The sequence below is a fragment of the Onychomys torridus genome, chromosome 5 (assembly GCF_903995425.1).
Source record: "Onychomys torridus chromosome 5, mOncTor1.1, whole genome shotgun sequence".
In the NCBI taxonomy this organism is placed as follows: domain Eukaryota; kingdom Metazoa; phylum Chordata; class Mammalia; order Rodentia; family Cricetidae; genus Onychomys; species Onychomys torridus.
In genome coordinates, this window is record NC_050447.1 from 39,326,655 (window position 1) to 39,448,550 (window position 121,896).

A 121,896-nucleotide genomic window follows, 5' to 3' on the forward strand; every position below is an offset into this window, starting at 1 on the left:
TCTATACAGATCTCCAGGTCTCTATGGATGGTATTGAGATCAAAGGCATGTGTCTCCAAATTGGATGTATCCTTGAACACACAGAGATCTGCCTGTCATGTGATTGGGATTAAGGGCGTGTGCTACCACTGCCAGACTTCTGCTAAATGGCTTGTTATTATTAGCTCTGACCCCCCAGGCACTTTTATTTATTAACATACAAATAAAATCACATTTCAGCACAAATAAAATATCACCATAGGGGGATATAGGAATATATAAATTAACTATTCATCTCAAACACATTGGTATGGATTTTGGCATACTAATATAAATTTAGTTATTTTGTTACACCATATGTATGTTTCTACTCTTGTTTGTGGTATTGTGCTTATGCAGCTCGTTTAAAAATGTAATGTATAACTTATAAATACAGCTTAGTAGTTAGTCATCTATAATAATCAAACTTGTATTCATGTTAGGTATGTTTTCAAGGTTAAACAAATATATTTTACATAGATACATGTTCCCAAACACTTCAAAGACCGACATAATATGGCCTTTAAAATGTTTTGTTAACATGGAGCTTTTCATGATAGTGAGACATGTCTGCTCCTGGCACCAACAATCTACTTCATAAAAGGATGATAGGTATCAAAGAAACATTTTTAAAACAATAAAAGAAGAGGCTTTTTCCAGCTTTCTGTTTCACCTTACACAGGTTTTACCTTTCTCCTTTGTTTGTTTGTTTGTTTTGATTTGTTGTTTTCGAGACAGAGTCTTGCCATACAGGCCAGGATGGCTTCCAACTCATGATCCTCTTTCTTCAGTTGCCTACGTGCTCAGGTTACAGGTGTGAGCCGCCATGCTTGGATTGCCTTTCCTCTTTAAATTAACTACCTGGTCAAGTGTCCAAACTTACAAAAACATTGGAAAAAAAGAACAAAAACAAGAGGCTAGGAAGAGGGCTCAGCTGGTAAAGACCTGCCGTACAAGCAATGCGGACCTGAGTTTGAATTACCAGGACCATTATGGTGGTTTGAATAGGAATGACTCCCATAGACTCATGTGTTTGAATGGTTGGCCTGTAGGGAGTGGCACTATTAGGAGGTGTGGCCTTGGAAGAAGTGTGTCGTTGTGGGGGCGGGCTTTGAGGTCTCATATGTTCAAGCTATACCCAGTGTGGGATACGGTTCACTTCCTTCTTCCTGCAGATAAAGATGTAGAACTCTCAGCTACCTCTCCAGCACCATGCCTGTCTGCTTGCTGCCATGATGATAATGGACTAAACTTCTGAAGTGTTAACTATCCCCAATCAAATGTTTTCCTTTATAAGAGTTGCTGTGCTCCAGATGGGAGCGCTGTCCCCACTGTCTGTCATGTGGCAGCAAGGGCAGGGGAGAGATCCCCTGTCACCCCACCTTCACCCCCAGCCTCTGGTGGGAGAGCTGGCCCTGAGGTCATAAGAGCAGGAGAGCTATCCCTGTCCCAGCTGCTGCACTCAGGAGAGTGGCCCCTACACCTCGTCTGGGCAACACAGTAGAGCTGGCCCTGAAGATGTAGATCTGGGAGAACTGACCCTGAGGATGTAAAAGCAGGAGACCAGGCCCTCTCCCTTGCTCATCACTGCAAGGGGTGAGCCAGCCGGGGCAATGCTGGAAAATTCACCCTGGTGGTGAAGACAGGGAGAGCTGGCGGGCTGACCAACCCAGCAACTACCCAGGCCCAGTCCCAGGGTTATGTTTTGGCCCACCCCAACATCCACTCATCTGTGATCTGCTGGAACACAGGTGGCAGGGGGCTGGGAGGGTGTTGCATCCTACAGACCCAGGGCGACAGGATCTTCACAACAGGGCAGCATCCAGATGTCTAGGAAGAGTCCCAGTGAGGGCCTAGTGTCAATAGTGTAGCAGAGACCAGGGCCTTGAACCAAACCAGTGATTCTATGCGGAGTAAAGATATATTAATAAAGGGGTTTATTAAGTGACTCACTGTGACACACTGCAGCTTCCATGATGAGATTTTTCTCCTTCTTCCCTTTTCTCCCCCCTTTTTAATCTTAAATTTTATTTTGTGGAGGAGGTTGCAGGGGCAGAGGGTGGATGTGAGGGGATGGAAGATGGGTGGGACTGGGATGCATGATGTGAAAGATAAAGAATAAATGACAAAGAAAGTTAAAATAAATAAATTGGAAAAAAGAGTTGCTGTGGCCATGGTGTCTCTTCACAGTGATAGAAACCTTGACTAAGACAATGTGTGAACACTGGGTGCACATCTGAAGCCACAGTGCTGGGCTGGAGATAGCCCAGTGGTTAGAGCTCACTTGCTAGCCCATCTAGCAGAATTGATGAGTTCTAGGTTCAATAACCCTGCCTCAGAAAATAAGATGGAGAGCACCTGAGGAAGGTACTCTGGTCTCCAGAGGAATGCACACACATAAGTGCATGCCCACTCGAACATTATACAGACACAGAAAATGAAAACCTACCTGACCAGACAACTCTGTTGTAGAACATATGAGATAACTAGCTGCCCACAGCTGTTCTTAGAGCTAGTGAACAATAGAATGAACTCCTACCTAACTGTATTTGTGATATTAGAAAAGGAAAATTATGTTCAGTGATTGATTCCTCGGTTAGCTTCAGTCATCACATGATTAATCCGTGTATCAAAATGTTACATTGTGCCAGGGTGGTGGCACACTCTTATAATCCTAGTACTTATACCGCTAAGGCAGAAAGATTGCAGTGAGTTCCTGGTCAGCCTGGGCTGCAGAGGGAGGCTTTGTCTCAAAAAAACAAAACCAGGGGCTGGAGAGATGGTTCAGTGGTTAGAGCACTTGCTGCTCTTGCAGAGGACCCAGGTCTGATTCCCAGCACGCACATTGGGTAGCTCACAACTGCTGATAATTCTAGTTCCAGGTGATCTCAGAGGCAGAGCAAGCAAGGCCTACCTCTGGTCCAAGTATGAGCATTTGCAAATGACTGAGCCGTGCGTGTGAAAACTAGCAACTGAAGCTTCCTCCTCCAGGGTGATTGCAACTGGAAGCTGCTCCCTGACAGAGACCTCCCACAGAGACAAGCTAACCTCCCTCCTTGTGCTGCACGTGACGAAGGCACTAAGTGTCAGGGCCATGTAGTAGGGGCCCTGCATCAGACAGTGCACAACCCACCTAGTCCCAGCTCCTTAGTATGTGTATCTGTTGTTTCTTCATGCCCACATCATCCTGGTCAGGTGGCCAGGATCAAGCCACGCAGGATGCAGCACTGGCGGGGTTGGAAAGTGATGCGGAGACTTGAGAAAACAGCTGAAATCTCCTCAAAACGTCAGAGTTCTCCTATGATCTGGCATTTACTCCCAGGTCTACACCCAAGAGAAGTGTCTTCACCAGCATTTGTTTACGTCCTGGCAGCACTGTTTACACTAGCCACATCCTCAGTACAGGCTCTTAACTTCCCTAGCAGCCTCATGTATGGAGGTAAAAGCAAATACAGCGAAATTAGATTTTTAGGTTATTTAAACCAATATACCCCAAATTATTAAAGTGATGAATAATCAATATAGAAACTACTATTGTGATACCATCTTGTTGTATTAGTCAGGGTTCTCTAGAATTAACAGAACTTATGGAATGAATCTCTCTTTCTATCTATCTATCTATCTATCTATGGTAATATATATATACACACATATATAAAGGGAATCTATTAGAATGATTTACAGGCTGTGGTCCAGCTAGTCCAACAACGGCTGTCTATGAACAGAAGGTCCAAGAATCCAGTAGTTGTTCAGTCCCACAGGCTGGATGTCTCAGCTGGTCTTCAGTGTACACTGGAATCCTAGAGAAGTAGGCTCTAATGCCAGTGAAGGAATGGACTGGCTAGTGAGGGGAAAGCAAGCAGGCAGAGAGAATAACTGTCCTTCTTCCATGTCCTTATTTGGGTTTCTTGCAGAAGCTGCTACCCAGATTAGGGGCCGGTCTTCCCACCGCTAAAGAATTGGGTTAAATGTGTTTCATACCACCTCAAAGATACAGATTAGAAGGGGACCTTCCCACTTCAAATTAAGCAACAAGCCTTCACAGGTATGCCCATTCATTTGAGTTCTAGTTAATTCCAGATATAAGTCAAGTGGATAACGCAGAAAAACAATCACAAGTCCATCCCCTGTCGATTTGACATACAATCATATTTCCTTATGCAATGATTAATTTCCAAATGAAAACAACAGCCAGGTTATAACTATGCCTAAATATGATATAACCATCCCATGTACAATTGAAAATACATTGTAAATTTAGAATAGCCTTTAGAATTGCTTCTGTCAAGGAAAATAGTGAATCATAAACAGTCTTGTATTCCTGGAGGAGGTTCAGAAATTAATGCCACCACCAAGGATTTGAAAGATACGGTGGTATTTGTTCCCATCACATCTCCCTCTCCTCTCCTATCTGGCCAGTGCTGGAGACAGATGGATCATGGAGAATGACAGTTGAAACCCAATCAAGTAGTGACTCCAATTGCAGCTGCTGTACCAGATGTAGCATCCTTATTTGAGCAGATTAATATATCTCTTTGTCTTGTATCATGTGTGTCCTACCTGACCATAATATATCCCCAAAATTTACTTCTGGGTCAGGCCTCTGTACTTTATGGGGGTTGATTTTCTATCCATGTTCCTTCTGGACATATACTTATATGTCCCCTAAATGGTCTTTCATATCTGTAAAGCACACAGAAGTTAGCATTACATCATCTATAGAGTGGAACCTTGTCATGGGGGCGGGACAGGATAACTAGGCAGGTCCTGATCACCATCCCATGACAATTAACATTGGGGAATCCATTGTCATTGATTCCATGTGAATGAAAACTGGCCTTGGGATTCAGTGGCTACACAGATGCTAGAAAACACATTATTAAGGCCCACTGCTGTGTGGTGAGACCCCCGTCACCTGCACCAGGCGCACAGCTAAAAGAACAAGATTGGACACAGCTGCATGAGTGGGAGGCATCACCGTACTTAACTCCCTGTAATCCACAATCAATTTTCCATCTGGCTTCTTTATCAACCACACAGGGCCATTGAGAGGGCTCTGGGCTGAGCAGACAATCTCTACATTTTCTGGCTTCTATAAGGTTTCTGTTAATTATCCCGACCCCCAGGCAACCTAAACTGTTTGATATTCACCACCATTCACGAAGTGGAAAACTTTATGGGCTCCCACCTGCCCCTCAGCCACTCTATGGAGTTGCCTTTGCTATCTGTAGCCTCAGCTGGGACTCTCCTAGGTATATCCTAGAAGAGCATCTGCTCCCAGAATGTTCTTTCATATAGAAGAGATATACACGTCATATTCCTGGGGAGGGGGGATAATTATCTACCTTCAGAATAAGTTTAGTCCACTTCACCTGTATAGTTTTAACCCCACACCTGTACACCACCACCCATTGGCCCTGTTGATTTGGGGTGTTACCATGAATCAATACGTACATTCTATTCCAGCATCCACTAGGGACCAGCATTCTGCATATTGGTGGCGACCAGTAACTTCTCAATTCCACATGGGGCCTCTGGTCACCCTGTACAGCCCTTACCTGTAGGGAACCTTGGCTACCTGTTCAGGTGACTGGCTGAGAAGGCTCTCATCCTGAGAACTCTTCCTCTGTAGCAAGAATGCAGTGGGAACATCACCTGTTCCTCCTGGTTGTCCATCCCTTCCTTACTCCAGTAGTGAATTGATGGTCTGGCTTCGAGGACCCTACCAGCTCAGCAAATCAGTTTGGTTCCCCATCCATTTTGTCCCTGTGGACTCCAGGCAGGTGCCCATCCAACCACATCTGTGTTCGGGAAACACAAAGATGCCCTCTTGCCTGGCTCACTCTCTCTCACTTGTTCCTACTTGCTTTAGTCCCCTTCCTGGTTTAGGATCCAAATCCTTTAGGTTACCAAAGTCTCACCTGCTCTATACAGGTTCCTCCCTGCCATGGGCTCAGCACCACCACCAATGCTCTGTACCAATCTTGACCTCGCTGAGTCAGTTTCTTTCTTAGGTCTCCCCAAACACAACGTTGTCTGGGCCTGGGACCTGGGTATCCAATACCACTTCCTGCATCCCTAATTCCCTTAGTAGGGCCTGCCCGTCTATTGTTTGCCGATCCTTGAGATTCACAGGGATCTCGGCTGGAGTTAACTGCATGTCCCTAGTGACTCCTATAAGCCAATCCATCAGGAACTGATTCCTTAGATCGTGAAGATTGCCTCAGATCTTGAAGTCTTTGTCTCAAGGATTGATGGATGGTTACCTTGCTCAGCTTCTTTGCTCCAGCAGCACCCAGGCTGGTCGTGTCTGCGCCTGTGTCCCACAGCCTCACAAGCCCGGTGTTGACTGGCTCCTCCATTGCTTGTTTGAAGATCTTCCCTGGCTCCAAAAGCTCTGGTGCTAAACATTCTCCAGTTGCCATAGTCTCTGACACTGGGCCATTGCTAAGACCTCCCCATCAACGTTCTGGACCACAGATTGTTTCTCCTTTCTTTGTATTAAAGACTGAACCTAAGGGGTCGTCTGTAACTTCTAGGTCACTCCTTCACCTCTACCTGACTCCTTCCATGGGTTCCAGGTTTGGGGGTCCCAAGAGGAGCTCTGTATTAGCAATCTAATCTTGACTCCCATCCTCTCTTGGCCCCTAGCCATAAAAACTGACCTGCCAAGATCTCCATATCTCCTCATTTATACAATTTACCCACTAAGTCAGAGACCTGTACCCAAGCTTCATATCGTTCTCTCTCTCTGCTCTTCCTCCCTTACACCACCAACCTCCCTCCCAGCTTCCCCTCAGCTGGCTTCAAATAGATCCTTTCTTACCCACAGCAGTGGCCAGGTTGCCACTGCAGCTGCTTGCTGATAGCTCTGTCCCTGACTTCATAGTCCCAGCAATGGTGATGTCTGCTTTAAATCTTTAGCTGTTCTCAAAGCGTCTCCACACTTCCAGGATGGGTGGACTCCACCCATCGAACAGGTGTGCCACTCCATACCACCTAGAAGACTACTACCATTCCTGGAATTTAGCCTACAGACATCCCCCACCCAAGTGACCTCACCTTTGTCATATGTCTCACCCCTCTGCACAAGTCTTGCCATTATCCCCATAAGCTCTGTGGGGACAAATCCCTGTGTCAAAATTTCCCCCTGAAACCCCACACAACCTGGAGCAAATTGTTTATCTCATTCCCCATATCAGAGACGACATTGCTTTTCCCAAACTCCTCAACATTCTTGTTGAATTCTTCCAGTATGCCAAGTGTTGCTAAAACGCCTTCCCTGGGGGACATGTAAATGACATCGTCCCCCCCTTCTCCGAGATCTCAACAGCAAAACAAGGCACAATGCCACCAAAGTTCACCCTGGGACACCAATGAGTTTATTGGGCTCCCTTACGAAGCAGAGGTGAGGGGTTATATACAGACGTATGGGTGATCGTCCCAGAAAATCTTTACTGAACAGAGATGGTGACTTTCCCACAAACTCACAGATGGAAGCCTACTTGGCTATTCTTTCTCAGCCTGTATTACATACTGCAGCCCCTCCCTGAGACCGCATGCAGTTAAGGCAGAACTGGATACAACAGTGGTATGGGGTGCTGAATGCCCAGGTGAGGGTACTATGACCCTTTCCACCCTTCCTTCTCTGAGAGGATGTCAGCCATCAACAAGTACAGCTCGGATGACCTTTGCAGGGAGGCACAGCTGAACTCTGGAAGCTTGGGGTTCTTTGGCCCAGAGGATAGTCCTGTACAAAAGCAGCTACTAGTCTAAATACTTCATCCTCACACTGCTGTAATAGTAAGCCTGTATTGGGTGTTTCGTGCTTACATCACATCAGACGATGTGCTGTGGCTTTATCTGATTGCTGCACTTATTGCTTATAACAGCCCTGTGAATTGGCGCTACTATTATGCTTACTGTCCCCATGAGGCAACCAATAATTAGAAATCTTAGGAAACTAGCCAAGAGCTACCTACACAACTGCTAAGCAAAGGGGCCGAGCCAAGGAGCCTTAGATGGAAGCTGTCCCTACAAACAGCCTCCCACATCCTTATCCACCTCCCATGCTGCAAAGCAAGTTCTTTTTTTAAAGTTACAACATTTTTATTAATTCTCGGAGGAGGTCATACACATATACAATGTATTTTAATCATAATTACCTCCATTCCTCTACCTAATTTCTCCTAGATTACCCATAGCACCTCACAACTTCATATCCTTTTTTGAAAGAAAAAAATTATAAGCCACTGAGTTCAACTTGTGCTGCCCATATATACAAGGGTGTGGGTTGTGTGGCCTGCAGAAAACTGACTCTTCTTCCCCTGGCAGTCACTGTCAGCTGCCAACAGCTCCTCAGCTAGAGGTGGGGGCTCATGGTCCCCATCCAACTCTAGGTTGGAATGCTGACTGTCTCGATCCTACAGCTGCTGTGAGTTGATCCATCCTATTATATCCAGAAGACAGTGATTCACCCTGTCCTCCTCAGCCTTGTGGTCTTTTTTTTTTTTTTTAACATTTAAAAAATTATTTACTTTACCTCCTGACCACAGTTTCCCCTCACTCTTCTCCCGCTCCCTCCCCCCACCTCTCCTCTGCTCCTATCCATCCACTCCTCCTCCACTTCTGTTCAGAAAGGGGCCGGCCTCCCATAGATACCAGCTGCCAGAGGCCATTAAGAATATACAGCAGATGACAACTGATATTCAACAAGTCGAACTATCAGATGAATAATTCTCTGATGGGGAACTCCCACTTGGCAAAGACCATAGGGGTCACTGACTCTGAATCCGTTTGTTTCCGTCTGTAATTCTCTCATGTGCCACCACAATTCCTCCCTAAAAAGAACAGCTGTGGGATTCCTTCTACAGCCCATTGGTAGTGGGATTCCTTCTACAGCCCATTGGTAGTGTGTTTTACACTTTTTGAGTAGATGGTCAAGAAGATGATTTCTGCTTAAGCTGTATAATTCTGATGAATAGAAATTAATACTAGGATTTTTTTCATTACTCATACTGACATAGGAAAATAACTGTATTCTCAGCTGTAGCTTTTTACACATTTAGCCAAGACCTCGAAACAAATCCAAAACAGACTAGCTGCCCCTTGCAAAGAATACACAAGGACAAGTCCCCAAGTATTTGTTGAACTTGCAAGGTCAAGCACAAGGCAACTTTAGCAGACATAATTTTCTCAGCAATTGGCTTTCTACACATACTCCTAGGCTCAAGATTCAACCAACTAACTGTTTATTACTTGGGTCCTGAATTTCAACGTCACTTTCTGTGATGTCTCTCAGCCTGCATGCCTCCTGCCTGCTCACCAATGAGCTTGGATGATAGCTAAGCATTGCCACTCACCATGCCTGCTCAGCACAACCTCACTAGCCTGAGAGAAACTGTGTGATTTATCATGTGTTACAAGAATGGGTTGGACTCTGAAAATGTAACATATAATTGTCCAGAGTTTGGTAGTTGAGGGGTGTGTGTGTGTGTGTGTGTGTGTGTGTGTGTGTGTGTGTGTTGAAAGGGAGATATAGCTGAGTGTGTAGAGGGAGAAATGAAGGAGAAGTGTGAAAGAAGTGTGAAGAGATGTAGCTGAGTGGGTAGAGAGCTGTAGATGTAGCCATATAGAACAGAGACGTGTGTGTGTGTGTGTGTGTGTGTGTGTGTGTGTGTGTGTGTGTGTAGGCCAGAGATGTGTGTGTAGAGAGATCGAGTGAGTGAGAGAGTGAATAAAGAGTGAGTGAGTGAAGTAGTAGTGTGTGAAGGAATGCAGCGGAGTAGAGAGAAGTGTGTTAGAAATAGATGGCTGTGCAAGCAAGTGATGCAGCTGGGGAGAGAGATGGAACTGTGTATAGAAATACATGGCTGTGCAGGAGAGAGATGTATGTAAAGAAAGAGAGATATGGCTGTATGGAAAGACTGTAGCTGTGTGGAGACAGATTTTCAGAGAGAGGATTTTTTTTAAGATGTAGTAAAAGAGAAAGTTGCCATCAGAAAGCATGTGTGCTTCCTTATTTTCCTCTCAGATAGAAAATCTAGCTGTCACTACATTCATGAATTTTTTTTTTTGCATACCCTTGAGGCAGTCTTGGAGCAGGCTCTCCAAAAGGCCACAGGTAATCAACAAAGCATGGCATATCACATTGAGGAAGGACTAAGCTCCCCCCCTTGTATTTAGGCTGGGCAAGGCAACCCAGAATGAAGAATAGGCTCCCAAATCCAGCCAAAGCATTAGGATAGGCCCTGCTCCCATTGTTAGGAGTCCTGCAAGTAGACCCAACTGTCACATATATGGAGAGGGCCTAGGTTGGTCCCATGCAGGCTCTCTGGTTGTCAGTTCAGTCTCTGTGAGTCCTTATGAGCCCAGGATAGTTGATTCTGTGGGGTTTCTTGTGATATCCTTGATCCACCTGGCTCATACAATCCTTCCTCCCTCTCTTCAGCAGGATTCCCCAAGCTTGGCCTACGGTTTGGCTGAGGTCTCTGCATCTGTTTCCATCAGTTCCTGGATGAACAGCCTCACAGGCTTGATAATATTTCTGGCCCCTCTTCCATGATGTTCTCTGTATCTTGAGGAGAGGGGTATTGTCCCATTTATGGCTCAACATCCCACAAACACTTAATCCCTACATTATGATTACTTGTGAGATTCTGCATTAACTTCACAAAGCAACTTCTCTGATGAGGTCTGGGAGCTTCAGCCGTCTCTGGGCATTGTGGTGGTTTGGATGAGAATGTTCCCGGCAGGCTTGTGTATTAGAACAGTTAGTCCTCAGTTGGTAGACTATTTGGAGAGGTTCGGGAGGTGCAGCTTTAACAGAAGTATGACGCTGGGGGTGGGCTTTGGAAGTTTATAGCCTTTCCCTACTTTCATTTCACGTCCTCTGTTTTATGTTTATGGTTGAAGATGTAATCGCTCGGCTTCCTGCTCTAGCTATCTGCTGCCATGCCTCACCGCCATAATGGACTCTCCCTCTGAAACTGTAAGCCCGAGAAAACTTTTCCATAAGTTGCTTTGGGTCATGATTCTGACCACCTTTCCACTCTTCGCCCAGAGCATCAGCAGCTACTTCTGCGGGCATGCACTTCTCCCAGAAAGTACAAAGCTTGCCTTCACTGTCCTCATCAGTGAGTTTCTGACTGCAGTGGCTGGAAAGGGGGTATTTGGCTTCGTCTTGACTCAGCCAACCACCTAAGAGGGGCCACATAAAAAAGAGCTGTTTCAAATATTAAACAGCAGGGTTGAGGGCATCTCCATCCATCCATCTACCATTGTTCAGAAGGAAGAGGCCCCAATTTTTTACTGTGACTTACAATTTCTGGTTATACAGGTTGTTAATTTTCAGGCAGAAATTAATCAGAACAAGAAATGACTGTTGTGACTTCTATCCATGTTTTGCAATGGGATTTAAATAGTTCTCCCAAAGGCTAAAATCTGCCACAGCACATTACCCTCACCTTTCAATCTTCTCCAGTAGCATGTAGGGCTATAGGCAGCAAGTATCATTCAGAGGTGTGTTTAGGAAAACAAAGACCTCAATTTCTACACAATCTGGAATGGGCATTCCTAAGACCCAGGATGCTTCCTCTTTGCCTCGGGTGAAGGAAGCAGGGGAGGGCTGCTCTTGTCCTTGCTTGCACATCCTTAAAAGGTCAGGTTTCACAGAAATTCCACTGACTTGGCTGCTCTGTAAGGTTGATTTTAAAATGGGATGGGAAAGAAGTCATTTTCCAATCCTTTAGATTTGGGTAAGAATTACCCATGACACTTATAAAATCACAGGTTTTTATCCCAGTTCAATGAGATGCTGCCTCAAAACTACTGGAGTGAGTCCCAGAAATCTATAGGTACTTTTAAAAAATTATGTCCTCCATTAGTTAATGAAAAAAATCTATTAAAAAATCAGCTGGGCATAGTGGTGCATGCTTTTGGTCCCAGCACTGTGGATGAAAAGGCAGGTGGATCCCTGTGAGTTGGAGGCTAGTCTCTCACAAACAAACAGACAAAACCCCCAAACCCAGCAACAACAAGCAAGAAACAAAAGAAAGAAAGAAACTAGTAAAAATCATTAGAATCAACTTTCCCCCCCAGAATTCTAGAAATTAGCCAGTTGATGTGATCCAGGAAGAATTTATTCAGAAAAAGTCACCAAATCTTGATAACAAAAACTACCATCATTACTGGTGGTGGTGGCCCACACCTTTAATCCCAGCACTCAGGAGGCAGAGGCAGGCAGATCTCTGAGATCCAGGCCAGCCAGGACTGTTGCACAGAGAAACCCTGTCTTGAAAAACAAAATCATGGGGCCAGAGAGACGGCTCAGCAGTCGAGAGCACTGACTGCTCTTCCAGAGAACCTGGGTTCAATTCCTGGCACCCACATGGCAGTCCATAACTGTCTGTAACTCGAGGATCCAACACCCTCACACAGACACACATACAAGGCAAAAACAAAACCAAGCAAAAAACTACCATCATTATTTTCCCCTAAGGCTTGTTTTTATTAATTTATTTTTGGTTTTTTGTTTTTTGGGGTTTTTTGTTTGTTTGTTTGTTTGTTTGTTTTTTGAGATAGGGTTTCTCTGTGTAGCTTTGGAGTCTTTCCTGGAACTCACTGTGTAGCCCAGGCTGGCCTCGAACTCACAGATATCTGCCTGCCTCTGCCTCCCAAGCGGTGGGATTAAAGGCATGCGCCTATGTGTGCATGTTTGTGAGCATTTGTGAGCTTCCCTTATGGGAACACAATTCCAGACCTCAGAAAAATCAGTATGCACTCTTAAATCCTGAGCCATCTCTCCAGCTCTGGCATCATGACATTTTTAAAGCTGAAAATGAAAAGTTGGGGTATAGGACCGTCATAAGTTCTGACAAACTCCGGCATGTTCTAGAAACTTGGATGACTATATGCTTGTAGAGTGGTGTATCTGCTGAAGGACAAGTGAGAAGGTCTCAGACTTCTCCTCTGGCTAACTCTGAGGCTCTTAATCAGCTAAAATTGAGGGTAAGACCAACTTCTCAACTGCCTTGCTGATTGCTGAAGGCACAAGGTCCTTTGACAAAGACTGACTGGTTCTGGTTATTGAATCACTGGTTGGCCACTCCTCAAACCAGGCCAATACACTCCCAAAATACAGATGTTAACACAACTACTCCATAAGGGTCACTAAGCCAACCGTGACCACAGGCAGCAGTAGCAACAAAATCTGGTGGGAGAGTGGTGTGTGTATGTGTGGTGTATGTGTATGTGTGTGTGTGTATGTGTGTGTGTGGTATATGTGTGGGAGGATATGGGTGTGTGTGTGTGTGTGGTATGGGTGTGTGTGTGTGTGGTATGGGGGTGTGTGGTATAGGTGTGTGTGTGTGTGGTATGGGTGTGTGTGGTGTGTATATGTGGTGTGTGTGTGTGTGTGTGTGTGTGTGTGTGGTATGGGTGTGTGTGGTGTGTATATGTGGTATGGGTGTGTGTGGTATAGGTGTGTGTGTGTGTGGTATGGGTGTGTGTGGTGTGTATATGTGGTGTGTGTGTGTGTGTGTGTGTGTGTGTGGTATGGGTGTGTGTGGTGTGTATATGTGGTGTGTGTGTGTGTGTGTGTGTGTGTGTGTGTGTGGTATGGGTGTGTGTGGTGTGTATATGTGGTGTGTGTGTGTGTGTGTGTGTGTGTGTGTGTGTGTGTGTGTTCATGTACACATATGTGTAGGACAAAAACAGAGCACAAGCTCCAGGAGTTCAGAATGTCCCCTCCTTTCACCACACAGATTCTAGGGACTCAGGTTATAAGCTTAGCAGCAAGTGTCTTCATCTGCTGAGCACTCCCGCCTGCCTGTCAGAGTGTTTATAGGAAAGTGTTGCAATAAAATCCATTATTCAGTATAGTTATTATGTGCTAATAATAAACACTGGAAAAAGGAACTAGGCTAAGTGGGAGGCTGTGGAAGAAGGATTGTTAAGTTCAAGGGCAGCCTGGGCTATGTGGCAAGAACCATTTCAGCCTGGGATGTATAGCAGGTCACTGTTTCAGAATAAGGAAAAAAGAAAAGGGAAGGGAGGGGAAGGGAAGGGAAGGGAAGGGGAGGGAGGGGAGGGGAGGGGAGGGAGGGAAGGGGAGGGAAGGGAAGGGGAGGGGAGGGGAGAGGAGGGGAGGTAGGAAAGGAAAGGAAAAGGGGGAGGGGAGGGGAGGGGAGGGGAGAGGAGGGAAGGGGAGGGGAGGTAGGAAAGGAAAGGAAAGGAAAGGAAAAGGGGAAGGGGAGGGGAGGGGAGGGGAGGGGAGGGGAGAGGAGGGAAAGGAAGGGGAGGGGAGGGGAGGGGAGGGGAGGGGGGGAGGGGAGGTAGGAAAGGAAAGGAAAGGGGAGGGGAGGGGGAAGGGGAAGGGGAGGGGGAAGGGGAAGAAAGGGGAGGGGAGGGAAGGGAAGGGGAGGGGGAGGGGAGGGGAGGGAAGGGGAGGGGGAGGGAAGGGGAGGGGAGGGAAGGGGAGGGGGAGGGGAGGGAAGGGGAGGGAAGGGGTGAAGGGAAGGGAAGAAGAGAAGACAAGGGATAGGGGACCAAGAATTCAGCTGAGTGGTGGAGTGTCTGCTTAGCCTTAGATTCATTCCTAGGTCCAAAAAGAAAGAAGAGGAGGAGGAAAATGAGAGAAGAAAAGAAGAAAAGGAAAAAGAAAGTTGAGAGTCTCAGAGAAACAGAACCTGAGCACTATAGCAAACGGATGGCGACACTTTACAGACAGCGCTTCAGCCTGGAATGAACATACAGTAGATTGTACCTTGAAGCTTCCTAAAGAGATAAAGAGCATTTCCAAAAGTAAGCGTCCAGATTAGCACAAAAGACAGGTCTGCTGCTTATTTCATAACTCTCTTTTGTGTCTCATATGATTTAAAAGACAACTGCATAATGATAAATCATCATGTGCTAATGTGCCAGGAACCTACACAGATGCAGTCTATGGATCACAGCAGAAAGGAAGGTGCAAAGGGCCGAGTTATGTAGGAGAAAGTTCGGGCACAATCCTGAGATGGGGCTGCAGCAACCCTCCCTATAAGACGGTCTTTGTCATTCTCGTGGCAATCTTTAAAACAATTAAAATAGTTGGGGATTTAGCTCAGTGGTAGAGCGCTTGCCTAGCAAGTGCAAGGCCCTGGGTTCAATCCTCAGCTCTGGCAAAAAAACAAAAACAAAACAAAACAAACAAACAAACAAAAAAACAATTAAAATATACAGTCAAAATGGGAAAAAGATTAAAAGGTCACCTTAGAAAATATCTCCCTAACAGAAATGAAGTCATCCGTGGAGGGAGATAGGTTTGAAAGTGTGAGCTGAGGGAGGCTTGGGGCAAACAATGGTGTAACCTGAGAAGATAAAGTAGGAGGCTGGCCAGGCATGCCCCTAAAGTTTACACAAAGCCTTGTGAGCTATTGTAGGGTGTTCAGATTAGAGTCCAAGGGCATCAAGGACCCTTTGCTCTTGCTCCCTCTCTCTCTCCTTGATCTCTCTGGATATGTCTCTGAGAATGAGCAGCAGGCAGAGGCTCAAACATGGCTCTTGTTTCCCAGAGTCCCTTTGCCTGACCCAGGTAGGCATCCCTTAGAACTGACATAGGCCTGCCACGTTTGGTGGAGCAGACCATCAGATAGCCGTCCAAGGAAGGGCGTACTCTAAGGACATAGTAATTTGTAGTAGTGTTTTGGCAGGTTGCAAGAAGTGCATATCTCAATCTTTCTCTCTCTCTCTCTCTCTCTCTCTCTCTCTCTCTCTCTCTCTCTCTCTCTGTGTGTGTGTGTGTGTGTGTGTGTGTGTGTGTGTCTGTGTCTGTCTGTCTGTCTGTCTCTCCATCTTTATCTCTCTTTAAGACAGTCTCACTATGTATCCCCAGCCTGAAACTCACAGAGATCCACTTGCCTCTGCCTCTCAAGTGCTGGAACTAAAAGCAAGTGTACTGTCCTGGCTAAAAAAGACTGGAGCTCATTAAGGCTCCTGAACTACCCACAAGAGATTTGGTTGTAAACTGCATTCCTACTGTGTTCACTCATACCATGTTTGGAATTGAATGTCGCTTGGAAGGCTATGGTGGTTGGGTGTGATAGTGCTGAATCTACAAGGCTTAACTTTGCAAAATGCTTCTTGCTGATGACCTGGATCAAGTTGGACCCTCTCCACGTACATCCTTGGCTTGCACCAACACTTCCATCACAAGTTCCTATAAGCATGTCACCTTGTGAGCTGGATAACTAGAGTCCTGACACAGCAGGGTCACCATACTTGATATGGTTTTGAAGAGGGAACCCCTGGAGGAGCTGGAAGGAAGCGCCAAAGACAGTTGCTACACTCACTGTACCTCAGACTTAAGCTGTCTCCAGTTCCCAAGTATTGGGATTATGGACAAGCCCCTCCACGCTCTTTCTTCCCTCAAACTCAGGCTGTCAGGCTTGGTGGCCAGCTCCTTTACCCTGTGAGCCATCTCACAGGCCAAATGTTGCTTTTTTCAAGTGTGCTTTTTAGAGGTGTACATTCCTTGTGCATAGTCTTGGTTTTTTTTGTGAACATTTTCATGTTGGTGTATAACACACTTTAGCCGAATTCCCCGTTCTTCCCTGCACTTCCCCTGCCTTCCTTTCTGACTTTTTCTTTCCTCCTTGAGACAAAGTTGGGCAGGAAGTGACTCCTGTAGGTTATCTTCTGACCTCCACTGGTGTGGACATCACACACACACACACACACACACACACACACACACACACACACACACACACACACAAATAAAATGTAATTAGAGTTTTAAAATTTTCCATCTAAACAAGTGCAGGCTAACCAAGTGGTTAATCCCCACGGAACTTTTGTTTCCATGTTGAGAATGGTAACAGGGTTTGTCCTTAATTCCCCAGGATTATGTATTACATTTGTGTACAGTAGATTGACTTAATTTTTTTGTTCTTAGATCATGAAGTGGAGTCAGTACTCTCTTGTTCTCTGTCTCAGAGACACACTGGCATATACCTGCAATCCCAATACTAGGGAGGCAGGGCAAAGAGGGTCCAGAGTTCAAAGTCTTCCTCAATTACGTAGAAAGCTTGAGGCCAGCCTGGGGTCTTAGAAAATGAAATCACACTTCTGAAAATGAGTAGTCCAAAATAAGGAGTATTTTGGACTAAAATCAAGAGTATGGATGAGCTGCCTTTCCTCTGGAAGCTCTAGAGGAAAGTCTGTTTCTTGGCCAATTCCAGCTTCTACAAATTCCCCACAAATCTTGTCTTCTGGCCCCTTCCCCCATCTTCCAGGCACAGCCACACACGACTACACCTTCAGAGCTCCCTCTGCTCCTGACCTTCCTGTTCCCCGTAGTTTGGGAAGGGAACAGTGCTACATGCAGCCAGGCTGGCCTTGACTGAGGGTCTTCCTGGTGCCAGCACCTAAGTGTCGGAATTACAGGCACCCACTGCCAGGCTTGCTCCCCCCTTGAAAGGATTTCTGTAATTACATTGGGCCACCTGCTTAATCTTCAATAACCCCCCTCTGACCCCTGAGACAGGGCTCACTATGTAGCCCTGGCTATACTGGAACTTTGTAGACCAGGCTGACTTTGAACTCACAGAGTGAGTTCAAAATCCCGAGTGCTGGGATTAAAGGTGTGTGCCACCACTGCCCAGTGTAGATTCCCCTTCTTAACTCAACCACATCTGCCACATCTGCAATGTCTATTTTTCCATATTAAGTAACACAGCCACTTATTTGTGAAATCTTTGGGGAGTGGAGAATATGGGACAGTTCTCCAGGTGGCTTTGGACACACCCAGTTGCTCTCCCCTTTCTCATTATGGTTTTTCAGGAATAACTGTAGAATATTCTGGAAATACAAGTTCCCTAGGGAAAGAGAAACTGGATGAAGCAGTCTGGGTTCTGTTCTCGCACCTCTTAGGACATCCATCCACAGCAGCTCATCCAGCAAGTCCTGAGGTCCTCTGGGGATTTGGCCTAGGTGCTTGGACTTCTGTGCTCACTTTCAGCTGATCTGGAAGCAATCCAGTTGCTTCACTAACTCGTAGTCTCGTGTCAGCTGGCTTGTGCAAGCACCAGAGGTTGCAGCACCGGATGGGATGGGATGAAGTGGCAACCAGAACCTACGGAGTTTGCTTTGTGGGTGATGTTTCTGTGCTGATTACAGCAAGATTTGAAACTCCCAGTCACTTTCAACGATGCATGTAACAGTGGTAGAAGACAGAACTTCAAGCCAGATGTGGTGGTGCATGCCTGTAATCCCAGCATTTGAGAAGGGGAAGCAGGAAGATGATCAAGGGTTCAACGCCAGTCTCCGCCAAATGAGGTCCCACCCCAAAAATAAATAAATAAATAAATAGAAACAGAAACAAAACAAACAGAAAGGGTTTTTTTTTGCCCCTTCCTCCCAACACTCAAGGATGATGGCAGAGGAGGTGCATAAAGACTGTGAGAACCGCAGGGTGGGTGACTTCACGGAAACAGTCTTCTAAATGTAGAGGGGCAGCTGCACAAATGAACTCTTGGTAGTTGTGACAGCGTGCCCAAGACCTGTGCAGGCTCAAGCCAGACCAAAGCCCATCACGGAGAGGAGGTGGGCATCAAGTCTCTCCTCCAGCCAAGGAGTTATTGGCGACTGGTAGCCGCTGGGAGAGGGAGAGACAGTTTTCTCTAAGGGTGTAGCCCGTGGTAATCCTGCCCCACTCCAGTGGAAGGCCGCACACCCAAAAATATTTGGGCAGCACAAATTGGACTCTATGGGTTTAAAAAAAAAAAGGACACAAAATTGGGTGGGAGTGGACCTGGGGGAAATGGGGAGAAGGAAGGAATGAATATGATCAAAACACATCATATGAAATCATCAAAGAACTAACTGAGCTGTGTAAATACCATGCGAAAAGGCCAGAGATGCTCTTTCCTGCTTTGCTGCTGGTCAAAGGATGGCAGGTTTTACTTGGTAGGGATATTTCCAATGGCAAAGTACTTTAAGGTCCCAACAGAACATAAAATAATAAAAACTAATAATCCAAGTCCATGAGGAAAAAAGAAGCTATTAGACTCAAAACAATAAAAGAAAGCCATTTTTATTCTTTTTTGTTTTGTTTTCTCTTCTATTTCTTTTTTTTAATTAAGGAAATTTTTCATTCATTTTACACACCATCAAAGATCCCCCCTCTTCCTTCCTCCCCCTTTCCAACCCACCCCACTCCCCCCACAAGAAGACAAGGCCTCCAATGGAGAGACACATCCAATAGAGGCAAGTCCAAGCCCTTCCCCTGCCTCAAGACTGCACGAGGTGTCCCATCACAGGTACTGGGCACCAAAAAGCCAGGGATGGATTCTGATCCTACCACCAGGGACCCTCCCCAAGCAGATCAAGCTACACAACTGTCTCGTCATGCAGAGGGCCTAGTCCAGTCCCATGCAGGCTCTACAGCCATTGGTCCAACTTTCATGAGTTCCCACTAGTTAGGTTTGGTTATCTCTACGTTTCCCCATCATGATCCTGATGCACTTGCTCATAGAATCCCTCTTCTCTCTCTTTGACTAGACTCCTGGAGCTCCACCCTGTGTTTGGCTGTGGATCTCTGCATCTGCTTCCATCAGTCATTGGAGAAAAGCTCTGTGATGACAGTTAGGGTATTCACTAATCTGATCACTGGGGTAAACCATTTCAGGTCAGGCACCCTCTGCACTATTTCTAGTAGTCCAAGCTGGGGTCATCTTTGGGGATTCCTGGCAACTTCCCTAGCACCAGGTTTCTGTCTATCCCCATGATGTCTCCCTATATCATGGCATCTCTTTCATTGCTTTCCCGCTCCATCCCTGTTCCAGCTCGACCATCCTGTTCCCTTATGTTCTAATCTATCTACCCTCTATTGCCCCCCATCCCCAGTTTACTCATGGAGATCTCATCTATTTTCCCTTCCCAGTGTGATCTATGCCTCCCTCTTTGAGTCTTCCTTGTTAGCTAACTTCTCTGGAGCTATGGGTTGTAGTCTGGTTATGCTTTTTTTACATCTAGTATCCACTTATGAGTGAGTACATACCATGTTTGTCCTTCTGAGTCTGGGTTACTTCACTCAGGATGATATTTTCTAGTTCCATTTATTTGCCTGCAAATTTCATGATGTCATTGTTTTTCTCTGCTGAGTAGTACTCCATTGTGTATATGTACCATATGTTCATAATCCATTCTTCAGTTAATGGGCATCTAGGTTATTTTCAGGTTCTGGCTATTACAAATAATGCTGCTATGATCATAGTTGAGCACGTCTCTGTGGTATGATTGAGCATTCCTTGGGTATATGCCCAAGAGTGGTATGGCTGGGTCTTGAGGAAGATTGATTCTCAATTTTCTGAGACGCTACTACACTGATTTCCAAAGTGGCTGTACAAGTTTGCACTCCCACCAACAGTGGAAAAGTGTTTCCCTTACTCCATATCCTCTTCAACATAAGCTGTCTGCAGTGCTTTTGATCTCAGTCATTCTGACAGGTGTAAGATGGTATCTCAGAGTCATTTTGATTTGCATTTCCCTGATGTCAAATGGCCGAAAGACATTTAAGGAATTGCTCAGCAGCCATTTTTTTTATTTTTAAACTCTTTGGCTGCTGCTGCTGCTTCTTCTTCTTCTTCTTCTTCTTCTTCTTCTTCTTCTTCTTCTTCTTTTTGTATGTGGAGCTGAGGATCGAACCTACGACTACCACTGAGCTAAATCCCCAACCCCCTCTTTGGCTTCTATATAGAAGTTCTGTATATGTAATCGGACATGTTTTTATTTCAGATGAAAAAGAAAGTCCACAAGGCCAAGCTAACAATAGAAATGGGCTAAATAAACCAAAAGCCACTAATAATGGAGGTGAGTAGCTTAGTAACAAAGTGGACAGGGCAAGTTTCCTTAAACAATGCCTTTGCCTGAAAGATTCCTTCTAACACATCAGTGGCTGTCAACATTTTAATGACTTAGCCAACACTGACTGTGGAAACCAGATAACGAACCTGTTACATCACATCATCTTTGTAAATGAGCTCACTGCTGTCCCAATGGTCTCTCACCTGTACGTATGAAGAAATGGAGAAGGCAGAAAGATAAAGGGTGGATGAGGCTAACAAAACCAAAACACATTCACAATGAAACACCCAAGTCACATACTGCCTACTGTTGACCTACTAAGATGATGGGAACAGAAAGGGATAAAAAAAAGAGTCCCAGCCTTTCAACTGAACACCTGTTGAAAGAACACTGTATACATAATAAAAAATTGACCCGTCCTGCAGGCCAGGTTATTAGGTCGGACCCGAGGAGGCACCACCTGAAAGACCAATGGGGGCGAGAGAGGAAGGAGACCAGGCGCATAAAGAAAGACAGAGTCAGTCTGAGTCATGTCAAGGTCTCATTTATTGCAAAGTGAAGCAAGCTTACATACTGGTGGATATGAGGGGAAGGGAGGGAGATGAAAAATTGTTAGAAAAGGGTTCAGGATGAGGTCTCTTTGGTCCAGTGCTTGAGCAACGATCAATCAATTAGAAAAGGGTTAGGGAGAGGTCTCTTTGGTCCAATGCTTCAACAACGGATCAATCAAATATACTGCAGGAAGTTAATCTAAAAGCACATTTTGTGGTTCTTCCGGGAATGATTGTTTTGCAAGTTAATGGGTGCAGTTATGCCAGATCATCCAAGCAAGAAAAGTCAAGGCGCAGCCATCCAATTTTTGGTTCCCAACAAAAAAATAAATCTTCAAAAAAATATGTACCCGAAAAGATGAGACAGGTGGGCTGGTGAAATGCTTAGTGGGTAAAGGCAATTGCTTCCAAGCCTAATGACCTATATCTAATCTGCAGAACCCACATGGTAGAGAGAGAACCAATGCCCACAGGGTTTCCTCTGGCATACACATGCTCGCCCCATCTTCCATACATTAAAATAAGAATATATTTAATATTTTTTAAGATGAGAAACTTAACTAGGAGACACACCTCACATTTTGCTAGCTAATTAATTAACTATTTGGAGACAGTGGTCTCAAGTAGACCAGGATGCCCTTAACTTACTATGTAGCCAAAGATGACATTGAACTTCTGATCTTCCTCATCCACCTCCCAAGGAGTGAGATGGCAAGCATGTGGTGCTGGGGTTTAAACCTAGGCAATATGCATGCTAGGCAAGCATTCTACCAGCTGAACTATATCCCAAGCCTGGCAATTTTCTAGTTCTAAGAACAGTCACAATCAACTACAGAATGGAGTCAGTGGCTATCTGAAACAGAAAGAGAATACAGAAGTCTTGGAAAGACATTCTTAGTAGGAACGGGCAACTCTTGGTTGCTTGCTTTAGTGGAGTAGCCAGCCTTCTAGATTGTTCTGCCCCACCTCTTAGCCAACACTCATAGTACCACCACACAGTTCTATGTCTCTTCAGATATGTTGGTCCCAGCAATCAGGACGAATGAGTCAGGCTGCAGAAGCTGAAAGACCCCTGGCTAGGTGGTATGGGATGGCAGGACTTTTCAGCTAATCCACTCAACGATACTGGAGAATTGGATCATGAATGAACTTTATTCTATAAAAGATAAACCCAAGCTGGGTGGCAGTGGCACATGCCTTTAATCCTACCACTTGGGAGGCAGAGGCAGGTGGATCTCTGTGAGTTCAAGGCCAGCCTAGTCTACAGAGTGAGATCCAGGACAGGTGCCAAAACTACACAGATAAACTCTGTCTTGAAAAAACAAAAAACAAAAAAACAAAAAAACAAAAAGATAAATCCAATTCTGTCTATATGGCATCTTGAAAAGAAAAAAAGACAAATGTTATTCCTCCCAAAAGAGTAGAGAATTCAGCCGTGTGGTGTTGGCTCATATTTCTAATCCAAGCACCTGAGAGGCTAAGTAGGAGGATGGTGAGTTCAAGACCAGCCTGGGCTACTCAGCAATGACTTGACAGAGAAAGAAAGAAAGAAAGAAAGAAAGAAAGAAAGAAAGAAAGAAAGAAAGAAAGAAAGAAAGAGAGAAAGAGAAAGAGAGAGAGGGGGGGAGAGAGGGAGGGAGAGAAGGAGGGAGGGAGGGAGGGAGGGAGGGAGGGAGGGAGGAAGGAAGGAAGAAAGAAAGGAAAGGAAAGGAAAGGAAAAGGATTAACAGATTAACATCAAAGAACACAAAATTCAATGAGTCACTCGTAGGAATTAGGAAGGCTGGCTGAAATTAAGGTAGATATGGTGAGACTTTCTGAATTCTATCTATGGAAACCAGAACACAGATATTAGTACAGATAAAATTTGAAAGATGATGAGACCATGCAAGTCCCTGGATTGAGAAGTTAATCCTAGTGTGGAGCTACAGCTTTGAGAGTCAGACACTGAAATGGCTTATGCACGTTCACCTGCAGGTTGACAGTCTCAGGTTCCCATGGCTGGCTGACTTTGGCCAGTTGCCTGAATTACACTCAGCAGCAAGTTTGAGACATCATGCAGCTTACAAGGACACAGAGGTGAACAGGTAGGTGGTGTGAAGAAAGACAGTTTGGAAACGGTGTGTGCTATGGAATCTCCCTGCTTCTTCCTGTTCCATTTGTGTGGTTTTCCTGCCATCCGTGGCATTACATACCATCTGACAGCTCCAGAATCTCTCAGGAAAACTGGCATACCATCCATCAATGGCTCTACTGAGGGTGGACACACCCTGTTTTAAGCCTCAGTTTCACTGGCAGGAGAAAAGATTCCACTTTAGAACCAGAGGGAAGGATAAGTAGAGAGGACCCTTCTGAGGAATTCAGGAGCATGATAGGAAACCCCAGGATGGACTTAGAGATGAGCTTTGGAGGCCACTGCTGTTCTGGCCCTAGCACACACTGGGTCTAAGAAAATAGCTTATTGAGCCAATGATGATGATCAATTATGTAATCAATACTCAAATGCTGAAAGTTCTGGTTTTCTAAACGACTAAGTTTGGTTTTTAACACATAGAAATTCTTCACATTCAGTCATGAAGCACACAATGGCACTTCTGGCCAACTATGGATAGGACCTATGATCCTGGTCCTGTAAGATTAGGATAGAGCTGAAGACTCCAATTGCTAGGAACATCATAGTCACCAGAACATCACAGGTTGATGAGATGGCTCAGTGGGTAAAGGTGTTTACCGCCAAGCTTGACAGCCTGAGTTCCATCCTGGGACCCACACAGTAGAAGGAGAGCAATAACTCCTGAAAGCTGTCCTCTGGCCTCCACATGCTCACTGTCACACACACACACACACACACACACACACACACACACACACACACACACACACACACACGAACGCACGCACGCACACATGCGCTCACGCGCAAGCAAACAAACAAATACATAAATGTAATATGATAGACAAGTAAATGTAATGATTTCTAAAAAGAACACAGAGCCGGGTGTGGTGGCTCACACTCAGGAGGCAGAAGCAGATCGATCTCTGTGAGTTCAAGGCCAGCCTGGTCTACAAAGTGAGTTCCAGGACAGCCAGGGCTGTTACACAAAGAAACCCTGTCTCAAAAAACAAAACAAAAATAAAAAACAAAAAAAACAACCAAACAAACCTTCACAGTGCAACATAGTGGTCACAGGCTTGTGACAATGCCGGTATAAACGAACCCAGCCTAACGTGTGCATCTTGTTTTTTTAACAAGAGTTTCAAAACACTGGGGAGATGGTTCAGTGGGTAAGAACACTTGCCAGGAAAGCCAGAGGACACAAGTTCAAATCCCCGAAACCACATCAAAAAATAAGTATGGCTGCACACAAGCCTGTAACCCCAGGAGGATGGCTGGGACATGCTGGCCACCGGTCTCACTCCAAGTTCAGTGAAAGACGCTGCCTCAAGAGAATAAGGTAGAAAGTAGAAGATCAGGGCCTCTGATATCCTCCTCCAGCTTCCCCATGCACACTCAGGCAAACGAACCTGTACACACACGTGCACACATACCATGCACATACACCACACATACTCCCAATACACAAACAAAACAGAACAAAGAGATTTTTAAAAGTAAAAAAAGTAAAAGTTAAACTTCAAAGGAATAATTCAAAAAACTTAGAACAAAGTTATACAGAAAGAAGATACTGTTGTATAGCCTTGGAGTGTGCGTCTGTATTTTAGGGGAAGTGTTACTATAAAGAGTCAAAGAAGTGTTTTTAAAGGTGTATAAATAAGTATAAAAGTTACAGTAAGCTAAGGTTGATTTATCTTCAAAAACAAAACAAAAAACAAACAAACAAAAAACCCCACAAAACAAATTCAAGTTCCACTCATGCTAAGAAACTTTCAAGGGTTTATCTTTTTTTAAAAAAAGTGGGTGTGAACTGGAATTACAAACAGTTATGAGCTGCTAAGTGGGTGCTGGGAATTGAACTCTGGTCTTGCAAGAACAGCCAGTGCTCTAACCCAGCGTCTCTCCAACCCAGGTAAATCTTTCTCATCTATTAATTACTGCACTTCTCTATATTCAGTGAGTTAAAACATTTGCCATACAAACATTTATTTTACTTTTTATTTGTGAGCTTTTGTTTTTGGTTTTTGGCTTTGTTGTTGTTGTTGTTTTGGTTTTGGTTTTTCAAGACAGAGTTTCTCTGTGTGTATTCCTGGCTGTCCTGGAACTCTGTAGACCAGGCTGGCCTCCAACTCACAGAGATCCGCCTGCCTCTGCCTCCCCAGTGCTGGGATTAAAGGCATGCGCCACCACCGCCCGGCTTGTTTTTGTTTTTTTGAGATAGGGTCTCTCTACATAGCTCTGGCTGTCCTGGAACTCACAGAGATCTACTTGCCTTTGCCTCCTGAGTGCTGGGATTAAGGGGATGTGGAAACATGCCCAACTTCATTTATTTTAATTTTTAAAAAAATTATGTGTGTTGGTGTGTGGGTTTGTACACTTGAGTGCAGGTGTCTTTGGAGGCCAGAGATGAGTCATCTGGAGCTGGAATTACAGGCTGTTCTAAGCTACTTTATGTGAGTGCTGGGAATTGACCTTGGGACCTTTGCAAGAGCAGTACTTGCTCTCAACTGCCAAACCATCTGTCTGCCCTAAATGTGTAATTTTATAGAGTTTTTGTTGTTGGCTTGGAGGCAGGGTTCTGTATATTCCTGACTGGGCTTGAACTCCCTATGTAGCTGAGGATGACTTTGAACTCCTGATCCTCCTGCCTCCACCTCCCAAGTGCAGGGATTACAAGAGCGAGCCACCATACCCAGCTGGAAATGGCAATTGATAACAAATACATTGCAGAAACTGTCACCTGGAGGTGTCAACTTTTAAAGCCAAGATTGCTTTTACCTACATTAGTAACTTGCTAGCTATCGACTAACAGACCTTATTCAAGTGATCTTGTTCTTAGATGAATGACTTCCATTTTCTATGGCCAGGCAGTGCAGACGTAGTATCTTAAAACATAAACATTGAAGACCATCTGGGTACCGCCTTTGAGCTCAAACAAAACCTGAACACCATTCAAGCCACAAAACACTACTAACCCCTTTCCAAGCAAATCTGAGTGGCAGCTGCTTCTTCACCAACTGCAGTGCCAACCTCACTTGGACTAATCCTTCCTACAACTAAGTCTTCAGACAGCCAATCCCGGGATTCTCTGTGCTTCCAACAATAAGGGAGCTGGACACTGAATAGAGAACTACCAAATTATTTTCTACGGGATTCGCCTTCCACTGCTGCATTATACATACCAGCACATCCCACATACATCTGTTTTTAACCCTGGCGGTCTTCTGTTGTATGAACATAGCAAAACTTACAAACTAAATACGCCCTCAACCTTTCTTTTTGAGATAGGATCTCATGATGTAGCTAGGCTGACCTCAAATGGTAGGGCCTCACATTAGTTAGGTATGCATTACCGCTTAGCTGCATGCTACTACTAAAGTCCTTAATTCATACCTAAATGTGTTGGTAGCTTCTGCTCCACTCATGGGCCAATGCTGATACATTGTGATACCCTATGCCATTTCTTTTTTTCTTTTTTAAGATTTATTTGTATTTATTATGTACACAGAAGAGGGCGCCAGATCTCATTACAGATGGTTGTGAGCCACCATGTGGGTGCTGGGAATTGAACTCAGGACCTCTGGAAGAGGTCAGTGCTCTTAACCTCTGAGCCATCTCTCCAGCCCACATTGTGATAACCTAAGACCATTTTTTTATTCAGACAACATTTAGTTGTCAGATCTCTTCGGACTTCTTGAATGTAGCAATTTTGCAGTTATCTCTTGGTTTTGTTGACTTGTTTGTTTTAGTTTGGTGTCTTTGGACATGATCTTGCTATGTGGCTCAGACTGCCCTTGAACTCACAATCCCTCTGCCATCTCCAACCCCAACTGCCATGAGATGAGCAGCTTTGACCCTCCACATGTTCCCTGCCACAACAGTCTGCTTTGTTTCAGGCCCAAAGCAAGAAGAGTCATGGGCTAACCACTCTGAAAACCTGAGCCAAGATAAATCATTCCTCCTTCAAGTCATATTCCAAGTGTTTGGTCATAGAGACAGGAAACCAACACAAGTTTTAAACTGTGTGCCATTCTGAGAAGCACCAGTTTCTTGCTGTCCTGCTCCATCTTGCTTGGAATAGGAATCATCCCTTGGTCCAGGGTACCCACACTGTGTATGCTAACAATCTGTTATTCACTCAGGAACCGTCTCAGATAGCAGGTGTTTGTCAAGGTATAATCCTTATTTTATTGAATGCCCTCACAGCACAAGAGTAATGGTGCTGATCATTGAATATGCCGAGGAGGAGACAATAAAATGCTTTGAGTGAAAGGTAGACTTTCTTTTACTTAGTTATTTACTTACAGGTGCATATGCACGTTTGCGAGTGGGTGTGTGCATGTGGAGGCCAGAAGAGGATGCTGTGTACCCCCCTCAGTCACTTTCCATTCATTCCTTTGAGACAGGGTCTCTCCCAAAACCTGGAGCTTGAGCCTTTTCAGTTGGACTGGAAATCAGCAAACCCCAGTGATCTGCTTGTCTCCATCCCCCTCAGAGTTGGGGTTACAGGCATTTACAGGGGTGCTTGATTTGTTATATAGGACCTGAGCTCCAATCTACACAATTGTGAAGCAAGAGTCTTCATATCAGATCCATCTCTCCAACCCCATACATTCTTGACAATATGGAAAGAAATTACATGTAAATTACATAGGTGACAGAATTTATGTAAAAACAAACCCTCTATTTGTGAAACGAGGAAGGTACAGGAATTCATGCCAGTCTCTTTTATTCTTTCGGTAACAAGGGCTTGCTGTGTAACCTAGACTGACCTTGAACTCACATTGACCCTCTTGCCTCAGCCTCCCAAGTGCCAACATTACAAACAGCAGCAGCACCTTGACTCCATGCCAGCTTTCTATAGCCTCAGTGTTTATCCATCCAGCCCAACACTCCCTTGCCAGCCATGCTTGGCCTCAGTTCAGAATTAGCACCTAATTTGCTGTTTGCCTTTGGTGACTGCTTCACCCAAACCTGACCTCTGGCCCTTTCCATGACCATAAAACGACAGATACAAGGTCATTGTGGGGGCATACTTTTCTAAAGGTTGATAGTCAAGGGTAAAGAAGGAAAAAGAAGGAGGTAGGGAGCATTTCGTGTTTAATGTCAAGGAGTATTGCTTTAAGAACTCGTCAGGCACTGACAAATTTCTCATTGTGTCCCTCCAGGGGGGCTAGGCCTTCCCACCTGTCTTCATGCTTCTTTTTATTTTATTTTTGAGATTATAATACAATCACAACATTTCTCCCTCCAAATCCTTACCCCTCCCCCCACTGATGGTTATCACATGCATATATGGATACGTATGTACATATTTATTCCTAGGTATAACCTGTTCTGTCCACATGATGTCCACAGTTCTTGCCTTCCCTTCTTTGTACAGCTCCGCATTGAACAAGAAAATCCTTCTCATTTTATTCGTCAGGGAAACCGAGCTCTTCTCTTTGTATTTTCTGCCTTCTGAGTACATAGTACATAGCTCCCATGCACAGCACAGGCTTGCTCAGGTTCTTCCTAGACAGAATTGCTCCGAGGCAATGCCGCTTCTGCAGTCTGTTATTCTCCCCACCACCAACTGCCACCCACTGCCACCCTGTACAGAGCTGATATCAGTGTCCTTGTAACTTGGCTCCGTTACTCCTGGTGTTCGTTACAGAAGTATAGAATAAGCTAATTCACTGTTAATCATATCCTAATTTTTGCTATAATTCTTCCCCTCCCCCCACCGGCAGATTCTTATGTAGCCCAAGCTAGCTTTGAACTGGAAATGTAGCTGAAGATGACTTCAAATGGATGACTTCAAAAAGGTGACTTCCTGTCTCTACTTGCCACATGCTGGGATTATAGGTGTGTACCACCACATCTGGGCTCCCAACCACTGATTTTTGTTGTTGTTTTGTTCTCTCTATGCAGCTCCAGATGTCTTGGAATTCCCTGTGTAGACTAGGATGGCCTCGAACTCAGAGATCTCCTGCTCTGCTTCCTGAGTGCGTCACCACACCCGGCTTTCATGAGCTGCTGTTGTAAGAGTGTTTTCTGGTGCGTCTGTATAGAAATGGCCACACAGTCTGGTTAAATCCATGTGAAAGAAATCAGGCTAGGGGTTGGGGATTTAGCTCAGTGGTAGAGCACTTGCCTAGCAAGCACAAGGCCCTGGGTTCGATCCTCAGCTCTGGCAAAAAAAAAAAAAAAAATCAGGCTAAACTATAGAAAAAGAACCGGTTCCAATCTTAGTTTTAAAACATTTTTATTACATTCATTTATTGGGGGGGGGGTCAGCGGGGCATGTACGGAGATCAGAGGGAAACTTGGGAGGGGCCTGATGGTTGAATCCAGACTTTTACCATCTTGCTGGCTCCAAGGTCAGTTTTGTTGTTCTATGACCCTAGGCACCATCTCTCTGACCCTTATCCTCACCAAATGTCAAATGGGCTGACAGGGATGGAGTGGGGGTCAATGGAGAAACTCCATGAGAAGATTCACATTTGACTCTATCTTGCTTTCCTCATTTGTTTTTATCTTCGACGCGGACCTCATTATGGTAGCCCTGTCTGGTTTTGAACTTGCAGTGATTCCCATGCCTCTGCCTCCTGAATACTAAGACGATGGCATGTGTAACTGCCTTATTCTCACTTCTCAGTCCTCTCGGGCTGTTCCCACTGATTCCGTTGTCTCTGAGTATGGCACTGGTGGATGTATCTCATCTCTGAGCAGGTGAATGCCCCTGAACCAAAAACTGTGACTAAGCTTAAGATACGATTGGGCCACACCCAGGCTTCTTATTAAATAACTGTGGTAATTTGAATGTAATTGGCCCCCATAAGCTCATAGAGAGCAGCACTATGAGTAGGTGTAGCCTTGTTGGAGGAAGTGTGACACTGTGGAGGTGGGCTTTGAGGTCTTCTATGCTCAAGATATGCCCAATGTCTCAGTTCACTTCCTGTTGCCTTTGGATCAAGATGTAGAATTCTCATCTCCTTCTCCAGTACCACATCTGCCTGCACACCGTCATGTTGCACCATGATGATAATGGATTGAACCTCTGAAATAAGACACCACACTAAGTGTTTCTCCTGTATAAGAGGCGTCTCTTCACAGCAATGGAAATTATGACAATATTTAAATTGTGTTTCTCATTTTAAAATGAAACTTAAGGGGTTGGTAGGATGGCTGAGTAGGCAGAGGCACTTCCTGCAAGCCTGACCACCTGTGCTCAATCCCCAGGACCCACAAAGTTGAAGGAAAGAGCCAACTCCTGAAGGTTGTCTCCTGACTCATGTCTGGTACGTGCATGCAACTCTTCCCACCAAAACTTTTGTAAGTGTGAAATGCAGCTAAAAATGTTAAGTGATTGAATAATAACGTGTTCATACGTCACTCAGCTTTTCTTTGCTGTGGGCGATGTTTGTTCAGTCACTGAACTGCTTGATGAACCTATAGAGACATTTTGCCATCTGCTTTACTGGATAGGATAAAGAATCAACAAAGCCGGGCGGTGGTGGCACATGCTTTTAATCCCAGCACTAGGGAGGCAGAGGCAGGAGGATCTCTGTGAGTTCGAGGCTATCCTGGTCTACAGAGTGAGTTCCAGGAAAGGCGTGAAGCTGCACAGAGAAACCCTGTCTCGAAAAACAACAACAAAAACCAACCAAACAAACAAATCAACAAAAAGACAAGCCCCTTGGGCAGGAAGACTAAGCTAAGCCCCAGCAGGCACCTCTCTAGGCCTCTTGACTACAGACAAAGGGAGACTAGCTGCCTAAAAAGCTTCTAGTATCGTGACAGCCCCACCCCCCCCCCCCCCCACCCGTGATGGACTGTGAGCCAAAACGAACCCTTCCCTGTTCGGAGTATTCTGAACAGGAAGAGGAAAGAGACTGAGTTTCATTTTACAGTCAGAGAAGCAGGTATCGACTGGTTTAGACTAACTTGGCTTTCACCTTTGGTGCAATGGAAGGGCTCAAATTGTGTGGGTTCTGCTGCCACCTAGTGTGGAGTCTCAGCTTGAAGGACATAAATGGTCAGAGCCTTGGAGAGCCGGCTTGGTGGTTAAGAGCTCTTGTTACTCTATTTATAGAGGACCTAGGTTCCATTTCCACCACCCACGTGGCAGCTCACAACTGTCTGTAACTCCAGTCCCAAGGGATCCGACACCCTCTTCTGACCTCCACAGGCACCAGGTACACATGTGGTGCACACAGCCAAAACACTCATACACAGAAATGTTCAGAAGCCCTGGATCAGAAAATCGTATGTTGAGGTATGTTTCCAGGATTTCTAACTCTGTCAAGCCCTTAAACATCTTATCCTGTAATCCCAGCATGGGATTGGGGCAGGGGAGCTGACATGAAGGAATTTGAACCCAGATATCATCTCCAAAACATTTTTTTTTAAAATAAAGCCTTAATGTAGAAAAATTATTGAGTGTCATACATACAAATGTTACCACAGATCACAATGCAAACACCATTGTCTCAGATGTTTGGAAACCGTACATGGCGGGGGTAGGGTGTGTGTGTGTGTGTGTGTGTCTAATTTCAAGATAATGATTGTGCTATGCCTTAGAGAAGCCAATAGAAAGTTAGTTGCTGCATAGTTTCCTGATAAGAAAGAAGTCTCTTCTCATTTTCTTCCATTTCTGACCATTAAACATGGGAAGCACACAGATGGCCTTGGGTTCTGTTCATCAACAGTTCTCTCTGAAATAAGAAAGTACCATTTGTCTGGTCATGGTTCTTTAAATCAGTGATGCTCCAAGTGTGAGTTCAAACGTCACTTGTAGCTTGGACCAGTTCTTACTGGAAATAAACAAACAAACAAACAAACAAACAAACAAACCGATGCAGTGCTCGTGAATGACAAGTCAGAGCAGACAAAGAAAAAAATCTGAGAAAAGATCTGTCCCTTCTTCGCCACCACTGATAACCTGTGCTTTAGACTGGGTCTTCGCCTAACACCAGGAACTGGAGGCTTCTCGTGGTTTACGTTGCTGTCGGAGTAACATTTTTACTGTGGACGAAAAACTGGGCTTTGGTGTTGTGGTCTGGTCACGTGGAGGCATGATGCTGGGTGTCTTCCTCTGTTGCTCTCCACCCTGTTGCCTGAACACAGGATTGATTTTGAAACAGGAGTGCTAGTTGTCAGGTTTGGCAGTAATCACCTTAACTCACTGTGCCATGTTGCTGGCACCTGCGTTTCTTATACAGATTTCTGTAAGCTTGGCGTGAAGAGAGTTTGTCCATGGGCCTTCCTGGGAGGAAATGACCAGTCTTCTGAGATGAACAAACCGTAAAAATGGCACAAGAAAATAGTAGTGCAAACACCAATACTACTCTCTGTTACTGAAACTTATGGGGTCAACAGGAACTTGCTTCATAGGCTGGCCTAAGTCTCCATCTTCCTGTTTCCCATCAGGTGTGTGTTACTTTATCTGGTCTACTAGAAGTTGCTATTTCTTTTCAACCTTAAGTATTTGCTAGAAAGTAACTACTACCACCATGAGGGAAGAGAGTCAAGGCAGTGACCTGGAATGGAAGACAAGAAATGTTATTTTCCGACTTCCATCCTCGCTATAAGGGCGGCCAACCCTTCACTTTGCTACTAGACACCCCTCTCAGTCCCCTCTCCATTCCCTCTGTAATTAGAGGAACCCTCACTACTGGCCACTCATTCACGTTAGATGATGCTGTTAAAGAAGAGACAAAATCACAATAGCAGTTCATACAATGAGCTACTCTGCTTGCCAGGCAGGAAGCATTCACAAATGGTGCCTCAGAGGTCAAACCTTGTTCTCCGGGCGACACAGGATAAGTTCACCAGCTGAATACCCTGCTGAACATTAGTCAAAAAAGTCTTGGGGCTGGAGAGATGGCTCAGCTGTTAAGAGCACTTGCTGCTCTTCCAGAGGACCCAAGGTCAGTTCCCAACACCCATGGCAGATGGCTCACTACCACCTATAACTCTAGTTCCAAAGGATCCAATGCCCTCTTCTGGCCTCCAGGGATACCTGCACTCATGTGCGTCTTGTGTGCCCATAAACACACACACACACACACACACACACACACACACACACACACACACACACTTAAATTTTTTTTTAAAAAAAAAAGCAAGTCTGTACCTAGCATGAGTCTGTCATGGTTGGGTTATTTAAAGCTTATTATTTATCAGAACTCATTTTGAATCATAGTGTCCATTCTTTAATAGTTAAACTAATTGAAAGAATTTTAAATGCACCTGGTTAGCTCAGTTTAGGTTCTCTTTGTTTCTTTTTAAGACAAGGTTTTGCTAAATATGTAGGGCAAAAGGGCCAAGGAAAAAAACACCTTGACCCTGACTTCATCCCAGGACCAAGAAAACAAAACAAAACAAAACACCAAACCAAGGACCCCTGATGTCACAGGCGAACGTCTTAGCTGTGGCCTTCAAGGTGTACCATGGAAGAGATGAAAAAGCCCCAAAACAAAAATACTTGATGCTAGGTAGGGCCTTTTGACTGGCCATAGCAACTGCCCAGGCTCCCTGGCCTCCCAAAGCCTGAAAACCACTAGGTCCCTGCTTCGAATACAGTCAGAATTGGTCTGTCTAACAAACCATTCTGACCATGTCCAAGGTACCATCAAGGGGGACACTGGGCTGCTGACTGTCCTCATGTCCCTCGAGGCATGGGAACATCAAGCCCAGATCAACCTCCAGCTGACTTCCTAGGTCTGGCCATGGATCACTGAGAGGACCCCAGGCTCTCTTGGCCTGACCACCGCCATCTCCAACAGGGAGCTTTGGGTAATCATCATGGTATCAGAGCAGCCCATCTCCTTCCTTCTGGACACTGGGGCCACTTTTTCGGTTCTGATGGAGTTTGGGGGACCCACCTCTCCTTTTCATTCCTCTGTTGTCCGAGTAGGGGGACAGCCTTACCGGCCTCACCAAGCCCCATCACTTAGCTATATCTTTAGGGGTACTCCCTTCACCCTCTCCTTCCTAGTGGTACCAACCTGTCCCATCCCCTTGCTGGGAAGCCTCTATTCCCTTCACTCCCCCCATCTGCTTGATCCCAGGCTTCCTGGCCAGTCCTCTCCCCCCCCCCCCCCCCTCCAAACCACACAATCTGACACACCTTTTCCCTTACTGGCTTCCAGGTGAATCCCCCTGTATGGGAGACCCCCAAATCCCTCTATAGCAAAACATATTCCTCTCCCATCACTCAATTACAAAACCCTTCCAAATCTACCATCAAGGCTCAATACACACTCTCTCTCCAAAGCCTCCAGGAACTTAAGACTCTCATCTCCAACCTTTTAAGAAAAACATCGTCTATGCCCCACATCTTCCCCCTTGCTTACTCGAGGTTTAAAAAAAATAAACAAACTGAACCTACCACTTGGCTCAGGATCTTCTACTTGTCTGCTTGGCAGTGTTTCCTCTCCACCCCACAGTGCCCAGCCCTATCTCCATCTCATCTCATAGGCTTCTGATTTCTCTGTCCTAGACCTCAAGGATGCCTTCTTTTCCATTCCTCTGTCCCCAGTCACAAACGATCTTTGCCTTTACTTGGACTGACCCAGACACTCACCTTTCTTCCCAACTCGTTTGGACCATCCTACCCCAGGGGTTCCAGAATAGCCCGCATCTATTTGGCCAGGCCCCAGCCTTTGATTTATTTTCTTTGCCTCTGCCCAAATCCAAGCTTATACAATACAATACCTTATACATAGGTGATCTCCTCCTTTGTAGTCCAACCCTGCAAATTAGCCAGGTCAGCACCTCTACCTTATCAAGTTTTCTGTGCAGCTGGGAACATAGGGTCTCACCCTCTAAGGTCCATCCGTCCACCCCTCAGATTACTCATCTAGGATTAGCCTACTCCAACTCACAAGGCCGTTTACCCTAGATAGAGGACCCTTGATTCAGTCACTCGCAATTCCTGCCACCAAGGATGTAATTCTATTCGTCCTAGGGATGGCTGGCTGCTTACACCCCTGGATTCCTTCTTCTCCTTCTCACCCACTCCTCACTTGAGGCAGCTCCTGGCTCCTAGTGTGAACCCTACTTGCACCCATTGCCAAGCCTTTTTGTAAGCTTCAACAGGCCCTCCTCCAGACCCCAGCCCGGCATCTACCGAACTTAATTCCCTCCTTTTCTTTCCACGTTACAGAAAAGGAGGAATATGCCCTCAGGGTCCTCCAACTGGGACCTGCTGTATACTTACTGAAAAAAAAAAAATTGGACCACACTATCCAAGGATGGGCACCTTGCCTGCGTGCTCTGGCCACATCCAAGCTTCTTATACATGAATCAAAAGTTAACCTTCGGGTCACCTATTGCTGTCGTCTCTCCCCACTACCTGTCCCACCTTCTAACACACAAGGGTCTCCAGGTTCCAAGCTCTCTCTCTCCAGGTAGCATCAGCAGAGGACGCATACTTACCTTTCAGCCATGCCCACGTCTGAACATTTCAAACTGACTCAAGTTGTTGATTTGACTCTCTTAAGGTGTGTACGGATCATGTTTCTGCTGGTTTCTGCCACCCATCATTATTTGGTTCCAAATCCTAGAGTCCATCTCTTCAGCTACTTCTTCCACCTGCTCTAACCATCCATCTCTCCTCTCTGGCTCCTGGAGCCTAGCCTGCCTTCTGGGGCACCACCATGTGGGCAACTCTCTAGTTAAGATACTTGCTCCTCTTCCTCTATTGGAGTCCTGTTTCCTGGCCTCCCCACCTTGGGAGCTGCCTGCTAAGCCCACAACTTCCTTAAACCCATCGAGGCTTTCGAGACCTCCTGTCTCTCAGCTCAGTCTTGGAAGTCTCGCAGCGTCTCTATGCCCTCCTGGGTTTCTCTCTTGCCTCTCAGCTCCCACTTGGGGCTTACAGTACCTCCTTCGGGTGGAGTTCATTTTTCGACCCTTCCTCTCCTCCTCCACAGACTCAGATTTTAGTAAAGCTCCACTCTGTTACTACAGTTTGGCCTCAGTACATTTCAATGGCCCAAACTGGCATGCTTGGTTTTCAGTGGTGGCAACTTCTGCCGCTGCACAAACGACCCGAACCTTTTACATCTAAACTTGCTCTCCCCTCCCCTATTTCTTCTTATTTACACCTGTCCGAGGTAGCTCTTACCTATGGATGTCCACCCCAGAGCTGTCATGCTTTCACAGGGGAAGCCTTTCCCCTCAGAGCTGTGACACTTACTATATAGCCCAAGGCTGACCTCAAACTCACCTTCTTCCTCCTTCAGCATCCCAGTGTTGGGAGTAGAGGTGTACATCACATGCCTAGGAGTCACCTACAGCTTTAAGAAACCAAAGACATCTGTGTGGCCTTTGTCTGGTTTCCTCCAGAGGTAATGGTAGGTAATGGTAGGTAATGTCATTGCAAAATGACAGGGCATAGCACACTTGTGATGTTGCCGTTCACACCACTCACCCACATCACCCCGACTGCCCTGACAGTTACACCACTCACCCACGTCACTCAGACTTCCCCAGTTTTCCCCGTACCCAGCTGTGCCTCTGCACTTAGTTTGTGAGATATCATCACATACGTAAGTATGTGTCCATCACAACCAAGAACCCACACAAATGATCCTGTCTCCACCCTATTGGCTCTTTAACCAGACTAAGGGTGAATCTGAGAGTGACATTGGTTTTCAGTCCTCTCTGAATGTCTTCGTTTCCCCTTCTCTCAAAGATAATTTCGCCTCATTTGTGATTCTGGGTAGGTTATTCTTTGAACACTTGAAAAATGTTATCCACTTCCTCCTGGCCTCCATGGCTTCAGATGAGAAAGCTGTTCCCGTCCGAATGCTGTTCTGTAGATGCTGTGTGTTTTTCTTTTTCCATTGTTTTTAGGTTTCAGGTGGCTAATTCTAAGTGTCTTGACATGAATTTGAGCGTACACTATTTGGATAAAAAACACATTTGTTTTTTAAATTATGTGTCTTTGTTTGTCTGTGTGGGGGGGTATATGCCCATCTGAGGGCAGGGTTTAGAAGAGGGCATTGGATCCCTTGAAGCTGGTGTTACAGGCAGCTCTGAGGCACCCAGGGTAGGTGTTCAGGACTGAATTCAGGCCTCTGCAAGAGCAGTATGTGATCTTTTCAAAAGATTTCTTTTTAATCGTGTGTGTGTGTGTGTGTGTGTGTGTGTGTGTGTGTGTGTGTGTGTTTGTGTGTGCGCGCGCACATGCCTTGAAGATCAAAGGTGTTGGATCCCCTGGAGCTGGAGTTACAGACATTGTGAGCTGCCTGTTTTGGGTGCTGGGAATTAACTGGGGTCCTATGGAAGGGTAATACGTGCTCAGGGGCCATCTCTCCAGCCCGGATAAATGTTTTAGATGCATGCATAGACCTCAGCTTCACTGAAGCAGCAGGCTTGGGCTTTTCATAAAGTAAGGAGTTTCTGGCCAGCACTTTGTCAAGCTCCTCTCTTTTCTGTCATCTTTGGGGACTCCGGTGAAACAAGGAGCCTTCTGTCACTGTCCCACTGGTGCCCCAGACACCTGTTTTATTTCCAGCCAACTTTCTTTCCTCAGACTAAGTAAATTCCATGATGTATTGTCACCTCCACCCGTCTTCTGACTTCATCCAGCAAGTCCTCATTTTCTACTGTATTCTCAGTGCCATTGTTTCCGCTTGGTCATTTTCTGACAAGTGCCATCTCTGTGCTGAGATTTGCTCTTTTTAACTTGCTTCAAGGGAACTTACAATGGCCTGCTAGGAGTCTTTAGGATGCTGCTTGTCAGTTCCTGTAGCATCTCATCTCACTGTTGGCCCTGGAGGTCTTTTTTCATTCAGGTTACTACTTCTTGATGTAATGTGACTTTGTGTTGTCTACTGGACATTATTTGACCACGTCAGTCAGGAGACTCTAGGTCTGACTGAACATTAGATTTAGCGCTCAAGTTGCTGTGGTTCTTCTGATCATTTAATTTTCTGAGGTTGTTCGGTGTTACTTGGGTTTGATTAACTTGTCTGGCACCACCTAGACCCACAGGTCCCCACTGATGCTCTCTGAAGGTTCAAAGAAGTTTTCCAAGGTGGGGCTTCTTGGTTCCATGAGGCATGTGGCAAAAATGATGCTTCCCAAGCCAGGTACTTGCTGCAGTGAGATGTCCCTTGCCAGTAAAAAGGGGAAAGAGTGCTCCATTGGATTCTCTTGCTGTGGGATTGGGTTATCAGGTGTCTTTAATGGGAACAGGGTGGGTGGGAAGGAGGGGAGAGCATCTCCCTGTTGCTTGTGTGACTCTCCAGCCCTTGGTACTGCAGGCTCACCTGGCATGACAGACCTCTCACCTGACTGACTCCTGCTGCCAGGGCTGGAGAGTGCTAGATGATGGGTGGCAAGATGGCCCCCTCTGTTGTTTTCCCAGGCCTGGTAAACTGGTTCACCTTTCTTTCCCCAATTTTTAGGGTTCTTTGGCTGACTGTTGTGGGATTCTCGGGTTTTACGATCGGATTTAGCTGGGAGCAGTAGGGATAATCGAGTCTACCCCATCTTGTCCTGATCAGGACTAGGACATTGCCAGACACATTTATAGTACTATTTTAATCTTTTATTTATGTGTATATGTCTGTGTGTATGCATACTGCCTGTGGGGGGGTATCCATGGAGGCCAGAAGAGAGCATCAGATTCCCTGGAGCTGGAGTTACAGGCAGTTGTGGCCTGTGGGTTCTGGGAACTAGATTTGGGTCTTCTGGAAAACCAGGAAGTGCTCTTAACCACTAAGCTGTCTCTCCAGACATTAAGCCCATTTCTTTAAGTGAAAAAAAGCAAATATCAGTGTTAGGCACAAAACCATACTTTCTGTCAACAAACACCTCCTCTTATTATTCATTTGCACATTTTGTATGAAAATATGGATTGGCTGTGACAGAGACAGAAGATTAATTTTATATACTCCCAGATATTGTTTCACTGATTTCATTTAAAACATTCCTGTTTTGTTGTTTTTTAATTATGCATGTTTGTGTGCCTGTGTGTGGGTCTATGCATGTGAGTGCACATGCCCACAGGGTCAAGAAGGCATGAGAACTGAACCTGGATCCTCAAGAGTGATGTACACGCTTAACCACTGAGCCATCTCTCCAGCCCACATTTTCATTTTTGAATAAGAAATTAACAAAGTAATTTTCTTTCTTTTGTTTGTTTTGCTTTGTTTGAGACAGGGTTTGCTGTACCTCATCTCAGGGTGGCCTTAGACTTCACTTTGTGGCCCACGCAGCCTTCAACTTGTAGAAATCTTCCTGCTCCAGCCTCCCAAATGCTGGGATTATAGCCTGAACCAGCATGCCTGGCTTATGAAAACACTGAGGGCCTGCAGCCATGGCTCAATGGTGAAGAGCACTTGCTGTTCTTCCAGAGGACCAGGTTTGGTTCTCAGAAACCACCTCAGGCAGCCCACAGCCACCCATAACTCCAGATCCCAGGGATCTGACACCTTCTTCTGCCCTCTGCGGACATCCTTAAGTGTGTGGCTTATACTCAGACAGACAGACAGATAGACAGACAGACAGACACACACACACACACACACACACACACTTCTAGAAATAAAAATAAATCTTGAATTTTTTCAGAGTTAAATGCTAAAAAATGGAAACAACCCTAACGCCCTGCAGTTGAATGGCCAAGCACACTGTGGTGCACTCATACAGTGGCGTCTACTCAGCCATATAAAGGAATAAACCACTAACAAGACAGCAACTTGTATGGACTTCAAAGGACTTACTCTGGGTGAAAAAGAGAATATTCAAGAGTTACAGTACTATTCAGTACAATTCCATTTTGTCCCATCCTCCCAACTCTTGGCAGGGCCCCTGCAACCAGACTAGCTTTAAACTCAGTACACAGCCAAGGATGAACTTGAGCTCCTGACCCTCCTGCACCTCCCAAGTCCTGGGATTTTAAGTGTGTGCTACCATGCTTGGGCATTTTAGAATGTGCCTGAAATAATAGTACCATTGCTCTATTAGTGAAACCACTGATTGCTGAGAGCTTAGATGTCACAATAGGATGAAGGGTGACTGTGGCTTGTTTACGTGGGCCTGCTTCCTCTACTGCACTCCTCTGTATCCTTTTTGATTTGTGAAAATACAAAACAAAAAAAAGGTACAAATGAACAACCATATAGAGTTTGCATAGAAAGGACAGAACTAATGAAATTTAAAATATTTCTGTAATTAGGATAAAAGCTTAAAATATTATTTTTTTTGTTATTGTTATTTTTGGGGTCTTTTTTTCTGCTTTTTGAGACAAGGTCTCTTACATATCCCTATCTGTCCTGGAATTCACTCTGTAGATCAGGCTGGTTTGGAACTCACGGAGATCTGCCTGACTCTGCCTCCTGAGTGCTGGGATTACAGGCGTGCGCCACCATGCCCAGCCATCTTCTTTAACACATGTGTGGCAGGGGGCTGGGGCCATGGCTTGGTGGGTAAAGCATTTGTACACGCATTAAAGGACCTGAGTTCAATCCCCAGCATTAAAGCTGGTGTAGCAGTGCACACCTGTAACCCCAGCCTGCATGGAGGACACAGGCAGGTTCTAGGGTCTCACTTATGAGTTGGTCTATCCAAAAAGGTGAGTTCCAGGTTCAGTGAGAGATCCTGCCTCAAAAACGTAAGGTGAAGTCAGGCAAGGTGGCACATGCCTTTAATCTCAGCACTCAGGAAGCAGAAGCAGGTGGATCTCTGAGTTGTAAGCCAGCCTGGTCTACCTAGCGAGTTCCAGGACAGTCAGGGCTAAGTAGGAACACCCTGTCTCAAGGGGAGGGGGTTGTTGGCAGGGGTGGAGAGCAAAAGAGGAAGACATTCAGTGTTGACTCTGGCATCACTCACGACGACACAGGCAAGCACACCTGAAAACACACATGCACCACACACAAAAATGAAAAGTGTTAAAACTTAAAAAAAGGGTCAAAACCAGCCCTGACTAGAGTGGAGACACTCTTCCTGCCCTGTGTGTATTTGGCCTCTGCTCTGGCTCCTGAGAGGACTCTTGTTACTTCCCTAGCAGTAGGGCCACGATGGCCATCTTTTCAGTGCTTGGTCTTGGCTGGAGTTTCTGACATAGAATTCCTATGATCTCTGTCATTTTCGGAATGGTCAGAGTATCTTTTATTCTAATACCTTGACTTTTAGAATGCTAGCTGCATTCCTCTCTTGCTCTCCACCTCGTGTTTTTGAGACAGGGTCTCTCTCTGATTGGCTACACTGGCTGGCCAATGCGCTCTGGGGACCCACTTGTCTCCCTGGCAGGGCACTGCCAGGTAGGGTTACAGACATATCCCAGCATACCCCAATCTTCAGTGTGGCTTCTGGGAATCCAAACTCAGCTCCTCATGCTTGTGAAAGAGGAACTTTCCTAACTGGACCATCTCCCCAGCCCCCTGGCTTCCACCTCCTGAGGCAAGGTCTCCTGTAGCCCAGCCCGGCCCCAAACTCTCTACATCGACAAGGATGACCTTGAGATCCTGATCCTCCTGCCTCTATTTCCTAAGAGCTGGGGTTATAGGTAGGCATTGCTACCCCTCTTTTAAGTAGTGCTGAGGATCAAACCCAGGTCCTCATGCGTATGAGGTAAACATTCTACCAACTGAACTACATCCCCAGTACCCGTTTCTCTGAGCTCTGGGTGCTTTATTGTACCAAAGGAAGCAGTGGCCAGAGGGCATAACAACTGAGAACTTGAGATACACATCTGAAGTGAAGTAGTCTTGGGAGAGACGAAGCCCTATGTCTTTAGGATCTAAAGTGAACCAAAGGATACCTGTCTGGAAATTGCTGCAGAGAGTCTTGGTGCATGGGGCACAAAGCCTACACATGTTGGACACAAAGTGCACTGTGTTAGGAGTCCAAATGGGCATTAGCAGCTGCTTGTCCTGGGCAAGAAAAGGATGTAGCAATGGTGAGGGCTGGATCTGACGCCACTCCAGACAGGCAGGGTGGGCTGGAGAGTCCCAAGCTTGAAGGGCACATGGGTATAGAGGAGGGAGAACCCGGCAGCAGCTTTCAAGTCCAGGAAGGACGGAGACTCCAGCCTACAGATAAAGCCCAGACTCCCTGACCCTGCTTATCAGCGTCAGTCTGTGTTCCGCTGATAAGCAACTGCACGTGTCCTTCAAGGCTGTATTGTGTGTTCTCTCTGTCCTTGGCAAAGCCCTTCGTGTGTCCTTCCACTCTTCCCTGCTGAAAACACCTGCCAAAGGAGCTCAGCCATGCTGTCCTCTCCGGATGCCCTCAGTGCCTAATTATTCCGTTCTTCCCTGGAGGCCAGAGCACAAGGGGCAGACACTTACATAAACCCCCTCCTACTGGACCCCCCTCTAGCTGAGTGTACACACTGGTGCAACGCCTTCACAGTGCTCATCTCACATAGACACTTAAATAAAAACAGGCCTCTGAGACTAAGAAAACCAACAGCTCAATGATGTGTCAACACAAACTTGCCAATCCACAGAATATCAGAAGAACAGGTTTATTTCTGATCCTTACAAAACAATGTGTTTTATCTCTGGGCTCTATTCCTTGAGAGTGGGTGTGACACCTGCTCTCTCCAGCATTGAGATTGGAATGAAAAAGGGGATCAAGTAGTGGGTGTGTGATTCACAACCCTATTTCCTACACTATTGTTCCACCGCTACTGAAACGAATTCTAAATTTAGTCTGCTGCTTTCCCTAGCCCCTCACCTCAGGGTGTCTACACCACATCCATCTTTCCGACAGAATGAAAGGCTGCTGTCCCTTAGCTCCTGCTGCACTAGGCCTCCAAAAGCACCTGGATTTCTCCCCGTGAGCCTGCCAGCCCCGCAAGGGAACACTGGGAAAGCATGATGCCCACTGTGGAGGCAGCGAATGCAGACTGTATGCATCTATACAGTAAAAGCTTCTTTAGAATTAAGCATGTGTGTGATTCTGCCTGCCACCCACGAGGAAAACATTAGAGCATTGTGTTCTTGAAGGCTTGAGGTGGGAACACAGAATCAAGCTGGCAGTTACCTAGAACACGTGGCTCATTCTAGTCAGCAGGCTGGCTAAAGAACCTTTGGCACACTAGACAGCATCACTTTCCCAGGCAAACTCATTTATTTATTTATTTATTTATTTATTTATTTATTTATTTGTTTGTTTATTTATTATTTATTTATTTATTTATTTGCCGGAGCTGAGAACCGAACCCAGGGCCTTACACTTGCTAGGCAAGCGCTCTACCACTGAGCTAAATCCCCAACTCAGGTTATACTATTTTAAAGAACAAACAAAACCCAGTTGTGGTGGTGTTCACCTGGAGTCCCAGCACTCTGGAGGTAAGAGGTTTCACATTCAAGGCCAGCTGGGTGACATAATGACATCCTACTCCAAACAAAACACAATAAAAAAGGACTTAGCTACTTGTAACAATCCATTCTAAGGCAGAGGATATTAACTATAGCCAGCATCCAGACAACATGTTTCCAAATGTGGGTACTTTTAAAAAATATTAAATTTTTGTTCTGGCAACTTAGAAATGAAAAAAAAAAAGCCTGACATATTGAGATATAATGCTTTATTTTTTTTTTATTTTATGAATGAGTGTTTTGCTTGCATGTATACCATACATGCCTCCTGCTGTTAGAGGCCAGAGAAGGGCATCAGATGCCCTGGAATAAGAGTTACAAAGGGTTGTGAACTGTCATGTGGGTACTGGGAATTGAACCCAGGACCTCTGGAAAGGCAGTGCTCTAAGCCACTGAGCCATCTCTCCAGCCCTCTATATAACATTTTAAATTGAAATGGTTTCATAGTCACTAAGCCTTTCCTGTTTTGGAAGACAATGCTCTTGTAAGAATAATCACACAGGAAAAGCATCCCATTCTCAACAGCTCACAGTGGGACAGAGGAAGAGACTGTTCCACAAATGGTGTGAATTCACAGAGGATCCAATAGGCCCTGTACCTGTGTACACCAGTCCACCTGTTCTGGGATCACTATCATGGCAGCATCAACACAGACAGGGCTGGGAGAGTAAAGTACTAACAAGCCCAGATGCCCTGGGCCTTTCTCCCTCATGCCAGCATGCCTGGCTGCTCACGCTGCTGAGACACTGGTACCCAAACTTGGTACACAGTTCAAGATCAAGCTTATGCCATGGAGTCTCTTGACCAGTCAGTAAAGCAGGGGAAAGGTGAACCCCAACCTTCATCATATGAGTGCAAGTGTGTTGTGTACATACTGGTAAACATACTGTGTTTGTGTGTGTTAGTACATGATCACTTCTCTCCCACATTATTTCACTTCCTTTAAATGACAGTTTGGAGGCTGGAGAGATGGCTCAACAGTTAAAAGTCTTTGCTTTGCAATCATAAAGACCCGTTAGGATCCCCGAACACACATGTAACAATCAAAGTATCCTGCAAACACCCTGGATCCAGGATGCCCTCTTCTAGTCCACACAACATACACACACACACACACACACACACACAGACAGAGAGAGAGAGAGAGAGAGAGAGAGAGAGAGAGAGAGAGAGAGACTCATACACACTAAGTAAATCCTTAAAAATATAAATGTTGGTTTTTATCTACAAGACTGATTTCCTAGTCCATTCATGGGTCTTAAACTAGAGTGATACACAACATTCTCCTATTATGGGACATGTAGGCATTTTGGGGTGTGTGTGTGTGTGTGTGTGTGTGTGTGTGTGTGTGTGTGTGTGTGTGTGTGTGTGTGTGCGCTGCTGAGGACTTAACTCATGGTCTCATGCATGCTAGGCAAGCATTCAATCACTAAGCTATATCCCTCAGACCTTGTTTTTATTACTTGTTTGTTCTTAAGACTGTGTCTTACTATATAAATTAGGCTGACCTTTGACTCACTAGGAGCTCAGGACAGTCTCAAATTTACAACCCTTTCACCTCAGTCTCAAGGAAGGGATTATAGACAGGTGCAGCCACATTCCGACCATACAAATTACTCATCTCTCTCAAGTGAATCAATCTGGAATCATAAAACTTTAGTTTTGTGAGTCAGTTCTCCCTTCCATCATGTGGGTCCTGGGGACTGAACTTAGGTTATTAAGCTTAGTGGCAGGCACTTTTCCCCACTGAGCCAAATCACAGGCCCAAGGAATTTACATTTCTAAAAGAGAAGAATTTCAATATAGTAGGTTTTGTTTGTTTGTTTGTTTTGTTTTGAATTCTCTTCAGTGAAAACACTGAAGATCCTGAAGGAGTGACAGAGGCGAGTTTGCAAAGGAGTTCAAGTTAAAGCCAGCCCTGGAGCCCAGCCTGCCTGTGCAGAGGCAGAGAGACTTTGGTATCAATGCTGAAATGCAATCTCATTTCCCTTTTGTTAGAAGAAATAATTCTGAGACTCTTGCGGCTGGGAAGAACCTTAATGTCAGATTCTATTTCCTCCCATCAGATGATTAAAGTCAAACAGCATTTCCTTTAGAAATCCTGGGACTAATTCTAGTCCTTTCCAAAACAATTAACTTCAGTCAGAAGTACAATGCAAAATGAACCACAGAGATGGTCAACTTCCTGTTTCTTCTCTCTCTCACACAAGTATAAAGCTTTATTAGTTGAGGGAAAGCAGACGGAGCAGAAACTTACATATATATATATATTGGAAGAATCCTTAAGTGACTGGGAATGTAACTCAGTGGTACAGCCACTCTCTAATAATATGCAAGACCCCAAGTTTAAGTGCCTGCACCAGGAAAAAATCTTTAAGTACATCATATGTTACACTTTAGTACTGTGGTTTATAAGGCCTCTGTTCATTAACTCCTCAAAGGTACCAACTTCTGAAGTCACAGATGCCATAGGCTCACTTGTCCATGACACTACCGTCCAGTGTCTTGGCAGCTGATGTGATCTTTGTGCTGGCATGTGGAGAGCCCAATCCTGGGTCAAGGACAACATCTCAGAGGCTGACACTGGTTCTGGAAACAGGTGCTTTTCCCCATGATAACATCCACCATGTTGACAGACAGGGCAGGACGACCAACTCCGGGCATCTCCTCCCTTTGTCCAGAACCATCCGTGCCCCGACAGCCAGGAGAAGGGAAGGCAAAGGCTGGAGGAGCAGATGCTTGACAGTCTGTGAGGGGACTACACTCCTGAATCATTGGAGATAACCCGGGTTCTGGAACTTTCCACTACCACCAGCAGAAAGCCTCCTCCAGCATTTACAGAGTCCTCTGGGATTTTGGACAGTACCATCATCTCTCAAGTTCAGAAGGTGCTCTCCAGCAGGCAGTGGCAGCCACACCCAGTGGGACATACCTCCTGGGTCCGAAACCATTCCATCATGTGGCTTGTGTGGCCACCGTGCCCACAGGTCAGGCAGAAGTTGGACGATCCCCGCACAGCCACATGGCAGATGGCACACTGGAATGTGAAGCCCTTGCAGATGGCACACTGAGTGCCACGGACCTCACTCCGGCAGTGGCTGCAGTACACACCGAACTCTGGAAATGGGTAGAGAGGGGCAAGGCAAGAGGCAACATTAGTTTAGTTCTTAGTAAAGAAGACTGGGCACTGTTGGGTGATACCTAGTCCCCTAGGAATCTGTCAGGTTCTAACAGACTAGTGGTTTCTCCTTTCTTTTGAAGCAGGGTCTGGTGTGGCCTAGGCTGACCTTGAACTCACTATGCAGCTGAGGATTACAAGCATAAACCACCATGCCCAGTTTTATGTGGTGCCAGGGGTCATCGAACCTGGGGGTTATTGCATGATGGGGAAACACTCTTACTGAGCTGCAACCCAGCTCTGCTTTTCTTTTCATTTTCGTGTGTGTGTGTGTGTGTGTGTGTGTGTGTGTGTGTGTGTGTGTGTGGTGCGTTTGAATACTTGTATAAGTGCAGGGCAGATGTCAATGTCAGCTGTTTATCTTTCTTCATCCTATTTTTTTTCAAAACAGCGGCTAGACTGTCTGGCTAGCAAGCAGGGATCCCCATCCTCCTCAGTCCTGGGATTAGGGTTACAGATGTGTGTCATCACACTGGGCTTTCACTTGGGTGTTTGGGATATGAACTTGCTTATGTGGCAGGCATTTTACTGACTGGGGCATCTCTTCAGCCTCCCCTCCCTCCCTTACTTCCTCCTCCCCCCCCCCCCAGCCCCAGCTAAGGCTTCTCTGTGTTGCCCTGACTGTCCTGGAATTTTCTTTGTAGACCAGGCTGGCCAGAGATCTGCCTGCTTCTGCCTCCTGAGAGCTGGTTTAAAGGTGTGTGCCGGGGGCTGGAGAGATGGCTCAACAGTCGGGAGCACTGGAGGTCCTGAGTTCAATTCCCAGCAACCACATGGTGGCTCACCAACTACCTAGAGTGGATCTGATGCCCTCTTCTGGCATAAAGTCGATAGAGTACTCATGCATACAATAAATAAAGGTATGTGCCACTAGGTCCAGAAGGCAAATTTTCTTTTTTAAATGATAGAACTCCCACAATGTAGATATGTCTACTAACTGGGCGCTGTCTTTACTGCTAGAATGAGGGCAGGGGGCGTGGCCAGCATCCGGCTCTCTGAGGTCCTGTGGGAACCCAGTAAATACTCTGCAACAGAAGGGTCACTGCATCTGATGCCTCTTACTACTCATTGCTGTAGGAAGACTAGAATGACTCAAAACCACTTAGGTGAGAGCCGGTGGCTTTTACCTCCTTAACAGTGGTTATCCTACTGGCTGAGTAGCAAGCTGGCCCCTATCAGGTCGCCACGCACTGTTCCACGTCTGTGCCAGGACCACGTTTCTACCTCCTGAAGAGCCCATGAGGTTTATCCCCACTCACATGACCGGATGCGCTTCAGTTTCTACTTGGTATGTCAGCCTGTGTGTCCCCGGCTCACCCCTGCTCCTCTGGGGCCATGCAGACTGCACACCTCTCTATGTGCCCCATCTATTCCTCTCAGAACCATGTCCTCACCACCTAACTCTACCCAATTCTGGCTGGCTATGCTAGCCTTGGATGAAACACCATTTCTTAAGTCCTGTGGTAACAGGAAAGGTGGGTGTCATGTCCCACTATTGCCTTAGACTACTCCTCACTGAGGCTGAGACATGTGGCTCCAACAGCCTTTTCCTCTTTTCCCATCTATCAAATTTCTGCACACGCACACACATGCACACGCACACGCACACGGACGACTTCTAGTCTTGGGTCACCATCTCCGCTCCATTTCTTACCAGGATCCTTGGTGTCTCCCTGCATCTCCTAGATTCCTGAACAGCGGTCTCCTTTGCCTTCTCTAGTCCCTCTCTGCCTTTTTTTATCTCGCTGCCTTTTCTGGTTGTACTTTCTTTTCTGGCCAACCGAGAGCACCCGGACTAACTTCATGTTCCTGTTTTTGCAAACATATTCAGATCCTTTTGCCCACCTGGCCCAACTGAAACCCTGACTCAGCCATGTCACCTGCCCACTGTACACTGCCCTGGGGCACAGCCTTCGCGAAGGCTCCCCACTGAAAAGCATCGAGAAGAGCCCAGGCATGGTGTAACCCTCCTTCTCTCTTCCTCACACCGCCACCCTGGATCTCTGCCACACTCTGTAAACTTCTCCCACATGCCTTTGCTGTTGACTGCTGTCCTCTCTTCTAACTTCCCTGAGCAACAGAAACCTTTACATGGGGGTTGGGGGACCCCTTCATCTTCACTACCATTTCTTCAAATTTCTGAAGGTTGGTGGCTCCTGTCTTTTCTTCTGATAGTAGGAACAACTGGACCTGGAGAGATGGCTCAGCACTGTAGAGCACGTGCTGTTTTTCAAAGGACCTGGGTTTTGGTCCCCAGCACCTACTTGGCGGCTAAACCCACATATATACATGCAGGCAAAACATTCATGAACATGAAGAAAATAGATGTTTATAAAATTAAAACTAAAAGAAAGAAAACCTTATTTCCTTCTCTATCCTTTTTTTTAAAATCCTGGCATGATTAGACACCCAGACAGCCTGGGAATTGAACCAGAACCCAGGTCCTCTAGAACATCAGTCAGTGCTCTTAACCACTTAGCCATCTCTTTCCTCTCTTCTATCCTTCACCTTAAGTTATACTTAGATAAATTGAAATAAAACTTTTTTATTATATTATTTATTATATTAAAATGCTTTAATGGCTTTTCAGTAGCTAGCCCTCTAGAATTCACGAGAAGAAAGGATCTAATAATAGTTCTTAGTATAGATTATAAGATGTCCATCACAGGGAAACAGGACAAGACGACCATAGCAAACGTCAAATACAGAGTGACTACATCTATAAAACGTCCCCAAATGATGATCGTGTGTCAGGCAAACTGCCTTCTACTGTTTTAAACAGCTTTGGTTTTCCTTATGACATTTATTTGTGTAGGGTATATGTGTGTGGACGAGCACAGTGTGGACATGGAGGTCGGAGAACAGTTTGTAGTTTGGTTCTTTCTTTCTACCATGTAGGTCCAGAGAGGGAATTGAACTTAGGTAGTCAAGCTTGGTGGCAAGCACCTTTCCACACTAAGCCATCTTACCAGTTCCTGTCTTGTCTTTTCATGAAAAAGTATTTATCTAAGGCAGGGATGGGAAGATGGCTCTGTGGTTAAGAGCACTTGCTCTTCCAGAGGACCTGAATTTGGTTCTCAGCACCCACAGGCTCACAATCACCTGTAACTCCAGTTTCAGGGCATCTAATGCCCTCTTCTGTCCTCATTGGGCTCCTACATGTGGTGTACACAAACTCAGGTGGCATATACACATAATTTTTTTCATCTTAAAAAGAACCAGAATTTTAAAATATAATTAATAAACATTAATATGTTTCTTAATTTAAAGAAACGTACGTGGGCAGATCTGAATCTTGAAGGAAGGAATTGTCCCTAGGGAAACTCATCTTAGATCCAGGGGCTACCCCTTCTCTGCTGTTGCATCTGTGGCTGCTCTGAACTGAGACTGATCTCACTCGAGAACACAGGCTGGCCTCAGACTCCAGGGCACTACAGTACAGGTATGTGCCACCACATCTTGTTGGACTTTGTTTGGTGTCTGTAGATCTGGTGACTCTAACAGACGGAACAGAGAGGAAACTGCTGTCTTGGAGTCTAGAGGGTATTTTCCTGCCAATGCGCGCTGCGCCCTGTACCGGGGCAGTCAGTTCCTCATAATCCAGAGGGACTGACTCCTTTGCATATTAGCAGTCACCACTTCCGTTAATGTTTCTGTCTGTGAGTCTCTTTCATAATCTCCTGGTCCCTTTTGACAATCCTGTGATACTGTTTTTATTGGTACTAGGATATACATTATTTTTGCTTTGGTTTGTTAGGGTTTTTGTCTTTTTTTTTTTTTTTTTTTTACTTTTTGAGACAGAGTCTCCTACAGACCAATCTGCTGTCAAAACATGCAGCTGAGGATGACCTTGAGCTCCTGGTTCTTCTGCCTCTACCTCCCAAGTTCTAGGATTACAGGTATGCATTTCCACACCTGGCAAAAATAATTTTTGAGTATCATTTCTCTGTCTTATATTCCAGGCACTCTGAATTGCATGCACACATACACACCACCACCCATAACTATTTCTTTGTGTCCCCTGCAGAGTCTTGCATGATGCTTTAGAGCAGGAGATGTCAACAAGGGTTTGGCTGACTGATGGCTGATACATCAGTTCCATCCTATGATTCAGATGTTTTCCTAAAAACTAATTTTAAAAGACAAATTGTTCTGGGCTATCATTAATCTCTTCCTAGTACACTCTCCTGTATTTAGATGCTCTGAAAAAAAAATACATTGTCAAAATGGAATTTTCTATCTTTATATTTCTTCAAGCATGTATACCTAGGTATACCTCACTAAAATAAGTTTATTACTTATAGTCTGCACTTATAAATGTTGCTCTGGTTTGTTTTTTCAAGTGAAACTAGAAACATGCAACATACAGAGTCAAACAACTTCACACATTTTATCAAAACCCAAGCATTCCCTGCCACGCCCTAGAGGAAATCTCACCTGCTCGTTCCACCATTTCCTTTCACTGTATCATATCTAGAGACTCCTCTATAAAGCAACCCCCACATTCACTGCAAATGAGTCTGTGTTTCATAAGGACGTTCATGTAAATACAGAATGTCCTTTGGGCCTATTCCATCCCATTTCCCTCCCTTCCCTTTTCCTCCTACCCCTCCTTCATCTCTCAGGCAATTTCATTTCTACTGTCATGTCATATACATACATGACTTTATGTACATTAAAATCTAGACTCCACAAGTCAGAGACAGCATGTGACACTTATTTTCTTTTTAGATGAAGTTAGTTCACTTAAAAGGCTAATCTCCAGTTGCATCATTTTCCTGCAAACAACACAATTTCATTCTCTGTGGCTGACTACAATTCCATTGTGTATATACACATTTCCTTTATCGGCTCCTCTGTTGATGGACACCTAGGCTGGTTCTGTAACTTAGTTATTATAAATCATGCTGCAATAAACATTGATGTTCAAGTATCTCCATGATATATTGACTAAAAACAGGAAATGTAGCCAGGTGGTGGTGGCACATGCTTTTAATCCCAGCACTTGAGAGGCAGAAGCAGGGGATCTTTGTGAGTTCCAGGCCAGTCTGGTCTACAGAGTGAGTTCTGGGACAGCCAGGACTATGTAGAGAGACACTGCCCCAACCCCCAAACACCCTCTAAATGCCTCCCTGCAAAAACAAAAACAAACAAAAAAACCAGTAAATGCTTCATGAGTATATGCCTTCCTTGGGCAGGGGCCATGCTAACCTTATGTATAGATCTTCCAATTTTAGTGTCTGTGCTGTCAAGGTGAGCACAAAGCTATTTTGTTTTTTTGAGACAGTGTTTGTCTATGCAGCCCTGGCCAGCTAGGAATTTACTATGTAGTCCAGGCTGATTTTGAACTCAGAGACCCACCCGCCTTTGCATTCCAAGTGCTGAGATTAGAGATTAGTACCACCACGCCTGACACAAAGCTAATTCTTAAGTACCATATGCAAGCACTAACAGCCTCCCCGGGTGGAAACTCCACCTCTCCTCCGGTCTCCCTCCCCATCACACACAGTACCACCCGCTGTCTCCCCAGCTCTGTTTCGGCTAGACCACATTTGGCTCATACATTATTTACCTAAGCAAACATTATTTAAGCCGTGTTCTATGACACTCTTCCTTTCTTGCACATCTTGTTTCTCCCAGAATTAGCAACTGCCTCATTCTTCCACTTGTTTAGTTTGCTATGTACTTATCAATAATTCATCTCCAAACTCTCCCTCACACGTCTGCATCTTCTATAAATATATGCAACAGTGAAATACATCTGATTTTTTTTTTTTTCAGCTTTCTCTCCTTGGAGGAAGGCTCCTGGAGCCCCTGCCCGCACTGACCCATCTCTAGGTCTGTCGCAATGAGTGCTCTCCATCAGCACTGATTCCTTCAGTTCCAGGACTGAATCTAGCCCTGCTTCTTAGCGACACTCCAACTTTACTTCGCACATGGCTAATAACTTGGGTTCAGAATTCCAGGTTAGCGATCCTTTTCCTGAGAATTCTGGAGAGTCTGATGCCTGGCCATCTAGTTGCCAGAGTCAACCCTCAGAGCTGACACCGTCCACCTTCCTCATCCTTCATAGTAGAACTATTTCCTCTCTCTGGGAGCTCTAGGTCTCTTCTGGGTCCCTGGGCTTTCAGCATTCCTTATGGCAGGTAGAGACCCATCCAATCTGCAAATGTGTTTCTCTTCTCTGCAGAAGCAGCTTACAGTTTTCTGTTGGGATCATGACCTGTTCTACAAACTGGGAGAGGAAACTTGAGCATCCTCCAAAGGTCATCAAACAAGAACAGCTTTTAAATTTCATCTTTGAGCCCCTCCCAGAGCATCACGTGCCCCTGATTCCTCAGCTATGGCAGAGTTCTGTTTTTCTGACTAAAAGTTCAGGGTCTGGTTTGCTCAGGCCTTGGAGGTCACCGATAACTTACCCGTTTCCCAGCTCCCAAGTGTTATTGCCAATATTACTTCCTGTGCAATCAAGACCTTTTCAAAAACTCTCTCTACAGACACTTGCTAAGGTCTGAGGGAGAAAGGGAAATGTATGGTCAGTCCACTCCCTCCAGAAGTCTTCCATTTTCTTCCTGTAAGGGAAGCTCTGCTTCATTTCTTCCATGGCACAGTCTGGCTTCTCACCAAACTCACTGGTGTTTCCGTCTTCCTCTCAGACTTAACTCTGCTTATCTCTCTCAAGGTCTAGGCTGGACCAGGACAGCCTGTGCTCCCTGTATTCTTCCTTTCCATCCTCAGCTCCCAGATACACCTTTTTTTTTAAAGACAAGGTCTCACTGTGTATCCCTCTAGCTGACCTCAAACTCATAGAGATCCCCCTGCCTCTTCCTCCTGGCTTAAAGAAAGGTGTGTCACTATGCCTGGATAATACGCACACACTAGCAGACTCACATACCGACTGTAGAGTGAAGATCTCCAAATTACTAGTTCTAGCTGAACACAATCTCTCCTGAGAACCAGATTCACATCTGACTGTGTGACTTCTCCAGACAGCGATCTCATCTCTCTCTCTCTCCCTCTCTCTCCCTCTCTCTCTCTCTCTCTCTCTCTCTCTCTCTCTCTCTCTCTCTCTCTCTCTCTCTCACACACACACACACACACACACACACACACACACACACACACACAGAGAGAGAGAGAGAGCTCCAGTGTTCCTCTGTTTGTTTCTATCTGCAGTAAACACTACCTCTCAGCACATTAGCTGGAATCCCAGGAATCACCAAAGCTTTGTTTCTCTTTATCAGTCCATATACAGTTTATCAGCAAATCATAGTGAGTCTATCCCTTTTAAACAAATATATTTTATTTTATGTGTATGGGGGTTCTGCCTGCATGTATGTTTGCGTACCATATGCATGCAGTGCCCACAGAGGCATGAAGAGGGCTTCAGATCCTCCAGGGGAGTTACAGACCAATGTGAGTCACATGTGAGTGATGGGGACTAGATTCAGATCCTCTAGAACAATCAGTGCTCTAAGTCTCAGTTATAGTTACCATGGTTTTTAACTGATTAATGTCCCCCCTCTACTCTGCCATGGGTCCCACTGTGCCTACGGTAGCTGAATAAATGAAAATCATCTACTGCGTCTAAGACACTGCTATTATGATAGAAAGTGAATCTTGTTATGAAATGCAAGGTTTTCAGAAGCTTAGAAAAGACCCAAATGCTTCAGACTCTTCTGCTTATAAAGGAGAAGCTCAACCTTCCAAACCTGAGGTTACGGGCACATTAGAGCACAGGGCCTTCCAGACAGTGAGAGAAAAGAAAAGATTCCTACCGATCCCTTTGTGAGGGTCAGGAGGACAGGACACAAACTTCAACACCTCTGCCCTCTTCTCTCTCAGACCCCAGCGGTAGAGGATCTCTCCATAGCACTTCTTAAAGTCATCAAACTGCTGGCTATTGGCAGGGTCCAGAAGCCTGGATAAACCCAAAAGGTTCCCTGTCAGTTCCTCTGAGAACAGCAAGTTCACTACCTAATGGCATTTATATTCAATGCCATCTTCTCAAAGTCTGACTCAGGAAGGCGGCTGGCTACCTTTTGTTTTTATCATGCTGATCACGTTCCCGCTCACGGGGGTCACTGTAGGTTAGACTCCCAAAGCGGAGTTCTTCTGGCGAAGACTCTCCCCAAGGTGAGGACATGTGTTCTGTCTCTCTTCCTGCTAAAGAAAAGCAGAAGAGAAGAGGGGATGGCAGTCAGAGAAGGCACAGAAAACAGGAAGTCCCTCCCACCCCCATGTCCCAGTGTGTGTCCCCTTGATTCTCTGGAAGCAAAACACTCAAACTGAAGACTCGGAGGAACGGAATCCTACACTGCTCTTTCCTGGGTATACCTCTTTGTCCAGGTATTTATCACCAAGTGAACCTGGTAATTTGGCACAGATGACAGCTAAGCAAATTATGGCTTAATGATACAGTACAATGCAATGCAATGAGTCATTATAAAAATGCTAAATGACATGAGAAAATGCTCATGATAAAGTTAAAAGCAGAAAAAACACAAAACAGCATAAATCAAATAACTACTCACCCATATACACACACAAAGAGAGAGGGAGAGGAAGAAAATGTTCTGAAATGTTAACAGATGTTATTAAGTGAAGGGCATGGAGATATCAATCATTACTATTTTTTTCTCTGATGCCTTTTGTTTGTTCTTTACAGGACATGTAGTGTGTATGTGTGTGTGTGTGTGTGTGTGTGTGTGTATATATATATATATATATATACATGTTCTAAGTTAGGTAGGGGTGTGGTGTGTGTGTGTAGACAGATCTCTCTACACAGCTCAGGCTAGCCTTACACTTCAATACTTTTGCCTTTACTTCCTGAGTGCTGGGATTATTTTCTAAGAGGCAAGGTCTTGCTACATTGCCCAAGCTGGCCTTAAGACTCCTGAGAAGTTGGGATTACAGGTGTATATTATTACACCTGACTCATGTTCTATTTTCATAATCAAGAAAACTAAGATTTTTTTTTTTTTTTTTTTTTTTTTTTTTTTGAGACAGGGTTTCTCTGTGTAGCTTTGTGCCTTTCCTGGAACTCACTTGGTAGCCCAGGCTGGCCTTGAACTCACAGAGATCCGCCTGGCTCTGCCTCCTGAGTGCTGGGATTAAAGGCGTGCGCCACTACCATCTGGCCATTTTTAAATAAAAAAAATGTGGGCTGGAGAGAAGGCTCAATGGTTAAGAGCACTGACTGCTCTTCCAGAGGTCCTGAGTTCAATTCCCGGCAACCACATGGTGGCTCCCAACCATCTGTATCGAGATCTGGTGCCCTCTTCTGGTCTGCAGGCAGAACACTGTATACATGATAAATAAATAAATCTTTAAAAAAATGTAATCCAGGAATCACAAAGATATTTCCCTCATGGAACAAACTCTATGGCCACCATCAGTCCATTTTATTTCTCTCCATTAAAAGGAATCATGGGAAGAAGTGGATGATGGGAAGTGGCAGATGATAATGGAAAGGGGGGAATGTAAAGGAGGAAGTACAAGGACAAGTCCCATTGCAGCCTTTCAAGCAACTTGGAGTAGCACAAAGCCCTCCCAGACATGAGTGCATTCAACATGCTTTGCTACCAACACTGTCCCTGCACACTAAGTGGAGAGAGATGAAAACCAAAGACCAACATGGAGAGCATGCACCAACTAAACTTCCCACGTGAACAGCTTTCACGAAAGCCTCAGGAAGGGCCCAAGTCCAGGGGGCTGTGCCGTTCCCTCACAAACCTATGTTCCAGCCACCAGTGTTGAACCCTGGGTCTGACATGCTGGAGCAGGACCCCGAGGAGGTAAAGCTGGGCTAGAAGAGAAGAGGAACGCAAGCTAGTATCCAGCACCATCCCATTTCAAAGTTACATCTGAGGGGAAAACAGACCTCCAGGGAAGCCAGAAAACCAAGAACTTACATAGCGACTGTGGGACACCATCAGATTAGAAGATCGGTTAGGGAAAGGCCCAAAGGGGTTTGGTACGCCCTGAGGCCGGGATTGGGCTTCAAACACACTGCAGAGCATAGCCAAGGTCTGAACATCTCGGAGTTGGCAATAGTGAGCCAGTCTGTAAAATACAAGAGGAGAAAAAACAGGTCAAGAGGAGGAATGGAGGAAGGCAGTTACCAGCCATAACACTACTACTTTGGGCTAAGCTGGGGGGTTTTCCATCCTTCCTCTGACCTTGTCAGGAACAGAGACTTATTTCTACAGGTCACAGGAGGTCTCACCTGCTATGAGACTGGCCCCACTTGTTTTGGCCCAGAAGTTTTCAGAATGTGAATGACAACCCAGACACCAATCTGAAAGCTTCTGGTTGAACTCAGGTCTGGGCTCTAACAGAACACAACTTCTCTAGAACCCAGCTGACTGACCTAGCATCTGAGAGAGGTGGTCCACACTCTCTCACTCACTCTCCCCAGCTCCAGGGAGAAGCCCCCTGCTTTGTGGTAAGTTTTAGACATGTCCTTCCTGCGAGCTAATTCTACAAGGAGGCAGTCAAAGGATATTGTATCTCCATGGCATGGCAGACCATTGACTCTGTTTCCTGGATTAAATAAGAATGACAAGGAATATGTTTACCAAAGGCGTTCCCTTTAAGGACCACCACTCCAGAATCTGAGTTTAGGAGTTAAGAAGGACTCTGTCTTGAGGCTAATGTAAACCAAGCAGAGTAAGTCTTATAAGCCCTGCTTAAGGAGGCAATGAGAGCGTGACCAGGCACCCCAGGTCTGGCTTCAACCAGCAGAAATGCAAACCTCACTTTGAAGCAGTGGAGTTTCTCTGCCCAGGCCCAGAGTCTCACTGTGAGGAACACTTGAGTGGCATCATTATTATTATTATTTTTTTTTTTAACTTTTTTTTTGGGGGGGGGGCACAGGGGCTGAAGCCTCTGCCATAGCATCCTGGATATCTTCTGAGGACATTATTTTATATAGTTTACTTACGGTATTTACTTTTATGAGCTAACAGGGTCCTAGTGTCAGGAGAATATGAACACCAACACACGGTTCCATCCCTGTTCCCAGAGGCCAAACCACACAGGACCACAGGGAAACTTACCATATCCAGAGCCCAAAGGCCTGTGTGCCTAGAGGTTCGGGGGAGAGGGGGTGGGGGTGGGGGGGACTAAAGTACTCAGATGCACACGGGACTCTTAAGGGTTTCACAGTCTTGTGAGTGACAAACAATATTTAATGCCTCGTGCTCTCAGATGCTCATTCTGTACAGAGGCTATGTCAGTGCTAAAAGCAAAGTGCCTTGGCCCCTTCACTCCTCACAGAGGCAGTAACGTTTAATGTATTTACAGACCTAAAGTCCACTTCACTCATTTCCTCACTTTTAGCTCTCAGAACCTACAGGGACTCCAGCAGCTGTCGTCCAAATGGATGTCGAGCCCAAGGTGTTTCCAAATCTGGGTCAGACTTTGGACCAAGGCAAAGATCTGTAGCTACCGTAGCCAGCGACCAAACCTAGACAGACCAAAGAAAGAGGCTCAAATTCAAACCACTGAAGAGATGAACAGAAATGGGAAAGAGCTCCATCTGCCTCCTACAACCTAAGACCTCACCACAAGGGCGACCAAAGCTTGGGGTGCAGAATTCTAGGCCCCACCCAGACTGGCTGGGTCAGTTCCTCAGTGATTGAGTATACTGTACAGTTGAGAAACACTAGCCTTAAAACTTTCATTAAAAGTCAAACATGTGACTCATGCTTGCAATCCAGGAGAGGCTCAGACTTCTGAGAGCTGGGGAGGCAAGGCTACAGGGTGAGTTCTACACAGCCTAGACAATGTGGCAAAATCTATCTACTAAAATAAGAAAAACCTTTCATTAAGCAAACTTCAGAGAATCACACAGCATCACAATTTCAAGGGGCCATTTTCTTCATTATGCCTGGCCTTTTCTGATGCTTCGCTGGTGAACTGGATTGGCAGAGAGCAAGTAAGAGCAGTCGACATCCCACTGAAGACCTGCTCTTTGCTCAAGGAATGAAAAACTTTGTTGCCTCCATTACAAGGTTTAGTACACTCTTAAAGCTAAAGAACAGGTCAAGAAGAAAACAACCTTGGGTGTCTTTATATTGACATGGAGTCTGATGAATACCCCAAACTTCAACCCTCATGGGACTTAGAGTCACCAAACGAAGAGTCCACAAAGTGTCTATTGAACCCAAAGCCTTCACCGCCCATCGCAAAGAGCCCCAACCCTTGAGACCTTCCAAAATTTGAATGCTACTTTTGGAAAATCTCTTCTGCCTTATTTGCTTTTGAAAAAGTGATGCATTGTACCCACTAACTGGAACACGCTATTCTAAACCCAAAAGGAAGAGGATATAAACTTTGGATCAAGTCTATAATTTGAGACGAGTAAGTAGATAAAAAAGCTGAAAAGCAAACATCAGATATGCAAAATCAACAGCACGAGGGCAGCACACTGAAGTGACAATCAGTTGCTCCAAGGAAGGACATGCAGTTTACAGCTGCCGCTTTGATAAACAACCCACTCCAACAGATGTGCGAAGAAGTGAATGACTTTCTGGGGCAGGATGGGCTGTCCACCTTGCTGACAACTGTGTTGGTTTCTCTCAATACACCTCTCATCTCCTAAAGCCTTCAACAGACAGGTGCCCCTAACATTACTTCTCTGGGAAATGAGAAAGACACAAAACAGTGAGCACACCTTTATTCAAGGGCATGAAGAACAACATTCTTCAAGCACTCATGGTCACTCATGTTATGTGTTTAAACATTATCCAATCACAATGGCAATCCCAGAACAGCAGTGGAAATGCACCAGGGCAGCCATTTCCAATGACCAGAGAGCTAGGAGGATTCACAAGCTCTACTCCATTTGGTTCCTACTGAATTTAGAAGCATTGCTCCAATTTATAGCAATGACCCTGAGGTTTAGAAAGATGGGGTGGTGGCTGGGCAGTGGTGGCGCATGCCTTTAATCCCAGCACTCGGGAGGCAGAGCCAGGTGGATCTCTGTGAATTCAAGGCCAGCCTGTTCTACAGAGCGAGATCCAAGACAGGCACCAAAACTACACAGAAAAACCCTGTCTTGAAAAACCAAAAAAAGAAAGAAAGATGGGGTGGCTCGTCTGGGATCACACACAAAAAACTTGTTAGGGCCCAGAGTCAACAGAGACTGACGACAAGAGTCTCCCCATTTCACTTAGACTGGCCTAGTCTTCCACACCAGTTCTGCCAGAAAAGCACTAGGGGAGTGGGGGTAGCGGTGGGGGGAGAAGAGGAAGAGAATAAAGAGGGAGAGAGAGCACGCAAAGGAAACTGTAGGAAGGAAACTGCTCAGACATTGTTATTCTGGGACCATAGGCCAGCCTTTACATTCACTGATCCCACGAACCCCATGGGGAAATTCTTCGGGTTCTCACATTATAAACACGCTCAAAGGCTGAGGGTCTGAGATAACCTGCCCAGGTAGTTCTCTAGGACTCTGAGCTGGACTCAGCCTCCCCACTATAAAAATGACCTCATTTTGCCTTCTTAGTGTCCATGGAGTCTGGGTGAGTGAGGGCTGACAGAAACAGACTAAATCCATGAGATGGTTTTTCTTTAAAGGGCTTCAGGGAGAGATGTTGTGATGTTTAAAGGACAGACTGGAAGAAAGATGGAGCCTGACTGGTGGCTGCCCAGGGTTGATGAGAAGAACGGACTGAAGACAAGGAAGGAGCTGCTTCTGGGTGATGAAAACATTCTGAACGGTTTCCATGACAACTGCACAACTCTGACAAAACTAGAAATGACCAACTATCCCTTTTTGGATGGGCAGGCTGCAGGGTATGCAGATGGCATCTCAGTAAGAGTTCAGAGAACAGTGCTGGGGAGCTACAAAGATGAAGGAATCTTACAGCCTATAACTATTGACGTATTCCATTTAAAAATTTGTACTAATATTTTTGTGTCTGAGCATTTTGCCTGCATGTATGTTTGTGTATCATGCGAATGCCTGGTGCCAGAGGAGGTCAGAAGATGAGTCAGATTCCCTGGGACTGCAGTTACAAAAAGTTGTGAACCGCCATGTGGGTGCTGGGAATGGTACCAGGGCCCTCTACCAGTGCAGCCAGTGCTCTTAACCACTAAGCCATCTCTCCAGCACCATGAAGTCATATTTTAAAAATCTGAACACCTCTACCTAGAAGAACACTCCAGTAAGCCTTCTTATCAACATTTTTTTTCAGTTTTTTTTTTTTTTTTTAAATTAAGGTAAAAAGGCAGAGATACTCAAATTTAGGCATACAATATAATCACTATGGTACTGAAATAGAAACATACTTAGCTTAAGAAAGAAAAGAAAAACAACACTATGGATCCCCCACTTAGCACTAATAAGAGAAATATCCAGGGTAGAGATTTAGGAAGCTGCTCCAGCCCTACAGACTGGCAAAGAAAATCAAATAAGAAACTTCAGAACAGGGGGCACACCCTGCAAATGCCACTAACGTGTAAGAGTCACCGACAGTACCTGGACAAGATCCTTCCTTCCAACAAGCATGGCAGAAGCGGCATTCTTCTGACATGTCTCCTGAGTATCATTCACGTTCAATCTGAAATTAAAGCCAAAAAAAAAAGATAAAGAAGGCTTTAATCTACTTTAATCTCCCAAGCATTCCCCCGATTTAATAGACTAGACAGTGCCTCTTAGGTTGTCACTCAAATCTGACAGGGAGAGAAGGACTGATCGGAGCGGGTGCTGCCGGGCTGTGGGTTCCCACTGGAGGAGGACTCCCCACTTTCAGGGAAGGAGGAGGCGGTGAGAAAAACACATTTGCCACCAGCTTTGCTGCTGAGTTCCCAAGGTCTGGGATTTAAATATATGCAAATTAACCATGGCATCACATGGAAAGCACCACGCTGTGAGTTTACTACAAAAGAAAACACTTTTTGTCATGTGTTCAAGTTCATGAGGACTTAGGGGACCTGTAGGCCGGCCTCCACTTGCATGTCACTTGGCTCCTAAAAGGCCTTCAACCAAATAACTCTGCTTTGATCTGCTCTACACAGTGGGTGTGTGTGGTGGTTTGAACAGGAATGGTCCTCATAGACTCATGTGTTTGAAAACTTGGCCCAAAGGGAGTGGCACTATTAGGAGGTATGGCCTCGTTGGAGGGAGTGTCACTAGTGGGTAGGCTTTGAGATCTCAGAAGTTCAAGCTAGTTCACTTCTTGCTGCTGCCTGCGGATCAAGATATAGAACTCCTCCAGCACCATGTCCGCCTGTGTGCTGCCATACTTTCTGCCATGATGATAATGGACTAAACCTCTGAAACTGTAAGCCAGCTCCAATTAAAAGTTTTCCTTTGTAAGAGTTGCCATGGTCATGGTGTCTTCACAGTAATAGAACCCTAACTAAGACAATGTGGGAGGCAGAATTCTCAGGTGGTCCCCACAATTCCTGGGAAATCACTTTCATGATTATGTTATTAAGCACTTGGGCCTGCAGTCTGCCAATGTGGCCTAAGTCAGACAGGACCTTCAAAAAAAGATGTTTCTGTGGGCCACTATGCTGGTCTCAAAGATGAATAGGCCAAGTGCGCTACAGCTATCAGGGTCTAAATTCAGCTACATAAACCAGCTTGTTGCGCCCTAAGCATTGGAAGAGACCATGGTGGGACCAAGGTCATGCTTTCAGTTAGTTGAGATCCTAGGCAAGGAGGACTCACTGAAGCTAGGTTCCTGACCTACAGAAATAGTGAGGTGATAAATGCATACTCTTTGAAGCTGCAGCTGGTGGCTGTTTGTTAGGCACCAACAAAAAGCTAGCACTGAGAGTTTCCCCAAAGTGTCCAAAACTTGAAAAAGATCTGCGGATCCTAAAGACAAGCTCGGTATACCTAAAATCCCGGACTTACATGTACAGCTCTCCCAGCGACTTATGAACAGGAAGGAGGCAGGAAACATCCTGAATGATGACCTTCCCAGCAGCCTTAATGGGTCGATTGCCAGAGTCCAATCCTTCCCGCTTACTTTTCCACCTCCTCGATTTCTAGGGGAGATGACAAGGTGTGACTATCGGGGACCCTGGAGAGTGGACGCCTACAGCTGCAGAGCACTTCATATTTGGGTCATTGGCAATTTGCAGAGTCTTTAAATTACATCATGCCCACAATTACATGAATCAGCATCTGTAGAAAATAAAAAGATAACCAAGCTCTCGATCCAAATCCTAACAGGAAAACAGGCCCTACTGCAGGGCTATTTACGTTCTGCAGGTGCTCAAACACAGGCACCAGGAGCCAGAGTTAATCAATCAATCAATCAATCAATTAATTAATGTAAAATAGCAGGTGAAGAAGTTAGTAGAGAACCCCCAAAATGGGGGGAGGGGGGTTTTAAGATGTTCAGTACTAGGTTCAAAGTTCTTGCCTGAAATGGTTCAAAGTTTGTTTCTTCTTAGACAGTTTCAACAGGGTTTGTTGATATTTTAATTCAGACACGACAGTGTGTGGGCTCTGCAAACCTTAATATACGGAGACAGAGGAACTTGGCAGCACAAGAATTGCCTTGTTTTGTAGTAGGCCTTAATTATTTCTAAAAGTGACCATTTCTGAAGGTCAAAGACACTTAGTTGGGGAAACTGGGTAACAGACATGGGAGACCACGAACATGTGTTTCGGCTCCCGGTTGTCCCAGTGAGTGGCCGTGAGGAATCTGTTCATGCCCTGGGAAACAAAATGTAACAGAGTGTAGCCCTGTCTGGTATCTTCAAAATGACAACCAGTCACAGGAGCAATATCCTATCTTATTTCCAAAAGTTAAAAAAAGAGGTCGCCAAAGTCATTCAACTAAGCGAAAGAGCAACATGTTTATTAAGAAAGGAGGTGTAAGGAGCGACTGAAAGGGGCTTGCAATCTGACATCAGGAAACTAAGGTACTATGTGTTCGGCTCAGTATAACCCTAGGCAATCTAATACTAGTTAATCATTTGCTGAGGACTTAAAGCTTCACCCGCATCAATCTTTCTTTGCTTATTGGTAACCTGTGGCTAATGCTGAGTTCTGTTATCCAATCTCATGAGGTCAGTCAGGGTATGACGACAAGACAGATGCAAACCGCATACACTTAAAATCGCAACCTAAACCTTGCAGTTGTGTACTACAAATGTCCATAAATGGTCAGGAATCATCACTATTCACATTACCCACATATTCACTTTTCTACTAGGGACTTTCATAATCACTATTTCATGAATCAGTCTAGGTCTAAATCCAGGCATTTCTGATCACTGATGTCCCAACCAATGCCCCAGGTGTCTACTACATTAACTTCTCATACAAGCAATATGTCTTGGGATCTACTAAATACGGTCCACCTGGATTCCAGGCAGATAAGTGAAGCGGGTTAGCTGGAACATCTATGAATTGTTTATCAGAATTTCTCTCTATCAATTTGGAGCCACAGTCCTTTTGACCTTAAGAAGCAGTTCTGTTACTGTTTGGTACTTAGCCACACCTCTTGACTCTTCAATGCAGGGGGAACCTGGATCTATTATTATGGGGTAAGCCTCCAGGCTTCTACATGCCCTGGTTGTCTGAAAAGTAACTATGTCCATACTCCAGTACTACTGTCCTTTTTTTATCCAGCTGGGTTCACATGAGGGAAGGACATGTCAGAGTGGGCTGGAGGCAGGCTGGGCTGAGACAAGGCGGAAGTAGTCACAAGAGCACTCAGTGCATGGCCAGCTGCAGGGAGGGTAGCTCAGTGTTAGGCTATCCTGAGGAGCAGTAGCAAACGCTTGACTAGCCAGCAACTATCTGCCCACAGGTCCCTGACAAGTGACATTTCAAGTGAGATCTAGGATGCTGGATTTAAAAAAAAAAAAAAACAGTCTGAGTATGTGAAATAGTTCAGTGATGGGAGATATTCACTGCCAAGCCTGACACCCTGAGTTTGATCCCTGGAACCCCATGCAGTAGAAGAAGAGAACTGCCTGCCATGGGATGTCCTCTGAACTCAAATGTGTGACATGTTTACACACATGTGCACATGCATGCACATACACACGTTAATATAAAAAGTTTCACTTTTAATTTCTATCCCAAAAAGACTCCATCTGGAAGGGAATATGATCCATTTAGTGCATCTTCTGGGTTGGAGAGAAGGCTTCTAAAACACTGTGAACATGAAGTCACTATGGCTCCTTAGTAAGAAGAAAAAATGGTAAGTGCTTGAACAGCTTAGCCCATTTAATTATACGACTGGAACAAATGGAGGGTGTGAAGGTTGGATGGGGCCTGCGTGCTCTTAGACTACACTGAAAACCACCACGCTTCCCTGCCTTTGAAAGCAGACCTACAAAAGCACATTACTAATTACATGAAGGTTCATGTGCCAGGAGCAGCTCATCTGGCAACAGAATAACGAAACAAGAACCAGTGTCCCGGCATCTGACTTAGGACTGAAAGACTTTTCCATTCTTACATGCGTTCGTTCTTGCTTCTGGACTGCTTGTGCCGAGCCAGCAGGTGCCTCACGGCAGCTCCATGAAATAGGGGGATTACCTCCACTTTGTAAATGGAAATGTGAACCCTATATAAGATCATGGTTTTGGAGCTGAAATTTAAAGAGGCCTGTCAAGCTGCTATGCTCGTGTGTGGTGTGTGCATGTGTGTGGAAGCCAGAGGTCAACGTCTGGTGTCTTCCTCCATAATACATTATCTTTATTTATTTATTTATTTATTTATTTATTTAGAGACACAGTCTCTCACTGAAACTGGGGCTCACAGATTGGGCTGGACTGCCTGGCCAACAGCCTGTCACTGCTCACCTCCAGTGCCAGAGCTACAGACACTGGCCTGGTCACTGTGCCTGGCTTTTATATTGGTGTAAGGGATCTGAACATGGGTTCTCATGCTTGTGTGGCAGGCGCTTTATCAACTAAGCCCATTTGTGTTAACTTGCTTTTCAGTACTGAATGTGATTTTAAGAATCAACACAGGAAAAAACTAAGTCCTAATTAAGCTGCCAGTAAATACATAAATAGTTAGGTCTATCTTTTAAGCAGATCAGTCTCTGTAAACAAAGAGGCTGACATTTGATTCTAGTGATGCTGACCCTAAAACATCCTTCTGCAATTACTTTTTCTCTCAACATCATGACTGCATTCTGCCAGATCAGGGTAGTTTGCTAAGGACCTTGTTTTCTCCTTAACATCCTGCGGGTACTCCAGAGTCACTGTTGTTTACACAGCTGTTAAGTAACAGCACCAGGATTTCTCTTGGGATTCTCTGGTTTAAGAGACTAGTGGCACAGTTTTCCCTGGGACAAGCCAGATTCGGACAAGGACACTTTGTCTGAAGGGCTTCAGGCTGGCCTTGAGAATGTGCCTCTTGCATGTACGTGCGTGCGTGGTGAATGTGTGTATGCATGTGTATGATTTTTTCTGGGTTTGTTAAGATTAGGCTTATAGAAGAAAAATCAGAGTCCAAAGAGATGTCTTAAGACTCTTCTCCTTTTGCAGACCAATAGAAACAAACAAATGTGAGCTGCCAATCCCTTAGCGAAAACAGAAAGGCAGTGGTTTTCATCAACCTTCTGCAATTATCCCTCACTGAACTTCAGAAATTGGTCTGTATTTCCAGGGACTGCATGAGACAACAAGCTTCTAGGGGTTTCCATCCGATATTGGGTGTCTACGAGATGACAAAGGAGCCTCACACAGCTGCCTCAGCCTGCAATAGAAGGAGGTTCCCCAACATAAGGTCACCCTAATTTTAGCTGCCACTAGGAATAAAACTGTAAGTGTAGCCACAGAACAACACTACTGGTTTTGTTTCTGTGGGGTTCTTCCTTGTTTTGGCTTTGTTGTTTTTGCATTGTTTTGTTGTAATCTAGTAAAGAATAACCACAAAACACCGCTCAAATCCTGCAGGGGCTAAACATTGGTGGCTGGTTTTTTGTTTTGTTTTGTTTTGTTTTAATTTTGTAGGGTGGCAATTCTAAATGCCCCCCCTTCGTGTTACAGTGATCATTCAGATGGCCAGTTACTCTAGATATTAAAACATACCAAAGCTGCCTAAATGAAGATTTGATGATCTTGAAACATGTTAGCTGAGGCTGTAGGTCCTGGCTGCTCCCTGATGAGAAGGTGAGCAAGTTTTTCAGTGAGTTTCCTACAACTTTGGGTAATAAGAAACAATCCTGCCCCATCCGCTTTCCCTAGACCTAACTTCCTCCCTACTACCTTCAGGGCTCTTTGCTGTCTGTACAACTGTCAAGTAACATCTCTGGTTTCTGTTGGGGTTCTCTGCTTGTAGAGACCACGGACATACAAGGTTGAGGTGCAGTTACTCTGCCCAGGTCAGGAAGGGCACCATGGTCTAAAACTGCTCCTAGCCCTCTTGCTCCAGTCCCATTCTGACATCTCACGGTGGGCTCCTTTCTGCACGGCAAAATGGGTACCTCTAGGAGGCAAGGACTCTGTCTTTCTCTCAGGTCTTTTCAGTGCTCCATCATCAGGATATGCCCTTTCTCACAGATGTCATGAGGGAGGAGGAGACAAAGCAAGGCAGACAGGTTATTGCATGATGAGCTCTGGGATGTCCTCGTGAACATCCTGGGGAGGTGGTCGTGGAGGACAGAGAGGACAGGGAAGGAGCTGCATGGAGGGAGGCGCTACACAACCACTAGCCAGCTTGTGACTGCAACACTAGTGCTACAATCGGAGGCAACATTGATGCCAGTAAAGGGGTTAAATGTAAAAACAGCCCAAGAATAAGCCACCGACTGCTTCGCAGCAACCCCATCAACAATGCATAATCAGCAGAGTGGGCAGGGAGTCAAATGAGCTCCTATTTAAGGAGCCGTGGAAACCAGTGAAACTCAGCAAGGCAAGCAGCTTTCTGCGGGAAGAGGCCATGCTGGCCGCTCTACCCGCAAGCTGCGGAGCAGTGGCTTGCGCTACTCCAGGCTCCGGGTTCAACTGGTTTTTGTAGGAGAGGAGTAACGGTCTATTGTTCTAAACATTCTTTATAGCCAACAAAATTGATACAGGCCTCAAGGCACCTTGGCACTACTGAAACATGAAGGGGGTGGGAGAGGAAGACAGAAGAGGAGAGAAAGCCAATAGGAATGAGTAGGAGAGGAAGGAGGGTCTCAGGACGCCCACAGCAAAGTTTACGATGAGTGCAAAATACTGATGGCAAGAAGAAAAATTTGTTCCAGAAAATTCCCAAAGGATAAAACCAGCTCAGCTAGCATGCCAATGAAGCAAGTAGGTACTTCCCTCTCTGATCGGACTGAGGCTACAAAAACAGAGACTAAATGGCAGAGGTCTCTTCTATCTTCCTCTGCTGCCCCCATGCCAAAGGTAGGCTTTTGGAATCTCCATGCAATTTGCAGAAGTGCCCCCAAGTGATATCAGGTGAGCTGAAGTCATTTGATCAGGTCCTTTCCAAGAACCCAGTAGTGAGTTTCATTTGCAAAGCCCATTCGTGATCCTTAAGTGTGTACCCATTTGAAATACCATGACTGGCAAGGAGGCAGTCCTTAGTGCCTGCCTCCCCGGAGTGAAAATTTTATTGTCGCTGGTCCTGAACACCAGCCAGCCTGTCTGTCATTCAGGTTCCTCAAAGCCAGGCAGGTGGCATTTTATTCTTGGGCCTTTGGTAGAGACAGGATTAGTCAAGGAGAGCATTTGCACAGCGCACAGTACCGGGAAGTCGTTAATTGCTTGTATGGACCAACGTCGCCGGGCAGAGCGAGGAGACATCTGTGCGTGAAAACGTTACACCCAGGAAGAGGGAAGAAAAACACCAAGAAAATTAAAAGGGAAAAATAGAGAATAAAATGAAAGTTTCCCCCACATCTGATGGATTTATAGTTCTATATGCTGCAAAATGGGAACTGGGGCGACTGGAAGGCTGAGCACCGTAGCATCTGTGCCCCTCTCCTCCCCCAGCCCACCTGCCTCGAGCCCGGCTTCAGCTGCTCTCTAGTCACTGTCCAGGATATAAGGAGGCTGATGTCAACACACTCTGACAAAGGAACCCAGGGAAAGGTATGAGGGACTCTGACAGGACTAAGGTCCTGCTGCCGGTGAAGAAACAGGAAAGACAGTTCCCCTTCACCTCACAGGTGTCAGAACACACCAGAACACACCCTTGTTCCTAAAGCACTTCTTCAATAGGCTCAGTTCCCAGTGTGGCCGGAAGCAATGAGGCAACAGAATGCCTCAGCCCTGGGGCTGAAAAACTGTTTTCACCAATGCCAGGAGGAGGGACTAAGCTGAGGGGTGCTCTCTAGGCACTCCAGCTAGCCAGCCCATCTGGTGTGGGGTGGGCAGCATACCATACCAATCATGGAGATCAGACGTTTCTCTATTACCCGAAAGGCCTCTCCAGTTACTCACATCAGAGCTAATTTAATAACATAAACTGAGAGGTGAGAGGCTACAAAATTTGAAAAGTGTCTGTAGGTCAATGCTCAACATTTATTAGAAGTTCTAGAATAAACAATAATTCTCTGGCTGGTAATCACTGGCCTATTTGCCAAGTCTGCCCTTGTGAGCATCCATGCTTTCTGACTTATATGTGACCTGACAGGTCTTTAGATCACTCACACTTTTAAGTTTTTAGTAGCAAACCTTGTAATTTCATCTAGAGAACACTGCGTGAATGTAAATTCAACCTAAGTTGGGCAGATTAGAAATGACCCACCGCCTTTAGGTGGTCGCATGAGACTCTACACTCTCAATGCAATCCTTTCTTGCTAGGCTTTAATGCAGGCACCCCTCAGCCCTTCCAGCTCCCTCATTAAAGCTCTGGGGGGTGGGGGGCAGAGACCTAAAGGATATGAAAGTACACAGGAGAAAAATGTGGACACACAAAATTTCAGTTAGCTGGAAACATTTCCAGACCCAAAGTAATAAATGAAATCATTTCTCCTGAGGAGAAAATAGTCCTCAAGAATGACTGAGCTTTGTGAGGACGACGAGACTACCTACGGAAGCCAGCATGGGGGCATCCATTGCTTTAGCCACCCTGCTCTATTTAAACAGGATAAAGCATGAACAAGCGGCAGGGAGAGATAAGCTTATTTCAAATTTATCACAAAACATCTGACATGTGTTTGGGGCATCTTAAATACACTGAACCACAAGAAACTTTACATCAAAAGTGGCCAGAGGCATGTGCCCACAATTTACCTCACGATTATTACATCCATTCTTTAAATGTGTCTCCTCCCCCAGGGTCCTGAAGGTCTCAGTCTTCTGCTTCTTGACTGGAGTCTTGTTAATTCTCTACACATTTGCGACCAGCTATTGTTTCTGTGCATGTGGTATATACCTCACAGTCCTCTCTAGCTCTAGGAGGATCGGCCACGTGCTCTCTTGGTGCTTCTTCAGGAACACAGTGTTGGTGGGGGAAGGGGCCAGACCATTGCAACCATGAATGCAGCCATCACCAATGCTTCTGTCTTGGAATCACAAGCACTCTGACTACAGATGGGCTTTCTGTGACTCGAAGTCAAATATGTGGGCCAGTCTATCTAGCCAATCAAATTGCAAGCATGGGTGATTCACATGACGTGAATCCAACAGGCATTCAGAATTGCCTCTACAGAACTGCCTCTGACTCAGAGATCTCTTCAAACTGGCCCTGAAACTAAATAAAACCCTCACTTACATAACTGTAAGTGGCTTTTATGCCAACTGAATGCTCCAACTATCAAATCTTCTACCCAGCTGCCTTACAGAAAAGGGGGAAAGGGGCTAATTTTTTAATGTAAATGAACTTGGGGAGATAAAGTCTGGTGGGTGCTTAAGGAAAGTCTGTGACAGCTAGAGGGGAAGAACCCCACCATCAGGGAGCTGGGGAAGAGGGAGTGTGGAGATGGAAGGCATGCATGAAGCCAGCTAGCATCATATTCCTGTTTGACTAGATGGCTTTGCCCAAGATTGAACTAGCCCAAATATCAGCTGCTGCCCAATTTCAGCCGCATAAGCCCTGAGGCTAGATTAGTCAGAGCTGGTCAGCCATCATCAGTGGGAGCTGGAGGCAGGCTCCGCTGTAACACATGTGAAGATGCTTACAATACTTGATAGGAAAACCATTTTTTTTTATTTTTATTTTAAATGATTCCATCTTTAAGGCCGATTTTAGTTACCGACAGTTGTTATTTCCTATTTTATGGGGAACAATGAAGGATCTGTGCAGCAGGTCAGCAGAGCCGCTGACTGTTTAGACCTATCAGTATGGAGGCCCGGCTCTGGTCTGACAACACAAAGACCTCTAGGCATTCCCGGGCTTAGCAGGTTCCGCCCAGCTAAGCGATAAGTACTTTAGGGACAATGTATTATTTAAGAACCCCAGAAAAGTTGGGCATGGTAGCACACACCTTCAATCTCAACACTCAGGAAGCAGAGGCAGGTGGATCTCTATGAGTTCCAAGCCAGCCAAGGTTACAGAGTGAGACCCTGTCTCTTAAAAAAAAAAAACAAAAGTTAAGGGCAAGTTCAGATAATTTTTGTACCAGCTGATCCACTCTGGAAAACTTTCTAGGGATCAAGCAGTTGCAAACCCACCAAGATCTCCAGCATTCAGAAGCAACTCTCAGTGTATTGACAGGCTTCAGGATATAGGGGTATCATGGAAGAACCAAAGTTGAATTATTCTACCTGAAATATGGGGATCAATTCAACTCATGGGGACTGCCAGGACGGACTTGAAAGGAGGAGTGAGGTGCACTCTTCACTTTGTAGTTAGGGTCTAAGAATAAAGCCCTTCTTCTACCCCACGGTTCACAGTTTAAACCGACTGAACACAGCAGAGCGACCTTCCTTCTATACACCAGCTATGAAAGGGAAGACTAACTCGGCTACTGTGCAGGCACACAGGGGACAGGAACACGAGCCCAAGGCAGCGGCTCCGACGCTTACCCGTTCCTTGTAGTAGAAGGAGCTGATGGAGACCTGCTCTTTCTCGCTGCGAGTCGGGCTCCCACTGTACAGACGCAGGTTCCCGGGGGCCTCGGTTCGGATCTTCATCGGGGCAATCAAGCCAGTGTGATACGCAGACAGGGCTGAGAGAGATCTGTGGTGGAAATGAGAGTTGTCCCCGTTGGCTGTAGCCTCTATACCCGGAGTAACATTATTCTTAGGACTTGATGGAACCAAGAACATGGAATGCAAAGAAAGGAGAATCCAAACAAAGAGACAAAACAATAAACCTTTAGAGATGAAAACCGCAGACTGCAGAAATGGGCTCTCCCATGACTGTAGACAGAAAACTCAGAGGACTCTACAGTCTACTAGACCTGATAATCTACAAAAGTCTGCTGTGTTTCCAGATACTAGAAATAATCATTTGAGGGTCAAAAGTTAGCTCACTTGGCATGCGCGCGCGCACACACACACACACACACACACACACACACACACACACAAATGTAAAAAAAAAAAATTAAATTTTTATTATCAAATAAGCCAGGTGGTGGTGGCACACGCCTTTAATCCCAGCACTCGGGAGGCAGAGCCAGGCAGATCTCTGTGAGTTCCAGGCCAGCCTGGTCTACAGAGTGAGATCCAAGTCAGGCACCAAAACTACACAGAGAAACCCATCTCAAAAAAAACCAAAACACATCAAATAGGCAGACACGGGGCTCATACTTGTAATCTCAGTCCCAGGGGAGCTGAGACAGAGAACTATATGAGTTCAAGGCCAGGCTGGGCTATAGTGAGTCTCAGGAGAGTCTGAGCTATTGAGGGAAGCCCTGTCTCAAAAATAGCTGAATAACTTAGGAACAAAAAAATGAAAAACCATGGACTGGAAATACAAAATATTCCTAAAAGTCATTAAAGAAGATGCATAACAATGGAGAGACATCCATGCCAGGGAATGAAAAGGTTCCACAGTTACAACATCAGATTTCTCTTAACTGATATGCAGAGTCAGTGTAATTCCAATCAAAACAGGAGCAGGCATTGTAGAAACTAACAAGCTGATGTAACTTTGTGGAGGTTCAAAGGCCTACAATAGCTAACAAAAAACTAAGCAAGAATAACCTTCGAGAACTCACTCCACCAAACTTAAAGACTTACCACAGAAGGCTACATTCTGAGTACTAAGATATGGGAGAGACGAACAGATCAAAAGAATAACCAGGGCGCAGAAACAGATGTCCACTTTTCATCCGTGAAGGCAGGCAGGCTGCAGAAATGATGCTAGAACAACGTTTATTTCTATTAAATAAAACAAATGTTCACCCTTACCTCACATCATAAACACCAAAGGGACTGAGACCATGGACCTTAAACAAGGAATTTAAGCTGCAGGCGCACAGAAGATGATGCAGAAGGGCATTTTTGTGACCTTGATATAGACTGAAGTTTTTTTTTTCTCTCTCTCTTTTGATATAATGCAAAAATCACTAACCATAAAATTAAAAAATGATGAATTAGACAGCATCAAAATTGAAAACCATGTTCACTGAATATTACTAAGGAGGGAGAAAAAAGAGCCATAGATTAGAAGAGAATCAGTGCATACATCTAGCAAAAGGTCTGCAATCAAGATAGATAGCTAGCACAAATAAGGGACACAGTGCATGATACTTGAACAGGCAAATCACAAAAGGAGGCGCCCAAATGGTCAATAAGCACACAGAAGTTGCTCATATCATTAGTCATCACCGTGGGGTGCAAATCAAAGCAACAAGATACTATTCCCACCCACCACAATGGCAGAAGTTGAACAGATTGGCAATACAGAGAGAAGATGTGGAGTGATCAATCCTCTGAGCCTTCGGGAGAAGAGAACAAAGTGCCCTCACTACTGAGCACACACTTCTCCAAGTTAAATAGACATCTATCCCTGTGACTCAGCAGTTCCACTCCCTGAGTCAGGAAATTACTATATCCATGAAAGAAGAGAAAGAAAAGGGGGCGTGTATATTTAGTTTTACTTTTAATAGTCCCAAACAGGAAATGATCCAAATATCCATCAACAGAATGAATCAGCCTGCGTTATGTTCATACAGTGCAATCACGGATCCACGCAGCCAGTCACATCAAGTTCAATAACATTAAGTTGAACAAAGTAAGCCAGACATGAAACAGGTCACGCTGCACGACTCTAATTCAATGACAGATGTCAAGACAGTGGTTTCCTGTGGAGCCCGGCAAAGGAACCAGGACCTTCTAGGAGTCAAGACAATTTTGTATTTTGAGCTGAGTATTGGTCACTGAGCAGTAAACTTCAGACTTGTCTACCACCAATTACACCTCAATGAAAGACTGCTAGCTGGAAAATGTCCCCACTAGAACATGTGATCCCAAGTCCTGACTACTCATGGCTTCTTTTGGAGAGTAGGTGTCAGGCCCCTGGTTATTTAACCCGTTCTTAAGCATCAAGGTTTCATCTGCTTGGACTAGTGCAAAAACTGGCAACCTCCCGCTCAAGCAATAACATCTTCTCACATGTGGTATTCAATCCTTTCTTTTAAAATTTTTTACTGAACTAAAAGATCTTCCCACGTGACTGCTGAGAAAACGAAATCAGTTTAAACACACTGTCCACAGCAAAAGAGTCAACCAGCCAAAATGTGGACCCGGGGAATTTGGCTCTAAAGTTCACACCTCATCTGTGCCCTAGCTTGTCCATCAGAGCAGCAGCACAGAAAGCCAGTGCCAGAGCAGGAAGGTGCTAACTGACAGTGGCTCTTCCACACAGAGGAGGGGGAGGGGGAGGAGGGAGGGAGGGAAGAGGGAGGGAGTGGGACAAGGGAAGGAGGGAGGGAGAGAGGGAGGAGGGAGAAGGTGGAGGAAGGGAGGGAAGGAGGGAGGGAGAGAGGGAGGAGGAGGAAGGAGGAGAAAGGGAGGGAAGGAGGGAGGGAGAGAGGGAGGAGGGGGAAGGAGGAGGAAGGGAGGGAGGGAGGGAGGGGGAAGAGGGAGGGGGGAGGGAGGGAGGGGGAGAGGAAGAAGGAAGATGGGGGGAGGGAGGGAGGGAGGGGAGGAGGGAGGGAGGGGGAGAAGAGGAAGGAAGATGGGGGAGGGAGGGGGGGAGGGGAGGAGGGAGGGAGGGGGAGAAGAGGAAGGAAGAGGGAGGGGGAGAGGGAGGGGAGGAGGGAGGGAGGGGGAGAGGAGGAAGGAAGAGGGAGGGGGAGAGGGAGGGGGGGAAGGAGGGAGGGAGGGGGGAGGGAGGGTGGGAGGGAGGGAGGGGGGAGGGAGGGGAAGGAGGGAGGAAGGGTAGGCTTTTGCATTTCCATTTAAAACGTTAGTGTGGTTTGAGTTTTTCAACACACAATTTAAAAATGACATACCCTGATTTCAGAAGTGGCCTAGTAGTGTTGTATGACTATAGATGGTAGTTCTACTTTCAGCTTAATATTAAATAATAAAATTAAGTAAAAGTTTAGCGATGGGAGTCAAACACTTAGAAAGAATTCCCTCTTTCCCTTCCTAATCCTAGGGAGGGACCAGGTCCTTGTACATGTTCTGCACACAAACTACAGCTAGGCTTACAATCCAGTCCAAAGCCGCCTTCCCTGTGCTCTGATACTAACCTTCCAGTAGAAATAAGTTCATGAACCTCAGTATTTGAAGAAGGAATCTTGTAAGAGGAATTACCTCAAGACCTGAAATGAACTTTCCAGAGAGGCCCAAGACGCAGATTCCTGCTGCATCTCGCAGACTCACCTAGGAGTAGGCTCTGTTGGCGACACTGCTCGATGCATCGTCACGGGCCTTGTGAAGTACACCAGGTAACCTGACCAAGGAGACACATGAGCACGGTGCTGTCAGTGAGCTGGACGTGAGAATCCTAAGGCAGGGCTGGCTAATCTTTTTGTTCTTTGAGACAGGGTCTCACTAGGTAGCCCAAGATGGACTGGAACTCACAGCAAGCCTCCAGCCTCAGCATACTAAGAACCGGGATCAAGACATGAACCTCTAAGCCTGGATTAATAACTATACTTAAAATAATTGTTTTGGTGGTACTAGAGATTGTACATGGGGCCTTGCACATGCTAAGCATCTTATCACCAATCAGGCAGGGTTTTTTTCCTCTACTTCAGTATACCTGAGGCACATCTCCACCAACTGCCAATGCTTGTGACTACGGATCCTTAAAAGGAACAAGGTGAGAGTCTACAAAATCTGGGAGAGGTAAAAGAATCAGGGATCTAAGAAGATGCAGATTCCGGATCATCAGAACTAAAACAGTTTAGGCTTCAATTATGGTGAGCATTCTTTTTTTACAAAGACCTACTGATTTTACTTATGTGTACATATATGTGTATGCTATGTATGTCCAGATGCCTGTTGAGGCCAAGAAAGGATGTGAGTTTCCCCTGGAGCTGGAGGTTCAGGTGGTTGTGAGCTGCTGGACCCGAGTGCTGGGAACTGAACTTGAGTCCCCTGGAAGAGCATCAAGTGCTCTGTACTGCTGAGCCATCTCTCCAGGCCCCTGGTAAACATTCTTAGGCTATATCCACAGACACCAGTTTAGCATTACACCATATGTTGTTTTGAGCTCTTGCAAAGTTAAAAACAAACATTTTCTGATAATTATGCAGAATATAGGCCTTTCTTAGCTACACTCTTTCAGAGTTAAGAGTCAAAGAACAGAGACACCTACCTGCTCCACAGAACCTGGCCCCAGAGGTCCGAGGAAAGGGAACATTGGCATCCTGGTATGACCCATAGGCAGTGGTTACCCGGGCAAATGTTGGTAAGGGTGTTGTGACAGAGTTTGGGAGTGCAAACGGGTTGCTAGAAGCACTGTCCTCTTGGTTCTGAAATCAAAGATAAACACACTAGAACCCATAACCTGTCTTTCAGCCGGATTACAGAGCAGTGGTGCAGTACTACAGTGGGAGCCAGGGTCTCGGGGACAGGAACTGCAACAAGACACTAAAGCATGGGGACGGCTCAACAAGTTCATGGCTCCCACCACGAAAGACTCAAGGCAGGAGACGAGCTGGCGCAGGCAAGGCTCCAAACAGCTCTGGTTGCGTTTCACTTTCTGCAGAGAAGTGTCCTTTAGGATCTGGAAAAGAGCCAAAACACCATCAGGGAGAGAATCATATGTCCATGTGTTTCCTGCTTGGCTTTACTCTGCAAAGTGGCTGGAAGCATGCTGGCACTGGGGGGCTGGCACATGGTCAGGCCTGAGGCTTCTATTGGCTCCCATAGCGGGTCAAGGGAAGAACTTTCCTGAGCCTTAGACAGAACAGAATGACTATTCTTTCTTTCTAGTGAGTTCTACACAGCTTTGCTTCTGCACATGACAAATATCATCATTTTGTGAACACCATCACTGGGCTGGAGAGAAAACTGCTCTGAGTGATACAGGCCAAGCCAAAGATTTCTATTCAGCAGGCTATGATGCATCGGTCTATTTTTATCAGCGAAAACGGTGACCCCAGACATTTTAAAGCACATGCTAGAGCTATGACCTGACACCCACATTAAGACAAGCACGTGCACCGGACCACTGCCCTCACTGCCTGCAGAGCGCACAGGAAATGTGCCTCCTCCAAACTCACAGCTGCTGTAAGTCTAAAATTCACAACTCTACAGAAGCTTTATATCAAAAATAAAAAGTGTAAATATCTCATTTGGGGGGGTCGACCCAGGACTCATGTAGCCCAGGCTGGCCTCAAACTTGCTATGTAGCTGAAGATGACCTTGAACTCCTGATCTCCCTCCTTCCCACAATAGGTACATGAATTAAAGGACTGCATCACCCTGTCTGGCTCATTTTCACTAATTATATGTTGACATAACAATATTATTTTAGATATGCTGAGTTAAATAACAGTACTATGAAAATTAATTTATCTTAAGATTATTTTACACACATGTCAGTTTCCAAACCCACAGGGCTCCTTTTCTGAGTTCTTATTTTTTTTTTTAAGATTTATTTATTAATTATGTATACAGTGCACCAGAAGAGGGTGTCAGATCTCATTACAGATGGTTGTAAGCCACCATGTGGTTGCTGGGAACTGAACTCAGGACCTCTGGAAGAGCAGTCGGTGCTCTTAACCTCTGAGCCATCTCTCCAGCCCCTACTTTTCTGAGATTGTTAAATGACTATACATAATTTTTTTCTGTCAAATATTTTTTAGCTTCAAAATATACCTTGCCTACTCCTTCTAGGTAAGTGAAATTGCGTTGCAGACTTCATAACCTCAGACTAGTGCAAAACTCTGAATGTGCATATTACTTATCATTCATATATTTGCCTAAAGTATTTATGAAACCCTTCATATCCAACATTTGAAAAAATTTTTCTGAAGAAAAGTCAACAGTTTCTATTAGAATTCCAAAGGACATCCATACCCACCCCCTCAAAAAAAGCAGTTAAGAACCCTGCCCTACTGCTGACTGGACCAAGTTGGGAGGTCAGGACAGTATCTATGCAGCAGATACTGCAGCATATGGGAACAGGCAACTTCTAAATCTTGCTGACCCAGGTTTGTGCTCAACCTCACCAATGCCTAGGTTACAGGGCCCAAGGAAAATTTAAAGCTGGGACCCAGCCTTACCTTCAGCAGCTTGGCCTTCACGGCAGACGTGATAGTGGTAGGGTTAATGAACTGGAAAGACGGGGCAGCATTGTTGGGGTACTGTGCTGGGAAGGTCACCAGCATCTTGACACGATGGCTGCTACAATGCACAGACACTGTGCAGCTCCTGTCCGCAGCGTCCATCTGCAAGACACAAGTCCAAGGTGTTTTGCAGACAAACTGCAAAGGGTCTTCAGATGCAAACACATTTACTTGATCATATTGTGCTGTATTGTATTTGCAGTGTTGAGCCTCAAACCTGGGGCCTTGAACAGGCAAGACAAGTACTCTACCCCCAAGCCACACCCTCAGCAGGATGCAAATGGATTTTCAACAAGCAACATAAATGCTCGTGTTCCTCGTAACTGAGTAAAAGGAAAGTGCCTATAAAAATAAATGAGTTTGAAAGATAATTCATTTTCAGAAAAGATGTCTAAGTTTTGGTACTGTTTTAAATAATTCATATATATTATTGTTTAACTTTATATGTATGGGTGTGTCTGTGCACCACCTATGTGCCTGGTGCCTTCGGAGGACAGAAGAGGGCAGTGGAGGTACAGACAGTTGTGGGCTGCCATGTAGGTGTTGGGGACCAAACCTGGGTCCTCTGGAAGAGTAGCCAGGGTCTTAAGCTCTGATCCATCTGAGAGATGCAAAAAATGAGTTGCTTTATTTATTTACTTATTTTATTTCGTTCATTTCTTTGTTGACTGATTGATTGATTGGGTTACTATGTACCCTAGGTTGGCCTGGAATTCGTTATGCAGCCAAGGCTGACTTTGAACTCATGATCTTTACTGAGTGTTGGGATTACAAAAATGTGCTACCACACTTTGCTGGTTACAGAATTTTGTTTTCTTTTGTTTTTTAGGGTGATGGGAACATTCTGGAATTAGACAGTGGGGAAAGCTGCACAACTCTGGAATCAACTGGGAGAACAGCAGTGTAGGCTAAGTTGATATAGACAGGGAATTAATGCAGCCTTTAACTCTGGTGATTTCCGACATGGCCAACTAGAGAAAGCAGCTGAAGTATAGTATAGAGAAAAGGGCGAAACCCATGGGAAATCTAGAAACTTCAATTGTGCAACTAAATTCAGTCAATCCAAATATTATCATCAGGAGTCTGGAGAGATGGCTCAGTGGTTAAGAGCACCATTTGCTCTTCCCAGAGGTCCCGAGTTCAATTCCCAGCACCCACATGGTGGCTCACAACCATCTGTAATGAGATCTGGCGCCCTCTTCTGTATACATAATAAATAAATAAATCTTTTTTTAAAAAAGAGCACTGGCTGCTTTTTCAGAGGACCCAGGTTCAATTCCCAGCACCTACATGGCAGTTCACAGTTGTCTGTAACTCCAGTTTAGGGGGATCTAGAGTCCTCTTCTGACCTCTGCAGGCACTGCACACATGTGGTACGCAGACATACATGCAGACAAAATACCCACACACCAAATTTTTTTAAAAATTAAGGTTTTTAAAAATCAAAACCAAAATCAAACATTATCTCTTTCCCACCAAACAGCTGCTGGTCTTTGAAGTCATTTGTCCCTTTGTCTCATTTAATCGTCTGTGAAGCGCAGTTACACTACACATTACAGAACAACGTTCGAGGCCAACAGGCCACAGCACTGCAGTACTTATCTCTGTCTATAGTGAAATACCTCTGAGCAAAAGAAAAGTTAAAGCTTTAGAGGTGCAGATGAGATCACAAAAGGAACCTAGTTTTGTGTCCTTGCCAAGGGGCAGATTTGCCATAGTCTAGTCTGGAGCTGGGACCTGGGCCTTGAATGAGTCAGGTTTTTGGTTCCTGGGAACATGGCTTTTCCCCTTGAAGAGACTGGAGTTGCCAGTCCCAAGGCCGCTGTGTGGTCAGTCTGGGATGTACTTGCGATACCCTGTGTTCTCTCTGTGCAACACTGCTTGACTAGCATCTTGTTGACTGTGTCCCACTATGGGATAGCTTCTGCTGACTTCCTTCCATGTCGCCCCCTGGAAACAGCATATAAGATGCTGCACTTCTTAATAAGTTTACTTGGCTGCCGGGCGGTGGTGGCGCACTCCTTTAATCCCAGCACTAGAGAGGCAGAGCCAGGCAGATCTCCATGAGTTCAAGACCAGCCTGAGATCCCGGACAGGCACCAAAACTACAGAGAGAAAACTTGTCTCGGGGGAAAAAAAAAAAAAAAGTTTGCTTGGCATAAGACATAGCTTGTGCAAGACCTCTTGACCCCAGATCTCTGCTTTCTTTGTGGTCTCATTTCCTGGCCATGTCCTCCTCAGGACCTTGTCACTGATAAATAACCTGCTAGTGCAGGTCTGTTCCAAGTGCTAAGTGAGCCAAGAGGCTCTGGTCTCCTTCCTCCTCTGAATTTACATCAAAGGAAGCCAGCTCACCAAGGAAGGTGGGGAGCACAGAACAACAACATGGAGATTTAGGAGATGCAGCTCCAAATTCAGCTCTGCCATTAACCTCCCATAATCTCGTCAACCAGTAAGCCTCCCCAGAGCAAACATCACCACACACAGAAAAGTAAGGGCTCCAGAGGTGCTAAGGAGATGCTACGGCACATGAGCTTCAAGAGTGTCTTTAGAAAACTTAGGAATTAAGAAAGAAGGCTGGAACTAGACAGATGGCTCAGCAGTTAAGCGTGCTTGCTGTTTTTCCACAGAGCCAAGGTTCAGCCCGGCACCTGTGATTGGGCAGCTCACAACTGCCTCTAACTCCAGCTCCGTCAGACCCATCACCCACACTCCCAGACGTTCCATCCACAAGCAGAAGCCCAGGTCATTACTCTGACTTACCTCCACATTGACATTCCGGATCTGTACATTGATCAAGGAGAATTCCTGCTGCAGAGTCTGAGGCAAGCCTAGCTGGTCTGATTTCCTCTCTTCCAGCAAACTGCTGGGAGGGTCTTCCTTTAAGGCTACCAGGAGAGACAGTCAATATTGAAAATGTTTTAGGAAATGAGTGAGTCCTGGGATATCTGCCATGTAACTCTGGAATGCATAGTGGGGCCCCTCACCTAGGACATCGGTTCCATTACCATCTTCTTCTCCGTGGCTTGCGCTGGGCTGGTGATCTGTGTCTTGAGTGTGTAGGGTCTTCTCTGGTTCCGGCAGAAGAGAAATGCTCTCAATGAACTCGTCAACACCATCCAGTATGTCATTGGCACAGAGCTGGAAGCAAGGGCAGAGGGTGGGGTGGGAATGTGGTTCAGTGTTAAAGTGCTTACCTAGCATGCACAAGACCCTGGGTGAAAGATGGAGAGCCAGAGAAGTAACAGAAACGGTCACTGTGTGTGGGAGCCCGTTTTCGGGTTCCTTGTGGCTTTACCCAGCAGGTCCGCACAGAGGATGATTAGGGCCACGGGCCTGAGTGCAGGTGTCTGAGATGGTCTGCACTTGGCTGTGCTGGGTGGGGGAGGAGGTCTTTTGCTCCACCCCTTGGCGTCTCTATAAATACCCTGGGGCAGAGACAGTCGGGCCGTTGGAATAGGTTCCAGGCCCTCTCGAGGCTATCCTGTATTTTCTCTCTGTTTATCTTCGCAGTCTAAATCCTTCTGTCTAATATTTCCTGCTGCTCGCATCCAAGACAACTCTGGGGAGCTGTGGGGTTGGTGGGTAAACGCCCAGAGACTGTGTCTGGCTAAAGAGTTCTGTCTTAAAAAATGGGACTCATAAAGGACAGGGAGGTGTCAGCTAAGAGGCGATATAATCAAAATAGATTTTACCCATCACCAACATTCCCTGGTTAAATGCAAAGGATAATACACTCTATTACTCCACTCTAGACATTTTCCATCATGATCAGAGTAAAAATGCTGAGGAAAAAAACCAACTTAAATTCCAAGTCTTAATGGAATTATTCAGCTAACTCACAAGCAAAATTACCATAACCCTCAGCAGTTGGACCAAACGGCAAGTTCTGGAAAAATAGATTTAAATAAAAAGTGATAAGATAATAGGACTTAACCAAAATGCTCAGGTGAGTTTAAACTAAGCATTCACCCAGCATTTCCCATCAGTCCTGGAGGAGCTGGCGTGAGCAATGCTGTTGGGGATGAAACACCAGTGAGCCGTTTTTCTCACCACCAAGGCATTCAGCCATTGGACAAAAAAAAAAAAACCTGTCCCATGACTGTTCGGAGCGACATATCAGGTACCCCTCCATTTACATGAGAACCAAACACTCATTTATGAAAACACTGGAAGGAGCTTCATAGAGAAGGGGGTGCTGATGGAGCTTCATAGAGAAGGGGGTGCTGATGGGCAAGAGGACTATGAACATCTGCAGAGCACACAGGCAGGCTTCCCAATTCATTGGGAAGAGACAGAAATGAAAAGCTTCTCCATTTGCTCAATATGGCACCTATTCTGTCTCATTCTAGGAGAAGAGGGGAAAAACTGAGTCGTTAGCCTTAAAGTGAAGACGACTTTGATTCTGAAAGACCTTCAAGCCAGTGTGGCATGCACAAGCTACCAGCCCACCACAGACATATGTTAAATGTCAGCCTATATTCTCTAATATCTCGTATCTTTTGGTTAAAGTGCTGGTATATCCACTTATGTCTCTATAGTAATACTAAATACATACCCTCTGCATTTGGTAATCCACCCGCCACATCCTCAATGTCTGATCCCGGGACCACGTGACAAGTTGGTAGTCCTTGGACCCTAGAAATCATCAAATAAAAATCCTAAAACACATCCTCTAGATTTGATATCCATTTTGTTATAGGCAGCAATGAAGCAAGAATCATTCACTCATTCATTTATATGTACATACATTCCACAAATTGTGGTGATACATAGAGGCCAGGCAGTGGTGGCACATACTCTTAATCCTAGCACTCAGGAGGCAGAGATCCATCTGGATGTCTGTGAGTTCAAAGCCACACTGGATTACATGAGATTGACTCAGTCTAGGAGAAAAACAGAGCCAGGCAGTGGTGGCACACACCTTTAATTCCAGTATTTGGGAATCACACACCTTTAATCCCAGTACTTGAGATCTCATGCCTTTGCTTGGGAAGCACACATGCCTTTAATCCCAGGAAGTGATGGCTGGGTGGAGAAAGGTATATAAGGGTGAGGAGACAGGAACTAGGGCTTTTTCAGGTTGAGGAGTTGGTGAGGTAAGAGGTGGTGGCTGTGGCTTGTTTCTTTGTCTCTCTGATCCTTCAGCATTTACTCCAACATCTGGCCCTGGGTTTTTTATTTAAAGACCATTTAACATTTGAGTTACAACAAGTAGCTATTGAACATCTTAGTCTATGGCTGATACCCGCCCGCTTGGGCCCCAGAAAAGTAGCATGAATAAAATCATCTATCATTATAGAGCTCACAATTCCAATCGTGGAAAAAGACGAGCAAATAAATATGTAATAAAATGCTGGTGGGGATAAGTAGGGAGAAAAATGACACCAGAGAAGAGGGCAGACTGCTGAGAGCTGTTTTGGGCTAGGACTCCCTGGGAAAGTCCCATGAGAGCAGAGACGGAAATGAAGTGAAGTAATAATTAGCAAATTAGCAGACAGAGAGTGAGCAAAGACCTAAGGTCACCTAAATTGTCATCTCTGCAAACGAGGAGCTGGGACGAAGGCAATCTTCTGTAAAAATGACCTGTTTTCTATGCAACATTGCATCTCACTGTTCAAAATAATTTTGCAAAGTGATACATCTCTTTATAAAGTAAATAATCAACCTTTGGCCCTCTTAATTAGCTGAATCACATTTTTAGATACTGGGTCCAGTCAAAGGGATGACTCAGAAGAAGTTTAGGGTGCTTCATGAAACAGCTTATAGAAGATGAGGACACTTGGGCTAACTACCAAGCACTTACAACCTCCTTCATGGCCATCTTCAGACAACACAGAATTTAAATATATATATTTATATATTCCAGAATATAAAATTTTTCACTCAATCCCCTCAACTCGTAGATGGGACACTGAGACAGCCGACGTGATCTGTACAGGGTAACAGGATACGTGGCCTTTGGTCAAGGGTGAGTTCTCTTCTTCCTCAGTCCCTGCTCTGTGTCCCCACCTTCAACCAACAGTTGTCTCCCAGTGTTTTCATACGTCCCGAGGCACACCTAACAAGAAAGTAATCTTTCTGGATCATTGTTCAGTTCCACCACCTAGTCTCATGTTCATGGTCATCAACACTCTGACCCTACGTCTGTCCTTTCCACACACTCCTGGCTGTGAGGAAAGGTAGACCTAAGTGTCTTATAAATTCATCTCCTCTACCTGCGCCTTCCAGGCTACTCCCTCCTTCCCAAGAGGCCTTGCTCTCCCACTGGCCTCCTTTCCGGCATCTTCTTCCTGCTCTCCCCGACCGCCCATTCCACTCTTTGTCTTGGAAGTAACAAGCGCAATCCCTGTGGCCTCACTTACCCGCTTTGGAATTTCTCTCTTACTTATCAAACAGCTTCCTCTGTGTTCACCTAGATGTTTGTATTTCACGCATTTTGGTCCTTCAGCAACACCCAACCCCTGTGACTGCTGCTTCTTCCCTAGGCATGCTTTCCCCTCAGCTACCACATCCTGGGCCTTCCCCACAGTGAAAACCAAAGCCCAAGTGCAAGGTGGTCCAGTGCAAACTAAAAGAGGAGACATGGTGGTAAAAATATACCAGAGCAACATTAGCTTGGGAAGAAGGTCAAACTTAAAAAACATCCAGGATAATCAAATTACAGAAGGTTCAAAAAACAGACAAATCTAAAGTAGCTTTAGGAATTCACAAATTGATAGTGAAAGACGGGCATAGCTCAGTAGCAAGTGTGAGGTCCTAGGTTTGCTCTCCAGCAACAATCAATCAATCAATCAATCAATCAATAAGCAGGCAAATAGACAAGAAGGGAGGGAGGGCAGGAGGAAACTGCTATTGGTTTATTGGTTTGTTTGTTTGTTTGTTTGTTTGTTTTAAGGGGAGGGGTGGTTTTGTCTGTTTGTTTTCAAGATAGGGTTTCTCTGTGTATCTGTGTGTCCTGGAACTGGTTTTATAGACTAGACTGACCTCGAACTCAGAGATCCGCCTACCTCTGCCTCCCGAGCCCTGGGATTAAAGGCGTGCGCCACCACCGCCCCTTCCTAATGCTATGACCCTTTAATACAGGTCCTCATGTTGGGGTGACCCCCCCCCAACCATCAAATTATTTCGTTGTTACTTCATGTAATCTTGTCGCTGTTATGAATTGTAATATAAATATCTGATATACAGGATATATGATATGCAAACCCCAAAGGGGTCACAGGTACAGGTTGAGAGTCGTCGTCTTTGACCCTTGAAATGATTCAACACCAAACCCCTCTCAACCTCTCACAGGAGCAGATCTCCTCCACGTAGGAGAAATTACAATGGAAGCTGGAGAAGAGAACTGGGGAGAGAAAGCTACCTACCCCCTTTATCCACCTCTAATGGAACACAGCCCTCCTGCCGTCTGGCTCCTAAAGCCAGCCCCGTTCTCCTCACTAGACCCAACGACTGCTACCATATGCGTCCACCAGCGCTCAGAAGACAAGACAGCCACCGTCCTCACTCACCCTCCTTCTGTCTCCTCCACTGGAACTCCAGGACCACGTCATCGTGTCCCACAAAGGTGTGAACGGGAGTGTTCAAGTCAAAGACATTCCACAGGAGCAGGCTGTTTTCTCTCCGCAGCTGAGGGACCATCACAGTCACCAATCCGTTGCTGAACGGCTACAACCAGGAAGGAGAAAGCCGTGATTATTCCAAAAGCAACGCTGGGATTCTTCCTAACTAAAATAAACTATAAGACACCAGGCGTGGTGGCTCTGGCTTGTAACACTAGCACTGAGGAAGCAGAAGCAGGATTGCCACAAGTCTGCAGCTAGCCTGGTCTATGTATCAAATTCCAGGGCGGGCCAGCCATGACTATATAGGAAGGACCTATCTTTTTTTTTTTTTTTTTTTTAAACTTTTTGCCTTTTTCAAAACAGGGTTTCTCTGTATAGCCCTGGCTGTCCTGGAACTCTACTAGACTGGCCTCAAACTCAGAGATCCACCTGCCTCTCCCAAGTGCTGGGATTAAAGGTGTGTGCCATGACCACCAGGATAAGAACCTATCTTTAATTTAAAAAAAAAAAAAATTATGGAAGGCTCAAACTCATTTGGGGAAATTTCTCTCAAATACCATAAGCTGTCTACCACATACAGCCTTCTCTCTGGTCATGGAATGGAACACATCAAATGGAAAATAAGGCTGAGCCAAATGTTTGGATAATATGAGAATCAAAGCTATGTTTTATTTTAATTACTGTGCCTGAGAGATCCATAAAACAAAAAGACCTCTAACCTGTAAGTCCCTGGCCCAAGGACAGGTACTTCCTGAGGCTGCTGTTTATATACGATGACAAGCCACATGTTTTTACTTCTCTACACAAGTTTGGTTGACCAACTGCACCGGATGTGCTTGATCACGGCAGGAAGTATGCCAGGATGTATGCTTGCCCCCAATTGGACAAAAGCAGGAAGCATGTAGCCTTGTGGGTTTGCCTTTATAAGCACCTGGCCAAAGTAGCTTGTGGCCATTTTCTGGGAACCCTGGAATGGACCTGTCCAGAGTCCATCATCCTGGCCAGTATTTAATTAAAGCTTCCTTCAAAATTGGCTCAAAATTGAGGTAGTGGTCTTATTTTCACCCGGCGGAATTAACAATAACTCTGAAAATCCTACAGTAAGCAAATGGCTCTTTCTATTCCATGTCATACCTACTCTACATGAGTTCCTCCTCAGGAATGAGTATGCAGGGCTCACTGGGAGAATCTGCATACAGAAAGGTCAGGACACCTTCTCACTGCCTCAGTGTGACACTGAGTAACCCCAGAACTGCAAAACTCAGTCTGGAGGGGAGCTGAGGGCCCATCTGACTTATATCTAGACTCCGTTACTTCAGGGAAACGCATAATTACACAAGAGTGCACTTACTTATCTCCCCTCTCCTCCCAGGAACACTCCCCATCTTTCATGTTTTTTGTTTTTTTTTTTTGAAGCTCCTAAGAACAGCGTCTGATTTCTCAGCAAGTGATCCCAGATGCAAAAACAACATAGTGTCCATTATCTTCCTTGCTCCACCAAGTCCCACGGTGACAGACTAATGCATAAGTGTAGCTTTGTTCATCCCCGTGCTTGCTTTCAACGTGACACTGAAGGAAATACATCTATCTCTGACTCACCCCTATCAACGTGGCCCTGGAAAATGGCTGGAGGCGGATAACACCCCATTTGTGGCATTCTGTGATTTATAAAGCACATTCATGTACATTATTTCAAGTGGAAGGCAGATTGTGATATTCCAAATGCCACCGAATTGTCCACTTTAGAATGGCAAATATTATCACAATAATGAAAGTGAGGGGCAGGGCTGGAGCAGACACAAGCAGCTAAGAGCTCCCGCTGCTCTTCTAGAGAACATTCCCAACATCCACAGCGGCAGCTCACAACCTTCCGAAATTCCTAGAACTCTGATCTGATGCCCTCTTTTAACTTCTGTGGGTACCTGCACTCCCATGGCACACACCCATAAATAAAAATAAGAACTGGGCGGCGGTGGCGCACGCCTTTAATCCCAGCACTCGGGAGGCAGAGCCAGGTGGATCTCTGTGAGTTCAAGGCCAGCCTGGGCTACAGAGTGAGTTCCAGGAAAGGCGCAAAGCTACACAAAGAAACCCTGTCTCGAAAAACAAACAAACAAAAAAGAATAAATCTTTGAGCTGGAGTGATGGTTCAGCATTTAAAAACAGTTGCTAATCTTCCAGAGAACCCAAGTTCCATCCCCAGCACCCATATTGACCAACTCCTAACTGCCTGTATCCCCAGCTCTCTTCTGGCCCCCACAGGCACTTACATGCACATGGTACATACTTACACAGACACAGACAAACACACACACACACACACACACACACACACACACACAAATAAACACAAATCCTTAAAAAAAAATTTTAAGGGCAGAGTAAAAAGTATCCTTCAACTCTGTAAATGAAAAAATTACTGCTTAAAATCAAGTATCTTTTCCACAGCTATAAAAACATTAACTGGTGGTGCTGGACCCCAAACCAGGTCCTCTGAATCTACAGCCAGAGTTCTTTCTACTCTAGTTCCCCGGCTTCCTGCCCTGACCCCTCTTCTCCATCCTGCCCTGATGATCCACCCTTGGTGAACAAACATCTTCATCAGCCTACTTCTCTATTCCCTACATAGCTAGCCTTCCAAAGTAAGTACCTAACACTACTACTGCATTCACCAGACTTCAAACCAAGACAACAGGAGAAAGCTGTCTCACAAAGAAAACAAGAAAATGCATGCTCCAGACAAGAGGTAGGGTAGCTCACTCACTGTGTATCTGGCTTTCCAGACAGGCACCTGGCAAGGGAGAATATTGAGGTATTTCCGAGGCTGGCGGTAATCCCAGAACTACAAAAAAGAAAGTTTGTGAAATAAATGCCATTAAAAACACAAAAAACCTCAACTATTGAAGTAAGCATGGCCTTCAAACTGATTGCTTTTCGACCTACAAAGAAATATTTCAATAGTGTATTTTTAGTTCCACCCCCATAACCATGTACTGTCAGACACACAAAAAACCCTTCCTTTTACATCTATCAACATTACAGCAGGATTTCCAGACTTCACCAGGACCACACGGGGCAGATCAACTGCCTATTAAATAACCATTGTAGTTCAAAGGTGAAAATAACAGGTTTCAGTCCTGCATCACTTTTACATCTAAAAGTAATTTAACAACAGGTAACACGCCATGACAACTTACTGCTTTCAGACAAACATTTAAAACTTTTTCATCTCCCCCAATCTTTACAACAAACACAGCAGGACATTCCTAATCTTTTTTTCAAATGCAGAATAGGTAAGTTTCTGTTTCCTGAATTTGGGAGATTAGGGACAGAAACCTACAAAACGTAAAATAAAACAAACAAGTAACTCTGGCACAGAGCCAGGGGATTCACAAACCTCCAGACAGAAGTACTTTTAGTCCTTACATAGAAAGGCTTGGACTCGATGTTAGCTAGCCAAACCAGAAAGATTACAGCTCCGTCAATCCAATAAAAGAGTATAATAATAATCACTGTATGCTAAACCAGCTTCTGTGGCCAAGTCCTGACCTGCAGGGACAGAGACTGGAACACAGCGGGAGGGATGGAGCAGAGACCACCCTGCCCTGCCACCGGTTTGTCACAGTGACAGAAGACAAAGGGGAAACACTGTCTCTAAGAAAAATCAAAGATGACAGGGCTCCTGGACACAAAGCTTGAGCAGGTCTTAAGTCAGAGAACACTAACAAAACTCTACCCTGGCCATGCTGGTGTCTGAGGCCAGATCTTTCACAGATATAATCATATGAGGAACTGATGGCTTGTCACCATGAGCAGACAAACTATAATCCTGGTGGCTTTAATAATCTCCTTGATTTCATCTCTGTGTGTACATCTGGTTCCCTTACAACTTCTTCTCAGGTAAACTTGTCTTTCCTCAATGCTTTCTGTCTCTGGCTCTCAGAGGGAAAGAAAATCTGTAGAAATTCAGAAGCTCATCAGTCAGCGGCCACACTTCTGCTGGTCAGGAGAGCCAGGCTGACTCACTCGGGTCCCCAGGGACCACGTGGGGCATACTAGCAAACGGCATGTTTCCTTCCAAAGTGCTGTCACATATCCCTGATGCCTCCCACACGCAGCTCCTGCAATGGCCCTGGTCGGGACGACTCACCTTGACCGAGTTATCTTGACTAGAGGTGGCAAGAATGTGCTCACTGTCTGGGTGCCAGTCCAGGCCATGGATTTTGGAGAGGTGGGCTGCTAGATACTCCACTGCTGTACTGGGTTTCTGCGACACAATGACACTAGGTTTGTTACTTGTGAAAGAACTCATTGAATGTCTACCACAGAAGAGGCTGCTGGGTGCTAAGGGGACACTGAACAGTGCCAGGACAGTTACGGCCTCTACTCTTTGTTCATAAGCTCTTTGTTTAAACCAAATAAACCCAACAACAGAAGACATACCCAGATCTCTTCCACATGCCTGACAGTGAGCCTGCCAGTCCCATTCCTGCCCAGTGCAGCCTGACGTATGATTTACTAAGAGACACAGGTGGTAACTACTTCTCACCCTTTCAGAGCGGACCATTTCTGTTCCCCTTCCTGACATAAAAAGAGGGACTGTGGCAGTCAACCGTGAGGGTAAGGGCACACATTTGTCTTCTAGTGACTGAGCACTAAGATCCAAAACCTACCTGTGCACACACATCCTCCCACCCCGACACATAATTTAAACTGTTAAAAATTAAACTCACTAAACTTTTCCTTTTTTAAAGGGGTAATCCAAATTCAGTAAAAGATTTAGATACAAAAGACATTCACTTCAGTGTTATTTAGAACTCTAGAATGCCAGAAGCAACTTCTAAAATCAGTAAGTAGGGAGTAGCTGAGTTGAATAAATTATACTACAACTGTGTGAACTCAGTCTTCCTCCCCTCGACCTGTGAGCACTGGGATTACAGGCATGCGGACCAAACCTGGCCTTATTAAGAACATTGATTTACACTGAAGTGTGTGACGAATAAAACCAATCACAAATTAAAAAAAAAAAGAAAAGAAAAAAAGAAGGAAAGGTGGCTATCGGCCTATGGCAGACTAGACCAAAGATACAGAAGACAAACAGTGCTCTGCCATTCCAGTTTTGTGAAACCCCCTTCTCCCGAGAGCCCCAGGAGACAGCAACTTCAGCACACTGCATGGTGCACCCCAGCAGGTCTGCAGCCTACGCCAGCAGACAGGATGAGCCACCCCAACCCTGCTTCACTTCCTGCTTTTCTTTCAAAAGTGTGCAAAGGTCTCTGTACAGCTAGACCTTACTGTCGGCCCCTGGGTTAGGACACGGTAAGGGAGAGGGGAGAGAATGAAGAACACTGGGTGTGGCGGCATGTGTGTGCAGGCAGAGGCAAGTGGCTGTGAGTTCCAGGCCAGCCTGGTCTATATAGTCCTGGTCTACATAGTGAGACCCTGTCTCAAAAAAAACAAAGGAAGGAAGGAAGGAAGGAAGGAAGGAAGGAAGGAAGGAAGGAAGGAAGGAAGGAAGGAAGGAAGGACGGACGAACCCACAAAGACGTATAAGGACAGGGAAAGTTTGGAGCGGTTATAGTGACTTCCCTGATGTGCTCACAGGAGGCAGTAAAATAGGGCTCTATCTTAGGTCAGGCCAAGTTTATTGGATTAACCACTGATTAACCACTGATTACAATTCCTTAGTTTTCTGCCTTCCTTCAAAGCAATTCAGGTGAGAAGCAAATGTCATCTGGTCACAATGACAATTTGCCATGCCCCATAGGATTCTTCAATCCATTGAGACAAGTCCTGGGACTCAATGACACCCTCTCCACACCCTCGAGGGGAAACTAACTACCAACTACAGAAGAAAGGCCACAGGGGACAGATCACTCACCCGCTTATCCCATATCCGTACGTCACCATCATGGCTGGTGGCAAGGTAGTTAGCGTTTTTTTTATTCCATTTGACCTGGGAGGCACCGGCTGCAAAGAAAAAAGCAAAAACATAGGAAGAATGCCGCTGCCCTTGACGTTTTCTGGGGCAGAGTGAACATGTCCAGGAGAGCTGGATAATGAGCTCTGATTCAGGAAGCTGAGACTCCTTCCAGCTTCTATGTCTGCACGGGCTCCTCCGCCAGTACAGATGAAAAGACTCGCAAATAAGTGAGCTAACACATGGGAACAAGACCACAGTCACCTGTGGAGGAGATCATCTCTAAGGGGACATCCACAGGATGCTTCCAGTGGCAGGACCGGGGAAGTCTGATGGGTAACAGACTTGTCACAAAAATCTGACTCCCAGGTGGCAACAGGAAATTCTCGCTCTGACCCTCTCCCACTCTGTTTTTTCATTGTTGTTTTTGCATCACAGTCTCAGGAAAACACTGACTCAAGATTTAGAATTTACCCAGCTTGGGCAGTATACCACCCCCATTCTTTTTTTTTTTTCCTTTGAGACAAGATCTCACTATGTAGCCCTGGCTGGGCCAGAACTTGTTACGTAAAACAGACTGGCTTTGAACTCACAGAGCTATGCCTGCCTCTGTGCATCACCACACCCAGCCCTACACATCCCTATTGATGCTCATCCCCACATCAGCACAGTTAGTTTTAGCCACTGCCACTGTGCTCAGAGATCAGGATGACATCAACTGACCTGGAGCTCACCAGTGAGCCCCAGGGGTCCTCCGGGCTCTTGCTCCCTAGATCTGGGATTACACCCCATACCACCAAACCAGACTTATTTTACATGAGTTCTAGGGATCAAACTGGGGTGCCCTGCTTGGAAGGCAAGCACATTGCCAAATGAGCCATCTCTCCAGCCCTCAGAGATTTGTGTGTGTGTGTGTGTGTGTGTGTGTGTGTGTGTGTGTGTGAGAGAGAGAGAGAGAGAGAGAGAGAGAGAGAGAGAAGTTTGAAGAAGTAATATAATATCCAGATTTAGAGAGAAAGAGAAGAGTTTGAAGAAGTAATACAACATCCAGATTTTGCATCAAAATAATCACAAAGGGAATGACTGTAAAACAGATTGGATATACGATGACAATTATTGAAGCTAATAGAGAGAACAATACTGCAGATCACCTAGGATCAGGGTTAGGGTTAGGACTCAGCCTGAAGCAAGCATCTTGGAACATGGGACTTAGAATTCTACCCAGCCACGATGGAGCACTGGCTGTGAGTAGTCAGAGTCGTGAGCAGGGTGAGTAAGAAGAGCCTGAGGAAGGCAAGTCGGGGCGTCCGTACTTACCTACAGCTGACAGCGCAACAGCAGGTTTTCTCGTGTCTCTGAAACAGACGGAGTCAAAAGTCAGATGCCTGTTTCACTGCACACCAACAGCCAGACAGTGCCATTCACCCTCTGCTACACTGCTCTACTCTCCTCTAGGGGAATTTGGAATTAACAATGTTTTGAGGACCTTTAAAAAAAAAAACAATAAAGATAGCTGGGCGGTGGTGGCACATGCATTTAACCCCAGCACTCAGGAGGCAGAGGCAGGCAGATCTCTGAGTTCCAGGCCAGCCTGGTCTACAGAGCAAGTTCCAGGACAGCCAAGGCAACACAGAGAAACCCTGTCTCAAAAAAAAAGAATCAGAATCTCTCCATGTTGTCATTATTCCTAGCTACAACAAGGCAACAGTCACAGCATCATGCTGCAAGGACCTTCCTGGTGTTTAAAAACTACTATGAGAGCTGGAGGTATACCTTAGTGGTAAAGTACTTACCTAACATGGGAAAAGCCCTGAGTTCAATCTCGAGTAGAAAGGAAAAATAGAAAACAAAAAGGCCAGGCATAGTAGCATGTGCCTATAATCTCAGCACCCCAAGGGCTGAGTCAAGAGGATTGTAAACTCAAGACTAACCTGGGCTACATACCAAGACACTATGTCAAAAACCTAAATAAAATGCTGAGCACGACAGTTCACACCTGGCTCACACTTGACATCCTACATCCCACAGGCTGAAGTAGGAAGGCTGCCACAAGCTGGAAGCCAATCAGACCCTGTCTCAAAAGCCAAACAAAAGTGGGCATAAAGGTTCATGTCTGTAATCTGAGCATACATAGTGACTTTGAGGCCAGCCTCAGCTACATGAACTCCCGTGCTGGGGGCAGGGATACAAACCACCCTGAACATTCCCTACAGCTATGAGGCAGAAGCAAGAGATAACAAAGAACTGATCAAATGGAATATTGTTCATCTTAAAAAGGAAGAACTCTGACATATGCTACCCATTCAGGGATAAACCTTGAGAACCTATGCTAAGTGAAATAGCCAGCCACAAAAAAGTAAGAACTGTAAACACTATCTTCTCTTATAGGAGGTAGCTGAAATGGTCAGATTAATTAAAAACGAAGTGGAACTGTTGTGGAATATTACTCTGAGTATGTAAAAGTGGGTTGATTTGTTTAACTAGGCAAAGATGTGTTACATTTGTTTATGCTGTATTTGCTTACTTATGTAAAGATGTGTTGCTGTTTCAGCTTGCCTGCCTAAGGCACCGGATTGGTCTAATGAAAAGCTGAATGGCCAATAGCTAGGCAGGAGAGGGATAGGCGGGGCTGGCAGACAGACAGCATAAGTAGGAGGAGAAATCTAGGCTTGAGAGAAGGAAACTACAGAAGAGAAAGCGGGAGGTACTCGGGGCTGGCGGGCCAGCTACATGAGTAAGACATACAGAAGGAGAGAAAGGCAAAGGCCCTCAGGCAAAACACAGATGAAGAGAAACATTAAGTAGTAGAGCTAGCAAGAAGTGAGCCTAAGCTAAGACTGAGCATTCATAACTAATAATAAGTCTCTGTGTCATGATTTGAGAGCTGGTTGGCAGCCCAAAGAAAGCCTGCTAGATGCAATGCAGTTGGCAAGAGCTGAATGCACAGTTCCAAGTGCTGGAAGGAATGGAGAGTTGTTTAATGTGTGAAGTTTAGGATCTGCAAGATTAAGCTTTGGAGACAAATTGCAGAGTAATGTAAATGTACTTAGCATGGTTTAGAAGCAGACTCAAAAACTGGCTATGATGACAAATTTTATGTATATGTCATCACGAATTTAATAAGGAATTGTGTGATATTTTGATTGTGTTCTGACCGGTAAAGCTTGCTTGGAGTTAGAGGGTTGGAGGACTGTAGAGAGAGACAGGAAGTGGTAAGGCAGGCCTGAGAGAGGATCTCAGCCCTTTTGGTCGGAGGAACTGGAGAGGTAGGAAGCAGATGTGGCTGCTTCCCTGCTTCTCTGATCTTTCAGGTTTTTACCCTGATATCTGACTCCTTGTTTTTATTGATAAGATTAATTAGAATAACACTTGAGGAATAATTACTGTTGATACAAAGAAGTGAAACAGCTGACGACCGAGTCAGGGGAACTTCTTCCACAGAGACATGAGAGCACCAGGCAGCTCCCTGGGGCTGAGGAGGCTTACTATTTAGAGTTCCTTAGACTTCCCGCATTGACATTCCCTTTTTGCCTGAGAAATTTTCATGCAACCCTAGGGTTCACAGGTTTATAAAATAGGTGTAAAATCAAAACACCTCAGATTCATTCTGTGTTTGATTCTGAATTAATTTTTAGGTCACTGAATGTTCAGAAATCTTTTCTTGTTGCCAAATGTTTTAGGACCCTCACTTTTGGTGTGACTTAAATATCCAAGGAAAGAATGTCTCCCCACCCACCCCCATTTTTTGAGACAGGGTTTCTCTGTGTAGCCTTGGCTCTCCTGGAACTCACTCTATAAACCAAGCTGGCCTCAAACTCAGAGATCCACCTGCCTCTGCCTGCCAAGTGCTGGGATTAAAGGCGTGCACCACTATGCCTGGCTAATTCAGTGTCTTCAAATGATGAAAATACTTGTCTGTAAATGAGGGGTACTCTCAGTTCCCTGAGGACATTTTATTGGCTGAAGAGCTCTCCTCTTCACTTCTGGATTCCATGCTTCCCCTCAGATGTTAGACCTTAGACTCATCGGCTCCAAGGGCTGGTCTGCAGGTAACATGGCCACATTTGGTCAGGCCAGGCACACACACCTTGCTGCCTCAGGACACTTTTGCTAGTCTAACTAGTCTGTTGCCCTTCCATCTCCGGCAGGGTAAAACAACCCAAAGTTACTGCCATGAGGGAGGCAGTGGCCCGGCCGCAAGGGGGCCTCCAATACAGCAGCGTCTACAGACCGCCCCCTCGGGATGGCTAGCTCTAACCATCAGTAAAAGCAGCACTGTTCCTAGACAAGCCAGACCTCAGGCTGGGAGCTCCTTTACCCTTACTTTATGAGGTGCACCCCTGTGTGGAGGCCATGAGCCCCCTCTGTGACAGCAGGGGAACAGAAGCCTTGCAGAGCCAGTGAGAGCTAAGCAGATGTCTTAGCAACCTATCATTTACCACTTGAGCAGACCAGCTCGACTTGCAAATGCCAGCATCTGTGCTGCTTTGCCGCAGGGATTCGGCGGCCTGGGAGGGCTGCTTCGCAGAACCCTGACAGCCGGAAGAGCTGGGGAATTCAGACTTCTGGGGGCAGCCCTCAGCTGTGACTGCGGTACCCTGCTTCCCAGGCCCTCGGAGGGACACTCCCAGCAGAGACTGACGTTCCCCAGGAAGACTAAGCTCTACAGTGGCGCCCAGGGAAGACGTGCCTGCTTTTCACGGCCTTCCAGATCTGCCTGTCTTCATCCCTGGCAGCTCTGCTCTTACCTCTTACTATACCTGCTCTCAGATCCTGGTCTCGGGATCTGATCCACAGGAATCCAACTAAGACACTTAACCTCTAACAGTTTCCAACTGTCCACCAACTAAGTGGTGATGCCGCGTCGCTGTTCTTACTTGATATCCCAGATGTAGATGTAGGTGTCCACAGAGCTGGTAACCAGGAGATCTGGCTCAAACACTGCCCAGTCCAAGTCGCTGGCAGAAAGGAAATAAAGAGAACACAGAAAGACAGAGCTTCAGCGTCTGGTTCCAAAGCGCTGACAAATCTAGTCTCTAGTGGCTCCATGCTGTCTTCTCAGTGTGCTTCCTAACATGACTCAGGGCAAGGCACTAAGGTTCTTTGCAGGTGAACAGGAGTTAACTGAGCTCAGAAGGAAACTCGGGTCCTGCCAGCCATAATCCTGCCCACTCTGGAGAAGAAATGGGGCATTTCAACGTAAACCATGCACAGCTGCAGACGGCACAGAGCTGCAGTGAGGTTCTGTTGGGCCAGCCCTTTATCTCAGAAAAGCATCACTTTTCCCCCCTCCCTCTCTGTTTCTTGTTTTGTTTTGTTTTTCTCAAGACAGGGTTTCTCTATATAACCGTCCTACCTGTCCTGGAACTTGCTTTGTAGACCAGGCTGGCCTTGAACTCAGCGATCTTCCTGCCTCTGTCTCCCAAGTGCTGGGATTAAAGGCGTGCGCCACCACACCAGCTTCTTCCATCTCTTTCTAGGCCTGCTTTCCCTTTTTTTCTCTACAGGTCCCCTCCTCTCTGCAGGTGACTGACCCTCTGTGCAGGTTTAATCCAAACAGCATGGTCTTCTCTCTTTCCCTTCTCCATCCTCTTCTAGGCAGTGGTAAGAGCTATAGCTTACCACCCTTAAACTCTTAAATTGCCCTTAAGCTTTTTTTTCCCCCGAGACAGGGTCTCTCTGTGTAGCTTTGCACCTTTTCCTGGATCTCACTCTGTACCCCAGGCTGTCTTCGAACTCACAGAGATCTGCCTACCTCTGCCTCCCCGAGTGCTGGGATTAAAGGCGCCTGGCTGCCCTTAAACTTTAAAAACAACAACAAACAAGACATAAACTCCTAATCTCTCCTAAGAAACAAAACTACAGGAGCCCAACTCTTCCTCCCCAACTCTCTTCCTCTTCCTCCTCTCTGAATAAACAAAGAGGAAACATACAATGTTATCTCTGAATTATCAACCATGGGGTGGGGGGCCTTGGGTAAACCCTCTGAAGAAGGGGCAATTTATTTCCTGCTGTTACCCTCAGTTCTAGGAAAGGCAATACTCCACAGACATTCTGCACACACAAGTATCTAATCTTTCCTGTTATTTCCAGGTCATCTTCCCAAACCCTCTGCTCCCTGCTACTACTCTCCAGGAAGAGGAAATGAGGATCAGGGAACACTCTGGAAGGCCTCATGTGGGGGGCAACTACGTGATGCAAGAGTTCCGTAAAACATTCACGGCTGCTGCCTGGTGTATCCTTGTGCTCCTGGACACTGAGGACCCTGAATAAGGAGATTCTGCTGTATAACAACCTCTCCTTCCTGCAGCAAAAATCAGCCCTGACCCTGTACTTTGGACTGGGTTGTAGCCAAGTCTTCTGGGATTCAGGTTATGCTTCCTAAATTTTAACAGGCTGTTCTCCAGGTTATTTTCACTTCAAGGCATTTGCCTTGAAGACTGAGGCCCTGTTGGCAACGGAGGGGGGGACAAATGCAACACAGCAGATCAAGCATGTGAAATGGGATGGCATCTTCCCTCATCAAAGGACTGTGACAAAGTGAGACAGGCCAGGAAGCTGCCCGGGGCAACGCCTACCTGATCACTCGAGTGTGGCCCTGTAGCGTCGTGCCAACCTCCCCACTGCCGCCTTTCCACTTATAGAGATCGACCCGTTGATTGCTCTGCAAAGCAGCAAGGGTGAGAAGGCAGTGAGCGGTAGGGCGCTGGCTGGAATAGGCGTTCTCGCCTCAACTGCCTAATGTAAAGAAGAGCACGCCACAGAGAAGCCAACTTGTGTGCCAGGGATTCTACAGGGTAAACCAAACAAACAAACAAGCTTAAAGTCCAGGACGTGCTGTAGAGGAGATCAGTCAGGAAATGGCTGTCACACAAACATAAGGACCTGAACTCGATGCCCAACGCCCACATAAAAGCTAGGTGCAGGGGTTTGGGGATTTAGCTCAGTGGTAGCGCGCTTGCCAAGCACAAGGCCCTGGGTTCGGTCCTCAGCTCTGGCAAAAAAAAAAAAAAGGTTTAGTTTTAGCCGGGCGGTAGTGGCGCACGCCCGTAATCCCAGCACTCAGGAGGCAGAGGCAGGTGGATCTCTGTGAGTTCAAGGCCAGCCTGATCTACAGAGCTAGTCCAGGACATACACAAATAATGATAATCATAAAGGGCCAAGCATGGAAATCTACAGTTGCTCTGGAGCAGCAGTTCTCAACCTGTGGATTTGCAACCCCTTTGGGGGTCGAATGACCCTTTCCCAGGGGCCACCTAAGACCACTGGAAAACAGATATTTACATTACGATTCATAACAGTAGCAAAATCATAGTTATGAAGTAGCAACGAAATAATCTTATGGTTGGGGGTCTCCATAACATGAGGAACTGTATTAAAGGTCACAGCACAGAAGGTTGACAAGCATTGGTCTAGAGAAAATGATGACAAGGAATCTGGAGAAAGACACCAGAGACGACATAGTCCAAAATCTATTGAGGAGTGATAAGGTTCTCAGAAAAGAAAAAGAAGCTAGGTGCAAACCCTGGGAAATTCACATATAAATAGACACTGGAAATCTACAGAGGTTAACCAACCTAATGAACTCCAATTAGGAATGAATAAAGTAGTTTTGTTTTAATTTATTTTTAACCATCTGTATGTGTGGGAGGTGGTATATCCCTGTGAGTGCAGGTGCCTACACAGGCCAGGAAAGGCCAGAGGTCCCCTGGAGTTAGAGTTGCCGACAGCTGTGAGCCATGCAAGGTGGGTGCCAGGTACTGAACTCAGGTCCTCTGAAAGGGCAGTTCTTGCTCTTAACTGTTGAGAACCATCTCTGCAGCCGATGGATGAGGTGTTTGATCCCTCGAAAAGGAAAGAAGGCCAGGTCCAGACCAGCTCACATTCCTCTCCAGAGGATCTTTCTGATCATCTGCCACACAGCCCTTAGCTAGTCAGACTGTCACTAAGGAAGGTAACTCACTACACACAGAAATGAAGGCATCTACTTGCTTCCCTTAAAAAAATCTAGACTCGGTCCCTAGAAATAAATACAAAGCCTGACACAGACCAGGGGCCAGCAAATTAACTATACATATACACACATACATATAAAACCTGTACAACACCTCGCCTCTTTTTTCAGAAGCAGGCAAACCTCTCTCTCTGAAGATTTATTTGTTTTTATTAAACGTGTGTGGGTGTTTGCCTTCATGTATATCTGTGCAGCATGTGCATGGTGTCCATGGGGGCTAGATGAGGGCGTCAGATATCCTAGACCCCAAGTCACAGACAGTTATGGTTGTGAGCCACCATGTAGGTACTGGGAATCAAACCCAGGTCCATGGAAGACCATCCCTCCAATGAGCCACTGGCCAGCCTCACAAACCTTTTTTTTTTTTTTAAACTGAGCAATGAAGATTACATTCTCTTCTCTGGACAGGACAGAGACTTGCCTTAATGACACATTTAAAAAAAGACAACACACAAATGAACTCACCGAAGCTGCGAAGTAGTGTGCGAAGCTGTCATGAGGATTCCACTGCACAGCGCCGATGTCCCATTTGCTCTGGCGGGAGATTTTGCGGTGACCTTCAAAAGGGGCATCTAGATTGACGATGTACAGGAATCTTCGGCTAGAACAACATCCACATTATAGCAATGCAACAACATAACAGCATGCGCGTTATGACACATGCAGAACTGCATGCAGTTTGCAAGCCGTGCTCCAAAAACTCTCAGACACACATGACAATTATCTACCCTGAAAGGCATACAAATGACAAGTGTAACCCAAGCTGACGGTTAAGCAAGGGGGAACAGTATCCCCGTGAGAGCTACTTCCATAGTTGGCCTTCACTACCCATATCCACTCATGAGAGTGTGTCTGCTCCTTCTGTATTCAGCTCCAATCTACTCCCCTCCCAGTCTTTCCCAGTGCCCCGGCTAGGACTGATTACAGCTCCATGTTAATCCCATTGCAAGCTCTACATTTCAACTGTGTTTTCTCTACAAGAAGGCTATCAAAGGTTAAGGCTCTTGTCTCAATTCACCTGCATATCTGGAAACAACACCAGGTCTAGAATATCTTTTTGTTGTTGTTGTTTTTGTTTGAGACAGGGTTTCTCTATGTAGCTTTGCACCTTTCCTGGAACTCGCTTTGGAGACCAGGCTGGCCTCGAACTCACAGAGATCCGCCTGCCTCTGCCTCCTGAGTGCTGGGATTAAAGGCGTGCACCACCACCGCCGCCTGGCTAGAATATCTTTCTAAGCCCAATATCACCAGGCACAGAGCTTTACACTCAATAAATGTATTGAACACACTTATTACTGGGTCAAAAATCCTACAGAAAAATCTCAAATTCCTCTTCAAGTCTACTAGTCAGAAACAAAACCAGATCCATCAGGAAGAGAACTAATGACCCAAGGAAAAAAAAGCAATCAAAGGAGCAGAGGAAGGCTGTCAGAGTAAGTTTAAAGTGTCAATCAATATAAAGAATCTGAAAAATAAGAATGCTTTGTATTTTTTTTTTTAAGAAAGAAATTACTGCTGGTCTATGAATTAACATCCCTGCAGTAATCCAGCATTGATTTTTAATTAGAGAACATGCTAAGCATGTTCTGGGTATCAATGAGGACCAAAGAACTCAAAAAAGATTAACAGTCTCCATTTGGAAAGACCAGAATTCTAGAGAGTAGCAGAAACTCTAAAGAGGGACGATGGGTAAGGGAGAAGGCGGCTAACATAGGGAAGACGGAATTTCACAGACCTTCTGGAACATCTAAGAGAGTTAATGCAGAACAAAGATCTAGAGGCAAAGGAATCAGGTACTCTTGGAGCAGAAAGATGGCACCTTCCCATTAGGAGGAAAATGAGTCCAGGCTACGAGCTTCATCCATGAGCTGTTCCTCCATTACTGGGGAGCTCGGACACAGTGCAGACGATGGAGGACAGCAGAAAGGGGACATTCAAGGACAGACACCAGTGACTCAAATGTGTTTCTCTTCATTCCCAACCCCCAAAGCCCTTCCAAAATACAGTCTAAAAAAGACAGGAAGCCACACAGCAAAGAAAATTGGAGGGGAAATGGAAGCATATGGACAAAGGGTAACTGATAATGAGTAACGGCAGATAATAAGCCCAAGTGCTGAAGGCAGGAAGTGTCTCAGAAGCAAGCTGACTGGAGGTGGAGGGCCTAGTGGCGCCTTCTCTAGGCAAAGAGGGCTGGAAGGCAAAGCAGAGCGTAAGAAAACAAGACTGTCTGAAAGCATGGGAGTGGCTCTCCCAATCACTCTTGACTCTTCTTTTCTCCAAGATTTTGTTGGGGGAAGGAGGGTGCGCAACTGTGTCCACAACTGGAGGCCAGAAAAAAAGTCCCCCCTTTCTAGCACTCTCTGTCTATTCCTTTGATTTCAAAAAGCAATTCAAAGTCTTTCAAAGTTGCTGAAAATTAAGAAAATCTAACGGAGGGCTGGAGAGATGGGCCAGCTGTTACAAGCATTGGTGCTCTTGCAGAAGACATGGATTCAGTTCCCAACACCCACACAATGGCTCACAACTGCCTGTAACTACAGCTTTGGGGAATCTGACACCCAGTTATGGACGCTCAGGGCACCAGACACATGCATAGTGCAAATACATAAATGCAGGAAAACTCATACACATAATTTTTTTCATCTTGAAACCCCACTTACTGCTCTTGCAGAGGATCCGGGCTTAGTTCCGCACACATACATTAGGGACTCACAACCACCTATACCTCCAGTTCTAGGGGATCAAATGACCTCTGGCTGCTGTGGGCACCTATACACACCATGCCATAAATTCATGCAGGGACACACACAAAAACAAACAATAAAAAAATAAATCTCAAAGGACAATGTAATGAAATGAAATTTTAAAAAAAGAAAAAAAAAAGGCCAGAAAAGAATCCACTTAAAAGAATTAACAGTAACAACTACAAAAACAAAGAAAGAGGAAAGAGAAAATAGAGGGAAGAAAATTATCAAAGATGTAAGGCAGGAAAAGCTCCCTAAATTAAAAAATACGTAATTCAGATTGGAAGGGTCTTCTACCATGCTAAAAAATACTAAAATGTAATCAGAATGGTGACTTCATAAACATATATGTTTATAAATTTATTTGAGCTATTCACTTCATATTAGTATAGTACATATATCTCACTACATATATTTTAAAATTATTTTTTTCCTTTCATTGAAAGTAGATTTTGGGGGGTTGGGGATTTAGCTCAGTGGTAGAGCGCTTGTCTAGCAAGCGCAAGGCTCTGGGTTCAGTCCTCAATTCTGGCAGAAAAAAAAAAAAAAGTAGATTTTTTGCCGGGTGGCAATGGTGCATGTCTTTACTCCCAGCACTCGGGAGGCAGAGCCAGGTAGATCTCTGTGGGTCTGAGGCCAGCCTAGTCTACTGAGCGAGATCCAGGACAGGCACCAAAACTATACAGAGAAACCCTGTCTCAAAAAACAAAACAAACAAAAACACACACAAAAACAAAAACAAAAAAAAGAAGAAGAAGAAGGGGATTCTTTTCTCATACAATATACCCTGATTATAGTTTCCCTCCTTCTACACCTACCCAGTTCTTCCCCACCTCCCCTCCCCACCAGATCCACTCCCTTTCTCTCATTAGAAAAGAACAAGCTTCTAAGAGATAACAATTTTGGGGGCCCACTACCCAGCTCCCAAATAAATCATACACAGAGGCTTATTCTTAATTACAAATGCCAGCCTTAGCTTGGCTTAGTTTCTAGCCAGTTTTCCTTAACTTATCCAGTCTACCTTTTGCCTCTGGACTTTTCCTGTTCTCTACTTCTGTAAATCTTATTCTTTTTTTAAAGATTTATTTATTTATTATGTATATAGTGTTCTGCCTACATGTATGCTTGCAGGCCAGAAGAGGGCGCCAGATCTCATTACAGATGGTTGTGAGCCACCATGTGGTTGCTGGGAATTGAACTCGGGTCCTCTGGAAGAACAGCCAGTGCTCTTAACCGCTGAGCCATCTTTCCAGCTCCTGTAAATCTTATTCTTACTCCACTGTTGGCTGTGTAGCTGAGTGGCTGGCCCCTGATGTCCCCCTCCTTCTCTGGCTTTTCCTTTTCAATTCTCCCCTCCCAGAGTTCTCCTATTTATTCTCTCTGCCTGCCAGCCCCATCTATCCTTTCTCCTGCCTCACTATTGGCCATTCAGCTTTTTATTAGACCATCAGGTGTGTTAGACAGGCACAGTAACACAGCTTCACAGTGTTAAACAAATGCAACATAAACAAAATAATATTCTACTACAGAGACCCACCCATTCTCATAGTCAGAAGTACCATAAAAATGCTCAGCTGAAAGCTATAATATATATGCAGAGGACCTGGTGCAGACCCATGTAGGCTCTTCAGTCTCTGAGTTATCTGAGCCTTTTATACAAAAAAATGAAATGGAGCCCTTCAAATTTGGGCTGGAAATAATATAAGCATGTACATGCTGAAAAACACAATAAGGCATTAGCACATGTATGATTTCTGGTCACATAATTCCAATTCTCTACAACATTAAGGATGACACTCTTCAAACCAGCAAATGTGGGAAAATCTAACATTCAGAATGCCTAAGAGTATCTTATGGGTCATTAGTATGATACAGAGTATTTCTATCCCTATTTACTTGGATAAAACAATATCAACTGAGGAAATAGCTTAGGGGGTAAAGTATTTGCTGTGTGATTATGAGGACCTGAATATGATCCCAGAAGCCACGTGGAAAAGGCTGGGCATGGTGCAGACGCTGTAATTTCAGTGCTGGGGTGGAGGAGACAGGTGGATGTCTGGGTCGTGCTGCCCAGCCAGCCTTGTGTACTCTGTGAGTCCCAGTCCATCGTTAATCCCTGTCTCAAAACTGAACAAACAAGGTAGTCCATGCCTGAGAAATGACACCTAAGGCTGTTCTCCAGCCTCCACAGGCACATGGACATAGACAGACAGACAGACAGACAGACACACACACACACACACACACACACACACACACACACACCCCTCAATAATGAAAGAAGGAGGGGACAGGAGGTCCTCGGAGTGCCCAGACACAGGCCAAAGCAATCATGATGAAAACTTCACAAATTTTAGAGATAAAAGATAGGATTTTAGCTGGGCGGTGGTGGTGCACGCCTTTAATCCCAGCACTCAAGAGGCAGAGGCAAGTGGATCTTTGCAAATTCAAGGCCAGCCTAATTTACAGAGTGAGTTTCAGGACAAGCTCCAAAGCTACACAGAGAAACCTTATCTTGAAAAAAACAAACAAACAAACAAAAAAGATAGAATTTTAAAGGTTTTAATGAGACAAATGCAATATATGTGAAGAATCTAGAATTTCTACATAACTGTGACTCAGAAGGCTGAACAAGAGGATTACAAGTCCAAAGCAGCCTGCACAACTTAGCAAGACACTGTAAGAAAAGTTTTAAGAAGCTACAGGGGGTGGGGGTGTATGAGAACACAGCTCAATAGTTGAGTACTTGGCTGGCCTGTGTGAGGCCCTGGGTTCAGTCCCTAGTACTTCAGGGGGCGGGACTCAAAAACCCCAAATATCAGCTCTTAACAAGTGTTACACGGGGGCTGGAGAGATGGCTCAGAGGTTAAGAACACTGACTGTTCTTCCAGAGGTCCTGAGTTCAATTCCCAGCACCCACATGATGGCTCACAACCATCTGTAATGAGATCTGGTGCCCTCTTCAGTGTATATAATAAATAAATCTTTAAAAAACACATTAAAAAAAAAAACAACAAAAAACCAAGTGTTACACGACGACAGTGGGAAGTAGAGGAATATCAGACAGGTACAACCTGTGACCTCAGAGCACCTGGTAAAGTGCCAGATCCTCATCTTCAAGTGTAAGAAGTCAACTTACAATGTCTTCATTGAACACAGCCAGAGCTAGCAGTGAGTTTGGACAATGGAGACAATCAACCGCAAGGGCTGAAAGATAGTCAAGACGTGCTCCTGGACAGGAGATCAAAGATGGACACGTTGAGGAGTCAGACGCTGCTGCTCCACAACACGGGCTTGGCAGCACTGCTCAATTCCAGACCATTACTCATGTACACATGCTTCCTCAAGAACACAATACTAGTGTGTGTGTGGTGCACACCTTTAATCCCAGCACTCAGGAGGCAGAGGCAGGCAGATCTCTGAGTTTGATGCCTTCCTGATCTACAGAGTGAGTTCCAAGACAGTCAGGGCTACACAGAGAAACTCTGTCTCAAAAAAAAAAAAAAAGAAAGAAAGAAAGAAAATTAATTAATTAATTTTTAAAAAAGGACACAATACTGCAAAGAGTAAGCAGGCAATTAATGATGTCATACACCACAAACCACTGACCTGTCTGTATACTCTGAGTAAGTGAACTGTATGATGTGTTAATTATATCCTAATAAAGCTGTTTTGTAAGAATTCTTATTTTAATTATTCATCTATGTGTGTGTTGGGGTGCACATATATGAGATCAACATTGGCTATCTCCTTCAATTGTTCCCTTCCTTCTTGTGGGGGGACATCCCAAGCCCACATTCCCCCAGAGTACTCTTAAGTAGAAGCAGTAGGAAATATTAGAAAGAAGGAAAGAGGGGAGAGAAACAGATAGAAAACACAGGATAGCCTGGGGGGGGGGGGGGGCTGGATCCTAATCCATCGGGTCCTGATTGTCCCTGACAAAGGGTTTTTAAAGGAATTACAAGGGGTGGAGCAAAAGACCTCCCCCCAGCACAGCCAAGTGCAGACCATCTCAGACATCTTGTACTCAGGCCCGTGGTCCAATCATCCTCTTTATGCAGACCTGCAGGGTAAAGCCATGAGGAAACTTAAATGGGTTCCCACACCTTCTTTTTTAAGAACTTATTTTATTTTTAATTGCATGTATATGTGTGTCTGTGAGGGGGATTTTCAATGTGAGTGCAGGAGCCCAAAGAGGCTAAAAGAGGGCACCTCATCCCCTGAAGCTGGAGTTCTAGGCAGTTGTGAGCTATCTGATGTGGGTGTGTTGGGAACTGGCTTGGGTCTTCTGCAAGAGCAATACCTACTCCTAAGTGCTGAGCTCCCTCTCCATAGCCCTACAGCCCTTTTTTTTTTTTTTTAATAGGGTCTCTGGATGACCATGGGGCTTGTAGGCTCAGCTAGGCTGTCTGGACAGTGAGATTCAGTGAGATTCAGGTATCCCTCTGTCTCTACTTCTCCACAGCCAGGACTATAGGCATGTGCCATGCTCGACTCTTCTTGTGGGTCCCGGGGATCATGCTCAAGTCCTCATACTTGCATGGCAAACGTTTTTACTGGCTAAGACAGCTCCCCAGGCCTAATTCTAGGTTGTTTTGTTTGGTTGGCTTTTGATTTTTTTTTTTAAGTGATCAAGAAATTAGATCATAGGTTTGGGGATTTAGCTCAGTGGCAGAGCACTTGCCTAGCAGGTGCAAGGCCCTGGGTTCGATCCTCAGCTCAAAAAAAAAAAAAAGAAAAAAAAAGAAATTAGATCATGATAGAAATATAGCATTTCCAGCCAGGCAGTGGTGGCACACATAGATACAGAGACGCAGGTGAGTCTGTGAGTTCAAGGCCAGCTTGGTCTACAAAGTGAATCCCAGGCCAGCCTGGGCTACACAGTGAGACCCTGTCTCAAAAAAATAAGCAAATAACAATGAAATTACTGAAAATAAAACTAACTTTGAGAGGGAAGGGCAGTGATTTTAAGTAACATGAAAGGGAAGGGGTCTTTGCCCATTAACTGTATTCCGGTTCAATGCTAGGGTTATTAGCAAAGGCCAGAATCTCACAATTTTTGAGTAAGAAAATCATGTAGTTCAATTCCTTCTTGGTGGAAGTAAACTGCTTCTGGAGGCTGGTGAGATGGCACAGTGGGTAAAAGCACTTGCCACATAAACCTGACAGCCTCAATTTGATTCCCAGGTCTTATGGTGGAAGAAAAGAATTGATTCCCCAAAGTTGTCTTCTCACCTGCACACATGCACCATGGCACGCATGCACCATGGCACGCATGCACCATGGCACGCATGCACCTGCACACATGTATGCACATGCACACACATATAGACATACAAAAAATAAATCATTTTTAAAATTCGTTCAGGAGAAAACCAAAGTCCAGTTAGGTAAACTGACTCAATGTCCAGCACTCACTGCATCATCAATCTGGAACCCAGGTCCCCTCAATCCTCCTACCCGCCTCTTTGACCATACTAGACTGACTCCTTGAAGAGGCTGTATGGTAACAAGAAAACTGCAAGCTCACGGCCAGATTACAAATGACTAAAATGTGTGTTCACTGCTTACCCGTGAGAGTAAAAAAACACCTGCAAAGAACCCCTGCAAGTGCCCTTGTGGTCCTCAGCATGTGAAAACTAACCTCTTTCACTGTCCTCAAACATAAGGATATTTTCCAATTTCCCAGAAACGTATAACGCATCCCCAGAACTCATGGCAGACGAACTCTGAAGGCTCACTTACCCAGAGAGCACTGCATGCTGCCCAAGACAGTCCACAGACATAGCAGTTGCCTGTGAGAAAGAACACAATTTCAGTTCTGCCAGCAAAACAGCCGGGGAGAAGACAGACCTACCTTAGCTCGTCTTCCTCTCAGGCAGTCCCCAGCTAACAACAATCAACTATCAGGTTCTAGAGTTCTCTGCCGTGGATGCTTTCCAGGGACTCTCAACCTTCCTAATGCTGTGACCCTGCAATACAGTTCCTCAGGTTGAGGTGACCCCAACCATAAAAATGCTATAGATTCTGCTTCACAGCTGTAATTTTGTTGCTGTTATGAATCATAATGTAAACTTTTTGGAGATAGAGGTTCGTGAAAGGGGTTGTGGCCCACAGGTTGAGAACCACTGCTTAAAGTCCTTTTCATTCCCACCCAAATCTCACATTTACTTTGACAACATGACAGCTTCTATTTCACACACACACACACACACCAGGACTATACACAACCAAGGCAGCACACTCTAAATTAAGAAGGACATTCTAGAGCCCTCATAGAATGTGGCTAGCACCAGAGCAAGAAGCAGCTAGCTGCTAAACAGAATCTCTCCCAAGGAGAACCTAACCTAGGACACTGCTACCTATATACACCCATAAAATACACTCATTCCTTTCCATAGCATGTGGAACCTGCTTGAAGCCATATGGCACATTATTCAAACACCATCCCTGCTGAGTCCAAGGTTTATTCTTAATATTTTAGCTATTTTTTATTATACAGGATTATATAAGGCCATTTCCATGCAAGTTCATAATGTACTTTTGAGCATATTCCCACACATACCCCTGTACCTCACTCTCCTCTAAGGTAACATTCTTGTTACTAATATGTCCCATTCACATTCAGTCTGAAATTCTATCTCCCAGTTCCTAGTGAGCACAATCGTCATGATTCAATTCCTCATCCCCCAAAGACTGCAGCAAGTCTATTGAAGGTGAGGCACGTGGATGACTGGAACCCTGGCAGTGACAGCCTTACACTGTCATGTGTGTCACCTCTTTGGTCACTACTCTAAGTTCTTTTCCAAGACAGCATGCTGTAAGAATTCACTTCATGTATGCTGTCATAATCATAAACTATAAATGGTAAACACCAATCCCTCCCCCTCACTTATCTACCACTTAAAAACTACGTCATGTGTAACACTGGAGACATGAAGCCAGAGTGCTCTCCCAGAGAATAAAAAGTGATTGAAAGGCATCCTTCATATTGCACTGGAGTACAGAGCAGAAAGCCTGGCTACAAAGGCAAGCCTGATGCCACACTATCTCTAGAACTCTGCTGTGTGATTTATAGATTAATGCTACAAAGAAGGCAAATTGGTTTCTCCAACAGGGGCAGAGCCTTCCTAGAGGGCATTTGGTGGCAAAATCCTACCACAGCCCCAAGATTCTGGGCTCCTGATGCACACACCTTCTCCCTGCTGTGCAAGGCTAATAAAACACAACTCCAGCTATAGCTGCCAATGGGCTACTGATCCAAGTAAGGGGCCAAATCAGCCAGCCTTAAGATAAAGAAATTTGAAGAACCCAAGTATCCATCAGGGGATGAAGAGAAGAATAAGAAGATGTGATCAGCAACACAATGGATTATTATCAGCCTTCAAAAGTATGGAATGTCCTATAGATGCTACAACACAAATGATCCTTAAAAGATTATACCAAGTGCCAAGTGAAACACACCACACAAGAGACCAGTAGAGATAACTCCACTTACGGCACGAATGAATGAAAAATATCCCCTTTAGAAGGTGGAGCCTTGCCGGAGGAAGCCAGTCACTGGGAGCAGGCTTCTCCCTCTGCTTCCTGTGTGTGATGGAGATGTGATCTCTCAGCTTCCTGTTCTGGCCCTCATGCCTCCCCTGCTTTATGGATCTTCCTCTGGACCCATAAGCCAAAATAAACCCTCTCTTCCTTAAGTTGCCTTTGGTCACAATATTTTATTACAGCAACAACCACCAAGAAAAGTAACGCAGCAGGAAAGAAACAGAACGTAGCGGCCGACAAGGTTGGGGAAACTATGTTTAATGAGTGTAGACTTTCTATTTGGGGTGATGAATAGTTAGGAAGGAGAGGCAACAATTGAGAGACGTAATCATATTGGCTCTTTAAACTGGTCTGGAAGTTAGAAGGGAGGGGGATTCACTACGCCACCCATGAAAGTGGAAAGGGTCACAGGGCAAGGACCTGATCTCTGGGGGCTGACAGTAACCCCTCAGTAACAAGCAGTGAGGACGAAGGAACTTCTGTCCTAGACCCCTAGCAACTGGATACTGAAACCACCTGAAAGAGCTTGGAAGTGGATTCCTCTTAAGTGAAGCCTCCAGGTGAAAACACAGCTCATAGATGCCTTGACTTTGGCATGAGGCACTGGACAAAGAAACCAGCCATGCAGTGCCTGGACTTATGACCCACAGAAATCTGAGCTAATAGATGGGCATTGTTTTAAGTTGCTAAATGCGTAGTGTACAGTATACAGTAATAGAACGCTAATAAAGCATTATCTGGTAACAGTCCAAAAATACCATGCCTTTTGTCTCTGTTCTACCTCTGGTACCTACCCCAAAACACAGCAAATGTTTTCTGAGCAGAGTTGTTTACTTACAACTATAGTATCCATCTAGACAATGGAATAATCTAGTACCATTTCAAATAACATGAAAACACATCAAAACTGCAAATATATCAATCACCATATTATGGTATCTTTTACACATTTATTTACGTACTGGGGATGGAGGGTACTTACATTCATGCCATGGTGTGTGTGGAGGTCAGAGGGCAACCTGCAGGTCTACCTTCTACCTCATGGCTTCCAATGCTTGAACTCAGGTCATCAAGCTTGGTGGCAAGTGTCTTTATCCACTGAACCATCTCGCCCGCCCAGAATGTTATTTTTTAAAAAGAACCATTTAAAAAAAAAAAAACAAAAAAAATGCCACTGCCATGGTAGGAACACACAGGAGGATTATGCTGGGCTGCCCCACAAGGAACTGGAGAAAGGGAAGTAACTCTAACAAGACATGAAGCAGACGCTGGCATTAAGGGGTGATCTGCAGGACAGGAGCCTGTGGTCCAAGGCCTTACTGCTGACAGGGCACCAGAGGCTGCGCAGCTCAGAACAATGGGACATGGGGATTTTATCTGAACCGGAAGGGAGGGAAGGAACACTTGCAGTGACTCTGGTAGAACTTCCTGTCCGCCTTTAGGAAGGGGCCTGCTGCAGATTATGGATAGACCAGAGACATAACCAAGAGTGTTGTTTATATATACCTCCTATTAAAGTCTACATTGAGGACCGGTAAGATGGCTCCGCAGGTGGACGTGCTTGCCATGGAAGCCTGACAAGTTCACACAGTGGAAGGAGAGCCAACTCCACAAAGCTGCCCCTGGCCTCCAGATGTGCGCGCTGTGGTACCTGTGCACTACACACTTATACACAGAGTAGACGGTGAGAGTTTTTAAAAGAACAAGGCCAGAGGGGTGACTCAGTAAGTAAAAGCAAAAGCCCTTGCCATGCAGTCCTGACAGCCTCAGTTTGATACCTGGGACCCAAGAGAAAAGACAGACACAGCAGCACACATCTGTAAAGCATTCCTACGATGGGGGCAAAAACAGGAGGCATGCATCAAAACAAGGAGGGAGAATGAACTTCTAAACAGTTCTCTGACCTGTGCGTGCGTGCGTGTGTGTGTGTGTGTGCGTGTGCGTGTGCGTGTGCGTGTGCGTGTGCGTGTGTGTGTGTGTGTGTGTGGTGATGCGTACCTGTAATACTGACGCTTAGCTGGCTGCAACAGGAGGACCACAAGTTCAAAGCCAGCATGGCCTAAATATAGTCAAAAACACAAAAACGAACAAACTAAACCACCTAGAACTCCTTGCTTCCCGGATACAATTTTCCTGAGATTTCACTTAAGTTTGGATATGCCTTCCTAGTCTCTCCTGAGTCAACTACTAGCTCCCATGCTCTGCACCATGGCAGTCTGTCACTTCTTACCAGGAAGGTCGGGAGCCTCCCACCAGCTGTGCTCCCACCATCTCAAAGCTGCTGCTGATGCTAAATCTGGTCTTGGCTTTACAGAGTCGGCAGGATTGAATGCATCCTAGTGTAGCACTAAAGACCACCCTGGAGCTTCCTGTTCACACCTATAATCCATCTCACAGCTCTGCCTTCCAAACCCTGGCCCAATATCCCAGCCATTATGAATTCTGTAAAATGAATTCCTTCCAGTGCTGAAAACTCAAGCCTGTCTCTTCCTCCCTTCCTCTCTCACCTCAGGACCTTTACACCAGTCTGCCTGGAAGATACTTCTGTCCACCACCCTGTATGTGTGTGTGTGTGTGTGTGTGTGTGTGTGTGTGTGTGTGTGTGTGTGTGTGTGTGTTTGTGGGGGGGGGGAATGGGGGGGTCGTGTGGTACGTGCAGTATACATGCATGCTCCTGAGTATAGAAGCCAGAGGTCAACATGGAATGTCTTCCTCAATTGCTTTCCACCTTATTTATTTATTAAGATACAGAGTTTCTCACTGAAACCTAGAACTTACCAATTTAGCTAGGCTGGCTAGCCAGCAAGCTCCAAAGATCCTCTCTACCTCCTTAGTATCTGGTTCTCAGGGGTACACCACCACACCCAGCTTTTTATGTGAGTAGCAGGGATCCAAACTCAGTTCTGCATGCTTGCAGGGCAATTACACAGAACCCCAACTCTTTCTTTACCCTTTGGGATTCAGTGTAAACTCTTCTGAGGTTTTGCTGGACCATCCCCTCACACACACCTAGTGTGAATTAGCTGCTTCAGTATTTCCACAGGACCTAGGGTTTCTCTTTTCCTAACACTTGAGATACTGTAATAGTATTTATATACTAGTACAATTCCTACATTATATTGCAATTTCCTTAAAGGTAAAAAACAATTTGTAAGCATAATGCCTAGCACATGGTATTCAATAATATATTAATTCAATGAGTAGCTGGTGTTAAAGGCAATTTAAGTCTTTTTTGTTTTGTTTTTCAAGATAGGGTTTCTCTATGCAGCCCTGGCTGTCCTAGAACTCAGAGGTCCACCTACCTCTGCTTCCCAAGTGCTGGGGTTAAAGGCGTGCATCACTATGGCCTAGCCAATCTAAGTCTTAAACGCTTATGCTAGTACATTAATGTTCATAGCAACATTACTCATTGTACCCCTGAAGTGGAAACAATTCAAATGTCCAACAACTGAATTGTGGATGAATACAATGTTATATAGACATACAATGGACCATACTTACCCATAGAAAGGAATGGAACTCTGACACATACTACAAGCATGGATGAACAGAGAGGTGTGAAAGAACACTCAGTCACAGAGGCTCCACGTGAAGACACATTTGTTTCTTCCTTAGGTCAGATTTCCAATGTACTAACAACACAGATTACACACTTAAAATACGTTGGCCACTGCGCTAAGTGCTCTGCACAGATACCTCACAGCTGCTGCTCCACAGATGAAGTGTCAGGGAAGAGAACGGGCAGCAGGCCTGAGGCTAGCCTTATGAAGGCGTCCCTGTAATCACAGCTCTTGGCTTCTGTCTGAAATCTGGATTTGGGGAGTGCTCATATCAGCTGCTAAGAGTGACTTCCAGTGGCTACTCTTGAGCTCGCTTTCTTCCTGAGGAGGATCAGCACTCATGGTACATGCTGCAATCTCTAATCGACCAGGATCCAAACAATACTCGGGGCACTGATACTGGACGAATGTATGTCCTGTGTGACTCCACACGAAAAGACCCCAGGGAGCCAGGGGCTCCTTTTGTCCAATCTCTACTCCCTGTGACTTGGCTCTTTGATTTTACTTTGCAGACTTTCACTGCACTCTCTCATCATCGTGGGGGTGCTCTGGGCAGCACAAGTGCCAGCGTTTGCCTCGCTTTATGGGTGGAAGAACTGAAGCCTAGAAAGGTAGTAAGCCAGGGGCTGGAGAGGTGGCTCAGAGGTTAGGAGCACTGGCTGTTCTTCCAGAGGTCCTGAGTTCAATTCCCAGCAACCACATGGTGGCTCACAACCTCCTGTAACTCTCTAGGTCCAGGAAGTTTGATACCCTCTTCTGGCCTCTGCAGGCACCCACACGCATGTTTATACAAACACATGCACCAGCACGCACATGCCAATTTTCATTATTATTTTATTTATGTGCATTTTTGCCTGTGCACCATGTGCATGTCCCATGGAAGAGGCCAGAAGAAGTTGTTCAATCCTCTGGAAGTGGAGTTACAGACAGTTGTGAGCTGTCATATGGGTGCTGGAACTCAAACCTGGGTCCTCTGGGGCTTTTCTGTTTGTTTTGTTTTTAACAGCCAGGTGTTGCAGCATGTGCTTATTCTCCCAGTGATAATGAAGTAAGGACACGTGGACAGTTCCTGATGATCAAAACCCAAGGGTGGGAGCTGGAGAGATGGCTCAGAGGTTAAGAGCACTGGTTGTTCTTCCAGAGGTCCTGAGTTCAATTCCCAGCAACCACATGGTGGCTCACAACCATCTACAATGAGATCTGGTGCCCTCTTCTGGCCTGCAGGCAGAACACTCACTGTATACATAGTAAATAAATAAATCTTAAAAAAAAAAAAAAAACAAGGGTGACCTCTGGCCTCTACATAAAAAAAAAGTGTGTGTGTGTGTGTGTGTGTGTGTGTGTGTGTGTGTGTGTTCCCAGGTTCATCCCAAATCAATGCCTAATTTATATACATGCTGAACCAATGAGACTCCACACATAAAAGGGCTAGGGTAATCAGATGACACCTCATCTTGAGATCCCTCCCTGCTGGAGGAAGCTGTTACTCTACTTCTCAAGGAAACTTGGCTTACTTGGCCTTCTGTTGTTCTCAATCACCATTCTTTGTGATTGTGAGACCACCAGATTTCCAAGATCCTCGCACCCCATGCGAAGCCCACCAAGAGCTGAGCAGCACTTCGCTGAACTTAAAGAAGACACAACAGTGCTTGTGGGCAAACCTGAAGACCTGAGTCAGTGCCCCAGACCTCCCGGTGCAAGAACAACTGGCGCCTACAAGCTGTCATCTGAGGCAGGAGTGGTGGTGGCGCACACCTTTGACTCCAGCACTCAGGAGGCAGAGGCAGGCGGATCTCTGTGAGTTCAAAACCAGCCTGGGCTACAAAGTGAGGCCGTTACATGGAGAAATCCTGTCTCAAAAAGCCAAAGGAAAAAAAAGTTGTCACCTGACCATACATGTGTGCACCTGCTCTCATACAGACAGTTGTAAGCTGCCATATGGGTGCTGGAAATCAAACCTGGGCCCTCTGGTCCTTTTGTTATTTGTTCTTAATGGCCAGACATTGTAGCACATGCTTGTAATCCCAGCACTAAGGCAGTAAAGATAGATGGATTACAAAGATAATAATAATAATTAATAAAATAGAAACAAATTTTAAAAAAACAAAACAAAACAAAAAACTAGGGCCTCAAGCATGCCAGGTAAGCATTCTCTCATTAGCTACATCCCTAGTCCTAAAGTAATTTTTAAATTTCTAAAAATTCCATTTATTTATTTGTGTGTATTTGGGATAGCAAGTGCACATGCCACAATGCCTACTTAGAAGTCAGAGGACAATTTTCAGGAGTCAGTTCTCTACGTCTACCATGTGAGCCCTGGGGACCAAATTCAGGTCATCAGCTTGACAGCAAACTCTTTGGCCTGTGTCTTAGTTACTTTTCAATCGCTGTGACAAAACACCATGACCTAGGCAATTTATAAGAGAAAATATTTAATTTGGGGCTTATGATTTCAGAGGGCTAGAGTCCATGACCATCATGGCAGGGAGTGTGGCAACAGGCAAGCAGGCATAGTGCTATAACAGTAGCTGAGAGCTTACATCTTTGGGGGTGGAAGAGTAGGTTCAAGACAGGTTTTGTCTGTGTAGCCCTGGCTGTCCTGGAACTTACTCTGTAGACCAAGCTAGCCTTGAACTCACAGAGATCCACCTGCCTCTACCTCCAGAGTGCTGTGATTAGAGGTATGTGCCACCACAGACTGGTGAAAGCTTACATCTTAAACCACAAGCAGGAGGCAGAGAAAGCAAACTGGAAATGACATGGGCTTTTGAAACCTCAGGGCTGGCCTACACTTCCGCCAAGGCCACACCTCCTAATCCTTTCCAAACAGTTCCACCATCTGGGGACCAGGCATTCAAATACGTAAGTCTGGGAGCCATTCCCATTCAAACCACCACAGCATACTAAAATTATGTTTTAGAATATAAAATTAAAATATGGTACCAGGTGGTAGTAACAGTGGTGCACACCTTTGATCCCAGCACTCGGGAGGCAGAGGCAGGCAGATCTCTGTGAGTTAGAGGCCAGCCTGGAATACAGAGGGAGTCCCAAGACAGCCAGGGTGGTTACACAGAGAAATTCTGCCTCAAAAAGAAAAACCAAGCAAACAAAAAGAAGATGGAGCATTTTGAGAGGTTTACTATTCTGGCCATCCTTTTTCAGTGGGGCAACATGAAGTACTGACTTTTTCTTTCTATGTAGTAGAAAATTAATAAAAACAGGTTTCTGCCTCTTGCCAATCAGCATCAGAAAAAAATAGGCAAATTCACACTATAGATACACCCTTTCAACTAAAAAAAAAAAAAAAAAAAAAAAACTGAAGGAAAAACAGAAACTCCCACAAGGCAGTTAAATTACCCATTTTATTTTATTCTCCTGCTATGCCAACTGCTGTTTAGGCTTAATTATTTCTCCTATTTCATAGCACTCCAATATAGGTGTCAGCACCTTCTCTGTAGGTCTCTTCAGTTACAACTCTATAAAGAAATAGGAGCGAGACTTCCTGGGTTTCTGTGAGAAGTCAAAGATTTCTAGATTAGCATCTTCCAAATTAGCAGGCTTAGACACGTGATACATGTTCAGTTCTGTCCTGATCCCCAGTGAAAGCAATTAACAAGAAGGGTAACTGCAATGCTTTTCCCCCCAGGACTCAGGCACCTCCCTCGGGAAAGCAGGCCTCCACTGACAGCACCAAGTGTTTCAAGATCCCTTAATCCAAAAGCTGCTGGTCAAATTCTCCACGGCGACTACTTATCAAAGGGCACCACAGAGCAGAGTGGTGGGCAGCTCCTTCACATATTAATCCTCACGGCAAAAGACAGGATGAGGTTTTAAGAAGACTCACATCACTCACTGTAATCTAGATTTCCCTCAGTGTAAACCAACTGTGTATCAACACTGTGCTTAGCACAATATGCACCCAGTAGGAGTTCAATAAATCCTTATTTTTAAAAGGGATGGAGCTGGGGAAATGGCTAAGCAGTTAAAACACTTGCTTGCAATCATGAGGACCAAGGTTCAGATCCTTCAAAATCCACATAAACACTGGATGGGTACGGTAGCCCTCCTCTACTTCTAGCCTTGGAAGGCTAAGCTAGAGGAACCCCAGAGCAAGGGTAGCCACACTGGCAAGCTCTGGACTTCATTGGGAGATGCTGCCTTCATGAACAAGGTGGAAAAGCAATCAGGACGATTCCTGACATCAACCTTGGGCTTCCACCGGCATGTGCACCTACACATGTGTATACACATGCAAAAACATGCGTATACACATACATGCACACCAGCAACATAAAAATAGAAATAAATAAATCAATCTTCATTAAATAAGCAAGTGAATAAGTATGGAACACGGGAAGTATTCAGGGCTAGAGAGATGGCTCAGCCTTAGGTTAGGATTACAACCAAAAATATAAGAAAGTATTCAATAACATTTGTTGAATAAATAAAGTGCCAAGAAATGTCCTAAGTATCAGGAAAGGAAGACGTGGTATTTATTATGGACCTATGTGTGACACATTATAAGCTATTAAGAGATGAAATAATACAATGGGCTCTGGGGTCAGAGACTGTCCAAATCCCAATGCCATCAGCCACATACAGGAGGCCTTAGCCAAGTCTCTCTCTAGCAGCCAAACAGGGGTCAGCTTTGCCTTTTGGTATAAAAGGTATACCTACTTAGCCGGCATAGCTCTTTCATTAAGTAGAAAAAGAATAAGTAGAGAAACTGCCTAACACAAAGCTCAGCATATGGGAGACTCTGTATAGAAACATGATAAAATTACAGGGATGTAGCTCACTTAGTATTGTGCTTGCCTAGCATGCACAAAACCCTGAGTGCTGCATAAAACTATGTGTGGTAGTGCACACCAATGGTCTCAAGATGTAGGAGGAACAGGCAGGAGAATCAGAAGTTCAAGATCATTCTCAGCTACACATCAACCTCAAAGTCAGCCTGGGGTAGTTACATGAAACTCTGTCTAAAAAAAAAAAAAAAAGAGGCCAGGTATGGTAGTGCATACCTTTAATCCCAGGCCTTGGGAGACAGAGGCTGGAGGATCTCAGTGAATCTGAAGCCAGCCTGGTCTACATGAGTTCCAGGGAAACCAAGGTTACATATGAGACCTGTCTCAAAAAAAAAAGGGGGGAGGTGGGGAGGGATGGCTGGAGAGATGGCCCAGTGGTCCAAAGCACTGGTTCCTCCTCTTCCAGAGAACACAGGTTAGATACCCAGAACCCACATGGAAGCTCACACTGTTTGTAACTCCATGCCCTCTTCTGGCCTCTGCAGTCACCAGATACCAGAATGGTGCACATACAAACATCCAGGCAAAACAACCATATACCTAACATTTTAAATGGGTGCCTTCAAGATGGCCCATAAGATAACGATTCTGGCTAGACAAGGCTGTTGACATGAGCTGGATACTCAAATCCCACAGAAGAGAATGACTCCCAAGGGTTGTCCTCTGATCTCTATGCACCCACACTTACACATATCATACACTCACTATAATAATAAGCTTTTTTTATTTAAACAAAGAAAAGAAAAATGATTTTTAAAAAACTTATTCAGACAATGAAAACTTTTTTGTTGTTGTTTTGTTTTATTTTCAAGACAGGGTTTCTCTGTGTAGCCCTGGCTGTCCTAGAACTCACTCTTGTAGCCCAGGCTGGCCTCGTACTCAGAAATCCTCCTGCCTCTGCCTTCCCAGTACTGGGATTAGAGGGGAGCAACACCACTGCCTGGCCTTTTGTTTAATTTTTAAATTCGTTTTTTTTTTTTATTTTATTTTGTGTGTATGTGAGTGTGAGCACACATGCCTTGCCATACGTGTAGAGGTCAATGAGCAACTTTTGGGAGCTGGCTCTGTCCTTCCACCACATGGGTCCTGGGAATAGAACTCAGGTCTTCAGGCCTTTGGCACAGCCACTATCTGAGACATTTCCAAGGCTCATGCTAACATCTTTTTAAAGATATACTTTTTATTATGTTTATTTATTTACTATGTTGGGTGTGCCACACCATGTGTATGGAGGGAAGAGGACAACTTATGGGAGCTGGTTCTCGATTTCTGATACGTGGGTCTAGGGGATTGAACTCGGATTGGCAGGCTTCGCAGGAAGTGCCTTTACCAGCTGAGTCACCTTGCCAGCCCCCAATGTTAACAACTTTTGAGGCCTGCCATATGCCCATTACTGTGCCACACATCTTAAACATGTAGCCTCATAAAATTCTCACGCCAGTCCTGTAAGTATAATGACCTCCCTTCTACGGGTAAGAAAACTGATGGGTAAAGAGTGACGTCAGGGATGGGCTACACAGGTGTCCAATATAAGCAATGCATGTATATTGTCAATGACAGAGTATTTTCCGCATTAGCAACTACTTAGATCGGGGGCTGAAACAGAGGCTCTGCAAAGCAGCATTTCACAAATTCACCCCAAAAATGTTATAGGGTGAGGGTGATCCAACTAACTGGGGCTCAGAGAAGTTCTGCAACTTTCCCTAAGTAACCAAGTGCAGCCGACCACCTCAGGGAGTGGACACCTCCCAGTTCACTACCTTAAACAAGGGAAGAATCCTTTCAGCACTTACTGCCTCAGTGTCCCAAGACCCATAAGCCCGTGTGGAACCCTAAAACCCCGTACACGCCTGTCGTAGCTGTCCTGACCAGGTATCAAAGCTCCCCTAGGCTCTCTGACTCCGAGAGCTCCAAGTCAGTACCATGTCCATCTCCCCATCCTGGGCAAGGGGGATGGATGGGACGGCGTAAGGTGGGGGGGGGAAGGGAAAGCTACTGAAGGCGCATGCCCAGGCAGCTCCATTCGCGCACAGCTCACCTGAGAGTCCCGAAATTCCACCACCACGTTCTCGCTGCTCCAGCGCGCTGCCATCTCCTTATCCGGACCGTGGGGGTGCCTGTCGGCGACCCCCCAACTCCAAACCCTGATACTTCCCGGGCTAGTAAGCCCCACAACGTTTAGCAATAAATCCAGCCACGCCCATTTCCCCGCCTTCCGCTTGACCGCAACCCATTGGCTAACCCAATGATAGACCCCGCCTCTTGTGCTTTCTTCCCCCAACGGCGAACCTCGCCTGCCCCCCCCAACAGGATCGCCCCCTTCATTCCGTCATCAGTAGGAGTCACCCGCCCCCCACCCCCGCGGCCGCTGACACGCCCCTTTACCGTGAGCTCTGCCGGGAATTGTAGTCCAGAGTGCGCACAGCTTCGGTGACCCGGGAAGAGCCGGAGATTAGAGGGCAGATGCCAGTTGTACTGTCTTCTTTCCGTTGGTGGATGTTCCCTTATTCTCCCACACACCCTATAAACAAAACTGACATGGTACCTAAAGCAAACACCTCTTCTGATGCCTGTCATCAAGGATTTGAAAAATCTAAGCTTACATTGTACTGTTTCGTGCTGTACCGCTGGTTGTCTTAAGTGTTCAGGGGCTCCTGAGGGTCTCCGAGACACACTGGGGGTGGGGAGGCAAGTCCCCAAAGGTAAAACAATCTCATAACCCTATTAACACGTTACTTTCATTTTCTCTCACCAGTGTGCCAGAGTGTTCCCTATTGTGCAGTACATAACCAATAGAGGGAATGTACCCAGATTTAAGCCGAATGTTAAACGACTTGCCGCTCTTCGATAACATCGTTTAAGTTTTGGAAAGTGTAGTTGTTGAGTTTTTGTTTGTTTGTTTGTTTTGTTTTGTTTTTCTTCACTTAATATGTGTAATTAAGCCGGGCAGTGGTGGTGGTGCACGCCTTTAGTCCCAGCACTCAGGAAGCAGAGGCAGGCGGAATTTTGAGGCGGAGTTTGAGGCTAGCTACAGAGCAGAGTTCCAGGATAGCCAGTGTTACACAGAGAAAAGGTGTGTAATTAACATTAATGAGAGTTGATATTTAACCGTTATTT

At 45.4% G+C, this 121,896-nt stretch overlaps 1 protein-coding gene and 1 non-coding gene across 6 annotated transcripts; both read right to left on the reverse strand.

The window, feature by feature from the left end:
• Positions 1 to 46,047: 46,047 nt before the first annotated feature.
• Positions 46,048 to 120,992, reverse strand: Wdr59 (WD repeat domain 59). Of its 5 annotated transcripts, none has more exons than XM_036187560.1 (27): positions 120,818 to 120,992; positions 108,612 to 108,661; positions 100,588 to 100,723; positions 98,687 to 98,772; positions 96,986 to 97,066; positions 93,426 to 93,463; positions 92,070 to 92,158; positions 90,339 to 90,455; positions 88,953 to 89,030; positions 86,135 to 86,291; positions 83,179 to 83,258; positions 81,608 to 81,761; positions 81,384 to 81,508; positions 78,558 to 78,722; positions 76,958 to 77,053; positions 76,643 to 76,799; positions 75,703 to 75,772; positions 71,947 to 72,100; positions 68,722 to 68,778; positions 62,921 to 63,054; positions 61,535 to 61,616; positions 58,404 to 58,516; positions 56,961 to 57,111; positions 56,782 to 56,854; positions 55,083 to 55,206; positions 54,822 to 54,964; positions 46,048 to 46,982 (listed from the first exon to the last, which is right to left on the reverse strand). In XM_036187560.1, exons 1-27 carry the CDS (start codon positions 120,869 to 120,871, stop codon positions 46,747 to 46,749), a joined length of 3,000 nt encoding a protein of 999 aa, XP_036043453.1. In that variant the 5' UTR covers positions 120,872 to 120,992; the 3' UTR covers positions 46,048 to 46,746. The 5 variants fall into 5 exon arrangements, with proteins under 5 accessions (XP_036043453.1, XP_036043451.1, XP_036043456.1 ...); XM_036187558.1 differs by having other exon boundaries at positions 55,083 to 55,209; XM_036187563.1 differs by lacking the exon at positions 68,722 to 68,778.
• LOC118584915 lies at positions 52,197 to 52,304 on the reverse strand. Its single transcript, XR_004945085.1, has one exon. It is a non-coding gene; the product is annotated as a U6 spliceosomal RNA (small nuclear RNA).
• Positions 120,993 to 121,896: the final 904 nt, after the last annotated feature.

Excerpts from the sequence above, each read along its gene's own strand:
- Wdr59 (XM_036187558.1), bottom strand. The coding sequence starts at position 120,871 with ATGGCAGCGCGCTGGAGCAGCGAGAACGTGGTGGTGGAATTTCGGGAC. Across the intron at positions 81,509-81,607 it reads TAATGGAACCGATGTCCTAG|CCTTAAAGGAAGACCCTCCC; the intron begins GTGAGGGGCCCC and ends CTCTCCTGGTAG. Across the intron at positions 78,723-81,383 it reads TCCGGAATGTCAATGTGGAG|ATGGACGCTGCGGACAGGAG; the intron begins GTAAGTCAGAGT and ends TGTGTCTTGCAG.